Source organism: Populus trichocarpa, chromosome 14 (genome assembly GCF_000002775.5).
Source record: "Populus trichocarpa isolate Nisqually-1 chromosome 14, P.trichocarpa_v4.1, whole genome shotgun sequence".
NCBI lineage: Eukaryota > Viridiplantae > Streptophyta > Magnoliopsida > Malpighiales > Salicaceae > Populus > Populus trichocarpa.
In genome coordinates this window covers 12,907,630-13,051,808 of record NC_037298.2, presented here as the reverse complement: position 1 = coordinate 13,051,808, position 144,179 = coordinate 12,907,630, and the positions used below count along the sequence as shown (strand labels likewise).

At 33.0% G+C, this 144,179-nt stretch overlaps 9 protein-coding genes and 2 long non-coding RNA genes across 27 annotated transcripts; 6 read left to right on the top strand and 5 right to left on the bottom strand.

The window, feature by feature from the left end:
• The first annotated feature begins 24,403 nt into the window (after positions 1-24,403).
• LOC7469366 (acyl-coenzyme A thioesterase 2, chloroplastic) lies at positions 24,404-27,742 on the top strand. 2 transcript variants are annotated; one of them, XM_052446804.1, is made up of 5 exons: positions 24,404-24,867; positions 25,459-25,636; positions 26,045-26,496; positions 26,930-27,058; positions 27,250-27,742. In XM_052446804.1, exons 1-5 carry the CDS (start codon positions 24,442-24,444, stop codon positions 27,415-27,417), a joined length of 1,353 nt encoding a protein of 450 aa, XP_052302764.1. In that variant the 5' UTR covers positions 24,404-24,441; the 3' UTR covers positions 27,418-27,742. The 2 variants fall into 2 exon arrangements, with proteins under 2 accessions (XP_052302764.1, XP_002321229.4); XM_002321193.4 differs by having other exon boundaries at positions 26,027-26,496.
• Positions 27,743-28,156: 414 nt separating this feature from the next.
• LOC7469365 (formin-like protein 1) lies at positions 28,157-33,215 on the bottom strand. Its single transcript, XM_002320521.4, has 4 exons — positions 30,843-33,215; positions 30,501-30,694; positions 29,766-30,010; positions 28,157-29,399 (listed from the first exon to the last, which is right to left on the bottom strand). Exons 1-4 carry the CDS (start codon positions 32,891-32,893, stop codon positions 28,572-28,574), a joined length of 3,318 nt encoding a protein of 1,105 aa, XP_002320557.2. The 5' UTR covers positions 32,894-33,215; the 3' UTR covers positions 28,157-28,571.
• A 6,680-nt stretch (positions 33,216-39,895) lies between these two features.
• On the top strand, positions 39,896-40,974 carry LOC112324080 (uncharacterized). Its single transcript, XR_002977746.2, has 2 exons — positions 39,896-40,109; positions 40,200-40,974. It is a non-coding gene; the product is annotated as an uncharacterized LOC112324080 (long non-coding RNA).
• An 11,895-nt stretch (positions 40,975-52,869) lies between these two features.
• LOC112324047 (uncharacterized) lies at positions 52,870-134,679 on the bottom strand. Of its 2 annotated transcripts, none has more exons than XR_008057249.1 (3): positions 134,462-134,679; positions 133,624-133,680; positions 52,870-52,919 (listed from the first exon to the last, which is right to left on the bottom strand). It is a non-coding gene; the product is annotated as an uncharacterized LOC112324047 (long non-coding RNA). The 2 variants fall into 2 exon arrangements; XR_002977625.2 differs by lacking the exon at positions 52,870-52,919 and adding an exon at positions 132,861-133,057.
• LOC7469363 (ribonuclease 2) lies at positions 70,465-76,032 on the top strand. Its single transcript, XM_002321192.4, has 9 exons — positions 70,465-70,711; positions 70,932-70,960; positions 71,104-71,177; positions 71,854-71,955; positions 72,074-72,077; positions 73,038-73,129; positions 73,673-73,834; positions 74,183-74,270; positions 75,815-76,032. The coding sequence occupies exons 1-9, from the start codon at positions 70,521-70,523 to the stop codon at positions 75,877-75,879; spliced, it is 807 nt and encodes a 268-aa protein (XP_002321228.2). The 5' UTR covers positions 70,465-70,520; the 3' UTR covers positions 75,880-76,032.
• Positions 76,496-79,788, bottom strand: LOC7463364 (uncharacterized). 2 transcript variants are annotated; one of them, XR_002977770.2, is made up of 4 exons: positions 79,302-79,788; positions 77,994-79,123; positions 76,883-77,478; positions 76,496-76,769 (listed from the first exon to the last, which is right to left on the bottom strand). XR_002977770.2 is itself a non-coding variant. In XM_024585031.2 (3 exons), the coding sequence occupies exons 1-3, from the start codon at positions 79,642-79,644 to the stop codon at positions 77,395-77,397; spliced, it is 1,557 nt and encodes a 518-aa protein (XP_024440799.2). In that variant the 5' UTR covers positions 79,645-79,788; the 3' UTR covers positions 76,539-77,394. The 2 variants fall into 2 exon arrangements, 1 of the variants encoding a protein (XP_024440799.2); XM_024585031.2 differs by having other exon boundaries at positions 76,539-77,478.
• Positions 80,987-84,531, top strand: LOC7469362 (GPN-loop GTPase 3). Of its 2 annotated transcripts, XR_008057245.1 has the most exons (11): positions 80,987-81,160; positions 81,417-81,647; positions 81,806-81,914; positions 82,005-82,086; positions 82,443-82,528; positions 82,854-82,957; positions 83,061-83,191; positions 83,283-83,376; positions 83,614-83,669; positions 84,143-84,376; positions 84,413-84,531. XR_008057245.1 is itself a non-coding variant. In XM_024584302.2 (10 exons), the coding sequence occupies exons 2-10, from the start codon at positions 81,603-81,605 to the stop codon at positions 84,240-84,242; spliced, it is 807 nt and encodes a 268-aa protein (XP_024440070.2). In that variant the 5' UTR covers positions 80,987-81,160; positions 81,417-81,602; the 3' UTR covers positions 84,243-84,531. The 2 variants fall into 2 exon arrangements, 1 of the variants encoding a protein (XP_024440070.2); XM_024584302.2 differs by having other exon boundaries at positions 84,143-84,531.
• On the bottom strand, positions 96,571-100,286 carry LOC112323293 (uncharacterized protein At4g08330, chloroplastic). Of its 10 annotated transcripts, none has more exons than XR_002977637.2 (4): positions 99,929-100,261; positions 99,386-99,436; positions 98,116-98,207; positions 96,571-97,588 (listed from the first exon to the last, which is right to left on the bottom strand). XR_002977637.2 is itself a non-coding variant. In XM_024584633.2 (4 exons), the coding sequence occupies exons 1-4, from the start codon at positions 99,952-99,954 to the stop codon at positions 96,907-96,909; spliced, it is 231 nt and encodes a 76-aa protein (XP_024440401.1). In that variant the 5' UTR covers positions 99,955-100,261; the 3' UTR covers positions 96,571-96,906. The 10 variants fall into 10 exon arrangements, 3 of the variants coding, with proteins under 3 accessions (XP_024440401.1, XP_024440400.1, XP_024440398.1); XR_008057247.1 differs by lacking the exon at positions 99,386-99,436 and having other exon boundaries at positions 96,571-96,968; positions 97,102-97,983; positions 99,929-100,255; XM_024584633.2 differs by having other exon boundaries at positions 96,571-96,968.
• On the top strand, positions 104,326-107,334 carry LOC7469360 (60S ribosomal protein L5). Its single transcript, XM_002321190.4, has 9 exons — positions 104,326-104,484; positions 104,997-105,066; positions 105,149-105,240; positions 105,376-105,502; positions 105,582-105,661; positions 105,753-105,869; positions 106,233-106,367; positions 106,493-106,662; positions 106,959-107,334. The coding sequence occupies exons 1-9, from the start codon at positions 104,482-104,484 to the stop codon at positions 107,059-107,061; spliced, it is 897 nt and encodes a 298-aa protein (XP_002321226.3). The 5' UTR covers positions 104,326-104,481; the 3' UTR covers positions 107,062-107,334.
• On the bottom strand, positions 110,375-113,305 carry LOC112324001 (peroxisomal membrane protein 13). Of its 4 annotated transcripts, none has more exons than XM_052446866.1 (6): positions 113,152-113,305; positions 112,663-112,899; positions 112,227-112,387; positions 112,032-112,166; positions 111,125-111,217; positions 110,375-110,985 (listed from the first exon to the last, which is right to left on the bottom strand). In XM_052446866.1, the coding sequence occupies exons 1-6, from the start codon at positions 113,174-113,176 to the stop codon at positions 110,770-110,772; spliced, it is 867 nt and encodes a 288-aa protein (XP_052302826.1). In that variant the 5' UTR covers positions 113,177-113,305; the 3' UTR covers positions 110,375-110,769. The 4 variants fall into 4 exon arrangements, with proteins under 4 accessions (XP_052302826.1, XP_052302825.1, XP_052302824.1 ...); XM_052446865.1 differs by having other exon boundaries at positions 112,032-112,184; positions 112,233-112,387; XM_052446864.1 differs by having other exon boundaries at positions 112,032-112,197; positions 112,234-112,387.
• On the top strand, positions 119,539-126,751 carry LOC7469359 (uncharacterized). Its single transcript, XM_024585770.2, has 7 exons — positions 119,539-120,133; positions 120,238-120,337; positions 122,551-122,613; positions 123,742-123,856; positions 125,069-125,151; positions 125,932-125,993; positions 126,335-126,751. The coding sequence occupies exons 1-7, from the start codon at positions 119,859-119,861 to the stop codon at positions 126,423-126,425; spliced, it is 789 nt and encodes a 262-aa protein (XP_024441538.1). The 5' UTR covers positions 119,539-119,858; the 3' UTR covers positions 126,426-126,751.
• Positions 134,680-144,179: the final 9,500 nt, after the last annotated feature.

Sequence of the window (144,179 nt, the reverse complement as noted above, 5' to 3'; positions counted from 1 at the left end):
AGGGGAGAAATCTCTGACTTATCAAAGGAAAAATATGTCTCTGACATATCAAAGAGCCAGGTCCATATATGTATGGGCTTAGTGCTTGGTTGAGCCTAAGGATGAGGGGCCTGGCAATTTTCCAGGCCCATATATGCTTGGGCTCAGCACTTAGCCGAACTCAAGAATGTTAGGTCTGGCAGTTTGTCAGACCCGTATATGTTTGGGCTCAGTGCTTGGCTGAGTCCAAGGATGTTGGGTTATCACCCAGCCTCTGGTTCCGTTAAATAAGGATCCAATTAAAAATAAAATATATCGATCCATTAGTAGCCCCCTAAGTCTTTGTGTATTTATTACGCAAAGATTTTGAAAGTTTACCAGCAGTAAATAAGAGCCCTTTTTTGCCTTTTCCATAAGATTTTCTTGTCCCACATAGGACTATCGGAACTCTTTATGGTTAGCTGACTCATTTTTATTGAAAGAGATATCTATTGGGAAGCAAAACGAAAACTTGCATTTAATGCAGTAATTGAGTGAATTTCTAGAGATTTGAGATGATATAAAAAGTCATTCATTTAACGGTGAGGTTGAAAAGATGTTTCCTTTATAACCTTAGCCTTTCTTGCTTTTGCCATTCCTTTACTTTTTTATAATTTATGAAAAAATACTTTGTTCAAAACCCTGAACTATTTTTTTTCTAATCCAGGAAGAAAAACTCATTCTAGGTATTGTTCACCACCAGCTTCTTTCCATTTCTACTTTAAACAAAAATATGGACCTAAAACGAGTTAAATATGTCTCTAAAAAGAGGGATGTTGCTACCTTTAAAGAGGAGTTCAGGTTCCAACCTGAGATTAGAAGAAGCAGCAGGGGGTATGGGTCCATCAGAATAAGCCCCAAAACTAGAGGGGGCGGCACCCTAGTGTTCACCTCTAACAGGGGAGAAGAGTAGCTCTCCTCGTAGGAATTCTTCTATTGTCATTACTATGGAATCTTAGAGAGAGGGAAGCCACCTCAAACCCTTGAAGATGACATTCCTAGTACTTTAGGCGAGGAGGATATAGAGTTTGTTACTCGTCTATAATGAGGATAATACATAGTTTAGATGCTTGATTAGGTTGAGCGTATTAATCGGCATACCTTGGGCTTTGCTCATTGTCATTTTGATATTACAACCCCCTTTTATATTATGCAATGAGGTCTTCCTTCCCTTTAGATACTAGATGTTGGGTACATGTTAGTTGCATCCTAATGAGTGGATCATTTTCTCTACCTTTGATAAATTTTGTAGGCTCGTCGAAATCAAGCCTACGGTCAATGTCTTTAGAAGTTGTTACCATTTGGTTGTTGGCACCAATAGTGGCAATGACATAGATTGGTTTTTCACCTTTACCAACAAACCTATAGGAGCCATGATGGGAAATCTATATGGAAAGCCCGTGTATGTCAAGAAATAGAGGGGGAGATGACTGATAATAAGGTATACTGGAGGACTCAGTCCTAAAAGTGGAATACAACAAATCTAGGGTTGTTTTTATTACCGGAAGATTCCTTCTCATGATGTGAACAACAAGCCTTTTCTGAGCTCAGACATGGAGAAAACAGGTTTTATGCTGGCCTCGACTTTGATTGAGTATGAAGTCAATAAGATGGCCAAATGATATTTTCAGGTTGCATTGCAAAGTATACAACTTCCTTGTTCTTCGTTTTCTTTGTAGATAAGTTTCTTGCTTACTTCTTCTTCTTTTTTATGTGGGACTAACAACTAAAGGAGAAAAAGAAACTTCGGTGAGGTCTATGGAAGAGAGTTCATAAAGGGTAGAAGTAGGGCCGAAGAAGTTATGAAAGACTACCACATAATTGTTTATGAACTCTCTATTCCTGAGGGCTTCTTTTATGAGGAAACAGTGATGGGAGTTAGAAATCCCATAAGAAAAAAAAAGTTAGGGACATTTGTACTCCCCTAGCTAGGGGTCAAGCATATTTGACTCCTTTTGAAGTGATTATGGGCGTTGTTACCCGCTTTAAAAGGAGAAGGGTCTTCACCCTTGTGGAGTCTGGTGTTTCAATCTTAACTATAAAAGATCATATGGTAGAATTTCCTCTACATGAACTTCTAGCTTTGCCGGCAGAGGTTGCAATTGTTGGGCACTATACTCGGGCTATTCCAGAGGAAGCTGAGTTCAAGGATTTTTTTTCAACCTCGCTCTTGGTTAATCTTCCTTCAGTTTCCCCACCCTGACTAAGAAGAAGAGGTAACTTATGAAGGTTGTTGTTGGTGGAAGGTTAGGTATTGGGAAGCCTGGCTTTAAGAAGGTGAGACTACTAAAGATGATCCCCACCATCTTGTCAGACATCACAATGATGTCTTATAAGAGCTATAACCATCATTTAGCTTTAATTGGTCAAATGACCTTTAATGTAAGGAACTTTCTTGTTTTATATTTTGTTTGGTTCTATGACTGTTATTCATAATACTTGTTCTTGACAGACTTTCATGATTTGTGCCCATTTCAAAAGGCTCTTGGTGGTTGAGAGGAATCATGTAAGGGGGGTCATCACCATAAATAAGGTAAGTCACCTTTAAGCAGCTAAAGAAGGAAAAATTTATTATGGGGATCGAACTGAGGAGCCTTAAAGTAGTTTATACATCGCTGAAGGAATAAATACAAGGCGTTGTTATTCAATTGGGCTCTAATGACAAGCTTTTTTAGGTCGCCCATAATCAAGTGGATACCCTAAAATGGGAGATCCTTGATGCAAATATCACCCATGATAGTTTGATGGTGGAGCTTCTCGTTGCCAGGAAAGAAGCCTAGAGTTTCTAGAATCAACTAAAGGCTCTGAGAAACTCTCATAAAGAGTTCCAAGAATTTTTGGGGGGGGTCTGCAACTTTGACAAAGATGGTTAGGGTCAAGATCTTTCTTGTCATATCCAACCTATATTTCTTCAATCAATCAAAGGAAATGTAGGTGGACTTCAGTATTGCCTTTCATCTAGTCTTTGTGTCTGATTTTGCAGATGTGTTGCTAGTCAGGGTTATTGTTGCCCACTGTGAGGAATATCTAGTTAAGGAGCCCGGGATAGATATATATGCCTTTTTCCCCCTTTTCCCTTTATTAACGTACACAACCCCAATCCTACAGGGTTTATCTGTGTAACATATATCTTTCATAAAATTTTGATTCTTTTCATTTCTTTGTTTACTCATGTGTATGGATCTAATACCCATCGTAAACATTACATGGAGGGTTCAAGACCCTTAGAAAAAAAACTTGAAATTTATAAGCGTCCAACGTCTATACTTGGAAAAACATTAAGAAAATTCCTTAAACAATCAGTATGGGTCCAAAGCCCACGTTAAAAATTCCATGCATGGTCCTAAAACCATTAGGAAATTGTTAGTACAACACCCATATTAAAAATTCCATGCAGGCTCTAAAAACCCTTAGAAAATTATTGAAAATTTATATGGGTCCAACATCTATACTTAGAAAAACATTTATCAAATTTAAACTTTGAACTTTCTCTAACCTTAATCAATATTTAAGAGGGATCTGCCCCTACTTATAACTGAGAGGAAATCTTGGTTTCAGGTATATTCATGTCAGTCCGAATGAATCTATAGTGAATTGTTAAAAAGTTTCTAAGTAAGAGGTGGAGATTGGTGTTGTTGTTCTTAGGCAAAACATTGTTAGTGAGGTAGTCTATCCCATCCTTGGAGAAATGTGTCATTATACTGGGTAAACCATGTCAATCCCTTCCAATGTGAATTGTGCAATCACGCTAAAGAGACTTTGATCCCTTCAATGGTAAATTATGCAATTGTCCTAGAAAGATTGTTCATCCTATCATTGGAAGGTTATGAGGTTGTGGCACTGGAGAGATGTCGTGTTAATCCCATCCTTGGAGAAATATGTAATCGCACTAGGGAGACCATGTTGATATCTTTTAAGGTAAACTATGCAATCGTATTAGGAAGACTTATTAGTTTAATATGCGCTGCATCCAATCAGTTGATTACACATGACATTATTATATTCATGTAAATACATTTATTATTAATAAAGGCTTAATTTATCTTTGATATTCATTTAATATTATATTAATGAATCTAATATTTCATTTATAATTATGAGATTCTTATTGCATCAAAGCATTATTTCTAAAATGTTTTTGGTCGATGCTCTGTTAAGTACTAGATATTTATTAGAACTCTAGAGACTAGTACATATTATGTTCTTTCCTCTATGAAATGAAGTAGTTGTTCTCATAAGTTAAGGTATAAAGGATATTTAGAACTAATATGTAGATGTTTGCCATATGACATGTACACTGTACCGGCCTGCATAAGAATTATATATAGAGAGATCACTCATGTCTATGGAAAGGCTCACATGACGGTTGTGTAAGTGATCCTTAGACTTGATATCACTAAGCTATTTGTTATAGAGAATCTCATTCTTTGATTCTTTTCCATGTTATCTTAATCTAGGTAACAAAGAGGCAGACATTGGGTATAGCATGAACGATATAAAGGTACTTGAGTGATTAAGAGAGGATTCATCTCCTAAGTGAATTAGGAAAAATGTTTCATCTATTCTCAAGTAGTATTGACTAAGAAATCATTGGCCAAGGTGAAATGAGATTTGAAAAGAGTTTCAAATGTTATTCAAACGATCAATGAGTATTATATAGAGAATAAATATGATTTAACACGGCAAATATACTTCATGCTTTAATGTTAAATCAAAACATTATTGATAAAAGAATATTATTTATACTAAAAAACCGGTCACTAAAAAGTTAACTCAAACCACTAATGACTTTTCTAATATTTAAGGGGTCATGATACGTTGCTAGACGATACACCTAATTTTCAGATTATTGAATTGATAATAAATTAAATTATTTAATTCTATTTAATTATAATTATAATTTATATTTGGGACAACATATTAGAAATCTAATGGGTCACACACATTAAGAACCATTAGTTAGAAATTAAACTGAGATGATTTAATTAAGTATGACTTGATTAAAATATATTTTAGAAATTAAGGACTATAATATAATTCATATAGGGATTATATTTCTAGACCTAGAAAAATCAAGTAATTACTTTATTGAGTTAATTTCTAAAATTATCTTGAATTAATATATATGGATATTATTCAAGTGACACATTGATATTTTGTCAATTTATAGGGTTTTTTTAGATTTTCCTATAAATAGTAAGTTATGCCTTTTATTTTTGTTGTGGTTGTCAGTTAGACAAAAAAAAAAATACATAAGTCACATAATTGAGAGCTAACACTCTAGGTATAGTAATCTCTCTCTCCTAAATAGGGATTTAAGATATTTATCACTAGTGGTTCATGTGGGTTATCGTTGGAGGTCGAACAATTGGATAACTTGTGGTTTGCGACACCCCAACCTTTAAAGAATCATTTAAAGCCAAAGAAGATCAGATTTTCAGGTAATAAATCCATAGACAACTCAAGATCTGTCTAACAATATCTTAATGACTCTCAAATAATTTTTTTAATTATTTTTGTTACATGTATAATATTCAGGAACCCAACAAGACTTTGATCCCTTCCAAGATAAATTATACAATTGCACTAGAGAGACTGAGTCCATTCTGTCCTTGGAAGGTTGTGGGGTTGTGGCGCCAAAGAGATGTCATGTCTATTAATTATATCCTTAAAGAAATGTGTAAACACTAGGGATACTTTGATTCCTTTTAAGGTAAATTGTGAAATCACACTAGGGAGACTAGGTTCATCCTATCTTTGAAAGGTTGTGGGGTTGTTGCCTTGGAGAGATATCATGACAATTCCTTCCTTGGAAAAATATGCAATCATACTAGAGAGACTATGTAAATCCATTCCAAGATAAATTGTGCAATCACATTAGGGATATTTATTTTGATCCCTTCCAAGATAAATTATGCAATCGTACTAGGAAGACCGAGTCCATCTTGTCTTTAGAAAGTTATGGTTTGTTGCCCTGGATATCACCTAGAGAAAAGAAAACATTGTTACTATGAATAATTTAATTTATATATAAAAAAACTACATTCTTAGTCATTAATCATGGTACATTTGTATTGCACTTTGAAGTATAATCAACTTGATGATATTTTTGTTGAGATCATGGTCTCAGTTATAAGGGAGGACATAATGGAATTTCTCTGGTAGATGTCTTATGGATGGTTAACAAATAGACTTCACGTGTTTTACGATTTGAACCAATATTCCATTTGTACTTGTTGAAAACTTTCCAAAATCTCGAGGCTCTAACTGTATTCGTGAAGTTGGCAAATGCATAGCCTAAATTTACTTTTCTTATTAAGCCCATAAGCAAGTGGAAGAAATCATACTCTGACTTAGAGCAATCAAATTAATACATAGTCTTTCCTACTACTTATTGAAGAGTTATTAAAGCTCTAATGCAACAAATGTGCCATAACTATATGAATGTCTATAACTTATCCCATTCCATGAGTGTTTTGATTATTTATCTTTGATGGTGATTGGGGATGTCAAACCCTTCATAATAGTGTGACGTCGCAATGACCCTTCACGGATAGGTTAAGAGGTCTTTGGTTGGATAAGGAGTCACCACTTAGTATTATGGTTATTAGGAGCCCTAACTGATTTTCAGAGATTCTAGGTAAGGGACTAGTTGCATAAAGGGAAGGTATTAACACCCCTAGCACGTCTTACCTGAGGTAAATTGCATCGTTTTTCTTTGTTTGTGGTTAATATAGTCTGATGGTGTTTCTAAATTCTATCAGCCTATTATGGAAAGTTTGCTATGATGAACAAACCCTTTGTTTTCTAAATTAAGAACTTGATCTAAAAGATCTCGGCTTAAAAAGATATCAGAAGAAAACAAGTTCATTCACAAATTATGTGTCACAAACGAGCTGAAGTTAGAAATCCAAATAGATTTGGTGATTATTGAAATTTCACTTTTCCCTTTAGCATTTTAATGTCCATGACTCATGTACCATAGAATAGAGGTTGAAATATCCTCAATTATCATTAAGGTTTCTTACAAAAATCAAAAAAAAAGAAACTTGAATTTTGGGTACATTTATGTCATTCTCAATAATTTTTCAAATAAAAAACCCCTTATAGGTTTTTTTTATCTTTATATTATAAGTGAATGAGTTATATTACTCCTAATAATATGTTAGATATTAACCTCATACATGTTTTTTTATCATTATATTAAAAGGAGTAATAGATTCTTATTTCTAATAATATTTTGGATATAAACCTTTTTTTATTAGGGGTGATCATTTTCGGTTCGATTTGGTTTTTATCTAAAAAAATAACCAAAATAAAATTTTGAAAAACTGAAAAATTTGAACCGGAATCGGTTCAAACAGACCGGTTTCGGTTCGGCCTGGTTCGGTTTTTTTAACATAAAAATCGGAAACACCTATATTCAAACCGACTGGGTTTTTTAACAATCTTCTCTATAGCTTCTCCAGCTTCCCTCTTGTTCTTCCATACAAACCCTACAATTTCAAAAGCCCAATTACTCAACAAACAACAAATCTGTCATCATAAGCTTCATGAAAACTATCATGGGACTGCAGACTACAGAGTTCTGGTAAGACAACAAAGAGTTGCAAGGAGAATGGTTTTTCATCGCTCATTGCATTCCAATTATACAATTTGCAAGGTAGAACAATAGAATATAATTATTGCTTAAGAAGAAGGCCTGTATCATAGTGAGGACGAGTAGAACAACTGCAGCTAAAGTTGATATGAAGGACCATGGGGTGTCATAGCAGGAATTACAACAGGAGCTGCGTCAACCTTAAAAAAGAAAAAAAAAAGGACACAAAACTGCAGGAAACAAACATTGAAGCCTTGAAGATGAAGATTTGAAGCATACACTAAACCAGTTCCTGGGTTGTTAGATTTGAAGATGAAGATTGAAGCCTTGTTGAAGTTTTGTTAGATGACTAGAAGTCTAAATCTAGCCATGAAGTTTTGTAAAGTGATGGAAAATTCATTTTTTTTATCAGGTCGAGAGTGTGAGAGATTGAGATTTGAGAGTTGTGGCTTGTGAGGGCTTTTAGGGGGGGGGTGGCGGCTGCTGGATGCAGAAGGAGGGGGAATGCTAGGGTTAAAAATGTAGAAAGTGCTTTTATAGTTTTTTTTTTTTTAAACTGAACTGGTTCGGTTCGGTTTTTTCGGTTTCAGACTTATCAAACCAAAACCGAACCAAATCGGTCGATTTTTTAAAAATTCTAATCAGTTTTTTTTCACGGTTCGGCTTTTTCGGTTATTTTTTTTTCCGGTTTTCTCGGTTTAATCGGTTTTTTGGTTTTTTTGCTCACCCCTACTTTTTATGAGCTTTTTTTGTATCTATATATTAAAAGTGAATAATAAATTCTTATCCCTAATAATATTTTGAATATTAATTTTTTATGGGTTTTTATCTTTATATTAAAAGTGAATAATAAATTCTTATCCCTAATAATATTTTGGATATTGACATTTTTATGAGTTTTTTTATTCTTATATTAAAATTGAATAAGAAATTTTACCAATAATGAGTTTTTTATATTTTTTTAAATATAGGTCAAAATCCTTTAGAGTTTTAAAAACTAGTTGTTAAATTCATGCAATATTTTTTATATTTCTAAACATGCAAAAATATTATTTTTTTTGAGATTTTTTCTTAATTTTAACATGCTCTAATATTATTTAGGATTTTTGGCTATATGCAAGAAAATATTTTATTTATTTTAAAAAATCATTTTTATATTTCTATATATTTTTAAATGTTTTTAAGGTTTTGTTTGGCAAAAACAAAACCCGGTTTTTTATATAAAACTATCAAAATAGACCTAAAGGCATGTTTGTCAAACACACATTTAAGCCACAAAGTTCTTTATGAAAAAGATTGAGAATCAAACAAGGCTTTATCCATCTAACCCGAATTTGACCCAATCAGGTTGACTCGAAATCTTTGGTACGACTATAAACCGAACAAAAAACTATTGGTTTTACTAAAAAAAAAAAACAAAATCAAAACTTAAAACAAATCAAGCTTGCCAAAAACACAAACTTAATTTTTTATATATCAAAACTAAGAAAAAAACTAAAACCACAAAGAACAAATGAAAACACCAAGAACATGAATTAAAATTCAGAACAATTACAAACAATCCAAGGAGATAGACATGTTGGAAATCAACCAGTGCCCAATAATCTAGCTTCCATTTATATCTATTATCCACAAATCAACACTATTTAATCAAAATGAGTTCGGTTTGAAAAAAACAAACCCTGAAATTAGCCGTTATTGATGCAAATAAATCATCAATTATTGATTAATCATCTCATATCGAGATGCTAGTACAAAAGTTAGGATAAAAACTGGTGAAGGTTCAGGAGCCTAGCATATGGATTTTTTCAACTTTGAGAGAAAGTAGCAAGCTTAGAAAAGAAAGAACAAAAAGGCAACAACCACTGTTTGAGCTTGGAAGGTATAAAACCTTCATTTAGTCTAGTAAATGATCTCTATAAGGCACATCTCTAGCTTGTTCATATATTTTTGATGAAGTTTCTAAGCATTTTTGGTGTTGTATTGATTTTGGTTTTGGTTTTAATTAATACATAAAAATATTGTTTATATTGTTTATATCTTGTTTTGAGCTAGTTATTGATGATCCTGAATACTTAGATGATGTTTGTTGGATTGATTTTGATGAAATAAAGTGGCTTTGAAATCTAACAAGATGACAGTAAGGTTTGTGATATTCTTTTATGCTGGCTAAATCATGTTCTTGCCTTCTGGTTTTGGATAAGACCTATTGGATGTTAAAATGTCAGTTTTGAGCTCTAAATCCTCTAGTTTGTTTGTTGTTTTAGTTTAGTAGTTTTTGAGATTAGAACTTCATGCATGATTTTTAGAATTTGATGTTTTTTGTTACCTGTTTTGATTTGGGTATGTGTAACTTTTATTGTGTAATGTGTGTGAACCAAGAAAGAATGATTTTAGAGCTTGAAATGTGTTCTCTGGATTTGGGCAATAGCTGAGTTTTTTGGGTTTCTGAAAAATTTATATGCAATATTCTTCGCAGAATCATTGTCTTAGCTACTTTCTCTCAAAGTTGAAGAAATTCATGTGCTAGGCTCTTAAACCTTCACACTTAGGGTTCTTTTCTCAAGATTTTTCTCCCTTTTTTCTTCATCTTTTTTTTTTCTCTAGATTTTAAGTTGGTATTTATAGGCTTTTGTTAGGGTCTTTTTATGGATTGAATTAAGGATTGATCATGATTGATCAATGCTTGACCCTTCGATCAAAATGGGAGGGTTTTGGAGTTGTTTTAATAGTTGGAAGCTCTGAACCACACTGGTTTTGCAATGGTGGTTTTGTAATAAACTTGGTTTTGGGGATTCTTGGTTTTGCTAAATATGGAGAGAAAGGAGTTGTTTCTGGGCTTTTGATCTTAAGAGAAATATGGTCAACCCTTGATAAGAATCCACTAAGAAGGTTTGAAGTGTGAACATACAAAAAAATCAATGGTTTTCCACAATGAGATATCATAGTCATAGTTGATCGAGTTGGCCACTTTCGAAGCCTAATCGGAGCAAATCCAATGTTATCGTTATTGAAGACCACCTAAAATTGTAGAGGGGAAACATACATTTTGTTTGGATTTATCCTTGATCAATTTAAAGGTTTGTAGATTCACATTCATTCGTTTAAAGATGCTAACTCGATTAGCTCAAAACTGTCAAAGAAGAAGATAAATAGTTGGCAGATGACATGTTGTCTACCCTCTATTACAAATGGTGTGTTTTGAACATGAACTAGACGACGTGTCGTCTAGGTTAACCACCGACAAATTAGGGTTTTTAATTTGGAATTTGGCCAAAATTCAATTTAGTCCTTGATCTTTTGATTTCTTTTAATTGCATACGTAATTCATCTATAACTATTGAATTTATGCAATTAAATCCTTGATTTTGTCAATTTGAATCCCTTTATTCTCACGCCTTTTACAGTTTGGTCCTTGGTTTTGAACTTCTTCAGTCAAGCCCTTAATTCACTACCAAACTTTAATATTTATGCAATTAAGCCCTTGATTTCGTCGATTTCAGTCCCTAAAGTTGCGTGTCTTTTTTAGTTTGGTTCTTGGTTTTGAATTTCTTCAATCAAGTCCTTAATTGCTCATCAAATTTTAATATTTATGCAATTAAGCCCCTAATTTGACCAAATTAGCTTTTCAAAATTACAATTTAACCCCAGACTTCAATTTCTTCCTATTAAAGCCTAAATTGAATTTCAAAATCAATTTTTCTTACAATTAAGCCTTCAATAAACTCAATTTAACCCTGGAAAATTCTAAAGTCCTTAAACATTTAATTTTGAATTTTTCTTTCCAAATTCAATTTTCCAATTTAAGGGGACATCATCGGTCCATATTGGACTAGCAATGTTTTCAACCTTGTATATTTTGATTCTCCTCAATCAATTTTTGGTAATTTTCTAGGCGTTCTTCATATTATCTCTACTAATATATTTTTTTATTTTTTTCAATTTTTTTTGTATTTCATTTTTTCATTTTTTATTTTTTCTCTTTTCAGATTTTTTGTATATTTATGTGTGATCCCAAAATGGGTAACAACAAGGGATGTGAATAAACCATTTCTAGAAGAACTATCAATGGTTTTTTTATCAGTTTCCCACAAATGATGTCATTGATGATGTTCCAAAAAATCCAAGGAGCTTAAGAACAAGGCTTATATGTTGGATAATCGGTTAATCTCTTTGTTCTAAAAATTTGATTCATTCTCCCTAGCTAAAGTGGCTAGTGGTTGGTACCTAATACTTGTAAAAGGTCTTGTTTTGTGGATTTAAGGACTCTCTGATGATTTAATAGGTATCTTTTTTAGAGAGTAAATAATTATATTTTAAAGAAAGATTTTTAAAATAAATATACAGTTGAAAATAGAGATTGAGAACATGTCCTTTTAAGGATCTCATGGGTTTTTTAGCCCATAATCTTTACCCTATGGTCTAAGAGCTCACTCTAAAGTTTTCTTCTTTTTTTCTGATAACGTTAAAACATCTCTTACATGTCAAAAAGAAAAAAAATATTTGATGACTTATAAGAAGAAAAATATCTGTAACTCTTCAGAGAGAAAATATATTTGACTCATTAGAGAGGGAAAAATCTCTCTGACTCATTAGAGGGCTAAACTTGTATATGTTTTGGTTCAATGCTTGGTTGAGCCTAAAACTTTTAGATTTAGCAGCTCGCTAAATCCATATATGCTTAGGCTTAACACTTGGGTGAGTTTAAGGATGTTGGATTTGGTAATGCAACAGGCCCGTATACATTTAGGCTCAGCACTTGGTTGAGTCTAATAGTGTTGGGTTATCACACAGCCTCTAGTTCCTTTAAATAAGGTAAAAATAAAACATGTTGATCAATTATTTATGATCACCTTATTGATGATGGACAAGGAAAAAAAATGGAAGAGGGATTTATTATTTTACTTGTGAAATGAACATAGAATTACAATTAATCAGGACCAGAAATAAATAGGCAAGGTTTAAAAATTAAAAAACTTTCAAATTTTTGTTTTAGTACCGACTATGATTTAGGAAAAATGAAGTGATCGTTCAAAATTAAAGTGAATGGTTTTTTTTTTTTTTTCAGTATAAGGCCGCCAAAAAATTGAAGTGATCGTTCAAAATTTTAAATGGAAAAGGATAAATCAGATTGTCCTTTAAATATAAGAAAGGAAGGGGTGAGAGGGAGAAAGTGTTGGCCTAATTTACTGGTGTAGCTAATGGGCATGCATCAACTTTCTTCTTCGTTTCTTTTTCCTTAAAATTCTTGTAATTATAATTAAAATGACAATTCAAGGCCTTGTAATTTTTTTTATATGCCTTGTAAAGGGTAATTTCGGTCTCATTGATACAAGAGTTTATCAATTTTACTCAACTTTGCTCAAGTTTTTTTTATTATTTTTAATAGAATTATTTTTATTTCATCCTCCAACATTGAGTTGGTTAGAAATTGAGCTTGTATTTGTTTTTTTTAATTCACCATCTATGAGATAATTTCATTCTCATAATCTATGTTGCGGATTCAGAGAGTTAACCCAAGTTGACTTGGGATTTTTGTTTTTAAATAGATTTTTTTTATTTTATCCTCCAACATTGGGTTTATTTGGATTTCGGCTTCATAATATTTTTTCTATTTTTTTCTATAAGGTTATCATATTCTTATAACTCGTGTCATGGATTAAGCAAGATAACTCAGGTTGACTTAGGCCTTTCTTTTTTGTCCTTCTTTTCAAATGTTTTTTTTTAATTTCATCATCTAACATTTTGTTGGTTGAAAATTGGACTTCACCATTTTTTTCATCAATTTCCTTTCTATGTGGTTATCTCATACTCATGATTTATGCATGGGGCTCACTATGATAACTTAGGTTGACTCGAGTCTTTTTTTTTAATCTTTTTTCTATATTGATTTTTTTTTCTTTTTGATCCTCAAATATTAGGTTGGTTGGGAATTAAGCTTCGTAACTTTTTCTCAATTTGTTTTCTATTGGGTTACCCCATTCTTATGATGTTATGCAAGTTCGACCAGTTTACTAGGGTTAATTCAGGCTATTTTTTTATTCTTTTTTTATTTTTTTTAATTTTATTCTTCATCATTAGTTGTTTGGGAATTAGGCTTCATGATTTTTTTCGATTTGCTTTCTATGTGGTTATCATGGTCTTATAAGCCGGGTCACAGATTTTGCAGTTTAACTAGGATTGATCCGGCTCAATCTAATATGTTGTCGTCTCAATATTTTAAAAAAAAATGTTGTCTATTATGTCACTATCTCAGTATGTAAGGAATGTATCGTCCAATATGTATCATATTTTTTTCATTATTAAATTATTTTTTTCTACTAAAAAACACATTTGCAACGCACTTACTTCTTTTTATTTATTTCTTAAAATTAATTTGACTTATAATCAGTGTTTTAAAACCCGGACCGGCCCGGCGGGTCGACCCGGGACCCGGCCGACCCGGGCCTGGGACCGGTCCGGGTGGAGATAAAAACCCGCTTGGGAATTGGCCCGGCGAAACCCGGTCGACCCGGAGGGTCGACCCGGGACCCGGTCCACCCGGTCAAACCCGGGTGAGACCCGGTCAATTAACTATAGTGCGAGAGAGACGAGGAGGGATGGCTTGAGAGAGAGACGAGGAGAGATGGCTTTGATGGATAAAATTAAAGATTCAGGGAGGAGGTAATTGAACGCAGCATAACAGAAGCAATTGTTACTCTTAGACAACCAAGAATTCCTACCCAGATCGAAAACTGCAACCAATAGTACCCAAGATGCCAAGAAACCAAATAGATTACCCCTCAGGAAGCTCTTCTATGAGGACCGTGAAACCTTTTCGTGTTCTTCATCGGAAGCTGATGATATTGACAGCCTAGAGCTTAGATCTTATTGTGTGTGGATGCCAAAGAAGGAGGAGGGGTCTCCAGGGAGCTGCAAGAAGAGCAGTTATACAGGGTCTAATTCAAAGAGATGGAAGTTCAAAGATTTTATTCACCAGAGTAATAGTGATGGTAAGGATACTTTTGTGTTCTTGATGCCTAATAACAAGAAGAGTGGCTTCCATCATCAGCGATTGGGCAGCGATGACCAAGATGGGAACCATAATAAACAGGGCACAGAAAAGGAAAGAAGCGAAAGGAGCTGGAGGAGGTTTGTTTCAATTTCAAGAACATTATTACGTGAGGAGTAAAGAAGGTGATAAATGTCGCTCCTATGGATTTAGTGGGGTTTCTGTCTAATGTTAATGGGGTGGGAAGGAATCTCCATCCATTTTGAGAGGTAGCGGATGATATATATATATATATATATATATATATATATATATATATATATATATATATATATATTGTAATTTTTCCTCTTAACAACAAATTTTGTGTGTATTAATTTTATTTTTGTTTTCATAGTAGGGATCATTTATAATTTCCAGGATGGATTTTAATTTTGTGTGTGGATAAAATAATTAAGCTGTCGTGATGGATGATGTTGTATGTTTACAATAGTTTTTTAAAGTTGAAGTATTTTTAAAAAATATATTTGATATTAAATAAAAAATTAGCAAATCTTTGAAGTCAATAGGCTGGCTTGTGGGAGTAGTATAACTCAATAAAAATAAGAGGGTCGACGCGCATCTCCGATGTCAATTACTAGCTGATATATATATATATATATATATATATATATATATATATATATATATATATATATATATATATATATATATATTCTTCCCAACTTCTTGATGATAAGTTAATATATTGTCAGATCTTGTAGCAACTGGGATAATGGCGCGTAGAAATTCTATAATAATCGCTCATTGATTGGTTGGGAAAACTGTGTCTCACAGGACATGAAGGGTAGCCAATGACTATTGTAAATTTGGAACCGCCAATTATTTTTGTTATTAGGCATCAAGAACAAAAAAGCTGTTTTTTTTTTGTTGACCCGGGTCAACCCATCTGACCCGTGACCCGATCACTTGAACGGGTCGATGACCGGGTCGGGTTTCAAAATTATGCTTATAATGGAGCACGGGTCACTCATCTATCTAATACTAAAAAAAAATATAAATCCATCATAAAAATCCATAATATACATAAGAAAAACACAGATATTAATGCTTAAGCATATTTATATATATAAAAACACTTGACATACCGAATAATAAATATTTATTCTCTAAGTAGCATCTCGCTTCTCCGAGCTTTGTCTTTTTAGGCTTCTCCCTGTATCTTGTGAGCTTAAAAATAATAGAGGAATAGGTCGTACTGCTATATTTCATTGACATACCGAATAATAAATATTTATTTTTATATTATTTTTAAAGATTGAATTCCATTTGAAATTCAATTCTTAACATTCAAAAGGATTCCAAACACGATTAAAATCTATAAATTTAATTCAATTTAGAGAGTTACAAACATGTTGTTAAGAAAATAAAATTATTTGGTAAATATTTAATATTTGATTGGGAGATCGATGCTTAAGGCCATAATTTATGGGCAATGGGTGTTTCTTCTTTTCTTTTCTTCTAGCAATCTAGGGTTTCAAAATCCTCAATTTTAAAGCTATCAAATTCAAACTCAAATCAATTAAATTAAATTGATTTAAATCCAAAGAATCCAATTAATTATATCAACAACATGTTTGACAACAACAAACATGTTGTTGATTACTGATTATAACTCCAGTGTATAGTGTTATTGTGGTGGTGCTGGTGGTGCTGAGTTTTTTGTTGTCACAATGGAGAATTAACACTTTGATTGTGAAAAAGAACGACCAGCTAACGAGAGGGGAGGAGAGGTGGTATGCTATGTTTGAAGGAGGGGTTGTGATTTGTTGTCTCTTTCCGGCGATTATCTTCTTGAGTGGTTGGCTTGGTAAGCAACAAAGTTATCCTGAGCATCGGTAAAATCCTATAAGAAAAGATAGGCCACAATGGCGGGGAAGCGGACCTCCCTACTTCAATGGAAAGGGTGTCGTTTCACAGCCATTCGTCTATAACTACTTTTCGCTCTACATGATCACAAATGAAGACAGAGAATTGCAAGAGGACGTCACGAAACATGTCTTGATTGGATCGAAGGCTGCTGCTCACGGTTGGTTCTGGTGCAAAGGAAAGTCGTTGTTGCTGGAAAGGTGTCAGCGTGAAGGACAATTGGTTGCAGGGGCTGAGCTGTGGTGGCTCGCGAGCATTTTATTTGGAGAAGATGGTGTTGTGGGATTTCTAAACTAGCTTTGGACTTGTAATGGTGGCATATCAAAGGGTTTTTTGTTATAGTTCTTTGCTGCTTAATGGTTAGGCTGAGCGTTTCTGGATTATGTAAATGCAGTGTGAGGGCATGGATTTTTTCAGGTTCTTCATCCTCCCTTTTCTTGAACTAAAAAAAGCTCTTATTTATAGGAGGTGAGAGGGGTGTATGAGATCCCTTCCTAGTTTATATCCTAATCCTTTAACCCTCTTGGATTGATCCATGCCCTTCATAATAAACCTCAACCTTGTATCCAAAACTAGGCTGCTTAAGGTCGATTGGGTCATGGACTAGAGGCGTAGTACAATGTCAGGGCTACTAGGGAAGCATGTCTTTTGTCTTACTTGAGATGTGAAATGTATATTATATGGCTCTACAAAAGGGTTCCCTGTTAACCTTCATTCGGGGGAAAGAAGTAGAAAATGAACAATGATGCTCAAAACAACACCGTTTATGCCCTTTAAATCATTCTTTTCTATATTTTCAATGTAATCCATGATCTTTTAATTTCATTAACTTCAACAATTTTGGGTTGATTTCTCAAGATTTCTTTCAATTAAGTCCCTCATAACACTAATATTGACCCTTAATTTTCAGTGTCTTTTACAATAATGTTTTTGGTATTAGATATTTTCAATTTCATCCTCAATTAACCTTGAAACTTCATAATTATTTCAATTGAACCCCTGATTGCACCAATTTGGCTTTTTCAAATTTTAATTTTGTCCCTAATCTTTCAATCTTTATGAATTGATCTAAGTTAAGCCTCTAACTTGATTTTTCTTCAATTTGAGTCCTTAATTGAATTCGACAAAATCCATTAGAAGTTTGATCAAGTCCTTGAACTTAATTATTTTTTTTAATTTTGGCCAAATTCTTTTAAACTTATTTTTTCTTCAATTAAGTCCTCAATTAAGCCAAATTAGCATATTAAAAGTTTTATTAAGTCCTTAAACTTAATTAATTCTTCTAATTTTGATCCAGTTTAATTTCAACCTTGAACTTTTTTCATATAAATCCTTCTTCAGCCTATATCATGGCGTGCACGACATCGAATGAGAGATTTACTTCCTAGATCAAGGGGGTTTTTAACGCATTTGGAATAATCATAAAATTATGATTTGAATGGTTGAGGAGTCGCCACCTAGTATTATAGCCACTAGAAAACCTAATGATCTACAAAAGTCTGGATAAGAAGACTATTAATGCATGGGAAAAACGCATCATCTCCAGTACAATCTCTCTATGGTAAGCTGCATTATTAATTGATTGTTTTTCCCAGGTCATGTTTCTATTTATTGGTTTATCAATACACCCTATCTATGGTAAACTGTATTATTGATTGATTGTTTTTTCTAGGTTATGTTTTCATCCATTGATCTATTTAAGGTTTAAGAAAAATTCATCTTCAACAAAGAGGTCTCTATATTATCAAACTAAAACTTAAAACATTTTAAAACCCAAGAATTAATGGTGTATTTATTTCTATTTTGTATCTTTAATACTTAGAGATATACTTTATTGTGTAATTTTATACCCCAAATATTGAAGTCCACAATTAATTCCTAACATTTAGTTTTTTTTGTCAATTCATTTAATTTAATACCAGGGATATGCATTACATTGTAAAATTCATATCTTAAATACTAATTAAACAAATTGATTTTTGTGGGGTTTTTTATATTTTGGCCAAAACCTAATGAATAATCACAAACCTGTTATGATACTAATTAATTGATTTTTTTACAAAGTATGATAAAAATACAATTTATATTTTTAAAAAAAATTTGCATGAAAATTTTTAGAATTTGATTGTATGCAAAAAATACAAACGTAGTTTTGTATTTTTTAAATAAATAAATGTTTTTTAATTGTTTTGTATTTTTTCAAAATTTTGAATAAAAACAAGCATTTTTAGTATTGGATCAGTATCTTACAGTGTAAGCCTACAACCATGATATTAAGTGAAATGGTTAGAAAAATATGCGAAAAGCCCATAAATAATTTTAAAATGGTTCTTGGTTTTTTTTGGAAATCATTTGGGGTTTATTTGGCAAAAGAAGAAAACAAGGGGAAAATCAATGCTAAAAGAAAACAATAGGGCTTATTTGCTAAAAACACTCTTATCTGAAAATCAGAACCACAAAAATTATCTTAAGGTCGTGTTTGGCAAACATGCCTTAAGAATAAAAAAAAAATATTTGTTTCCTTTGGTGAAAATCAGACTTGCCAAACACGCCCTTATACCTGAAAAGGGCTCAGCCCAACCACATGGGTTGGGCTTCTTGGCCTAAAACTCAAGCCTAAAAACACGGCCAAAAAAAAAAACAAAATCAAATGAGGGGTTTTACTGGAAATCGATGAACAACACGAAGAATAAAATGAACCTAGAAATATGGATCTTTACTCAGACCGGATTTCACGAAATCTAAGGCACATGGATATGTAAAATCATTAATTAAACAAGATTATGAGGCTGGATTAGGACAAGAATCAACCAATCGTCACAATTATTCAATTTTTTATGGAAAAATATGAATGAAAAAACAAGGATTAAATGACATAATTTAAGTGTTTTTAAGTCATTAGGACTTTAGATTAGTGATCAACAATCTTATGTGCATGTATAAGAAGTAACAATCGATCAAAAAGACACGAAAATCAAGGACTTAAGATAATCTTCAACTGAGGAACCCGGAAAACTCGATAGAGCCCAAACCCAGAAAAAGACTTAAAGAGCCTAGAAAACAATCTAAAACTTGCAATCATAACTCAAGCATGCTTAAAACAACTTGTTTGAACCATCAAAATAACAAGAAATAAAAAATTACGAGCAAAACAGTAATTAAGGCCAAATCAGCAAGCAAAATTTGCATCCTATATGCATAAACATTATTAATGGTTTAGACTTGTAATGGTGGCCTATCAAAGGTTTTCTTATTGTTTTTCTTAGCTGGTTAATGGTTTGGTTAAGGTTTTTTTTGGGTTTTGTAGTGTGGGAGCGTTTATTTCCAGGTTTTTCCTCCTCCAATATAGTTTTTGGCACGAGTTTTTAAAGGGCAATGGAGGGTTATCCAGAGGCCACGAGCTGAACATTTGATATCGAAAAATGGATCCCAACCATCCATTGAGGCTGAGGATCAGCCTTTGCAGTGTTTGAGAGTTGATAAGGGGAGTAAACCAGCTATTTTTGTTATTTTGTGGCAAACATAGCTGGTTGGGGTGTAGGTCTTAGCTCTTCGTAGCAACCCCTTGTTTTGTCTAGGTAAAAGTACAACAAACAAGATGTGAAGGGGTATGTTTCTTGTCCTGTATGAGAGAGAGATGACAGAGGTTTTAGGCTTGGAAGATGACAACATAGTCAGGCTTTCTCGAGGCCTTTTGGGGGGGAGGAGATCAACAATGACCAGACGAGAACTCATCAAACCTTTTTTTTGTCTATGATTACATAAAAACGACGTCATTTTGAAATAAAATAGATTATTTTGGTCAAAACGCACCATTTCATATGAATGAAACAATGTCGTTTTTGTAACCCTGTGTTAATTAAGGTTTTAATTTTTTTTTTAATTTTAGCTCTCAATCTTTTGAATTTATTCAATTAAACACGCAATTGATTCTGATTTTTAGAAATCATTTCTATTTCACCCCCGTGATGTTTCAAAAGGACCCTCTAATTTTAGCATTTTTTCAACATGGTCCTTAATCTTGGATATTTTCAATTACATCCTTACTTTCCCCTTTAAATTTTTAATTCTTTCAATTCGACCCCTATTTTATTCAATTTTAGCCCCTATATTCGATTATCTTTTGCAAAGAAATCATTGGTCTTGAAATTCTTCAACTTCACCTTTAATTGACCTTTAAACTTCGATTTTGTTGCAATTTCACCCCTGATTGAATCTGATTAAGCTTGTAGAGATTAGATTTGGTCCTCTAAAACTCCAATCTTCTCAATAAAACTCAAATTAGGCTTCTAAATTTAGTTTTTTCACCAATTAAATCGTTAATAAAATTAATTTGACCCACTAGAAATCTAATTAAGTCCTTACACTTAATTAATTCTTTTAGTATTGGCCCAAATCAATTCTTAAACTAAATTAAATCTTTAATTAGGTCCATGATTATCAAATTAGTCTATTAATAGTCTAATTAAGTCCTCAAACTTAATTTTTATGCAAATTTATCTGATATTCACTTAAGTAAACCTTGAATCTACATTATCCTTCACATTTAGTGTGAAAAACCGCTAAATTATAATCTGAGTAAAATAAATAAAGTACCGAATAGATTAAATAAAAGGATTTAAGTATTGTAATTGGATATAATAGAATAAAATATAAGATATTATGGTGTAAATTAAGTAAAAAAAAGAGTTGAGTGACAAAAATAGAAATGAGAAGAAATTAGGGCCAATGTGTAAATAGGTAAAAGTGAGACTATAAATGCTCCATCTTTTTCTCTTTTGGCCGTGAGCTTGAAACAAAGAGAGGGGGAAGAATTGTGTGATTTTTCTACTTCAATTCTCAGTGATTTCACTAATTAAAGTGAGTAATTAGAGTGATTACCTTAATTAAACATCAAGAGGGGGTGATTTTAAGGTGGTGAGTGCATTGGAGGAAAGATTTCAAGCTAGGGTTTGAAGAGGGAGGGGAAGAAAACTTGATTTTTCTTGCATTCTTTCCTTAAATCCTTATCAAAGTGAGGTAAATAACATGCTCCAAATGATTAATTCCTCTAATTTTATGTTTGATGAATGATTATGCAAAGTTATGATTATGTGAAGTTGTGGATTTATGTTATTATTTATGGGAATAATGCATATTATGTTTGAACCATGTTAGAAAGCATGAATTATGATTGGGCAAGTGTTTAATTTTAAATAAAAGAAACAAAATTTATTTTTCCCTATTTTAATTGAATATTTGGCCAAAAGATGAATAATTTAGGGGATTTGAGGTTTTAATACAATTATTTGGAAAATATGGGAAGATAAGGGTTTATAAGTGTTATTATATGAATGGAGTAAGAATTTTTCAAAGAGAAGAAAAATCTTCACTTCCTTCCCTAGGTTATTTTGGGCTAAATGGAGAAGAAAAATTAGAGAATGGAGTTCTAATAATATTATTGAGAAATCTTGCCAAATTAAAGACAATTGATGTTGATAGGTTAAATTGAATAGGGACTTTTATGAAAAAATAAGTAAATGATTCAAAATGAAGGTTTTATCCTCCTCGAATTAAAAGTTAATTAAGCTTAATTAAGGGTATTGAATTTAATCAAAGAATATGTAATGGGTATTAGAATTTTACCGGTTCAAATGAATGAACAATGACAAAGTAAATTTTGTTGGTACAGAGGAAGCCGCAGGACCTAATCAGCAACAAAGGACCTCTTCATGTGCACAGACACTAGGTAAGTGTTCGACACCTTGGAGTAATTAATTAGTTTATATTTTTTTTTATTGTAGAAGAAATTTTTATAGATTGAAATTTTAGTGTTGGTTACTGGAAATAATGCCATGTTGAATGGGCAAGCCTTGAAAAATTATTTCCTACTTACTAGAAATAATGTCATGTTGAATGGGCAAGCATTGAAGATTATTTCCTGGAATTAATGCCTAGTTAAATGGTCGTGTTAAGAAAATTAACTTACGAATTAATGGGATAATCACTCGATGTAAAATAGATTAATTGTAAAACTTTGTTTTGAAGTTAAATATGCGGGTTTGTGAGAGATACTCTTGATATTTTTATCTCAGTAGATTTATCTCTATGTCTAGAAGAGAATTTATGAAATTAGAAATTTCAAAAAGAAAATAAGACAATTTATTCGATGATATGAAAATCACTTTAATGTACATGAATAGTTAGTCCTTAATCAATTACTTATTGAAATGTGCAATTTTAATCATGTTTAATGCGATTATGTTTTTTAGGTACATCACACCCTCGATCTGGAAAGTAGATGTTTGGATGAATAATTTTGTTATGTGATTAATGTAATTGGAAGAACTAATATTTTGTTGTAATATACTTTCATATCGAAAAATTATAATGTTTAACTTATTATCTTGTGTATGATGTAATTTATAATGTTATTATTATTAAGTTGAATTATGGTTGGTTGTATATATATTTTTGAGCTCAAATACCTTTAAAAAAAAAGAGAGAGAAAGAGACAATGCATGTTATGAATTTGTTATCTTTTATCATAGTGTTCTATAGAAAATAGAATTGAGATATTGAAACATGCTTGAGTTTTGAAAGTCCAAATGATGGGACGGATATTGTGATTGATGTTACAGGTTGAGAAATGATTGAGTCGATAACTTGGTATCTAAAAAATACAAAGGAAACTCTACCGAAATTTCAAGAAAATATATAGATAAAAAAAAATTTGATAACTACGAATATATGTCATATAATTTGAGTTTACAAGTTTGAGACTGTTACATTTAGGTCCTTCAAGGATGTAATTGAGTTTTCATTTTCATCAAAGATATAGTTTGGTTTCTTCATCTCTCACTCATTAAAATATTTTTGAATTTTGCATTTAATTTTTTTTAAAAAAAATGGTGGCCCATCGTCCAGCTAATTAAAGATAAATGTCGTTGGGTAGATCCTCCTGTAGAAGAGTAAATTGATATATAGTTGTTGTTGACAGATTGGATTGGAATAAACAAGGCAGCTGAGCAGCAAAATTGAAATCCATAATACATAAATGTATATGACCATGTAATTTATTTATGTTGTATGCATCCTCAACCTGTACTGCACTCTCCCAACAATTACATTTATTTTATTTTATTTTTAAATTGATGCAAATGTGTAATATTTAATATAAAGATATTACGTAAATAAATATATAATTTGATAAAACAGTCTTATTATTTTGAAAATCTCAAAATACAATTATATATATTTTGATTAAAAAAATTCTTTGCATTTTAAAAATACATACAATCCATAATAATAAATAGATAAATAGATCATATCCATGAAAAATTGATTTTAGAAGGAAATTCTTTTTAGTTTAATAAAGCTAAGTACTTAATTTTTAGGTATCAAAATTCAAAAATAATTAAATAATCCTTTAGCTAAGGTTGATGATTGTCAACTTATTTTTTTATTTTCAATTATACATTTTTTCCCATCTTATCTCCCTCTGTTTTCCAAAAATAGAAATAAATAAATTTCTAAGAAACGTGAAATAGATGAAAGGACTAAATTATAAAGATATTAAAAACTATGGGGATTAAAGTACATTTTCTGAAACCATGAGACTATTTTTTTTCTTGTCAAAACGACAAGGACTGAATTATACGGGGGGGAAAATACACAAAAGAGTTCCTTTGTTGGGTCTTGAAACCGGGTCTCTCAGATGAAAGCCGATACAGCTGATCATCTAGACTGCAAGGCATACTTATAACTTGAACACATTAACTAAAATAAATATGCAAACATGAGAATGCAATTCCCACATTTATGGAAGTGAAGGGGCCCACAAAGCTGAAAAACAATTGTTTTATTTACCAAATCAACACCCAATTCCAAAGCAAACTTTCCTTTCTTTCTTCATCTCTGATATATGAAGGAGGAATCCAGTTCCCAAAATTTGGAGAAGGAAATGGAATTCAATTCCTCCTCTCCAAGAACCATCCCTGTAGTCTCCACATTGACCAACCCCTTTGACAACAACAACTCCCTTGCTTGCGTCAACGGCCACACACGAAAGCCCATAGCTTTATGGCCAGGAATGTACCATTCACCAGTAACCAATGCTCTGTGGGAAACAAGGTCCAAGACCTTAGAAAGACTTCTTGACCCACCTGAAGATGCAACTCCACAGAGTGAATTGTTGACTAAAACTCCAAAACAAAGCCGTACTAGAATCTTGTATGGTTTTTCTACTGATTATATTTTAAGAGAGCAGTATAGGGATCCTTGGAATGAGGTTAGGATTGGTAAACTGCTTGAGGATCTTGATGCTTTGGCTGGCACCATCTCTGTCAAGGTACTCCCTTTCTTTCTTTTTCTTATTTCTTCTTCTTTTAAATGAATTTATCTGTGTAGTGATTCAAAGTTAGTTTTTTGAATTGTTCTGGAATAATAGGTGGATTAGGTTGTAATGAAAGCTCCGACTTTTTTCTTTGTCTGTGGTCTCAAGGCAAGATTAATGCCTAATCTTATATATATATATATATATCGGTTGAGGAGTAAGCTATGTTGAGGATACCTCTTGCCGTTAAATAAATAATAATAATAATTTTAAAGTTAGCAATGTTGTGGTTAAATTGGTTGTCTTTAATACTATGACATGGGAAATGGATAATGGACTGTATCATATTCTTGGTTTGTTGGCTTTTTTTTTTAATCTTCTGTATGCCTGTTTTTGATGCGTAAAGAAATTTGATGTGGAATCCCCAACTACATATATTTTTGGATGATTACGTCTGTTAGTTGAGTGTTTCTCGACAATGATTGAATATTTTGAAATGTAATGCTAGTTCATGTAATTTGGATGGAATTATCATTGCAGTATACAATTCACATGCATCTTCCTTTCTATTTGTGATTTGTGATTGAATGTTTGTTGTTGTATTAGCACTGTTCCGACGATGATAGCACAGCAAGGCCACTGCTGCTGGTGACTGCTTCCGTGGATAAGATTGTCCTGAAGAAGCCAATTAGTGTTGACGTCGATCTTAAAATAGTTGGTTCTGCCATATGGGTTGGTCGGTCATCAATTGATATTCAACTGGAGGTCATGCAGTCCACAAAAGGTACTTTATTCTGGTACCAACTTTAGCTTTAAGATATAGTGTTCCTTGACTTTAAGAGAGTCGAAATAAAAAGGCAAGACAGAACTGATCCTGATGGAGTGTTCTCAAGTGGGTTTGAGTGTTAAGCCCTTTAGTTATACTATTAGTAAGAATCTTATTGTTGCTGTAAGATGTCTTGTGTGATTCTTTCAATCTGAATGCTTCAACATACATTTTGAAGAAGTGAATGAAGAAATGTAAGCAGGATGGCAATTATTTTCTATTATCTCAAACTACATGGAAGTTTTAATATCTGGCTAACCAAATATATTGTTCAAAATCCAATCAAATGGCTCTTTTTTTGCGTTGTCTTTATATTTCTTAATCACGGTAACTAAATTTGTTTTGCAGAGGGCTCTGACACTTCAGACTCCGTAGCTTTGACAGCCAACTTCATATTTGTGGCCCGTGACTCTAAGACTGGGAAAGCTGCTCCAGTGAATAGGCTGTCGCCTGAAACAGAGAAGGAAAGGTTACTTTTTGAAGAAGCTGAAGCAAGGAGCAAGCTCAGAAAGAGGAAGAGTGTAGAAAAAAGGAAGGAAATTCAGAATGGGGAGGCAAATAGACTTGAAGCATTGTTGGCTGAGGGACGAATCTTCTGTGACATGCCAGCCTTAGCGGACAGAAACAGCATTCTTCTAAGGGATACATGCCTTGAAAACTCTTTAATTTGCCAGCCACAGCAAAGGAACATACATGGTCGAATCTTTGGAGGGTTTTTGATGCATCGGGCTTTTGAGTTGGCTTTCTCAACTGCTTATGCCTTTGCTGGATTGGTTCCTTACTTTCTTGAAGTTGATCATGTTGATTTCTTAAGACCTGTGAGTACCAGCATGTTTTCTTTCACTGGTCATAAGCTTTTACTTCATTCTGATTATGTCTCAAAATGAAATATAAGCAACTGCTCTAGACCTCCCCCAAGTACCATCTACTTACATCGTTGACTGAGTTTAAATTTTTGTGTGAAGCTAAGACGTGATTTGCTCATATAAATGTCTTGAAGTTCAACCATCCAATTCAACTACTACATTGTATTTGAAATTTAAACTGCAGATGGTGATTTCTTTGCACAGGTTGTGATTAAAAGAGTGTGTGTATGTGTGTGTGTGTGTGTGTGTGTGATACCTCTGAGAGAGAGAGAGAATTCATAGGTATATCAACTACAGAAGTTGTGCATGTGAACTGCAGTCTCCATGGTCCATGCAATCAATTTGGAGTCATAGTTTACATCAAGAAAATTTGTTTGGTGAACAGGTTGATGTTGGAGACTTCCTGCGCATCAAATCCTGTGTTCTTTACACGGAACATGAAAACTCAGAAAAGCCTCTGATCAACATTGAAGTTGTTGCCCATGTTACCAGGCCTGAATTGAGGTCCAGTGAGGTAAGTGCCCATATTCCTTTCTTTCATACAACAGAAAATGCTTTCAGAGTAATTGCTAGTCCTTGAAAAGGGTCACTGTCTAGAACTTTTAAAGTATGGATTTGAAGCTCAAATTAACATGAAACTTCCCTCACATATTTCCTATCTTTTTAATTGTGTGCTTCTATTTGCCTTGGCCATATTTGAAACAGGTATCGAATACATTTTACTTCACTTTCACTGCACGTCCAGAGGCAAAAGCCACAAATAATGGATTTAGGATCCGGAAAGTGGTTCCTGCAACAGAGGAAGAAGCGCGCCGTATTTTAGAGCACATGGATGCAGAGTCCATGCAATCTGGCGAAGGCAAAAGCAAATAGGAATGTATATTACAAATTAAAGACAATAAGAAGCGAAGATAGTTGGCATAGCTCTATATCCACTCGACTGGTGTCCAGTTCCACGCATTGGAGGGATCATCAATCTCACTTGTTGTAAAAACTAGTCAATCTTGGTGAGCCCACTCATCCATGAATTCAGGAGTATTACCATGGAAAAAGAATTCCTGATAAATATAGTTTCCTTATCACTAGGATACGAATTCCTGGGGTGAAATTTAGTCACCTTTATTTTATATATTTTGAAATACATTTATGTTTCAGTGCCTTCACTGGAAAATAAAAAATGCCCCCCTTCCTAATTTAATATTGCTTTAACTGTTAATTATTTGGACGGGGAAAGAAAATGCGATAGTAATTGCATGGAAATATGGTTCTAACTTCAGAATATTGTAGCTGTCAATTTACGACAGTTAGCATTGATATGAAAATTACGGTGGTAGCAGTAAATTGATGGTGAGATAGTTGTGGTTGTGGTGATGAATAGGGTATTGATGATGTGGTGGCTATGGTTGTAGTGGTGGTGGCAGCAGCGAAGGTGAGGTGGTGGAATGTTGTTGAAAGATATTTCAGGTTTCGCACACCAAAACCGAGTACAGAAGCTCCATGGGAGGGTAAGCTGTTAACACCAGTCATTCTCAAGGTCCGTGAGTGCTAGTTAGTTCTGTATGAGATTTGAAATAAATATAATGCTTTTGCCAAACATACGATGAGATTAAAATTTCAAAAAAAAGACAACAATTACTAATTAGGTACAGTACAGATTGTTCTAATGTATACAACAGGAATACATCCTATGCTCATGACTTGCATAACTGAACAGCTTAGCTTTCCTATAATTGAAGTTTTCGACAGGCTTACGTGACGACATTGCCATTGTCGACTGCGAGTCAAGCCAGCATATTGCCCTACTTCACCCAAAGAAAACCTCGTCGTATACTATCTATATGACAAAAGCAAATTACAAAATCTTTGTCATGGATTTATACAAATATTGAAGAAAAATAAATTACAGAAATCTGGCAAGCCAGATGCCAACCCATGAGAACCCCAACCTGCCCAATTCACCCACCTTAGACATTTTCTGGCTAGGTGCAACAATAAGTTTACCCTGATATGAACAAGAGCCACAAATATTAAGGAGATGCACTCTCATCATCGGAGGAATCACACTGCTTCCTTGCATTGGATCCAGAAAAAACCTGTGGCAGCGTTGGATTTACAGGAACTGGAAGCATTGGATTAACAGGAACTGGAAATTTATGGGCAGAACTAACAACTGTTCGCTCATTTATCATACCAACTTCTTTGCACACACGATCAAGAACACTAAGAAAGTCTCTGACCACCATGAAGATTCGGAAGGGGTGAGCCTCTTCCTTGGCTGAATTACCATGGAAGTATTCCGTGATCTCCTTTACTAGTGACAAAGCAACACTTTCTTGGGCTTGAATCCTTATAAGCTCCCCCTCGGCCATTTTCATGAACCTCGTCATTGACTCTGAAAATCTCTGACAGCTTTCCACCATTCCCAATGTTTCATTTAATCGCACCACCTCGCTGATATTCTCAATCCCTCTAGAAAGCTTGGAGACATCACTGCTAAGTACATCAGAATCCATAGCAGCTGCTTTCTTCACATCACCGAGCTCTGAACTCAGACCAGAAACAACTTGCAGGCCGAGCTTCCTACACTTGGCATCTTCACTGGAAGTGGAGTTTGGAGTGTTGTTGGTCCCAGAGAGACGAGCACCTTCGGTTCTTATAATTTCCTGTACAACAAAATGCAAGAGTGTGGTCTTTCCATCTGCACCCTTGACATCAACAAGCTTAAGGAGCGTGTCAAGCTTGAAGGCATGGGCATCACCACGGTTAGTGCCAACATTCATGCGGTTTCCTGTCTTGAGCACAGCTTCTAAAAGTTTCAAAAACATCCTGCTATTTCTCAGTTCTTCACAGGCTGCCTGTAAAAAGGAAAAAACAATGAGACTTGGGCAGTGACATCTCAGATCCACCAACACCAAACAATAATGACAAGAAATCACATGGATTAATTTAGAAAGAAAGAAGCACAAGGACTGGTGGTTGCTAAGCGCACAGAATTTTCTATTGGAGAGCTGACAAGGTAGCACCTTTGGGCCATTCAACAATCATCCATAATAAGTTTGAGCAGCTATCTCGAGAATTGCAGAGCCAAATGGCTACTAAATGTTTTTAGGTGTTGAGGAATGTACAAGTACATAAATTGTAGGCTTGATGACCACAATTATACCACAACCAAAAAGAAGCAACAAAGAATCAAAGGAAAAGGATTAGAAGACTCCATTTACCTCCAGAGTTTCAAAGGACCTTTTGAGGTATTCAACCTCGGACTCAAAATTGGCTACGTAAAGCATTGCATCCACTCGTTTAAATGCAAAAGGTACATCAATCACTGCCTTCAGGAATTTCTCAGCATGACCAAGCTTGGTTGGAGAATCATCTTTGTATTCTTTCAATTTACGCTCCTCTTCTTTGGTAGGTGCCATCTTCAATAAACTTTCTAGAAGTTCAGTTCCTAGAGCATCAACATTTCCTGCATAACAAGTGGGACTTGCTTTAGTTGCGGGATCAGTAATAAATAATTGGGCATGTCACTGCACGCTCATCATACAAATTAAAAGGGCCTGAGAGAAGCAGTAGTGGATGATGGAAGTAACAAATCCAACACAAAATGGCAAGATGAGGCATTTAGTGAATTAGGAGTTCTCCATAAGTTAGCAGATCTCAAGATGTCAAAGGTAATCGAACGCAGGCTGGCTCGTAAAAAATAAATGCATTGTGTACGTCCAAAGGCCAGAAGCAACCGAAGATCTTTCAGTAAAGTTAAGCAATGATGAAAAGAGACCTCAACAATAAAATACTGGTTCATCAGCGGGTCAAATATGTTAAAAAAAAAAAAGCCTAGAATGGTTATTTTCAAGCAACAAAGAAATAAGCCAAGAATTCATTCCCCAGACAGAACCCCAAGACATGAAATAAAACAAGACACTTGGACCATGTCTACTATATTAATGGACATTTACCTTCTAAAAGGCCTTCACAAACTTCCTCAATTGTCACATTGAGTGCCCGGAGCAAAATTGCAATGTTCTGCGCCTTTTTGGGATCAAGTACCCTATTTTCTTGGTTGGGTGTTAGGCTAACTGAATGAGGAGTGGCTGGCTTTGGTTTTGGCGTATTGACGACGAACAATGTCTCAATCATTTCCTCGTTCAATCTGCGGAATATCCAATTCAACCAATTATTCAGGAGAGAAGAGAATATAATCCATATTTGAACTAGAAATTTAGACCTATTTTACTAAAAAAAAGAGCACGAAAACATAGATTACAAGTAAATAGGTAACAGAGGGTTCAGAGTCTTACTTAAAAGAACTGGACCTCAGATGATCCCACACCATTTCACGATCAGAGCTTGCTCTAACTTTATCCCAATGCAAGGGCTTTAACTTTGGTTTAGGAGTTTCCTCGGCATCCTCCATTGTTTTAGAACTAGGTGGCAACTCAATTGGCGATACATTGGTTGTGCTTTGTAATACAAAAGGCCTTGAGGGTGGTATAAGCGCTGGAGGCTTTGAAATTGGCTGGTCAGTTGGTGTTGATAATGCATTAACACTGGGAGATTCCCATTGTCTTCGCGGTAGCAGCATTGGCGGAGGCGGAGGCGGGGGCGGGGGCGGAGGAGGCGGAACTGACATAAGCTGCTCGAAAACATTACTAATTCTTGCATTTAGACCCAAAACACTAGAAGTCATTGTTGGTGATACATCTGGGCTCTTTCTATCCGGCGAAGAAGAAGGTGAAGACAATAATGTGGGAGACATCCTAGTATGATCTGAAACATTCGAGATTCTGGGAGATGAAAATGTGCTCTTAGCTACAGACAATGAAGGAGACATCTCAATTCGATCAAAAACATTTGAAACTATTGGAGATGTAGGTAGGCTCTTCTCGAAACCTCTTTCTGGTGAAGAAGCAACAGACAGTGAAGGAGACTGCGCAGTTCGATCCAAATCAATTGATATTTTCGGTGATGGGGTCCTTTCCAAATCTCTATCAGGTGATGAAGAAACAGAGGACAACGATGGAGAATTCACATTAAATCGAGCCAAATCGTTCAGTACTCTATCAGGTGAAGTTGAAACAGAAGAAGGTGAGCTAGAAGGTCTATTTTGGGCCAAATTGCTATTCAATATTCTAGCTGGAGATAAAGATGGAGACCGCATAATCACATTGTTTCGATCCAAATCATTCAACACTCTAGGAGAAGTAGAAGCCGAAGACAGTACATTTCTTTCCAAATTTAGTGTAATTTTAGGCGAAGCATATGGAGATGAAGCACAAGATGATGAAGAAGATTCCCTCTCATTATGAGCATCCATTATTGATGGCGATGGTGGTGGCAACGATTGAGCAGCAAGTACAGTAACAGATTCCGGCGATTTTGGTCTGGGACTCAAACTTACTGGCGGAGAAATACTGAGAGAATGAGACCGAGCAGGAGAAGCTGAAGTGGAAGACGAATGCGAGCTCGAAGATTCAATACTTTTTGCATCAAAACCTGCAGCAGCAGCAGAAAAACCTCTTCTAGACCCGCTGGAGCTTTCTCTACCGCCTGAAGATCCTCGCGGTGAGTAAAACTCCTCTTCCTCCTCCTCTTCATTCCCATCCCTATCAAAATTGCCACTTCCATAATTCTGCCTCGAATTATCCCTGTTGAGCGGTGGAAGGGGCCGGAGCTCCGGGGACTCCAGTTTATGATGATCAGACCTGACATTAGTGTTGTCATTGGAGCTTTCATCTAACCTCCTTGAATTTACTAAAGTTCCCAAGTAAAGAAACTCGGAACTAGTTGAAGAGGTTCTTAGTTTATGGCTGTTGCTACTTGCTCTCGTATCTGCAGTTACTTGGAGTCTGTTACTGTTACTGGATCCACCATAAGTCTTGTTGTCGGAGAAGTTAGTTTGGTTTCTCCGGCGGCGAGCGTAATAAAAGGCGATGATGCCCAAGACAATGAGAGCGGAGATGACAGCCGAGATGGCGACGACGAGGAGTTTTTGGGAAGTGGGTTTGGGTTTAGAGGACTGAGGGAGGATGAGAGAGGAGATGTTGGCTGGGAAAGATGCGAATGCGGTAGGGGACGGAGGTGGTGGAGGGGAAGGGTAGGAAGGGAAAAAGGGGGATTGGTTAGGGGTGGGAGTGGGAAATGGGATTTGGGATGGTGGCGGTGGTGGCGATGGTGGGGAAGGTGGGGAAGGAGATGGGGGTTCGGTGGGAGGAATGGAGTCCTGTGGGAAGAATGGTTGATGAAGAATCCGACGGTTAGTGGTGGTGGAGGAGGATAAGTGGAGGGGTGCGTAGGATAGGAGGAAGAGTGATATAGTGATGAAGGAGGAAGCGAGGAAAGAGGTGGGCATTTTGTGGTGTCTCGGCTCTATGTTTCAAGAGCAGGGAGGAGGATGAAGAAGAGGAAAGAAATGTGCTGTGGGTGTGATTTGTGGGGACTGTTTGCTTTGTTGGAAGAGAGAGGGAGAGAAAGGAAAATGGGAAAGGGTTGAATCATGAGAGAGGAAAAGGAAGAGGAAGGGAAAGTGTGGAGGAGAAGGAGGAGGAGGTGGAGGAGGTGGTGCATCCAGCTAAGATTCTGCTGGTGAGTTTGTCTGGTATTTGCTACTGCTATTAGTGAAGTGAAAAAGGGAGAGACTTGAGTCTTTGACAATTTGCGTATGAGCTACAAAAAAATATGTTTGCTTTTCTTTTGGTCTTCTTTTATTGGGTTGTGTAATTCTACGGCGTGCTTTTTTTCTACGTAATCAGACTCTACTCTCAATTTTCTTCTCAGCACAAAAACATCATCATATCAAACATATATATTCGCTAACAAATATATTTAAATGATATATTTTTTTAATTTTTAAAATTTATTTTATATCTCACATTAAAATAATTTAAAAATATATAAAAATTAATAATTTTAAATTTTTAGCAAACACATGATAAGCTAGGGTTTCTGAATATTATACACGCAGCAGAAATAATAAAATAAAATTATTTAAGGGTCTCTAGCATCTTGCTAGACAGATATAAAATTATTTAGGGATTTATTACCTAAAGATCCGATCTTCTTTGACTTTGAATAATTCTTTAAAAGATGAGTTTGTCGCAAACCACAAGCTGTTTAATTGTTCGACCTCCAACAATAATTCACACGAACCACTATTAAGAAATCTTCTAAATCCCTATTCAGTAGAGGGTGATTATTGTACTTAAAGTGCTAGTTTTTTATTTTATGACTTATGTAGTTTTTCTATTTAATAGATAACAACAGTTGAAAAATAAGATGCATGACTAACTTGACTATAATTTGTAAAATATTAATTTGTTCCTTAAATAATATCCATATATTATTTAAGGATAATTTTAGAAATTTAATCAATCAAATTCCTACTTGATTATTCCAAGACTATAATTATAATCTTTGAATTAAATACATTCTAGTGCTTAATTTCTAAAATTATTTTCAATCAAATAACACTTTATGAATTATCTCACTTAATTTCTGATTAATAGTTCTTAAAGTGTGTGACTTGTTAGGTTCCTAATATGATGGTCTAAATATAAATTATAATTATAATTAAATATAATTAAATCAATTAAATAATTTAATTTATTATCAATTCAACAATTGATTAATTTATATTTGAAGATCAGGTGCATCGTTTAACAACGTATCATAACCTCCTAAATATTAGAAAATTCATTAGTAGTTTCAGTGACAATTTTCTTGATGTAATTAATATCATTTCATCAATAATGTTCTTATTTAACATTAACGCATAGAAAATGCATGTTATATTAAATCATGTTTGTTTTCTACATAATAGTTATTGATCGTTCGAATGAGATTTGAAACTCTTTTCAAATTTCATTCCACCTTAACTAAGAATTTCTTAGTCGATACTATTTAAGAACAGATAAAATATTTTTTTTTCTAATTCATCTAAGATGATGAATACTCTCTTGATCACTCAAATACCTTCATATAGTTTATGATATACTCAATGTTTATCCATTTGTCACCTCGATTAAGATAATATGTAACAGGATCAAAGTATAACATTTTTTATATATAAAATAACTTAGTGATTTCAAGTTTAAAGATCACTTACACGACCGTCACATGAGTTTTTCCATAGACATGGGTGATCTCTCCATGTGGAATTCTTATGAAGATAAGTTCAGTGTACATGTCTTATGATAAATACCTATATATTAGTTCTAGGTATTTCTTATAACTCAGCTTATGAGAACAGTTGTTTCATTTCATACAGAAAAGAACATGATATATACTAGCCCCTACAGCTCTAATAAATATAGAGTATTTAAGAGAGTATCGACCAAGGATATTTTAGAAAACAATGCTTTGATGCAATAAAAATCTCATAATAATAACAATTTTATAATTTTCTTCGCAAAGTATTTTTTGTCTCATTAACTTTATATTTATTCTAGATTCATAGATGTAAAACTAGATTTGTTAATATAATATAAATATTAAAAATAAACTAAATTTTTATCAATAATAAATATATATTTATACGAGTATAACAATGTTAGGTATAACCAATCAATCGATCGGCTACGAGACTTATTAAACTAACGCTTGGCCGCATAGCAAAACGGTGCCATTTTCTTTCTCAGGGCAGTTTGAAATTGAAATTCAGCCCCTTCTTCATGAAATTGATGCTTTTGAAGGCCCCAATCATAGGCGAACAAGACAAGTTCATCTTAATAATTATGTATTCAATAGTTAAATCAAATAAGGTTTTAAAATAGCAATATAGTTTGTTTAATGATTATGTAACCCTGGCCTCATTGGACCACCTCCTCCCGATGTTGAAAACGGGAAAAAGCAATCGAATTCCAATCACATCACAACCACAAAGAAAATGAAATGATGTGATTTTGCTAGAGATAGGGAAATAGGGATGCTTTTGCTTTGCATGAACGTGAAATTATATTTCCAGGTTGGACGCCTCCTAGGGTTTAGTTTACCGACAATTACGCCCATAACTAGAGGTCAAGAAAAACGGTCGCGTACAGGGCCATGAAAACCAGCCATAAAAAAAATAAATAAATCATAAATTATTTTTCATAAAAATTATTGACCCACCCCCACTACAGTATTCATCATAATTGTGGTAAACAGCTCGAAATGAAATGAACTGTTCATTTGTAGCTACCATTCAACACGACAATTCTATAAAAAATAAATAAAAATAAATTATTAAATATAATTTTTAATAATTATATTGTTTTTGGAATCATTTTTATTTAATAAGATGATAAAATAAATAAATTTTAAAAAAACCAAGCACCATCCCAACACTGATACATTTTTTTAAGATCATGATCATTTTATAGAAAGTAAATCAAAATTATTTTTTTTAACAATGTGATGAACCATTTTTTATTTAATAATATGATAAGAAAAAAAATAAATGATAATAAAACTGAGCACTAACCCAATACCATGATGTTTTTCCAAGACCATAATAACCCCATGTAAAGAAAATCAAAGTAAATAATAAAGTTCAATTCCCGATAAATATAGTGTTGAAATATGAAAATGATTTTTTTTAATAAAAAAAATATTACTATTCCAATAAAATGTAACATGTGAGAAGTCGAATGATTTCTTCTTCTCAATTAGTTCTTTATTAATTTTAATTTGAGTTGAAAATTAAAATAAAATACTCCTTAAGTTGTTTTTTTTTCTCTCTCTTTTTAGAGGGTGTTTGAAAGTATAATAACGGTTACTTTTTAGAGTATTTTTTGCTCGAAAATACATCAAAATAATATATTTTTTAAGATCAATATACCAAAATAATCTGAAAATATTAAAATTATAAATTTAAAGTAAAAAAATAATTTTTTAAAAAAATAGTAAACAAACTAGTTATTTAGCTCGGGAGGGGGAAATAATGAAGTTAAGGGTTTAAAGAAGGTGATGTGAGAGCAGAAATAAAGAAAACAAGCAATGATTCAAATATAATTATTGATGAAGAGGAATGTACGTGCCTATTTTTTTTTTATTTTTTTTCCTATTAATATAAAAAAATGACAATCATAGTTACATTGAAGACTGTCTATGGACTATAACGTTGTGATCAAATCTACCTTTTGTGATAATTTGCAGTTTTCGTGTTCACTGTCGAATGATGTGAAAGCAATGATGGAACATCGTATCGATTTAGTGTTTAATTATTCTCTTACTTTCTAATATTAGGTTAAAAATGGCTAAGGGCAATTCTCATGTCTAATAAAAATAATAAAATAAAAATAATAAAATAAAATAATAATTTTGAAAGGTATTTTAACTGGTCAAATTTTAAATTTATTTTTCAATGATTACAAGTTCAAATTTTCTTAGAGTTATTAAAAACTTATATAATCGTTAACTTTAAAGTTTGTGAGATTAATTAAGAGATACAAAAACTAACCAAACACTTAAGTTTAAAAAACATGTTTTCTAGTTTTTTTTTTTTTTTAAAAAAGCTAGTTTTAATGCAATCTTTTTTATAATTCTTTTAGAGATACTATATAATAAAATGTCCAAGGTAGTCAAATATTGATTCAAGTTTTCTTTTTTTATTATTTTCTTGTTGACGCGACATCAATCACGATGATAAATCTAAATGCTATTCCACGACTCAATGTTCGTATGATCACGTCATGATAGATTAAAATAACGTTAAAGAGTAGGTATTCAATTAAAAATCATATAAACGCAAGGCAGGCATTCAATTAAAAATCACTACTGCTCTCTTTATCTTTCCATTTCAAAAATATTTTTTAATATTTTTCACATCACTTAAAATAAAAAAAAATTTATTTTAATATATTTTTAAATAAAAAATACTTTAAAAAACAACTATTATTAGACTCTCCGCGAACCCCTAAAATCCCATTTATGTATTTTCCGGGCTAGACTGACGAAGCAGGCAAGCAAAAAGGATACAATTGCTTGGGATATGTTTGGTATAAAATATATTGTTTGGAAGGTATACAAAACCCTCTAAGATAAGGGAGTCGAATATCAACGCCCTTTCCCCCAAAAGAATGCAATAATAAAAACGAAAGGCAAAGACCATGTAACCGCCCCTCTGGGCAAGGACAGGGGCGCGCACCGACACTTGATTGCTGGCCTTTTTGCTCTTTATTTCTCCTCGGGGCTTTGGACCGTTGAAAAATAAATAATTCGAAAAGCATAGCAAACGACCAGTAAGTAAGCGCATGATGGAGGTGGAACATGGACGACACTGTAACTTCCAAATCTTGGAAATATATATATTATTGTACTATATAATATACATGATGCTCTTTTATTTTATCACACCAGTCTTTTCAAGGAACCAAGATGACAACAAGTAAATAAATTATAAGCATGATTATACAATAATTATTGGCGAGCCTGAGGCTGTCTTTCCTTACGTTTGAAAGCTGTTTTTTTTTAAAGTATTTTTTTATTAAAAATATATTAAAATGAATCAAAATTAATTTTAATTTTTAAGTAATCTTAATTTGAATCTATAGCATAAAGAAAGAGAGAGAGAGAGAATACCACCAACCATTCCAACCCTTTACTATTTCCTAACCAACTTGTATTTATTTAAATATTTTGAACGAATACGGGCACGTAGGTAGCAACTCAATTTGAAGAAATCACAATCATTTTAAAGTCAATAATAAGCTTGTAGTAAATTCAAGAGTTAACTTGTTTTCTAATTATATTATTTTGGGGGGGAATGAGGTTTCTTGGTTTTAAATATTGCTATACAATAGTTTTATTCATGTCTCTTTGCTCGGAGATCCGCAACAACAATAACAAAATTAATATTTATAAATAAAAAAAATATTTTTAAAGTATTTTTTACTTGAAAATACATATTAGATGAGGTTTTAAGATATGATTTATATTATTTTCTAAAACACCATCTAAAGTAAAAGTCATTTAGGTTTGAAACTTGCACAGACTCATACTACCTTGTGCTTAATTTTTATTAAATAAATAAAGACGGTGAGATTCGAACTCATGACCGTTTGATCATTGATACCATGTCAAAGAACCATCTTAACCCAATAGCTTAAGCTATCATGTAAGGTCACGAGATATGATTTATATTATTCTCTAACAAAAATAATACTATTTTAATTTTTTAAAATTTATTTTTAATATAGCACCTCTACGTTCTAAAATATTAAAATAATAGTTTAAAACTAAATTAAAATTATAAAAAGTTTTAAAAAAACAGGACTTGAGATCCGGACTAAATGTGAACAAATAAAACCAGGCACATACACACAAGTGTACTTCCCTCAGTTCTCACTTCTCTGGGCCTCTGGCCAAGTATTTGGCTTTGCCAATCCTCCATCATCAGCTAGTTCCTTTCAAAAACACTGCCAGTACTCTGTAGTAAATGCTGATTGTGGCAGTCATGAATGCCATGCATAGACGCATACATTTCATATGGATTCTTCGACGAGAGAGGGAGTGAAATCAAGCTCTGAAAGCTGCCTTCCCTTTGTTGGCCAGACGATTGTTCTCTGGTTTAAAGCTGTTCTTTTTTATTGCTACACTGCGAATATTTCCAAACGGCAATAGACATTCTACTTATTATTATTATTATTATTATTATTATTATTTCATGAGAGTGACAATACATGACGAAAGTGATGATATTACTTGGCAATAGTCTCTATCCCTGTTCTTGGCAACTTCTTGGGATTTTTTTTTCCCAGGAAAAACATGTATTGTGTTTTATTAGTTCTAACATACAAGATGCATAGAGATATCCTAACTTTTTGGGATTTGTTTAATTTCTTAGTTTAAGTAATTTAATTTATTTTTTATAATTAAAGTATTCTCCGATTTAATATGAAAAGCTTAAAGAGTTAGTAACCGGTAGCTGATATTTATAAAAAGTCTTTTTTAATGGATTTGGGACTCTCCAATGATAAAGTTAGTAACTTTACAGAGAAAGAAAGGAAAATAATATTATAGAGAGAGATACTTTGAAAATATACATGCACCAAAGAATAAAAAGATTATGAACCTTTAACTTGAAAGATTTATGGTATATTTATAGTTCATAAATCTTATTTTTTTGTGAAGAAAAAGAACCAGGGTGTAATTTTATTTTTATGATATTTTGAATTATATTTTACTCAAAATAATATCTATTAAATTAATATAAAATATTAAAAAACTCAGGAGGAATCCAAATTTTTTTTTAATTAGTGCTGCTCGGACCATTAAAAATGAGAAATGAGTGCTCATTGACTGGCGGATGCATGTTATTACAAAAGAAAAAAAGTTATGGTGCGTGTAAATTTACAAGAAAATAAAGTATCCACCACGAGGGCATAATAAATAAAGTAATAAACGCTAGCATCCAAAGCAGGGAGACGGACACGCGAGGAAAAACAAATAAGAAGAAAACGCTTTGATTCATATATATAGATTGAAAAAAAAAAAAGGAAAAAAAGAAGAAGCAGAATTCCATTACCAACACATCACGTGAGGTCTCAGCTTGAACGCATGATTAAGTTTCTGTTTCTGCTTCTTTTAGGGTATATTCTCTAATGAAACCTTTCCTCTTCTCTTAGATTAGCTTTCTAACAATGGTATTTTTCTTTTCTTTTCTTTTCTCTCAACTCCAGAAAGCACCAAAAGCTTGCAAAGTGAGATTTCCACCAGGAGAAAAAGTTGTTGGTAGATTTAAGAATGCCAGTACTAAAGCATGAAGGTAAAAAGCCTTTATTTTTATTTTTATCTTTGTTGTCTTTTGGGCATAGCATCTCTAACTTTAGAGGAAGGGCGCCAGTCCGGCTCCCTGAAGAATCAGGCCATGAAAACAATGAAAAGGAAGCTCTAATCAGTAACATACATGGGATAACAACGCTTCTGGGAAGCAATTAAACATGCTATTTCTACCGTAAACAACACAGTAATGCTCCCTACAGGTGACCACATGGTATCTTGAAGCTTGCAACTTGGAGAAGAATCTGTTGTTGCTGTGGACAGTCCGTCACGCCCTCTCGCTTTTGGTAATAGCATCTTGAGGGGATTAACCTTTTTCAGTAGCCATAATAAAAGAAGATGAAGAAAAGGAAAAAGAAGAGAGTGAAAGCAATAAAGTGACTGGCTAAAGATGTGGAGCCACTGACCACTGATGATATACATGGGCGAGTGAGTGTGTATTGATTTTACTGTGCAATGGAGATTTAGAGATCGGCGTAGATGCATACACTGCCCAGTGGTAGATTCTCAACAGCAGGAAAAAGAAGGAAACTTGCGTGGATTGCAGCAGCAACAATGATTCTCAAAATGAGCTGTTGCAAAAATAATCAGTACTGCTTCATAAGGTCCTTGAGGATATGATTAATGCATAAGACCATATGGGAAACGAAGTGAATCTTAATTATTATTAAACCAGATTTAATATATATATATATAAAACTGAAACAAACGCAGTTGCCGAAGTGTATGAACAAACGCAGTTGCCGAAGTGTATGATGATTTCTTGACCGTCCATTCATCTCAATCATGGAGTTTCTATTATTTCACATGGGCTACAACCAGAACACCTTTTTTTTTTATATATGTAATTAAATAACTTATATTCCATATTTTGTTTGTCATTACGTGTTTCCTTGAAGTTTCGCAAGGATGGAATGCTCCCTGTTGAGGAGGCAAATTACTTAATAAAATGTGGCATCTTCTGCAGAACAAGGACTCAAGCTGTGCAAAGAGCTTTCGACCCATGAAGAGGTGTTTAATTATAGTGTGTTTCCTCCCAATAAAATCTCTTAGATACATAGACAAAACTTGTAGGAAGTCCATTGGAACGATATAGCCGCCCTCCTTTTTATATAAATAGAAAAAAACAAGCCTGTTTTTTTAAAAATAAAAATAAAAAAAATCATTTCCTGCAAACTTATTTTCACCATTGAACTTTTTTCCTTCTTTTCCTTTTTTTTTCCCATCTAGTATTTGACCAAAATTTCTACATTTCACTACTTCATTGCATAAAGTTTCCTCGAGATATTACAAATAATTGTTCATATATAGTCTTGAAAAGAACATGTCTGAAGATGAACATACGGCCTGTAGGAAAACGGAAACAATAGTACTCTTTATGTTTTGAAAAGTAACCAAGAAATATACATCTAGTGGATTTGAAATCAAGCTTAGAACAACCAAAAGGAGTTGAATATGGATAAGATGCGCAACCAAAAATTCATAAAAAAATATAACATGGTGAAGATTTAAACATGAGCTCATAGGAAGACTTGCCATGAAGAATAGGAGTAGGTAGCCTATTAATGAGAAAAATTGTTATGATAAAGGTTGCAGTCTAGAATTTTAATGGAATAAAAACATGAGCGGTAACATTCCAGTTCACAAAACAACATATCAAACATAATAATGATATAGAAATAGCATGGTAATATTTTTTTATTTCCAAATTTATATAGAGATTGATGAAATTTCTACCGAAATTTCGATAGAGTTTCTCCTATAGTTACGTATACCAAGTTATCGACAATTGCCTACCTTTCAAGGCTTTTATAACCACATAGGTTCTTCATCTCAATTTTCTTTTCATATTATCCCACCCTCAGAAACATTCTCAACGTCACATAGACCATTCATCTTTCAGTATTAATATCATATACATTCTTAATAGTATAATTCGAAACATGTGCTAGATAAAATGAAAGAATTATTAAACCAATCATGCATGAAAATCCTAAGACGTAAATGTACGTCATGATGATATTGTCAGGTTTCCCTCTCTTTTTTTTTTCATCCCTCACTTATTCATGCCTTTTAGATCTAGTCCTCTCCTCTTTGTTTTTCCTATCTTAGGTCCCAATTTCTCTTTATTCACTTATGTATTTTCACACTTCAAGTTAGAAGTTTTTTTTTTTATCTTACTAATGGTTCTCTATTTACTTAATCTCATGCATTGATGTTTAAGGGGTTTATATGAGCCATTAAAATGAGACATGTCTCAATAATATGACGATGTTCAGCTAAACCATTTTGTTCAGGAGTTTCAAGACAATATAATTGATAGAATCCCTATTGAAGTAAAATAGTGTTTTAAAGTTGTATTAATAAATTCACCTCCCTCGTTGCTATGAAAATTTTTCACTTGAGTTTGAAACTGGGTTTCTAGCATTTTGAAAAATTCAGGAAGAATAAGAATGACATTTGATTTATGATTAATGGGAAAAAGCCATATGTAGCAAGATAATTCATCCACAATAATCAAATAAAACTAAAAACCATCATAAGAAGTTATGGGAGCTGGTCCCCAAACATCCATACGAAGAGTATGTAACAATGTTTTAACATATGTAATTCTGGATGTGATATGATTCGGGCAATGAAAAAACAATTAGATTCAGATTCTGATGTAAAATACGCAACTGTCTAGTTTCATGGAAACAATCATAATTCCCAATCCGACTGTTGGATTGAGCTGAACTTTTACATGGAGTCTCTTGACATGTTTTCCTATCTTGGGATAAAATTTCAGTTCAATCAAAGTTTGGGAAGGCATCTCAATACTGGTCAACATAGGCTGTATGAATTTGTTATTTACTTCCCTTTGACTTGTGGACTTCCTATTTGGCTAGGATTCTTTTCCTACAAGAATGTGACAACTGGTTTTAAAAATTTTCTAGTCTTGTAAGGATATTTAATGGGCAACAACATGGTTTGCATGTGTGGTATGCACTCCATATTAATGTGAAATCCTTATGGTGTATGGAAACAATTATTCTATCCTTATTATAGTAGGAATCTATCATTAAATAAGTTTCCAAGTCAGCCAAGAATACTTTGCAAACAAGGAAACTAAAGAGGAGACAACTTCAGATTTGATTCTCTTAGCTTATATGAGACTTATAAAGGGCAACAAATCTGATCCTATTATATTTAGGATATTAAATTCGGATTTATTATTGTTATTATTATTTTCTTCTTAGTTTAGGGTTTTTTTATATTATTTAGGTTTAATTGTAAGCGAGCATCATATAAGTCCACATAAGGGGTCTATTAGGGTTTGTCTCAGTATATAGTCAGTATAAATAAAGGCATAACCAGACATGTAAGGTTAGACAATTCAGATTAATAAAACTTCTTGTTTACTGCACTTGTTGTGTGTTGTTGAGATAATCTCCCTTCCTTGATTTTCTAAAGAATTGAAAAATGACTCACCGAAGAACAACTAACTTCGTGGCGTCATTCTTATACTTCTTGTTCGCAAATCAATACTTGTTAGGTGGGGGTTTCCGTTTCCAATAGTGTTGGTGCCTAGGTACAAGTTATCTTTGTGCCACACTCCTATCAAACCTGATTTACTTGGCTTTCTAGGAATTTGGTGTCTTTGTGTATGGGTTGCTTGACCATATGATCAAGAGGTTTGCTTCATTTCGTATTAGAGCTTGGCTTTATTAATCAGGTTCTATCCTTTTATTTCTTGTATTTTTGTTTTTACCTTCCACGTCAATTTTTCTTTGTGTTGTTTTTGTTTCGGGTTTAATCTTGTTTCAAATCAGTTTCGGTCAAATTGTCTTCTTCCTACATTATTCTTGATTAGTTATATTGAATTGAGTCTTTTGGGATTAAAAAAAGGGTGTCATATTATTCTTTCTTTCCAAAATTTCTTTTTAGAGTAAAAAAATAATCAGAAAATGTTATTTAGGACAAAGGGATATGTTTCGCTTCTGTTTTGCGTCCACTTATCAAACCATATTGTAATTGTATCAAAATTGATATTCTGGTTATTTAGGGTGAAATCAAATAATATATCAAGTTTCAACTCATTTGGACATCGTTTGGTTTAGATTCCAAATTCAGGTTTTAAAAGAGCTGATTCGCGTCAGTTTCCTTTCCATATATTAAATCAATTCAACATTAAATCTAACTTGATATTCTGGTATTTTAACATGAATTCGCTCTAAATTTCAAATTTCATACCGTTTGAAAGTCATTTGGTTTAGGTTCCTTTTTGGGCCTAAAGAGGTTTTTTACGTTTGTCAATTGAAAGTCCATGTAATTTTGGGTCAGTTTTCAGTCCTCAATTTCTTTTTACTTTCTTTACTGTCATTAGCTTTCGTTTTAGGTTTTGATATAAAAAAAATGCAAAGGGAGTATTGTAATCAGGATTTCATGAATTCTAATGAGGTATTATGGCAAAAGAAGAAGAAGATTCAAAAAGAGATGTGGTATCAAAAGGAGAGAAATAAAGAGATTAGTGTTCTAAAAAAAACCAAGAGTCTATCTTGTATTCTAGGGAAGATACTACAAGAACTTGATGTGTTAACGATATTAGTCAATGCCCAGCGAACTTCAAAAAGAGAGGAGCAAAAACACTACAATGATGATAGACGAAAGAGAATGGTTGTTACCTTCATCCAAAGTTGTTGGTGACGATTCTTGGCAAAAAAAAAAGAACTTCAAAGGCTTCAAAAAAGGCTACAACTTTGTCCATTATCCCTGTTAATGATTTGAGGATGATTCATCTAGAAGAGAGATGGAATGATATGATCCGGGCAACAAAAAAACAATCTGATTCGGATTCTGATGTAAAATGTGTAACTGTTCAATTTCACAACAACAATCATAGATCGCAATTCGACCGTTGGATCGAGCTGAAATTTAACATGGGGTCTCCTGACATGTTTTCCTACCTTGGGTTAAACTTTCAGATCAATTAGAGTTCAGGAAGAAATCACAATATTGGTCAAAAAAGGCTATACAAATTTTGTTATTTACTTCCTTTTAACTTGTGGACTTCCTATTTGGCTAGGATTCTTTTCCTACAAGGATGTGGCAGCTGGTTTTGGGAATTTCCTAGTCTTGCAAGGATATTTAATGGGCAACAACATAGTTTCCATGTGTGGTATAGACTTCATATTAATGTGGAATCCTTATGGTGTATGAAAACAATTATTCTATCCTTATTATAATAGGAATCTATCATTAAATAAGTTTTCAAGTCAGCTAAGAATACTTTGCAAACAAGAAAACTAAAGAGGAGGCAACTTCAGATTTGATTCTCCTAGTTTATATGAGACTTCTAAAGGGTAGCAAATCTGATCGTATTATATTTAGGATATTAAATTCAGATTTATTATTGTTATTATTTTTTCTTCTTAGTTTAAGGTTTATTTATATTATTTGGGTTTAATTGTAAGGGAGTATCATATAAGTCCATATAAGGGGTCTATTAGGGTTTGTTTCAGTATAGAGTCAGTATAAATAAAGGCATAACCAGACATGTAAGGTTAGACAATTTAGATTAATAAAAAAATTTATTTGCCGCACTTGTTGTGTGTTTATGGGATAATTTCCCTTCCTTGGTTCTCTAAAGAACTAAAAAATAACTTATCGAAGAACAGCTGACTTCGTGGCGTTATCCTTATACTTCTCATTCGCGAATCAATATTCGTTGGGTGGGGGTTTCCGTTTCTAATAGTGTTTGTGCCTAGGTATAAGTTATCTTTATGTCACACTCCTATCAAACCTGATTTACTTGGCTTTCCAGGAATTTGATGTCTTTGCGTGTGGGATGCTTGCCCGCGTGATCAAGAGGTTTGCATCAAGATGCAAAAGGAAATTTCTTTAATTTCCCAATAATTCAACTTTGATAAAATGTAACTTGTTTATTTAAGGTAGGCAAACAAGTAAGTAACAATTGCAAAATTCTAGAATTGGGATGACCCAAACGTGCATACCAGATGGTGCTGGAAACTTTTGTAGCTTGGAATGCAACAAGATTGGAATTTGTTGGGATGGAACGTAATGAATGCTTGGAATGTAATAAGATTGGAATTTGTTGGGATGTCATGTAGTGGATACAATCTAGATCAACAAAACCTTTAAATATCTCTCGTTTGGTCTTCAGGTCCTTTATAAGAAAACCTCATGGATAAAACACAAAGTAGCAATTATGATCAGTAGTAAATAAAAAAACAGAGAGTAGTCTCTTTTTAAGTGTTGGAACAATAAAAGCATTTTTAATGCTGAGTGAAATATGAAAACTTGAAAAGTACCAATAATTGAAATAGGAAGACCAAGACCATTCCCAACCATCATAGAATATGTTCCCGAGTATTGTTTTATACCTTTAGCATCAGTAGAAGTAGGAGTCTCGTTTTGATTTGCTCCCGTATTTGGGTACCAGACATCATCTGAAATGTCTCTAGTTTGGGCAACAAGAAAGGCTTGATAGCTTTCAGCTTCTTCATCACTAGCCCAACAATTATCAGCTTTGTGATTAAGTCCACCACAGAGAAAACATGTTATACACCCATGGAGTGCAGGAGGCTTGCTATTGCCACGAGAAAGATGTTATTGAGGACATCCAAAAATGATGCGACCTTGATACCTACCACCTCCATGATTTGTCTTATACTTTTGATAATTATTTTGATAACGCCCACAAGAGGAGTTTCATGCATTGCGATGTGGAGATGTGATAGTTTTATTGGTATAGAAAGAAATAGTGGAATGTCTTCATGTTTGAAGTTGAAGATCAAATTCCTTTAGCTTACTGATTATAGCTTTAATGAAGGGAAAATTATCTCTTGCATTGATAAGAACCATAATTGGACCAAATTTAGATCCTAATCCTCTAAGTAAGCAAATGATAAAATCATCATCTTTCTTCCATCGGTTTGCCAGCACCACGAAGTACAAGAGCCAAAGATGTTGTCTTGTGAAGGTAATCTTCCATTGAAGCAACACTTTTTGTGAGGGATTGAAGTTCACTTTTTATTTGTTGAGCATGATCCCTTATATGTCAACCATACAACATTTCCAACACCTCTCAGGCTTCATGGGAGGTCTCATTGTAGATCACCTAAGATAGAGAAGCATCGGACAATGAGCTATTGATCTAGCCAAGGATTAGTTGATCAATACGTAACTATTTGATTGGAGCTGGGTTTTGGATTATAGTATAATCAGTGGTAGTAACGGTTGTGGCTGGACAAGGAGAGTCATTCGTAACATAGCTTAGAAGCCAATATCCATGTAAAATGCAAACAACCAGCGATTTTCATAAGAGATAATTTGTTGAGGCTAGTTGAATTGAAATGTCGGGTAGATGAGTTTTGAAAGAGAACGAATCAGACATGGTTCACTCATCCACAAGAGTAGTTTGAGAAGGAATAAAGAAAGACATATTTAAGAAAGGTCCTCTTGAACCAAGCTCTGCTACCATGTAAGATTGAGTGAAAACTTGTCTTCCATATACATGGCTTGTATTTCATTTATATAGAGATTACATAATATGAAAACAATGGCGTGTACAAAAAAATACAGCTTTGAGAGTCCTATTTACAATAAAGTATATTTAAAATAAAATAGGAGTGGAAAACTGTTAGAGAAGTGATATCAGAAGAGGATCATAATATTTAAGAGAGATGGACTAAACGTTTTTTTTTTTTTACCATGGGAGAAGTTGGGTTAAACTTGTTTATAGAAAACATTTTCTTGTGACGGGGTTATAGTTGAAATTTTGGGTTGCCAAGAGAAATTTTTTTATATTACTATATTTACCTCCTTTTTTTTCCTTGCTAAGAGGGCATGAGAGGTGTATCTCTGGTCATGTTATTCGTTTTCAAACATAAAATGCTTTTTTTAGAGAATAAGGCAAATCAAAAGCAGGATAATAGTATGATGACAAGGATACTTAACATAAACAGATGGACAACTTTAAGTAAAAAAAAAATGAACTATATAGTGTGCAACAGTTTTAGCTAGTTTCCATCACCCTATCGATTTAATCAGTCTTTGAGCTATTATGTTGTCAGAGAACAATTTCAAAATGGAGGGCTTGGTAAAGGAGAACAAGAGGCTAATGAATGAAAAGTAGTTGATACAATTCATAACAAAATAAGAAAGATGAGATTGAACAAGCTACAAAATCACCAAAACTCAAAGCTAATATTTATTACCTTGCTTTTTATGTGCTTGCGCACATCATTAAGATCTTCATCTCCACCATCCTTTCTTTTATGAGATTATAAAACGAAAAAAGCTTGAACATATTGGCAATGCATTGAGCATTCAAATAATACATTAGAGCATACACAGAAAATGCAAGTTCAAAACCACCACCAACAACAAAATTACTTTTTTTTTTCAATTGCTAATGACAATATGTCATTTAAAATCTGAATGGTGATATGTATTATTGTGCTAATCAAAAGTTGACTAATTTATCATTAATGCCAAACAACTTACAAGAGTAAGGCTTGTCCATAAATTTCACCACCTTTTATCATTTGCAACATGTTCAAGCAGCGATTGCAAGCCAGTAATAAAACCCAACCTTTTCATGGCCTTTTTTTTTAAGTGATTAGAGCAAGAATCATTATTCCCACTTTCATCCTTCTTCCCCTTCTCCTCGTCTTTACTTATATCTTTTATATTTATGATGATATGCTTTTTATCCTTTTCCTTATATCTTTGTGTTTTCTATGCTTTATATCCTTTCCTTGGATTCACTTTTCCATTTCCCAACTATAGCAGGAGTCCCCTTCTCGGCCTAAGGAAGATAAAGGAAATAATAATAGTAATAATAATAATAATTCATTGTGACACTAAACAAAAGATTACTCATTGCCAAAATACGTTGGTGTTAAGAATCGACGTTATCCCCGTAGCTTGAATTTTGACGAAACAGATAAACCAGTAAAATTCAAGGAAAAATAAATCCTTACAGAAGGCACATCTATGAGAGTGGTTTCCTTTAGTAGGAAGGCCTCTCTAAGTACATTTAGGTCAAATGTCTGCATGCATGCGTTACTATCTCTAGAACAAGAGGTATTCTGGATAAGATGATCCAATTGTACCCCTTCTCTGTTGGGGATTCTCCAGAATCTCCTCATGATTCTTAGCCCATAATTGTAGGAACGTAATAAATTGTATTTATATTATGATTCTTTCCTTCTTGATAGTCTAACTATACATGTATACATTCCCTATATAAATAAAACATAATCTCCACCTCAAAGTGTGGTGGTTTCTCAAAACATTTACATGGTATCAAAGCCATTCTAGGTTAAACTCTAAAAATCTCCCTCCCTTCTTCCTCGCGGTAGAGCCTTTCTCCTTCAATACCATGGTTCACATGGTCACCATTAAGCTCTCAACCATAAATTTTTTGCTCTAGAAATGCCAGCTCATTCCTTTTCTTCAATGCCAAGGTTGCATTGGTTTCATTAATGGTTCTCTTTAATAATCGTCTGAAACTTTAACCACCACAGACAATAATTCTAATGCTAGCATCGAGTTCCTTGAATGGAAACTCAAAGATCAACAAATCTTAAGTTTGCTGTTGTCATCTCTCATAGAAGAAGCAATGACAACCGTTGTTGGCCTTGTAACCTCTCGGGATGTCTGGGTTGCTCTTGAACATGTGCTCATCCATAGATCTAAAACTCAAGAGATTCGCCTAAACGATGAACTTCAACTCATGAAGAAAGGAAACTGCTCCATTGCTGACTTTATCCGTGCATTCAAAGGCCTTTGTGATCAATTAATGGCTATTGGACGACTAGTCGATAAATCTCATTAGTTTCTTTGTGCACTTGGCACTAAGTTTGTTGCCTTCTCCTCCATACAGATGGCTCATACACCTCTTGCTTCATTTCACGTTTTGATCCTTTTAGTTAAAAGTTTTGATTTGTTTCAAAAATCACTTAAAACTCACACTCTCTTCTACAACGTTCACATCAGCAATGAATAGAGGACACTTTTATTGCACAAGAAATCATCGCAATATAGATGGCTCACATGGCAGCATAAGTGGCCCCTCCTCTAGCAACTACGATGGTCATTCATTTGGGAATAATTGATCTCATCGTTCTTATAACCCACACTGCAAAATCTGTAAAACAGAGGACCACACTACTGATCGATGTCAGAACCGATATGATCGTGTGGAGCCATTAGCACACATTGCTGAAACCTTTTCGAGCTCCACCTCAGACTGGTACCTTGACACTAGTGACTCTGCTCATGACACCGGATTTGACTGCACTCACCATCTTCGAGCAATATATTGGTAAGGATAAGGTTATTGTGGGAAATGGGGCTCCTTTACCCATCACTTATACGGGTGCCTCTCAACCCTCTCCAAATTTAAAATTGCTTGATGTTTTATTGGTACAACATCTCACCAAAATCCTCTTGTCCATTAGTAAATTGACTAAAGACTTTCCTCTTCTGGTCACATGTACTTACTCTTCTTTTGTTATTTAGAACAAGCTCACAAGAATGGTGGTGGAAACTAGAAGATATGATGACGGTCTTTATGTACTAGAGCGAGGCAATGCTGCTTTCATTTCTGTTCTAAATAAATCTGTCCTTACAGCGTCATATGATCTATGACATACGCGTCTTGGTCATGTTAACTACTCTATTATTTCTTTATTAAATAAAAAAGGACATTTATCCCTTCTATTTTTCCTAATCCTGTTATTTGTGCTACATATCAAATTGCTAAAAGTCATAAGCTTCTGTTTTCTACTAATAATACTCGATCCACCTCTATTTTAGGTCTTGTTCACTGCGACATCTGGGGCCCAACTCCTGTTAAATCAAAAATGGGTTTTGCATATTACGTGATATTTGTTGATGATCACTCTCACTTTACATGGCTTTACCCTATGAAATTTAAATATGATTTTATTGATATTTTTCTTGAATATCAATCTTTTCTTCATTCACGATTACCCATTTATTATTGGGTTGGCGCTTTTAATACAACGACCTATATCATCAATCGGTTGCCTACCCATTCTTGGAGGTCTTTCTCTCTTTGAGATTCTACATGGTAAATCTCGTCTTTACATCAATTTTCATCCTTTAGGTTATAAAGTCTATCCATGTTTACGTGATTATGTTGCTAACAAATTTTCTCGACACGACATTTCATGCATATTCTTGGGCTAAAGTTCTTCTTATAAAGGTTTACGTTGTTCGGACCCTCTCACCTCTAAGATCTATGTCACGCATCAAGCTAAATTTGATCAACTTAATTTCCCTTTAATACCCAACTCGACCGCTCAGCCTCCTGCATCCTTATTTATCCAATTTTAGTGAGCTCATGCATCCTCATAACCCACCATTATCTACCGCCCAATTGCCCACAATTCCTTAATCTAATCCTCATTCTCGGTCTTGGTCGTATGCATGTCGTCTCTATTCTGACTCTTTACTTGAGCCTATGCAGGTTTCTACTGATTAGTTGTCTTCCACATAACACATCCTAGCTTCTCTTGAACCCCTGACCCTCCAGCACAAGCTCCATTGCATTTTAAAGCTCAAGCTCATCGTGACCAGTTTGTTGCTTCATCCTCTTACCCGATGGTCACTCGAGCAAAAACATGTATTTTTTGGCCACATTACCCCATGTATTTGAGTCAACATGTCTTAGGTCTCTTACATGCCCTCCTCACTACATGTGAACCCCGTGGATTAAAGACTGCTGCCAAAAACCCTGCATGGCTTGCTGTTATGGATGAAGAACTCAACGCTCTCTATGAAAATTGCACCTGTGATCTTATTCCTCGGCCTCCCAAAATGAACATTGTGGGTTGCAATTGGGTTTTTCTTACAAAGTATTAGTCTAACAAATCTATTGACGGCCTCAAGACATGTCTTATTACCAAAGGATATACTCAACTCCTTGGTCTTGACTACACTGAAACCTTCAGTTCAGTAGTCAAAGATTTCACTGTTCATGTAGTGCTTTCACTGGCAATCACTCATGGTTAACCTCTGGGCCAACTTGATATTAAAAATGCTTTTCTTCATGGTTGTAACAGTCTCAAATTGTAAACTCAAAATATATGATATATATTCGTAGTTACCAATTATATATATATATATATATATATATATATATATATATATATATATATATTTTCCCGAAATTTTGGCAGAGTTTCCTTTGTATTCTTTAGATATCAAGTTATCGACTCAATCATTTCTCAACTTGTAACATCAATCACAATATTCGTTCCATCATTTGGACTTCAAAAACTCAAGCATATTTCAATATCTTAATTCTATTTTTCTATAGAACACTATAATAAAACTAATAAATTCTTAACATGCATCGTTTTTTTTTTTAAGTATTTGTGCTCAAATATATACACAACCAACCATAATTAAATTTAATAATAATAATAACATTATAAATTACATCATACACAAGATAATAAGTTAAACATTACATTTTTAGATATGGAATATTACAACAAAATATTAGTTCTTCCAATTACATTAATCACATAACAAAATTATTTATCCAAGCATCTACTTTCCAGATCGAGGGTGCGATGTACCTAAAAACATTATTGCATGAAACATAATTAAAACAATTGCACATTTCAATAAGTAATTGATTAAGGACTAATTATTCATATACATTAAAGTGACTTTCATATCATAGAATAAATTGTCTTATTTTCTTTTTGAAGTTTCTAATTTCATAAATTCTCTTCTAGACATAGGGATAAATCTACTAAAATAAAAATATCAAGAGTGTCTCCCACAAACCAGCATATTTAACTTCAAAGTTTTACAATTAATCTATTTTACATCGAGTGATTATCCTATTAATTTGTAGATTAATTTTCCTAACATGGCCATTCAACCAGGCATAAATTCCAGTAATCAGGAAATGATCTTCAAGACTTGCCCATTCAACAGGACATTATTTCCAGTAATTGCCCATTCACCAAGGCATTATTTCCAATAACCAGGAAATAATTTTTCAAGGCTTGTCCATTCACCAGGGCATTATTTCCAGTAACTGCCCATTCACCAGGGCATTATTTCCAGTAACCAGGAAATAATTTTTCAAGCATTATTTCCAGTAACCAGGGCATTATTTCCAGTAACTAGGAAATAATTTTTTCAAGGCTTGCCCATTCACCAGGGCATTATTTCCAGTAACCAGGAAATAATTTTTCAAGGCTTGCCCATTCACCAGGCCATTATTCCTAGTAACCAGCACTAGAATTTACAATCTATAAAAATTCATTCTACAATAAAAAAAAATAGAAACTAATTAATTACTCCAAGGTGTCGAACACCTACCTGGTGTCTGTGCGCGTGAAGATGTGCCTTGTTGCTGATTAGGTCTTGCGGCCTCCTCTGTACCAACAAAAATTACTTTGTCATTGTTCATTCATTCGAACCGGTAAAAATTCTAATACCCATTACATATTCTTTGATTAAATCCAACACCCTTAATTAAGTTTAATTGACTTTTAATTCAAGGAGGACAAAACCCTTCTTTTTGAAACATTTACTTATTTTTTCACAAAAGTCCCTATACAATTTAACCTATCAACATCAATTGTCTTCAATTTGGTAAGATTCCTCAATAATATTATTTAAACTCCATTCTCTAATATTTCTTCTCCATTTAGCCAAAAACTCCTCAATAATATCATTTAAACTCCATTCTCTAATATTTTTCTTCTCTATTTAGCCAAAAACAACCTAAGGAAGGAAGTGAAGATTTTTCTTTTTTCTTTGAAAAATTCTTACTCCATTCATATAATAACACTTATAAACCTTCATCTTCCCATATTTTCCAAACAATTGTATGAAACCTCAAATCCCCAAAATTATTCCTCTTTTGGCCAAATATTCAATTAAAATGAGGAAAAATATTTTTTGTTTCTTTTACTTAAAATTAAACACTTACCCAATCATAATTCATGCTTTCTAACATGGTTCAAACATAATTTGTATCATTCCTATAAATTATAACATAAATCCACAATTTCACATAATCATAATTTTGCATAATCCTTCATCAAACATAAAATTAAAGGAATTAATCATTTGGAGCATGTTATTTACCTCACTTTGATAAGGATTTAAGGAAAGAATGCAAGAAAAATCAAGTTTTCTTCTTCTCCCTCTTCAAACCCTAGCTTGAAATCCTTCCTTCAATGCACTCACCACTTTAAAATCAACCCCCTCTTGATGTTTAATTAAGTTAATCACTCTAATTGCTCACTTTAATTAGTGAAATCAATGAGAATTTAAGTAGAAAAATCACATAATTCTTCCCCCTCTCTTTGTTTAAAGCTCACGGCTAAAAGAGAAAAAATGGAGCACTTATAGTCTAACTTTTACTTATTTACACATTGGCCCTCATTTCTTCTCATTTCTATTTTTGTCACTCAACTCTTCTTTTTACTTAATTCTCACCTTAACATCTTATATTTTTTTCTATTGTATCCAATTACAATACTTGAAATCCTTTTATTTAATCTATTCGATACTTTATTTATTTTACTCAGATTATAATTTAGCGGGTTTTCACAATGGTATTTTGTAGGAACATGTCTATATGGAGCAACCTCCTAGATATGTTGATCCTCATTTTCCTCAGCATGTCTGCAAACTAAAGAAGGCTCTTTGTGGTCTAAAGCAGGCCTTGCGTGCTTTGTTTCAACAGTTCAGCTCATTTATTTTGAAAGTTGGTTTTTCCTGTAGTCGTGCTGATACCTCTTTATTTGTTCTGCATCGCCAGCAACACATCATTTATATCTTACTCTATGTTGATGACATTATCCTCACTAGAAATAATAACTATTTTCTTAACAACTTCATTCGACAGCTTCACTCAGAATTCACCATTAAGGACTTAGGTTCTCTTAGCTACTTTCTTGGTCTTGAAGCCACCTCTACCTCGGCAGGACTCTTTCTTAGTCAGACCAAGTATGCTCGCGACATTCTTACATGAGCTCAACTCCTTGACTGCAAACTGGTATCCACTCTTATGGTTGTCGTTCAGTATCTTTTCTCCGCTGGTTCCCTATTTGCAGATATCACTCTGTACCGTTCTCTTGTTGGTGCTCTGCAATACTTGACCATTACTCATCCTGACCTTACTCATTCAGTAAACTTAGTCAACCAATATTTTCATGTTCTCACTGATGAACATTTTTAAGCCGTGAAGCGCATTCTTTGGTATGTCAATGGCACTTTTCACTATGACATTTCATTAACCGCCTCCTTTTCTGCTAGCATTACTACTTACTCTGATGTTGATTGGGCTAGATGCCTTGACACTAGGTGCTCCACTTCTAGTTACTCCATCTATCTCGATGACAACCTTGTCTCTTGGAGTGCCAAGAAGCAACCTATGATGTCTCGCTCTAGTTGTGAATATGAGTATTGTGCTCTTGCTTCCATTGTTGCTGAGGTTTTATGGTTAGATAATCTCCTACGTGATTTGCACGTCCCTCGTATAGATCGACCTCTCTTTCTCTATGACAACAAGAGTGCCATCTTTTTAAGCTCCAATCCAATCTCTCACAGGCGCTCCAAGCACATCGATCTTGACTATCATTTTCTTCGAGAACTTGTGGTAACTGGTCGTATTCGCATTCAACATGTTCCTTCTACTCTTCAAGTTACCGATGTCTTTACTAAGAGTGTTTCATGCCCACTCTTCACATTCTTTCGATCCAAGCTACATATGTGCTTTAATCCCATACTTAGCTTACGTGGGGTGTTGGGGATTCTCCAGAATCTCCTCTTAATTCTTAGCCCATAATTGTAGGAATGTAATATATTGTATTTATGTTATGATTCTTTTCTTCTCGATAGTCCAACTATATATGTATACATTCCCTATATAAGTAAAATGTAATCTCCACCTCAAAGTGTGGTGGTTTCTTAAAACATTTACATTCTCCCTTTCTAATTTCAGTGTCTCCCACCTCATTGTGAAGATAATATATGTTTGCAATCGACTAAGTGATCGCTTGCAGAAACATTTATGGTGGAGCTACAACTTGTAAGATTAACAACACCAGTCAACTCCCTTGGTCCTTAAGTTTTAAAGGGCACAATCTCAATGGTGTAAGCAACAACATATCGGACACACCTTATTTTACCCTCAAATGCTTCTAAAGGCCTATTTGAAGATTGACTATGTATTCATTGTTGCCCTTTGAGTTCCTTCTTCATTAATAGGAATAAGAATAAACTATTACTCTTGGTCCTGATAGCACCGTGCTTGTTCAAGAAAGAGTTCCTTTGACGAAGAGAAAGACTCTAGGGCTAGATAGTTACTGACCTTGAGCTTAGAGCCTAAAGATTATCAATTCCTTTTTTAAGTAAAGAAAGACGGAGCACTCATGGCTACTTTCAGCCAGTTACCTCTATACGAGCATGCGAGGTCTGTTTCAGCCATTTTCGGTGACATTTCCAAGACTCCTACTAGCTAGAGGGAAAATTATGGTTATGGTAGTCACTTGCAAATGATGTATACTATTTATTATCTTATTACTGTCTAGTTCTTCATGTTTGTTTCATATAAAGTACTATGATTTGTATCAATTTAACAATTATTGATATTGTCATGAGTGATTATAATTTAGTTTTGAGAGGGTTTTTTTTTTTGGATTCAATCCAGTGAGATAAAGGATAAAAACGAAAAAAAAAATCCAGTTTTTTAATAACATAAACCAAATCAAACAAAATTAGTAAATTTGAATCGGTTTGGGTTTCTTAAGTGAAAATCAAACCAAACCAAAAATATTATCAAAACCAAAAGGTTAACAAGTTGTTTTAGAATCAATGTAAACACATAACTTTTCTTTTAGAAATAATTACACATTCATTTTTTATATATAACAAAATACAAACATCCCTTCACAGCTTTTAGCTTCATTGAAGTCAAGACTGAGTTTATACTAAGAACATTTAAAATAAAGTAGGTAAACTGAATGCACCAAGATGGTTGGGGTAAAATGGGCTTTTTATTTAATTCACATGAACAAAGATGATGAAAAAACAAGCATTGAATAACATCGTGTATGGCAACTAAAAGATGCAAGGGAAATGAAGGGGAGTTAAAGGAGGAAATGAAGGGAAATTTCCTAAGTTTGGTTCAAGAAAGGTGAAGGAAATTACTTTTTATTGTTTAGATATATAGATGTAAAAGAAAGGGTTAAGTATTAGTATTATTACTAGATTGGTGTATGCATTACACCATGGGTCAAGTCAAATTTTTTCTAACGTAAAAAAAATCTCAAGCGACATCAATGTTTTTTAAAAAACAGGAAAGATCTAAAACACGAGTCATTCACTTGAATAAATTCAATAAGCTTGGTTAATTTAATAATATGATTAAAAAGACATCTATTGTAAATAAAATGAAGAAAATGATTTAGCAATATCATATTCAGGAGGAGGAGAAAGAAAAGACCGTTGAAAACTCATTGTCGCTCCATCATGGACACTACCCCACCACTAGAAAAAGTTCACCGAGATGGTTTTAACGCCACTGCACAACAACACCAAAAGAGGTCGCAGGCACCGTCAGAGTAGCCCTGGAAAGCAAACCAAGCAAAATATCATGAAGTGAGCATCTCATACTTATATTTAATCAATTAATTTAATATAATTAAAAAATAAATATCTTTTTTTTTTAAAAAAAGCTAAATTTAATAAAGAACGATAATTAAATACTCGAGATAACCTAAGTCATTTTTAAAATTAGTGAAAACCCTATAGAAAGAAAATAACAAAAAATAACAGAGCCCAGTCTCCAATTAAATAAATGTTGAAGGATGAAACTAAAAAAAATGAGTTTAAAAAAAGGAAAAAACAACCAAGTAAACCAGAACGAATATACTAAACATGGATTAATCTTCCAAACTTGTTACCTATGAAATTCTAGATTGAGACTCAATTAAAAAGCTCAATTCTCAATCAATTTAATAATGAAATATGAAATTAGAAAAAGAAAGTATCAATTTATAAAATTTGTCAAAGCAAGGAAAAAAAAAACAATAAACAAATTGAGGACCAAATTTGATGGAATAAAAAAATGAAGTAGGATGAAATTGTAAAAAAGAACTCAATTTTTTTTTTAAAAATAACGATAAAAAGAATGGGGATCAAATTTGACAGATGAAAGAATTGAAGGAGAATAAAATTGAAAAACAAAATCCAATTATAAAAATAATTATTAATAAAATAAATAGTAATAAAAAAATGGATCAAATATGAAAGAAAATTAAATTGAAAGGTTGTTATAAACATTTAGAGGGCCAGACGTGGAAAACGAGGAGGAGAGAGGAAAAATTAGAAAAAATTAAATAAAAAGCCTTTTTTATGCCACACCAAAGGTCCATTGGCCACACGCGCCACCCAGGGATGTAGGGGTCACCGAGACTATTCTAACACCGACCTGAAAGCCATTGTTTGACAACTATACGATCCCCCACACGTCACCCGAATTGCATGGAAACACCTCATACACTGACATGTGAGTGGCACATGCCAACCACTTTTCATTTTTAAATAATATGTTATATCTATTTAAATACCAATTGGCTCCTTAGCCTATTTGATTATAACAAAAAAGGAAAACAGGATCAAAAGATAAAAAAAAAAAATTCATTGGATGACAATTAAGAATTTTTTGTTTCAATGATATTTAGTCATTTTATTGTACTTTTAGAAATAAAAAGTTAAAACAACCCCTACACATTGTCGTGGGTGCTACGATGTCGGGGGCGACAACGAGCTTTATCATGCCTTTTGAGAATATGTGTGTTATTGTTGGGAAGGGTTTTTAGATTTAATCATAAAATTATAATTGAGGTTTAGGAGTCGTCACCTAATGTTATGGTCACTAGGAACCTGTGGTCTGCGAGAATCTGGGTAAGAGACTGGTTCTGCAAAGAAAAGATGCATCACTCCAGTGCACCCTACCTAATGTAAGCTGCATTGTTGTTTGATCTTTTTTTCTAGGTAAGTTTCTATTTATTGGTCTCGTTTGCGGTTTAAAGTAGATCTCCCTTCGATAAAGAGTCTTTACCTTATCCAGTTAAATCCTAACCGTTCTAAAGTCTGAATTTTAGTATCATGTTTATTACACCTTGTATCTTTAATACTTGATGATGTACTCTATTATGTAGATTTACACCCCATAGATATTAAAGTCTACATCTAAACCCTAAAAAAATGATTGGTAAAGGGTTTTTTTAAATTTTGGTCAAATCCTGATGGATAATCATAAACTAGTTATGATATTTTTTTTATTTTTATTTTTTGTCTTTTAAAGAAAATATGCTTGGAAAGCATTTTAGGATTCGGCCGTATGCATGAATTTTTTTTTCTGTTTTTTGAAAAAGGAAATTAATTCAAAAGTTTTGAATTTTTTTTTGAAAATATTTTGGAGAAAATCGGGTATTTTAATACCAGGTTTATATCTTATAGTGTAAATATACAACCCGATATTATGCAAAATTGGTAGGAAAACATTTGAGAAAATCATAATTTTTTGAAAGGATTTTTTGAATTTTTTTATATAATATATATCATAAATAAATATATATTAAATATATATGGGCTAGGCCGACCCAAAAGACTGGGCCAGGCTCAGCCCAAGAAAGGGTTAGGCCGATCTCGGGCCAAAAAAAGGATTGGGTCAAGCTCGGCTTAACATATCTTTTTTTGTTTTTTGGGTCTGGGTCGGGCCCGGCCGGGCCATTTAGGCGGGGCCAGAACTAGTTCAGCCTAAAGTCCACTGGAACAACGGACCCGAATTGTAATTCATGTTCCACTATTCAAAATAGTGGAAATGGCTTGGAAAAGAAGAAGAAATGGAAATGGAGCGGACCACCTGGTGTGGCGGCGATGGCTGGCTAGCGTAGGAGGACAACGTGAGGCCGGCGGTGGAAATTGTGAAGGCTTGCTGTGGATGAAAGGGAGAGCGAGAGAGAGAGAGAGAGAAGAAAAGGAAAAAAGTTTGCAAAGAAAAGAGAGAGGTGGTGCAACCACCATGTGAGGTGGTCAGACAACTTCTTGTAGTGGAGATGATGGTGGACAGACCGGTGACGAGGGTGGTGGTGGCCAATGGCCACGATAGAGAGAGAAGAAAAAAATTCATGGTGGTAGTAAAAACGAGGGGGAAGAGGCTGGTTTTTGGCCAACTTTGGATCCAAATTTCTTCATGCTCGGGCCATGAAATGCACTCGACAATCTTTTTGACACTGGAGAAAAATTTTGGCCTTTGATTTGGTTGGGGAGTATCCTAACTGTTGGTTCAAAGTAGGTCATGAACTGTCAAATCTGATAGTTTAAGGCTGCATGAGGTGGCCACTTTAGGTCGGCGCTACGGCTGCTATGGTGTCAATTGGCCTGAACTGACAATACCGGGGTGTAGAGAGATGTCAGGTGATTGGTTTGGTTCAGGTATTGTCAAATTTGATGGACATATGAGGCATTAAATGCACCTGAAAAGTACACCCAAGTAGCTTTTAGGCTAAAAATTCGGGGAAGATATTGAACAGTGACCAAACGACGCGTCGTCTACTTCTTTTTTTTTTAAGTTCAATTTAGTCCTCCACCTTTCAATTTATTTTAATTACACCTCTAATTGACGTAAACTTTTGATTTAATGCAATTGAGCCCCTGAAAAACTTCAAGTTAAACCTCGGATTTTGGCGCCTTTTGCATTTTGGTTCTTGGTCTCGGATTTATGCAATTTGACCCTCAATTGACCATTAAACTTTGAATTTTCTTCAATTTCACCCCTGGTTTTTTATCAATTAAACCCTTATAGTTCTGTGCCTTTTGCAAAATGGTCATTGGCTGTGAAATTTTTCAATATAACTCTTAATTGACCCCAAAACTTTGATTTTCTTGCGATTTTGCCCTTGATTTCAATTAATTGACTTGGTAAAAATTAAATGCGGACTCCTAAAATTCTAATCTTCCCAATTAAGCCCAAATTAGGCTTTCAAAGTTAATTTTTCACCAATTAAGCCCCTAATAAAATTAATTTGACCCTTTTAAAGTATAATTAAGTCCATGAATTAAGCATTTAATTAAATTCTTCAATTGTACCCAAATTAATTCTTAAACATAATTAAAATTTAATTTGGTGCATGATTAAATCAAATTGGCCTACTAAAAATTTAATTATGTTAGTGGACTAAATGTTTATGCAAATTCATCCAATAATCATTTAATTTGACCTTGAATTTGCTTTGTTTCTCCATTTTTGGGCATAATGAGGTACAATTATGCCTCGAATTTCCTCCAAAATTGCAGCTTTTAGGCTAAAAATTTAGGGAAGATATTGAACAGTGACCAAACGACGCGTCGTCTACTTCTTTTTTTTCAAAGTTCAATTTAGTCCTCCACCTTTCAATTTATTTTAATTACACCTCTAATTGACGTAAACTTTTGATTTAATGCAATTGAGCCCCTGAAAAACTTCAAGTTAAACCTCGGATTTTGGCGCCTTTTGCATTTTGGTTCTTGGTCTCGGATTTATGCAATTTGACCCTCAATTGACCATTAAACTTTGAATTTTCTTCAATTTCACCCCTGGTTTTTATCAATTAAGCCCTTATAGTTCTGTGCCTTTTGCAAAATAGCCATTGGCTGTGAAATTTTTCAATATAACTCTTAATTGACCCCAAAACTTTGATTTTCTTGCGATTTTGCCCTTGATTTCAATTAATTGACTTGGTAAAAATTAAATGCGGACTCCTAAAATTCTAATCTTCCCAATTAAGCCCAAATTAGGCTTTCAAAGTTAATTTTTCACCAATTAAGCTCCTAATAAAATTAATTTGACCTTTTTAAAGTATAATTAAGTCCATGAATTAAGCATTTAATTAAATTCTTCAATTGGACCCAAATTAATTCTTAAACATAATTAAAATTTAATTTGGTGTATGATTAAATCATATTGGCCTACTAAAAATTTAATTATGTTATTGGACTAAATTGTTATGCAAATTAATCCAATAATCATTTAATTTAACCTTGAATTTGCTTTGTTTCTCCATTTTTGGGCATAATGAGGTACAATTATGCCTCGAATTTCCTCCAAAATTGCAGCTTGATTTTTATGTATTTTTTAAAACCCTCTTTGGTTTATTTTCTCTACGTTGCCAGTCTTTATTTTATGTTTTTTATTTTTATTTGAAAAAATAAATATATTTTGGGAATAACCAAGAAATGGGTTATGACAGACATCATTTTAATATATTTTTTCATATAAGGGTAATTCAGTCATTTTAGTGTAAAAAAGTATGAAAATACTTTATTACCCTTAATATACAGGCCAATTGTTTTTGTTGGCAAATGAAAAATTGTCATTTCACTATTACAATCTATAGTGCAAATGAGTCTACAACTACAATATATAACATTGTTTAAGACCCCTCTCCATTCATTATTATTATTATTATTATTATTATTATTATTATTATATTATTATTATTATTTTATCATGTTGACCTCGTACATAACTCAAAGTAGCGTATAATCTAAAATTGAAATCGATAGAGACGCAAAAAAAAAAAAAAGAACAATGATATAATTGAGTCAATGTATAATTATAAAGAGATTTTGATGAGTTTTTTTCAAAAACAGCTAAATGGTTAAAACATATATCCAATCTTGCTCAACTGAAAGCTTATTTCTCAAAATAACATAGTTTTATTATAAGATATGCAGGTCACATACGCGACCCATCTATATACACAGGTATGACCTGTGAGACCTCAATACACGCAAGTGAGACCTACGTAACCTCAACATTGTCATATTAGTAGCATTTTTCCAGCCTTTTAACTCTCTAGCAAAAAAACCAACAAACTTAACAAGTCATATTCAACACAATTCGCAATCAATTCAACACAAATCACATACATGTAATTCAATGTCATTTCAAGTCAATTCATAATTAAACAAAGTAAATTCATAAGTGGAAAACTCAATTAATTTATTATTTAAAAAAAATCAATTCTCATAACATTAATGTACATCATTTAACTACATCTAATAAATTATCTCGTGGATGAGCCTGCACCATCAGAACCATGAATATGTCATCGGCGTGTATGAGAAAGGCCTCATACTCTGCTATTGCAATGCCTAGATGCTCAGTCTCCCTAACCTCATCAAGTCTATAACAATATAACTAGAACTAAGTGGTGAAAGTGGTGTACATAGTATTGTCACTAGCATCACAAACTGAGATAACAACAACAACTCTTCGACCCTCATGTATAAAATAATTTGTCGCACGTGTGTAGCGTCGCATCGATCATCTACTCTTGTATATATCTGGCAAATATGGGGAGACAAGGAATTCTTATCTTTTATCAGTGGAATGAGGGAATGAGAGTCGCCACCTAGTATTTTTGTCACTATGAACCCTAACTGGTCTCAGAGATCAGGTACGGGGACTAGTTGCGTAAAGGGAAGATATTAGCACCCCAAATAAGCTCTACCTAAGGTAAGCTGCATTGTTTAATTGTCTAATAAAAAACTAAGGTCTTGTTGTGTTTTCTAATTGTTGGTCTGTCTAAGGCTTAAGAAAAGTCCTCATCTGTAAGGATATTCTTATCTTATCGGGTAAAAGCCTAACCGTTCTAATGTCTATACAAAACAACTACCTTTTAAATATCTAAAATACGTCTTTCGTATAAGTTCGTAATCTTTACATATAAGTTCTTAATCCTTAATATTAAAAGAAAACAAAATATTTTTTTTAGAATTTTTAAAATATTGGCCTAGTTCTCGTGACTTTAATAAACTGGTTATTAAAGCAAAAAATGCATGCTAAGATATATTTTTTTGAATTTTTTTTATTGTATGAAAATACGATATGAGTTTTTTATAAGCTTTGAGAGACTTAGTCGTGTGCATGAAAACAAGACATTTTTTTGTTTTTAAAATTTTTGCAACATTTCAAAGAAAACCAGGTTTTTTAATACTGGCTAAGCTGAAATTGGCCAAGAAGAATTGGGTCGAGGTCAGCCTAAAGGTGTTGGGCTAATCATCATCCCGAAAGAGTGTTGGGCCAGTGTCGGTGACACGATCAAAGAGCTGATATCTTATCCCAAGTGCAGGAGTGTCGAAAGGAGGTTCTAATCGGATTATAAATTGTTAACATGATTACATTAATAATGTTATTCGAGTAATGTCAATACTTGTAAATATTATCAGGTATTCATGATGATAACTTATGTTAACAACAAATCAAGTTCATTTCATAGCATAGGTTTCAGTTATACCATACAGTTGGGCTATGAAAGTGCCAAGTATTTGTTGTACCAAGGGTTGTTCAACATAAATCTAGATTAACCATTTAACAAGCAAGGTATTAAGAGTGGTAAGATAATAAATACAAAACATGTTAGTATCAAACATTAAAGTCCATGTTGAGTTTATAGTATACTTATTCTTACACCATTAGTGTAACCTTTTCACCTTGACATAATAAACTTAGCTGAACATTATGAATAAGAGAAACATAGATAAACAAGATAAGAACATAATTATATAAGTATAGTAAAGGAAATGAAAAACATAAACAAGAGATTAAGGAAAATATAACATGGAATAAACCTTGAACATTACAAAATACAAAGAAAGAGAGTAAGAGCAAGATCTTGATCTGAACAACCAAGATGCCTAAATGCATGACAAATGCCTCATTTTATAGGCCAAAATTTGAAACTATTGATTTGATGACTAATTGTTGAGTGGGTGGCCACATCTTGACTTGGTGACAATCCTTATCTCCTTATCTGAACAAAATGTCATTTCTAACATCAGAATTTGAACAGATAGTCTTCATGAAAGTTCTGGGAAATTGTCTCAGCTTTCCAACAAACAAGAATCGGTGCATTTGGACTTCTTAAACTCGAGATATAGGCTGAACACTTAACAGTTTCTAGGTTGTAGGATAGATTCCGACTTCTCCGTTGTTGCTACCTTTTGAACTCGAAAATGACAGTTTTAAATCTTGGACTTTCATGAAAGTTTTAGGCCTATGTCTTAGCTTTCCATACATATAAACCAGACCTAAATCCAAGTTCTACAGCTCTAGTTATAATCCAATAACCGAATGTTATTCCAGTTTGGACTAAACCAGCATCTCTTTTCTAAGCTTAGCCCTCTCTTTGTCTTCTCAATTTCAATAGTTAAACTCATCAATCAATCCTTTGATTTATGTGATAGGCCTACATTTAAGATGAACATTTACCATAAATTAAAGGTATCTTATATTATTAGACATGTTATTATAAAACATGCTCTAGTTAAGGAGTTATTAATACTTCAAGTGCAAAATGATGATATAAAACCTTAATAAAAATACACTTTTAAGTATTAATCAGTCTGCTCAAAGATATTTTTTTTTTGGACTAGGTCGGACCCGGCCCAACCATTTTAGTTTGGGCCGGTGCTATCCGACCCAATAAATAATGGAAAAGCTCTTCATTGTCCACTGTTCACATGCAATGTGAACAGTGGAGGATGCCAAAAAAAAAGGTGAAGATGAAGGATGAGAGGAGCTGACCTCGTGGTGGTGGTTGTGGTGGCGATGCTAGTGGCGGAATGAAGGTGGTCGCTGTGGTGGCTCTTCTTTTTCTCTTTTCTACTTCTCCTCTGGTTTTCTTTCTCTCTTCCTTCTCTGTTTCTTCTTTTGTTTTTGTTGTTGTTGACGGTGGCTGTGTTGCAAACTACAGACGGCAGACGATGATTCACGGCGAGGAACGGTTCTTTTAGCCCTCTTTGGTCTTTGTTTCATCCTCTATTTTTTTTTCAAAAATCTTTCTCTCTTCTCCAAACTCTCTCCTTTGTTCCTCTCATTTTTCTCTATTTTTCATGCCTTTCCTCTCTTCTTTCTCTCTATTTCTGCCCCCCTTTTGCTCATCTCTCTCCCTTGGTATTTATAAGGAGGAAAGGGGGGGAGGGCTACTACCCTTGTCTAGTCATGGCACAGGGTTAAGGTGGTCGGGTGGCCACTGGGCAGCCGCCCTAGGGTGTCTGTAAGGCTTATCCCCTTTGTATTTTCACCTCAATGGCAGGGAACGAGGTAAGGTATGGGTCTTGTCGATTTTTTTAGGTTTTGGGAGAGAGAGGGAGCGGGAAAATGCAAAGGAGAAAAAATTCTTCTTCCTATGCCTGTGCATGCCTAGGGGAGAAAAACTTATCGTGTTATGTTCATGTGACATGTATCTAAATCAATTAGTGGATGCTACTCTACAAATATTTAATCTCTCCTAGTATACCAAAGGCTTATATATTCTACATGAATCACTCACTAATTAACGTTCCTTTACCTCGATGATTAACAATATACAACTTGTAAATTGTATCAACATCATTGTGTTAGTGTAATCCATACTGTCATATAATCCTACTATAAAATACATACATGAGCAAAAATTTTATCTTGTTCGTCATACTTTTTTTTATTTTACTGTTCGGGTATTTACGCATATATCAAGACTGAGTTCTTTTCTGGATGATTTTAAAGACACATCCCTTGCTCCATCTTTAGAAGAACTTAATAAATTATTATAGATGCTAGTCTTAAGGTTTGAACCCAAGAAGTTAAGAATGGGAACAAACTTCTTTGACCACCAGATAAACCCTATAATGTTTTATTATCCACCATACTAAATTCAAATAATTCATATCTTCAACATTCATGTATATGTTTTTAGCATCCCATCTCACTAGCCACTTAAGAAGAAAAGAGAGTAGTGAATTTTACTAGTAAATTCCAGACATCTTATTATCTATAGGGTCTAATTTTTGTATCCATCTATTATAGATACAACCTTATATTAGGATCAGAAGTTACTATTTAGGATTTATAATATTCTCTTTGTTGATTTAGAACTCTTTTTTTCTATTTAGTCTAAAACTTTTTTATTATTTTTTTCAATTTTTTAGGAAGTTCCTGGTATATAAGCAGCTTATAAGAGTTTTACTATTTAATTTTAAACAGAGCCAATATTGGGTAATAAAAATTTAAATTAGGGTTATTATGGTAGAGACCATTTTCAATAAAATTATTTATTTGTGATTACAATTTTATTTGTATTGTTTCCATTTGTATTGGTTGGTATCAGAGCTACATCAATTGGTATAAGAGCTACATCAATTGGTATAACAGCTACATCAATCGGTATTAAAGCCCAATAATTCATAGTAGTTACTTCTTGTGTATTATTAAATAACCATGACTAAAAGAGATAACAAAACATGATGTGCTCATGTAGAAAAGGATGAGGATGTTTCTTTTCAAAAAAATGATGTGTCAAGAAATGGTGATAAAAGACATGCTGAGATATAATGCTTAATTAACCTATTAGTTGGTGACGACAAGGAATCTAAAGGATTATGAGGAGAATGATTACATATTTATGTCCAACTTGAAAACCCATTTAAAATGTGAGTGTAAAATAGTCAGCTTCTTAATCGGGATAAGTATAATTAAGATTTAGAATTTTGGATTAAACTTCCTAAGTTCATAAGAACCTTACAGGTGAAGGAGTTTATTGATTGGTTGCACGAGGTAGAACATGTCTATAAGTATGAGGAGATCTTGGAGAGGATGGATGTGAATTTAGTAGCTATTAGTATAAGAGGTTATGCCTCTACGTGGTGGGAGCAATTAAAGCAAACTCGTAAGAGATAGGGCATGCCTAAGATTTATGAATGAGAGAAGATTAAAAAGAAGATGAAATCTCACTTGCTTCATTTAGGATATACTCAAACCATGGATTCTTCAAAGAGAAAATCTTTCCATAATTCAACCTTAAAAAAGCTATTATTGTACACTCATCATGGTGTTTTAGACACCAGAGGCAATGTTCAAGTTTTTACACAACTAGAGGCCCTTGGGTTTGAAACTTTAAAAGACTTAAGCGAAGTGGATATATAGATAGATGAGGATGTGACTTTTGGTAATCTTTTTTATAATAAGATATATGTGGGTTGGTATTCTCTACTAATTTATAATATTTATTTTAATAATGATAATGATAGCATAAATAATTACAGTAGCGGGAGTGGTGATAATGGTGTTATAATTGATAGGTTAGAGATTGAGCACAAAGACAATATAAAATGTACTCAACAAAAAAAAAGTATTGATTTAGGCTATCTTGATCCTTTATATTACAAGTTTACTATTATCATAATGGTAGATTTGTTTAAAGGTTATATAGACATGTCACGTGTTAATAAAAGACTAAAATTGATATATAAAATTGTTATACATCTTCAATTAAGAAAGAAAAGGAATTGGAGAGCCTTGATTGGATATCCATAAGATCGAGACATGAACAGTTTGAACTCAAGGACTAGTTCTTTCCAATATGGAGAGATTGATGCATGAGATTTTGGTCAAATATGTAGCCTTATAGTAACGAGAATAAACTTTTTTTTTTTTAACTTTTATATTAGGATGAAATCTTTTTAAGATACTCTAGAGGCCTTATTCCTTGAAAGATCTTTTTTTATAGCCATTTGAGATTGTTAAGGCCTCCATATTAGGTTCAGAATTTACTATTTAGAATTTATTATATTTTTCTAGTTGATTTGTGATTTTTTTTATTTGGTTTACAACGCTTTATTATTTTTCCAGCTTTAAAGATATTTTTTCTAATATATTAATAATCTATAAGAGCTTTAATATTCAGTTTTGATTAGAGAAAGTATTGAGTAATAAAAATTCAAATAACGATTCTTATGGTTGAGACCTTTTACGACATAATTATGTATTTCTTTGGGCTTGTAGTCTTTCTTATGTTATTTATGTTTGTATCGATTGGTATCAGAGCTACATCATCTGGTATTTGATGCATGACCTTTTTTCTTAGTTATTTTTATTTTTTTCCTATTTTTATTTTCCTATTCTTTATTATGATGTTTTTCTAATTTTTCTTTTTATTTAAAGGAAATATATTTTCTAATTTAGTTTTTTCTATTTAGTATTATTAGGTTTTTCTAGTTTTTTTTTTCTATATAAAGAGTTGTAATAGTTGTTTGGAAAATGGAGATATAAATGAATAAAATAAAGTATTTTAAGAGTCTTTGTTATGATGTTTTTGGTCTTTGAGTGTTTTGACATATAACAAATTTATTTATCCTTTGCTCCCGTTTACGTCAGTATTATAGTTGCATCATATGGGTTATAAAGACTCTTGCTAGGTAATGGTAACATAGGTTCAATAAACTACAAAATAGTGGAAAAAGCGAAGGCAGTGAAGACATTTTCAAAGCTGTTTTTTATTTAATTTTATGATAATTAAAATAAATATCTAAAATGTATCAACTAATTAAAATTCCAGAGAAAAAAATGCATTTTTTAGTCAAAATCCTGACTTCTTATTTATGTATTTTATCATGTTTTAACGGAAGATGTCTTTTTTATTAACAACATAATTGTTTGAATAAAAAATTAAGATAATTAAAATAAGTATTTTCAAGAATTCTAATGATTTAAAATCATGAGAAAAAATATATTTTTGAGTCAAAATCCTATTTTCTTTATTAATTTTTTTATTTGATGAAAACATGTATTTTTTATGGTTGGAAAGTAGCCGACCACAATTTTTCTCTTTTATTTTTATTTTTCGATGATTTTTTCTCATCTCTCTCAACATCTAAGAGCCTAAACATGAGAAAATTGAATTTTTAAGACCCAAATGTAAAACACCTAAAACTACAAGGACCTAAAATATAAAAATAAAAGCTTTAGGAACCAAAATAAACCTTTATGAAAACTCCAAGGAACAAATTGAACTTTTTGCAACATCCCAAAACTAAAAAATAAGAAAAATAAAGTTGTAGGACTGGAATAAAAATACATAAAATAATAGGGACCAAAGATGAGAAAAAAAAACTTTAAAGGTTAAATTAAACTTCTTCAAAAACTTGAAGGATCAAAGTAAATTTTTCACAGCACAAAGAAAACTTGAAGCATCGTTTTCCTAAACTGCTACCTGAATGACAGTTCTACCCCTGGTTTCTAACTGCCCGAATCCTTCTCTCTCTATAATAATAAGAAAACCGCAACATGTGGTGGTAAACGCTGCAACAAGCAACCACTAAAAACAGCATCTCTCTCAATGGCATCTCTCTCTGTCCAAACGCTGCTCGTGCTGCTCGTCTTCGTAACGGCATCGTATTGCATGATCGAGGAAGCGAGTGCAATAGAAGGACAGAGGGAATTCGATTACTTCGCCTTGTCTCTGCAATGGCCTGGCACCTACTGCCGCCACACCCGCCATTGCTGCTCCCAAAATGCTTGTTGCCGAGGGTATTTCCGTCCTGCCCTTCTATTCTGGCTTCTAATTACTTTCCGATTCTGAACTTAACGGTTTCTGATTCTATAAAGTTTGTGTGATTTAGCTTGTGCCTGCTGGAATTCTTTTATTCTAGTTTTTTATTTTTTTGTTTATGTAATGGAAAGAAAACCTGGCAGTGGAACTAACATAGCATCTGTCGTGTGTTTATGTTTTTTTTTTTTTTGTGCCCAGCGCAAATGCTCCGACTGAATTTACAATCCGTAAGTAGAATTCTTTATGTTACAAATCTCAATTTGGTGAATCTAAGGACTAAAAAGGCTGGTGGTTGGGTCTCCTTTTTTACTTGCATTTTTGGAACCTGATTGTTATCATGCTAATGTGTTTGCTATTCTTGTGTGGATAGATGGTCTCTGGCCTGACTATAATGATGGAACGTGGCCTGCGTGTTGTACTCGATCCGATTTCAATGAAAAGGAGGTATCTTTCTCTTGCTCCTCCATTTGCTTCATTTGAATCTTACTTACTTGTATGAGATAATGCCTTGGCAATGGAGTTTTAAGTGATAGAAAATAGTTTGCACTAAAAGTGATCTTGATTTTGTATTTTTTGGACAAATTAAGTTGTAGAATCACTGCCAAAATTATGAAAATGCTTGCACGTTATGCAATATTCCTATAGAGAACAGAAAAGCATCATTCGGTCTCGTAATGCAAGGAATTGGGTCTGATAGCTATGCTATGTGCCTTTTTCTGGACATGAATAATAAGGTATCAGTACCAGGGTATGGGAGGTTTTCCACATTTTAATTTTTTTTTAAGTTCCGGCAACCATTTTTGTATTCTTAATGGGAAGCTGTATAGCATGGTCAGCTGATATGGGTGCATTTCATGCTCTTATATGTATTTATGATGCACTTACCTATTTCATGTAAGTAAGCCTTTTGGATCTTATCTTTTCTTACAGGCTGCAATTTCTCTTCAGACCTTTTCAGAAGATTTTAACCAACCATAACATGCACACACATAGAATAGGGGTGTGTTTGCATGTATATCTTCAAGCATGTATGTTGGTTAACTCCTGTGTTTAAAACATCAGCTCTGTTTTCATACTACTTTTATGTCCCAAGTACCCAAACTATTTTTGTAACATGCAGATCTCCACATTGCATGATGCTCTAGAGAAGTATTGGCCATCTCTTAGTTGTGGTTCACCATCATCTTGCCATGGTACAAAAGGATCCTTTTGGGCACATGAGGTGGTTTCAACTGCTGACTCTGTTTGTGGCTAAATTATCGTTTTCTATGATTCCGAACTGACAATGCTTTGTTTTTCATGCTATGTGATGGCGAAAATGGGGGAATCCACATTGGCAGTGGGGTAACTGTCTTCAACTTTTGCTTTCCTACATGATATGATTGCATCGTAGTTCACTGTCTTTTAGATTTAAACATAAAGGGAGTGGTAATATGGAGACCCGTATCCAATGCCTTGTAGTGTATTGAGAGATCCTTGTTACATAACTTGGGCCTAATAATAGCCAAAGCAACTCTAGCAAAAATTTTTAGATGATGGGTGGCTGTGTTACACTTTCAGATACCTAGTACTTTCTCATGATGGATGCAAAGCTTTCTCTGTTATGATATCACAAATAATAAGACATGGTAGTAGATATTCAGAGGCCATGTGCAAGGCTAATGTCCAGCTCTTTGACTAATTTGGTGAAATACATAAAATTTTAATTCAAGGTTTTTTTGTTAACTGCTGACTTTGGGACAGTTAAGTGTAAGACAAACCACAAGCTAGACAGGTCAAGAAGTGGCAGCCCATGGAAGCTATGTGTCATAGGAAAAACGTTCTGTATCATGTTTAGGGACCGAATAAGAACATTTGATACAAAGGTTGATGATATTTTGTTACTGTATGATGGATGACATTTGATTGTATTTGTCAAAAAAAAAAAAAAGAAGTTGACATTGGATTGCGATGCTGTACTCACAGATGAAAGATATGATGATTTTCAATGCTCTCAAATTTCTTTCATGTATTTATTTGTTTCTCTACTGATGAAAATAAAATGCCATTCGTTATTTTGAATGGTATTTGGCTTTAGAAGATATCAACTACAAAAATTTGCTGAATGCCTTTGCATGTGAGCTTTGCTTTCTATTGAGTATGTTGACCAGTAATTGAATGTGAATTTTCACACAAGTTTTTCCATGGCATTAACCTTCAGCTGGAGGGTCTAGAAGGCATAAAATTATGGATGTCTCTGGAATGAATTTTGCATGTGTTTTGTATGCAAAATTCTCTACTTACCCTTTTTCTCTGTTCTTGCAGAGAAGCATGGAACTTGCTCCTCTCCAGTTGTTCACGATGAATATAGTTACTTTTCAACAACCCTCAATGTCTACTTTAAATATAATGTTACAGTAAGTGGTCAGGAGTTTTGTGATGATTAATGAATTTTTAATGTCTAGTAAGCTACTTTTAACATAGACAAGAATCTTGAACAATATTATAGATAAAAAGGAAGATTATATGTGGCTGTGTGTGTGTATAAAAGGAAAATTATATGTATTATGCAGGTGTTGGTTTTGATCAAATTTTATTGAACATCTGTAACATAGTCAAATATTAAACACTCTTTTTTATCATGATTATAAATACCATCTAGATAAGCATCTAGTTTGTGCACGTTCCTATAGTTTTGTTTTGCTAACTAATCCACCTTGTGTTGCCTTCATTTACTAATAATGATGTAGTTGAAATTCTATTCAATAAACTGTCAATCTTCAGTTTCAGAATTTATGATCGTGTATGTCAGTTGCAATCATTTTCTCTATGTCATCTTTTTATGCTCTTATACATGATTTTGTGTTGAAAATTAAAATATATTGGGGAACAATTTGTATTTGAAATTATTTTGCTCATTGAATTGACCAATAACTATCCTTTTCAATTCTTGATGCCAGAAAGTACTGAATGAAGCAGGATATGTTCCTTCAAATAGTGAGAAATATCCTCTTGGAGGCATTGTATCTGCTATCGAGAATGCTTTCCATGCAACCCCACAACTGGTTTGCTCAAAGGGGGATTTGGAGGAACTTCGTTTATGCTTCTATAAGGATTTCAAGGTTAGACTTTGTTGTTTATGCTTCTCATGGTGTACATTTCAGTCCTAGTTAAACTGGTTAGAGAAGAACATTCGGGTATTTATTGTTTGTAGAGCAACAAGCAAACAGGTATTATGGTGGTAACTTTGTACACAGATGATGTTAAGAGGTTAGAGGCCCGCTGCTGTTTGTTTGTTCTTTATCTTTGACTTTAAACTGCAAAAAGTTCTAAATGAAGCCCCTTAGTCTGGCATAATTCACGTGCTTTTGTGTCTGCAGAACATCCATTGTTGTGAAATTTTATATTTCAAATTGTTCATCCTTTTTCATGAAGAAAATTGCTTTGTGTTTTGACTCTTTCTTTTACAGCCTCGGGACTGTGTAATTCAAAATGACATGTACACTTCAAAGAGCTCATGTCCGAAGTATGTTAGCTTGCCAGCATATGTTTCATTGGGTAAGTTTCCTATGCTATCATGAGAATAGATTCTATTACCATAACAATCCTTATCTCCTTGCATTACGGTCAAGTTGTATGATGGCACAAGTTTTTAGCAGCTTGCTTGCCTCTAACTAATCAGTGGTTTACTGCGATGCTGATTTGAATAACCAAAAACTGGTGGTTGGAGAATAACTTGTGGATTGTTCACATGGGGGTGGAATTTTTTGCTGATTATACTGACTTATGGCATAGGTTTCATGTAGGACCCACAAGATGGACAAGGGTGTGAGATTGATTTTTATTCTTGCTTTTTTTCTCACTGATGCTTTTCTGTAACTAAACCCATGGCCAATGTTTTTTTCTTTTCTTTCTAAGGTTTCAGAAACTCTTGTTTCTAGAAGTTCTTTGCTGGGTGTCATAGCAATAGTTTTACCAGGGTGATGATGATGCCACTCCATCAATTCATAGTGGCACTTCACAAATTGTGAAATAAATGTATTTGAATATTAGCTAAAGTGAAGTGCTGTTATGAATTGATGGAGTGCCATTATCAATTCCCATTTTACAAATGCTGGTGTTTTTAATTATATAACGCAATGTCCTTGTGGCAACATCATTCATTTTTTGAGAGATGGAATTTTGGCGTTTTTGTTTCTCAAAAATCACAGCTCTAGACCACTCCCAAGACTTAAGTTTCTGTATCTAATATCACCGTGCCACTGAATTTATCCTTGTTTTGCTTGCACTTCTCTTTTTGGATTTCTGCTATAGTTGTGGGATGTTTAGTCGGTAGTATTGTCATTTCTGGTCTTCAGGACTTGTCTTGTGTATTAGACTGTTCTGTATGTTATTAAAGTGGGAACACAATTTCGGCCAATCACTTGCACCATATCAATTTAGCAGTCTTGTTAGCAAATATGTTCTGGAAACTAGATTTCAGGCAGGGCAGTGGGAAGGAAAAGAGGGAAACCATGGCTTGAGTTGAAGGGTAAAAGTGGTATTGTTGGTTCTAGCGTTCATTTGCTGTAATGAGACAGTTGTGGATTAGGAATTATTAAAGCAGCATTCCATTGGTCAAGGAACTCTAAGAACAGAAACTGTGAAAGATGGATGATAAACTAAAAAGAATTTTGACTCTTCATTTATATTGGAAAAAAATGAGTTTGTAAGATTCTACAAATCACCTTTCCCCATGCTCTTTTTTATAAGGTTAATTATTTTCGTGTGTGTTAGTGCCTGAACGCATGCTCTAGAAATGCAATCTTATTACAACCAATTTTACTAATGTTGGTATTCAAGCCCCCATAAATGATGGAATTTGCCTCTAGATTAATGCACAGTTCTAGGTCTACTTTTGTTTTGTTCCGCATTTTAGGTCTTACCTTAACAAGATGGATGGCAATGCGTCTCCTTTTTCCTTTTTCTCTTTGCACACCTTTATTCATTCAAGTACAATGTGATTTGTGTGTATCCGACTCGCATTTACATCACTGAATATTGTTCTAAAGAATGTTTTACCAGATTCTGGCTAACTTTTGTGTCCGTTTCTTTATCTGTAGGGCTTGACGGAGCTGGAACAGAAGTCCCGTGGGTGCCTGATAATGAAGGTGATGAGGCTCTTTGAGATATGTCGACATTCGTGTTGTATGTGATTCACAACATGAGAAACTGGTGTGAAAGTGATTTACGTGTCATTGTTTGAGTTGTGAACAATTGCTGTTTATTGTACCTGACGTGTAGATTAAAATAAAGTGTTGCTGAAATCTGATCCACTTAATAGCCTTGGCAAGAAATGTTTGGAAAATCATATTCAAGGTGCCGCCACATGCATATGGGACCCGCAGTTTCTAGCATATTGTCAGTGGACAATGCTTGCTACAAGAAGCTCGATGTGATCGGCTTTTAGGTCGTATTGTGAGCTTTTCAGATTACAACCCTTCAAATGATCTGCACGCCACCCAAGTTCTACTTGTAATTCGTTTGTTTTTAGTAAATTTGAGTCTGGAGCATTCGAGCTTGCTTGCCGTGCGAAAAGGCTCCAGCAGTGGCCAAATGTTCGGTTGATTGGTCCAAGTTAGGTTTATTCGAAACCCACCGCGTAAGATCTAGGGAGAATCGCAAACAAAAGTTTATTTTTGAGAAATAAATGATCGATTTTAAATCCGATAACCTCACTTTTCAAACCCTTCTTCCAAATACACTTCCTATTTTAATCAAACGATACATTCAAGAGTGTGATGTTTGTGTTTTTTAAACCTGATATTTGCAAATATGAATAGTTGCTTTTAAGCTTACAACAATGGTTATATATTACGATGATAAACATCTTACAGACGAGAAGAAATAAGTAACTAAAAAATAGTTATAATTCGGTTATTTTTTGGCGAATTAATCAGGAGTCGAAGTTTCAGTCCTGCAATCCCAATTTCCGAGCCATGCTTCATCTAGATTGACCATTGCATGCATGTCTAATTGGAAGGAAATGGAAGAGAAGTTCCTGTAAGCTCATGCATGCTGCAGTATACAAGTCGATGGTATTAGAAACTTGCCAGGTTAGCAAGGACCAAAATTTAGCACCAAATTGTATGGACATGAAAAGTTTCCTGGTGATGAAATTTGCCTCCAACCTTGGAAACCAAAAGTTACAGTCTTGTCTTGCTTCCAAAAACTGATCTTATACACCTGATGGAGATTGGACCAGGCCACGATTAGCCCAATCGAGCTAAGAAATTGAATGCTGCTGGTATAATGGGGTGATGTTACCCTAGAAAACATGTAGCCGGAAGAGATGCAATTCTTTTGCATGACAGAAGCTTGAGGCTCAAACCTTGCAGCATTACTGATGGCAGATGAATGTTTTTCTGGCAAACTTTTAACCCTATAGCTTAGTCTGGCAGCAAGTCCACGCCTAATGAGATGCCCAAATGCAGTCATGAGATCTCCTAGTTTATTCATCAAAAGCAGAAATGCTTGGCATTCATCTGGATTTGCTCCGAGTCAATTCTTGACCCATTGAAAAGAATGTGAATCATCAGCTATCAAAGAGATGAAACCTAAAGAAAGGAGACATCTCCCCTCCTTCCCCTGCACCTCTACACAATACCCTAGGAGAAATAGCTAATAGCTAAGCCGCACAAAATTAAGCCACGTTCCTCCACTTAGCAAATGCCCACTTCATCCACGTGGAAAAGCAAAACTTTGAGAGGTGTTCCGGCAGATCTGCCTGCAGAAAATCACAATGAGCAGATGGTTAGTAAAACACAATGTTGGTCTTTCATTTGTCACCTAAACCAAGAAGAAATCTTACTATATGAAATCTGTGTGGAAGATAACAAAGAAAGACTCGTAAGAGCAATTCAAGAGGATTGGAAAAAAAACAAACAAAAATATTTGATGTGTTTTCACATTAAAGACAGTTTCTTATCTCTTAGCACCTATGTCAAAGGTTATGTAAAGATAAAGTAGAGGATAGACTTGAGATTTTAAAAAGACCACACCAGGATTTATTGCCAGGTGATTTGACAAGCTTTAGCTATATAGAAATGTCTAATGCAAAATGTATTGCTAACAAGGTCATAAAGGACAGCAGCACATCATATCATAGCATGAAAGATCACACGACAGGCATTCCTCACTTGTAGCATGAAGATTTGCAAGAACGCAATATCAAGAGAAAAAAATTCCATACTAGTAAAATAATCTAGATGTTTCATATAGAGCGTGAATAATGCGACTCACGTTAGTCCATGATGCAGAAAACCCATCTGTTGAGAGCAACCAACTCCCATCCCTAGCTTGCAAACCTAGTTTACTATTTGATGTGTCTAAATCCAGCAGACCATGGTCATAGCTGTCGTCATCATCGGAGTTCCTTTTCCTTTTCTTTTTACTTTTCCTTTTCTTCCTGCTCTTTCTTTTAGTTGATGCTCTATCATCCATTTCAGAGTCATTTTCTTCCAACAATTCATCACCATGCAGCAGCGCGAATCTATCAGATATGCGGAAACTTATACCATTATTTGAAAATAAAGATTCCCAGGCCTCTGGACTCTGGCATTTCTCTGATAATGCATAATGAAAGGCCCATGACTGCAGCCCCAAGATCTTGATTCCTCCAGTGGTTTTCATCTTTAGGCACTCATTCAGTATAGGGATAAAGCTGTTAGTACTGCTTGAAATTGAGCAGATATGAGACACAATATCATTAATTTTTGCCTGTTCCTCCTGGGATTCTTCATCATGCAAAAGCTTTAGAAGTTGACGTCCTCGATAAATAACCGCATTCAACAGAAGCAACTGATCAATAGATTCATAACCACTGAATTTAGAGAGCACAAACTCAAGCAGGCGACAAGAGTCACCAAAATCATTCGGTTCCATTCTCCGATGCAAATATTTACAAAGCGATTCAAGAAAAGCACAGAACTCCTGCTCTTCAAGTGTGATAAGTAGATGCTGACACAAAACAGAGAAAGACTCCTCCATAAGAAACTCATTAATGACTTCCCATACATCTCTTGAATCCTCTTCATACATCAACCCCACAAAAAAATCTACAAAGAATTTCGTCTCGACGAAAAAAATATCACCATCTCTTAACGAGTCAGCAAACTCTCTAGAAGTCCAAAAGTCAGGCACATTTTCAAGAAAATTTTCCACCGTTCGTAGGATATCCAACTCAAGAAAGTAATGTGGCTTGGTTGCAACCACAGCAGGGGATTGCCCATGTTTACCCTTCCACTCAAGCTCCTCCCAACATTTATTTCGATGCACAAACGCGAATTGGGAAAGCGCTTTGGCACCTTTTTTATGCCTTAATCCAGTACTAGAGAAGTTGGAAAACCATTGCAATATACGGGTTTGATTTCCTGCATAAGTAAATAAAATCAAATAAAAGAAAAAAGAAAAATTAATTCACAATCAAATCAATCAATTACCTTTTAATATTCACGAAATTAACAATTTCACTAATCAAACCCTAATTAAAAAGGCCAAACACAATTAGCGAAAACAAATGAGAGGTAAAAAAAAAAAAAAAAAACTTGCCTTGAAAGAATTTCTCAAGCACATAACTTCTCTCGGCCAAAAGTGTTCCTGCTTCGTGCGGTCTCTTCTGAAAAATCAATTGCCAGAGCTGGGAAGCTAAACCTTTCTTGCTCCTCGTCCTCAATAAGCTCATAAAAACCTCTCTTTTTTGGTAAGGAGTAAGGGAGGTGATGCATGATATAGTGTTGTAAAGCCATAAACGTGCTTCTGATCGAGTAATCAGTGACCAAATAACTGATTCTAGTTCCTTCAAAAGCCATATCATTCGCTTTGCACGTTCACTATCTTCCTCGCGCACGTCTTCTTTCCTCTTAGCTTCTTCTCTTAAGAACAACTGAACCATTTGAAATACCGAAATCTTTCGACGGCGACGGAATTCCGGTATGGTTGTTTATCTTCTTCTTCTCTCTAACTGCTTCTTTGTGACTCGTGTGCGGATTAAAGGGGGAGAGGAGAAAACGGCTTGTCGGTTATTAGGGGAAGTAGTTGAGTGACATGTTGCTCGGTTCTTATGGTTTAACAATTCTAATTAATTCGTCCCTGAGATTGTTAAGGTTGTGGGTTTGGTATTTTTTCCCTCGAATGTTCTTTTTATTTTATTTAGTATATTGTTTTTGTATTTTAAAAATATTTTAATTTTTTTATATTTTAATATATTTTTAAATTAATATCAAAATAATTTTAAACAAATATATTATTTTAATATATTTTCAAGCAAAAAAACTGTGATATTCTTAAATACTCAAATACTCTTTTTATTATCACTAATTCTCAAATACTTAAATACTTTAAAAATATATCACTAATTCTCAAATACTCTTTTTATTAATTTAAATATTCTTAATTTATATAAAAAAAATAAAGAGATAAAATTGTGAGGTGTGTCTAATTAAGTTTTAGCTAATTATGATGATTATGGATCAAATATTTTTTAAAAAAAAAATTTATTAAATTAAAAATACCTCAATATTCTAAAGCCGAATAAACAAATAATTTGTGTATTTAATATTGTAGTATATAATATTTTTTTGAATTTTTTGGTATTAATATATCCAAATTATAAAAACAAAATATTAAATAAATATTAATTTAATAATTTTTTTAAAATTAAAATTATTTTTAAAAGTACTCAAAATAGTTATAAACACACTCCAAAACAAATATAAAAATCACATGGAATCTAACTAATTCGTTTCAGGGCTAAATTATAATTAACAGTGTGTAATTAATATTCATTATTTATTAAATCATGTTTTATCTTCTTAACGACGCGTGGGATAAAACAAGGGTGTGATGTGAAGAGCCTCTTGTTACTTTATTAATAAGCAAAGCCCTGAAACTGACGCGTTAATAAAGCAAAATCATCTCTTTAGATTTTGTAGGTATTGTTGTGGTTTAAATGTATTTTTTTAAAAAAAAAATTTAAATTATTTTTTTTATTTTAAACTATTAATATTAAAAATAAATTTTAAAAAATAAAAAATTATTTTAATATATTTTCAAATAAAAAATAATTTATACCGTATTAAACTTTTCAAAATTTTAAAGTTTTTTGAAAATATTTTATATTAATATTTGTTAATATTTTTTTATTATTTTAATGTATTAATATTAAAAATAAAAAATATTTTAATATATTTTTTAAAAAATGTGCATCATACTTCTAATTTCTAAACGAAAGACTCAAGTATCTTGTGGCTTTAAGAACAAGTCAGACAGGCACCAAGCCAAGTACCTAGCACTTTCCTTTCCTTTATCACTCCATCCGTCTTGGCTTCCTTCACTAACCCTAACCCTAATCCTAGCTATTATTACTCCATCAAGCATTATCTTCCTCCACCTTCGCCCACATTCATCAGGTAAGTGATTGATCCCCAAACCCTAGTAACCGAAAAGATGCTTGCTTTTTTTCTTTTATCAGTACTGTTTCTGTCGTAGAAAAATCCGCAATGTAACTTTATCATTATATTAGAAAGGTTTGAAAATTATTCAGAGCCTTAGTAGTATTTATTTATTCAATAATCTGTTTTCTCAGTTTGTATTTTTGGTGATTTAAATGGATAAATTATGATTTTTTTTGTATTTTTTTCTTTTGTTTTATATTTGATGAATCAGGTTTTTCTAATGTTGACTCTCTCTCACTGGTGTTTATGGATTCCTCTCATGTCCTAAATTTGTTATTTGCCGTTGGTGTTTGGTTTACTGCCTATATTTCTGTTGCCATTCTCTCGTCCCTCCGGGTTTTTGCTTCTCTCTGTTCCTGGTGAATTACAAGCACTAACTGTTTCAAAAAGGGTTACCATGGGCTACGCGCAGCTTGTTATCGGCCCTGCTGGCAGTGGCAAGGTGATTTACTACCTTCTAACTCTTTATTTATGCTGTTTGTTACCTCTAAATCCATGTTTCCTGCGAATCCTTTCGGGTTTTCTCATTTGTGTGTACATGTGTGGTTGCTTGTCCTTGGCTTGTTTATGCAATTGAACTTTTTTGTTGCTTCAATTCAGTCAACATATTGCTCCAGTTTGTACCGACACTGTGAAACCGCAGGGCGTTCAATAAATATTGTGAACCTAGATCCTGCAGCGGAACAGTTTGACTATCCCGTGGCTATGGGTGAGTCGAGTTAACCTGTTACTTGATGTCTTGGAGTAAGGTAAAATGTTTGATTTTACATTTTTAGCTCTAAGTCTTGTTTGCTTGCAGATATCAGGGAACTCATTTGTTTGGATGATGTTATGGAGGAACTTGGGTTGGGTCCTAATGGTGCTCTGATGTACTGCATGGAGTATCCTTTTGCTTTGTCCAATGTTTGAGTTTCCTTTTATTCTTTTTTCCTTTCATTAAACTATTTCATTCCCCTTTGTTGCACACTCTTGCTGCTTCATGTGTTTACTGGGAATTTTTACTCTTTAATGTTAAAATGCTTAAGGAATTGGGTTTATGTGTTCTCAGCATATAGTTTAAGAGTACAGGCATGGATTTTAGTGTAATTGCTTCATGTGCTATCTTCTGCATTGGTCCAAATGGTTGGAAATGGCTATGCTATTAGCATGCTGTGGTCTCCTTAAAGACCCAGTTTTTTTTTTCTATCTTCTTTCAATTTTTGCAGTCAAATTTGAAGGGCCTTAATCTAATGATTAGAGAACTGGAAGACAATCTGGATGACTGGTTGACTGACGAGTTGGATAATTACATGGATGATGATTACCTGGTTTTTGACTGCCCAGGTATGCATACTTATCTTTCCATGTCTGTTTTAGTATGATGTCACACACCCACACTCTTATAATTGTCCATCAGGTTGTATTTTCCTGTGATAATTTAGCAAATGAACTCTTTACAAGGGAATCATCAAGAATGACTCTAAAGCAGATCGTGCATGTCAATTATTTGATTAGATATTTCTAGTTTTCCCAATTACCAGAGTTTTTCATGGTTTGTTAACGCATTCTTTAAGAGAGAATGTGTCAGGGCCTCTTATACTTATCATTTGTTTATTTTCTTGACAACAATATTTATGATTACTTCTTATAAAACGTGAATGTTTTATAGGCCAAATAGAACTTTTTTCACATGTGCCAGTGCTCCGAAACTTTGTGGAGCATTTGAAGAGTAAAAATTTCAATGTTTGTGTTGTATACTTGCTTGATTCACAGGTATGTTAAAGTTGTCCTTTATTGCCTTTCTTTTACAAGCACCAACCTTAAAATTTGACTAATCACTACACTCTCACTTAGTTTGTAATTATATTTTTATCAGTTTATCACTGATGTGACCAAGTTCATAAGTGGGTGTATGGCATCTCTTTCTGCTATGGTACAACTTGAATTGCCTCATGTTAATATCCTCTCCAAGATGGACCTTGTAACCAACAAAAGGGATATTGGAAAGTGAGTTCATTAATTCTCCACGACTGTTAAAAGTGCTATTATGTCAATCTGAATATGCTGATCTTTTCTATGTTTTTCCCCTGCTTTTTAGGTACTTGAACCCACAGGGTCAAGTTTTGTTGTCTGAATTGAATCAACGCATGGCACCTCAATTTTTTAAGCTAAACAAAGCTTTGATTGATCTGGTGAGTTTCTAGGAACAAAAGTTGCTTCATTTTAGATGACGCAGTTTTTGCATTGGGTTACTCTGACCTCGTCTCTTTTTTTTTCTCATGGTAAATTGGGTCTCAAACAAATGAAATTTGATATCATAACTTGGAGGCTGCAGTTGTTGTTGTTTAGCATGAGGTTAAATTAATATCTGTGTCCATCGTCTGCTTGATTTGCTTTGTTACTAATTTTTACTTTTCTTTTGGTATAAGGTCGATCAATATAGCATGGTGAGTTTTGTGCCTCTTGACTTGAGGAAGGAGAGCAGGTACCCCTCCTCTCATCTCTCTTCCATTTGTGGCATTTGAATGGTTGATGCCAAGGCTGTTGGATTTTTCTATCTGAAGTGAACTCGGGTTGATAAGATATAGTTACAATAGAACTTTCAAAATAACATCACAAAATGTCAATTCAATGGGCTAGCATTTTCAGAAAATATCATCAGATGAAATAATTGATGCCAGAAAATACGATTTACTTGGAAGTTCCAGGTGTTATATTAATTATTTTTTGGGCAAGATAGATGTTAAGATTTCTGTAATTGGAGAGCAAATTGTTGTCTGTGATATGAAACCCTTTTGTAAGTTTTCACTGCTCTTAACATGCTGGAGTTCCAACCTTGTTTGGTTTAGCATGTTGCTGCTGGCAAAGATACCTGGACCTCTACCATGTTCTCCATTTTAACTTTGTTTTCGACTGCTGTCTGATCATTGTTAAGATAATTGTGTTTTTATTGTGCAGCATTCAATATATACTGTCCCAGATTGACAACTGCATTCAGTATGGAGAAGATGCAGATGTGAAGGTTAAAGATTTTGATCCAGAAGATATTGATGATTAGCTTCAACGCTTGAGGATGTCTTCGTTCATGTTACTCGAGGTACTGGCTTTGACGCAGTCATTCCTGGAAAAACTGTGTAGATAGATTTGGTAAAGATGGGCAAGTTGAGTGCCTTGTGTTCCTTTAGTTTTGAGGTTGCCAAAGTTATAGGTTGCTTTTAACAAGACGAGTTCTATCAATCTAAACATTTACCATGGACTTGAAAAAGCCATGCATTTTATTCGTTGAAAATGTATGCTGCCCCATTGCAGCCATCTCCAATGGAAGATAAAGGTACAGGTTTTTCTTTTCTTTGGATCAACAATGCTTTCCACGCGGTAGTTTTCCTTTCCTGCAATTTGGGATGGAAAATTCGGGTGCTGGGCTGTGTCAAGAATCATCCTCAAGTCTAAATGCAAGGCCCTCTGTGCATGGAATAAACGAATCCAAATCCTTCCATTTAACATGATCAAACGTTTACTGTTATAAATTTGCATCCCACTTCTCAAGTTGACTGCTCCACAGTTCCAACCTCCACACAGATATACATTATGATTCCCCATTGCAGCCATCTCCAATTGTCCAGGTCTCCAACCCTGTAAACTGTCGGGCAGTGTTTTAACTCGCCATCATATGGCCGCATTTCAACAGGCAGCCTGATGAGCATGTCATGGCGGTTGAAAGATCACTACCACGAGAACCTAAATAGAATCCACTACTAATAAAGGCAGGCATAAATACGCGTCCAGGTTACGTAAACAACAAAATTTAAAGGGTGATTGTTGTGGTATTCCTTCAGTATTTCTGGGGGTGGGGGGTTGCATGGTAGATAGCACTTTTTTAGGAAACAACTAGCACAAAAATACCTCCTGTTAGAAGAAATAAAAATCGTCAGAAGAAATAAAAAATAAACATATTGATATTTTGTTGATTCACTGAAAATCTAAAATGGCATGGTCCTTTCTCTGCACATCGTATTGTTCATGTTTTTACATTTTATTGTTGATATACTGTTCAATTTTTATTTATTTGTTTTCAATTATTTGGCCTAAATTGAAGGACAATTGTATCAAATTTTTTAGTTAAGGATAAGATTTGAAAGACAGGGGACATAGTAAAAAAGACATCACAAATAGGTGATGGTTTCAAAATTCACATAAAAAGTTTAATTTAGTCCTCAAACTTTACAAACTATACATATTTAGTCCCTCAATGTTTTTTAAATTCAATCTAGGTACAAAAATTTATTTTTGTTATTTTTTAGTCCCTGATTTAAAAGAGAAGAGAGATAAAGGTCATCAATTCCTGCAGTAGAGAGGAAAATCAATGTTGACACGAATTTTCACCACCAAAATAGTCGATCTTGGTGTCAAAGGATTCTATTTGATGAGAGGGTTTCCACTTAGATGTTTTTGTGCCATAAAATCGCCTAAAAAATTAGATTTGAGCTCGATAAAAAATTTTATTTCGGGTTGATTTTAGTTTTTTGTGTGATTTTTTTCTAAGGTTGTTTACGTGTTTTTCAAGGTGTTTAAGCTCTATTCTAGACATTTTGAGGTTAAAATTGGGTTTTTATGTCAAAAAAACATAGAACCTATTTTTTCGGCCACCATAGTGGCCAAAAACTAGGGAATATCAGACGACCTGTTTTTTTTTCAAAAAATTAGCAGATGACCTGTTGTCCGGCCAAATTACATTAGAAAAAAATAAGGCCCGCACACAAGCCCTTCTTAGATGGGCCAAGTGCTGGCTTAGCTAGCCAAGCCTAATAATGTCTAGCCTTTTTTATATTTTTTGTTTGCTTTTTTTAAAAAAAAATAACATGTATTTTTTAAAATAATTTTTTAATTTACATTAGAATTAATACCCCTTCTCTCTAAGATTTTATTGTTTGTATTTAGCCTTTTTTAAATAGTGGTTGTTTTTTCATTATTTTGTTTGTATTTAGTTTTTAAAGAGATTATTCTGCTTCATCTATAACTTTTTTATGTTTTATACAATTGAAATTTATTTTTAATAATAATTTCTTTTATTTTTAGAAGGTATTTCTAATAAGTGCAACCTTGCGAGATACTTTTTGCTCTTTGATTTTATTCAATCAATTTTATGTGTATATCTATTTTTACTATTATTTGATTAAATAAAAAATTAATTTTAATAAAAAATCATCAATAATGACTTTTTTTTTCATTTATTGACACGGATGATTCTCAATTTATTTTAATTAGATACGTTCATAACATTTTCAATTTATACTTGATATTTTTTATGTAAGAAAAATGTTGAAAAAGCCTACATGTTCAATTTTTTTTAACCAAAATATTTAGCTCGCGGCGAAGTGCGAGTCAAATACCTAGTAAAAGACTAAAAGGCTTGGGGGAAATATTGTTCCCTCACGCATTATAGATTCACACTCATAATTTAAGGAATGAAAAAAATTGAAAGATAGAGAACGAAAATGAAACACGTGGAGAAGATCGATGGTGTTTATTCTTTACAAATTATAACAATTGGGTCCCTCTAGTTTTTGGAGTCTCAACAAAAATCAATTTTTGTCCAAAACTTTATTTTTCTTAATTTTTTAGTCCTTATTTTAAGAGGGAAAAGAGAAAAGTGTCGGATTTTGACAACTGAGAGAGATAATTATTATTGATACTTATTTTAACCACCAAAATAGTTTATCTTTATGTCAAAGATTCTATTTGATAAGGAGAGTTCAAACTAAGTGTTTTTTTTTATCTTGAAATTGCCTTAAAAAATTAAGTGCCCAAACACTTGGACCCTTACTAAATGGGCTAGACATGCTGGCCTGACTTGTTAAGCTCAACAACGCCTGATCTTTTTCTCTTTTTTTTTTTCAAAATTTATTTTTTTAATTGATGCCTTTTTTGTATGTATTTTTTCAAAATATTTTTTTAATTTATATTTATATAAATACCCTTCTTTCTTTTATTTTGTTTATTTAACTTGTTTTAAATAACAATGATTTTTTATTTTTTTTGTATTCATTCAATTTTTGAAGAGATTATTCTAATTCATCTATAAGTTTTTTATGTTTTATATAAATGGATGTAGTTTTTACAAATAAAAAATATTTATTTTTGATAATATTTCTAATATGTGTAACCTTACATAATATTTTTCTCTTTTATTTTATTTAATTAATTTCATGTGTGTCTATTTCTATTATTGTTTGATTAGAAAAAAATATTAATTTTGGTAAACAAAATTATTAAACAAAACAAAGTCAAAGGCCCATATTACAAGGTCAAATATCTTAATTTATATATGGCTCTTAATTTTTCTATTTTTTTAATATTTATTTATCATTAATTATTTTTTTTTCATTTATTAACACACATGGTTCTATATTTATTTGATTATATGCATGCTTAAATTTTTTGATTTACATTTAGAATTGTTTTATATACAAAAACACATCAAAAAAAATATCCAACTTGTTGCGAATAATGGGCGAAATAGCTATTATAAATAAAACTAAAAGGTGCGAGGAGAACATTGTTTCCCCACACTCATTAGCACTGTGGATTACAATAGTAATCCATAATTTTATTTTTTTTGCATTTTATTCTCTTTTTTTCCTTTGGTTATTGATTTTTTTTAATTTAGTCATTATTATATGATATGTTTATAAGGGTTTAGAGTTGATAATTTATTTTAATTTTCCTTTTATATGGTTATTCCAGTATCAGAAAAATATCTCAACATCACAGTATAATCTATTTTTAAAAAAATTTAGTTAAATAAAAAATAATTTTAAAAAAATTAGGTTAATAAACTTCGTGGAGTCAATGACCTAGTTTGCAAGTTGATAATTTATTTTAATTTTCCTTTTATATGGTTATTCCAGTATCAGAAAAATATCTCAACATCGCAGTATAATCTATTTTTAAAAAACAAATAGTTAAATAAAAAATAATTTTAAAAAAATTAGGTTAATAAAATTTGTGGAGTCAATGACCTAATTTGCGAGTTTAGCAGGGTACTTCTTTTTTTCTAATTGAACTCGATTATGTGATTGTCTATTTTTATTTTTATCATATAGTTAAAAAAATAGTTTCGGGAAAAAAAAACTTGTTATTAAAATTTAGAAAGTCCATGGACTTGTTGACGAGTATAACTTTTTTTTATTTTTTTATAAATTTATTTTTTAATTTTTTAATTGATATTGGATTGATTGAGAATTGAGTTTTATAATTTGTTTCGTTTTGTTTTCTATATGGTTATCATATTTTTTTAAAAAAAGTCTCGGTATTGGTTTAACGTTCTATTTTGTGATCTTCTATTTTTGTTATTATGTAGTTAAATAAATTATAGTTTTTTTAATAAAAAAAAGTTATTAATCCCAATGGAGTCCATTACACAGTTTGCGGATTTAACATGTTGACCCGTGTTACCCAATTCACAAGTTTAGTTGGTTCACTCATCAAACCTGCTATGTTTTTTTTTTTAGTTTTTGGTATTTTAATTTTTCTAATTGTTTTTTTTTTAATTTCACTCTTATTCAATATTGGATTGGTTGAGAAATAGAATTCATTGTTTATTTTTATTTTTTACTTTCTATAGGGTTATCACAATCTTAAATAAATGTTTTTTTTATGGTTAATGCTCGATTTTGAAATTATATAATGTTATCATAAAATTAAACAAAAATAATGTACAAAAACAATAAAGTTATTAAACTTACTGAAGTCCATAACCCATATCACAGAGTGACCAAGGTCGATCCAATCTGACATCGTCTCAATATATAAAAAAATTGTTGTCTTAAAGTTTTTTTAAAAATCATGTCATGTTTTTACCAGTCATTCAAGTTATCTTTGAACTTATTAAATTGAGTAATTTATTTTGGATCAACTCCCACATAATTTAATTTAAAACTCAAGCTAGACAAGAAACTAGATTGGCAGATTTCAAAATCAAACTACTTCATTAAATTTAATGATATTATGAAAAAAAAAATATCTCATCTCTTAATATATTTCTTTTTAAGTTTATAAAAGGAATAATTCCTACAAAGGCGGATCAATATCCTAGTTAAAAGAACTCTAAAACACGTGGGGAAAGCACTGTAGCTTTCCCCACAAAACATTTTTTTTTTTAGTTATGATTATATTATTACTACACTGTAGCTAGCTGTCTAGCTTTTCTTTTGAGCCTAGGAAGTATTTGACTTACAGAAGCAAGATCATGATATTGGTGCATTAAATGCTTAGAAAATTTACACTGTCTTTTCTCTTTCTCTGTAATTGGGTCTTTTCTTCTTCTCTGCAGTTGAGGGGGTTGCTAAATTTTCTGACATGCCATCGGCTTGAAAATAATTAAAGGAACATGCCAAGAGACAATGAGCTTACACAACTAATTTTCGCATCTTGGGAGCTGTGTTCAGCAATTGCTTAGGCATTGGGATAAAATATATGCATAGCTAGTTGTGAAGTTGTGCATTAAATGAATATGACATTGACATCATTATACACACATGCTTGCCCTTACCTCTTCATTATTTAATGTTCTGTTTTAGTTAGCACTTCTATTTTGGTTAGTAGAGTTGGCAAGCCCTTTTTGTTTTTGTCTGTAATTGTTTTATTGCATGGGATGGTGCTCTTCTAGAGTGTTTTTTAGCAATTCAATTCACTAGGCTCCCAGCTCTCTTATGATATTTTAAGGTACTTTTGTTCTTTGGGTTGGGTTAGCTTTTACCAACAAGTAGCGTTTGTTGAGGGTTCAAGTGGGATGTGCTCTTTTTTTTTAAGTGCATGCCAACCATAATTTGTCATGCTTTCCTATTTTTCATCAGGTTTTTGCATGTTTTTTAGGGTAGTACTTTCTTTTTATTGTACATTGGTTCCTAGGTTCTTCATTGTTTCTTCTTTTTTATTTCACCCATAGTTGCCTGTTGGTTTGTTGTCGGTTTTATGCATTAGTCTTTTTTTCATTTCCCTGTTATTTATCATCGATTTTTCTTAGTTGTTTTACTTCTTCATTCCCTCTATCAAATCATCTTTCAAGAGAGGACTTAGACTTCAAGGTTAGAACATGCCTTTGTTTGTTAGCTTTTCCCTTCTCAACAGTATATAAAGAACTATAAAAGTGCAAAATCTCCATGTAAGAATTTATAAGCACTGACTTTTCATTTTGAATTCAATATTTCACATTCATTGTAGTAAACTGTACCCTAGAAATCTAATAATTTGAATACGTTAAGTTTTTTTAATACTTTAATGGGTCTTAATTCATAGATCATGATTCGTTGAATAACTTGTTAAGTGTGTTGTCTTAATTTGTTATTTCAAAGTTAAGTTCCTAAAATCTCCTCGTAGTCTGCATTTCATAAATATTTTATTGTGATATTAGTATCTTTTCATCTTGCACTTGACTTCCCTAATCCCTTTTACTTGAATAGGTTATAAATTATAATGAAAAATCAAGGAAGCAAGAGAGGAAAAACTATGTTTTCATTTTTTAAACAAAGCAAACAAACATCAATCAGTAAAGGACATTCTCCATCCAATGTTGATGTCTCAAATCGTAGTGAACAACCCCCTTTCAAATCTCAAAGAGTTGAAATTGATGTTAATACTCTTGAACGAGATCCTGGGTTACGAATTTCAGGGTGGCAACATCTTATTAATCAACAAGATGAAATTAGAAGAGCTTATATCAAAATGGGTCAATATCAACCTAAGTTAGCAAAGTATCCAAGGACTGAATCAGGGAGACAATATCGTCGATTTCAATACACTTGGTTTGATCAATTTCCTTGACTAGATTACTCTCCATGAAAGGATGCAATATTCTATTTTCCATGCTTTATCTTTGAAAACAAAATGCCTTGTAATCTCACATTCACCACCAAAGGCTTTAGAAGTTGGAAGAGGGTTAATGATGGGGTTAAGTGTGCACTTTTGATGCATGTGAGAAGTCCCACTTCACCACATAATAACGATGTGAAATCTGTTGAAGATTTAATGAAAGTGAGTAAACATATTGATAAAGTGTTGAATGCAAAAACAGTTGAAGAAGTTCAGAAAAATCGGTTGCAATTTAGGACAACAATTGAAAGTGTTTGATGGCTTAGTTTACAAGCATGTGCATTTAAAGGTCATGATGAATCTTCAACTTTTAATAATCAAGGCAATTTTGTGGAGATGATAAGACTTATGGGGAGATTGAATGTTGACATTGATGATGTTGTCTTAGAAAAAGCTCTGAAAAATGCAAAGTATACCTCACCGACTATTCAAAAAGAGATTTTGCATATTCTCGCGAACGAAGTGAGGAAAAAGATTTGTGAAGTAAGAGATGCAAAGTTTTGTATTTTGGTTGATGAAGCCAAAGATGCATCAAATAAAGAACAAATGTCTAATGTTTTGAGATTTGTTGGCATTCAGGGTTTTTTACGAGAGCGCTTTTTTGGTATTGTTCATGTTTCAAATACTACTTTAACACTCAAAAAAAATTATGATGTGTTTGCTTGATATAACTTGTATATTCTCAATATGTGAGGTCAAGGGTATGGTGGTGCTAGCAATATGCGTGGCGCATTGAACGGACTACAAGCTTTATTTCTTAAAGATTGCCCTTATGCATATTATGTACATTGCTTTGCTCACCGACAACAACTGGCATTAATTGTAGCAGCTAGAAATGAGATTTATATTTAGTTATTTTTCTCAAAATTGACAATCATTATCAATCTTATTAGTGCTTCTCCCAAAAGTCATACCGAGTTACATCATACTCAGGCTATAAAAATTGCATATATGGTAGCTGCTGGAGAACATGAGACTGGTAAAGGGGCTAATCAAATCGGTAATTTATATCGAAGTGGAACTACTCGGTGGAGCTCTCATTTTGATTCTATTTGTAGCTTAATAGATTTGTATGGTGCAACTATTATTGTGCTTGAAAGTATGGTTCAAGAAGGATTTTCTAACTCTATACATAGAGAAGCTAGTGGTTGTTTGATTGTGATGAAATCTTTTGAATTTATATTCATCTTATATTTGATGCATAAAATAATAAGGATTACTGATTTACTTTGTCGAGCTTTGCAACAAAAATCACTGGACATCTTAAATGCAATGGATCTTGTATCAACTACTAAAGCATTGCTTCAAACTTTGAGAGATGCTAGATTTGATCTTCTCCTTGCAAATGTGCGATCTGTTTGCACACAATATGAGATTGACATACCACATATGAATGCTTTGTATAAAAATGCTAAAGGTCGTTCATGTCAGCAATAAGGATCAATGACAATTTACCAGTATTATCATTACGATATATTTAACTCAACAATAGATTTCCAGTTGGAAGAATTAAATTCTAAATTCAGTGATGGGACAGTGGAACTCTTGTACTTAGCTCTGCTTTAGAGCCTAAGGACAACTTTAAATCATTTAAAGCTTATGTTATTTACAAGCTTGCTTAGAAATTTTATCCTGAAGATTTCAATGAACAAGAGATGTATTATTTGAGATCTCAGCTAGAGCATTATCATATTGATGTAATTCATCATAAAAGCTTTCAGAATATGTCTACCATTTCTGAATTATGTCGAGGATTAGTTGAAACAAATAAGTCACAACACTATCATTTGATTGACAGGTTGATTCGTTTTGTTTTGACTTTGCATGTTTTCACGGCCAGACAGAGCAAGCATTTTCAGCAATGAAACATGTTAAAACTGTGCTTCACAATAAAATGGAAGATGAGTTCTTAACGAATTCTATGATAATTTACATTGAACGAGAGCTTGTTGAAGATATTGATTCAGATTTGATCATAGATGAATTCTATTCTACAAAACATTGAAACGTGCAACTTTGATAGTGTAATTTATTTTTATTTTTATTTTTATTTTTATGTACTTTTTATGTACTTTAAATTTAATTTTATTTTTTATATTTTGTGTTATGTATTTGGATTGAAACTTTATTGTTAACTTGATAAATTTATATATACAAGTTAATGATTGATCTTAAAAAATAATTTATGTGTATTGTAACTCAGGGCAAAACAAATTCTAGGCTCCGCCCTTGAATACAGTGTTTATGTTGTCAAAACAAAACTGAATGAGAAAAGTTTTTTTTTTTTTTTGCCTGTAATGGATGGCCATGCAAATCGTTTAAAAATTAGTATGAAAGACCAGTTAATGAGCAAAGGTTGCTTCTTTTTTTTTTTTTCGGCATAATGGGTGGCCATACAAATCGTTACAAAAATTAGTATGAAAGATCTATTAGGCTAATTCTTGATTTTTGTTGTTTCTAACCATTGATTTATTTCCTATACTAATTTCACCTCTAGGACGTTTCTTGGTGTTGGAGAAGAAAAACAAAAAAAAATGCCTATCCTTTCTAGGTTTTTTCGGTCTATTATTGTCTTTATATTTAGGGATTCAAGGTCCATTTATGGGAGATTATTTAATTTTCATGGAAAAAAGAACACATATGATTCATTATATTGTATATTAATTTGTATATGTTTCTCAGCATCACAATTAAGACTTGGGTTATATATTTATTAAGACATGTTGTTTTTATTAGATGTAAGCATTGGTTTTTTCATTGTGCTTGAGAGGAAAAAATATTTTAAATCAATATCTTTTTAGATCTAATGCGAAAATAAAAATTCAAAACTACATACAAATTGACACTTTTAAACATGGCTACCATACATGTATTAATGGTATGAATGACATTTCAGGAAATTACATGGGATTTATGCTTAGGTTAATTATTCTTCGTTTAAGAACATGAGCTTATAACAGATTTGGCATGCCTGAAGGCCATATAAAGAAGAGAGGTCATAATTCCCTGTTTTTTAGCAGTGTTTACATATGTCAATCTACGAATTATAATTGTGCTTGCCAGGATTGTCTTGTTTCTTTCACCTGAATATGTTGGCTCATCTTTTATTTTTATTTTTGTTTGTTCTTTCATCGCGCAGGTATCAAAGCTAGTTACAACTAAAAGATGTTTGCATCACCACAATGTTTAAAAAGCCCATCATAGCTAAAACAACGTTGTTAAACACAATGTTTAATAGCTGGCATGCACGATATGATATTTCCCAAGTATTCCATCACGCTCAAGAGTGTTGAATGGCTACTTCACCATTATCTACCTATGAACTTTTTCTCTTGTTCACTTATCTTATTTCTATGTAATTTAAACAACTCTACAGAGGTAGCAGATAATTTCCAAGTGCGTCCAATGTACAAAACCAAGAGCCAATTACACCCCTCTCTCAAAGCTTACAACCCGAGATCACACAGATTGACACAAGATGACATGCTCGCGCGCTGCCGTGAGCTTATAAAATAAATATATTTGATAGTGTTATAATTGTGAACCAGCGCTAATAGAAACTAAAAGTATGATGAAACCAATATTTCATGATGGAAAAAAAAAAGATGTGTTGGTGATCAAAAACTTAGAGACTGAACAAAATAACTTGTAGAAATCCACTGTGTTTTGTGAGGAAAGATACAATGATTTCCCCACATGATTTAGCTTTTCTGTAAAAATTACAAAGCTAAATTCTCTACCAACTTAATATTAAAAAAAATCGACAAAGATAATTTTGGAAGAAAAAAAACCCATGAGAAATACTACAGTGTTTTCCCCAATAAAATCAACAAAGATAATTTTACAAAAAATCATAAAAAAAACCATTTAAAGAAATACTGTAGCAATCCACAGTGTTATGTGAGGAAAACTACAACGCTTTCCCCTATGATTTAGCCTTATTTGTAATTATAATTCTTAACCAACTCAATATTAAAAAAAAAATCAACAAAGATAATTTTGAAAAAAATCATAAAAAAATCATGTGAAAAAACACTGCAGCAATTCATAGTGTTTTAAAGAAAAACATTATAAAACTAAATTCTCAATCAGCTCAATATTAAAAAAATAAAATCGACAAAAACAATTTTAGAAAAAAAAATATAACAAAAAAATAGGAAAAAAAACCATCTTGGAAACACTTTAGCAATTCACAGTGTTTTGTGATGAAAGCTACAGTGCTTCCTCACATGATTTAGCCTTATTTGTAATTACTTGTAATTGTAATTCTCAACCAGCTCAATATTAAAAAAATAAAATTGAGAAGGATAATTTTGAAAAAATCATAAGAAAAAAAATCATGTGGAGAGATACTGTAGCAATCCACAGTGTTTTGTGAGGAAAGTTATAGTGTTTTCCCCACATGATTAAGCTTTATTACAAAGTTAAATTCCAACCAACTCAATATTAAAAAATAAAATTGACAAAGATAATTTTGAAAAAAAATATTACAAAAAAAAAAAAAAAACACAAAAGAAACTAGAAAAAAACCATGTAAGAAAAAACTGTATCAATCCATAGTGTTTTGTGAGGAAAGCTACAATGTTTTCCCCACATAATTTAGCCTTATTTGTATTTACTTGTAATTGTAATTCTTAACCAGCTCAATATTTAAAAAATAAAATTGACAAAAACAATTTAAGAAAAAAAATATAAAAAAAACAAAAAAAAACAAGTGGAAAAAAACATTGTAGCAATCCACAGTAATTTGCGAGGAAAGCTACAGTGCTTTCTCCACATATTGTAACTGTAATTTTTAACCAGCTCAACATTAAAAAATAAAATCGACAAAGATAATTTTAAAAAAAATCATAAAAAAACAAAAACAAAAAAAAAACCATGTGAAGAAACATTGTAGCAATCCACAATGTTTTAAAGAAAAAAATTACAAAACTAAATTCTCAATCGGCTCAATATTAAAAAAATAAAATCTACAAATATAATTTTTTAAAAAAAATAGAAAAACCATATGAAAAAACACTGTAGCAATCCACAATATTTTAAAGAAAAAAAATTACAAAGCTAAATTTTTAACCAACTCAATATTAAAAAAATAAAATTGACAAAAAAAATTTTGAGAAAAAAAATGAAAAAAAAAAAAGGAAAGTATTGTAGGAAAAACCAAAGAAAAAAAAGTACTCTCACAATCCATAATAACATGTGAGGAAAGCTATAGTACTTTCCCCACATATTTTAGCTTTATGTTTAATAAAATAGAAAAATAATACGGAAAACACTGTACCAATCCACAGTATTTTAAAGGAAAAAAATTACAATGTTAGATTTTTAACCAGCTCAATATTAAAAAAGTAAAATTGACAAAGATAATTTTGGAGAGAACAAAAAGAAAAAAGGAAAAAGTACTGTAGTAATTCACAATAACATATGAGGAGAGTTACAATACTTTTCCCAAATATATATGGGATAAACGATAACAAAGTCAAGTTCAATTAAAAAGAAAAAAAATCACACCAAACTTGTAAACCGAAACAACTTGGGTTACCATAACAAATAAATAAACCATTTTAACCATGTAAAAAAGCAAAATGAAAAGAAATAAATTATAAAATTTAATTTTTAATTACATCAATATTAAAAAAATAGACAAAAAAAAATTTAAAAAAAAAAACAATAAAAAAAAAAGAAAATGAAAAAGTAAAAAAAACAGTATTGTAATTCACAGTACGGGTGTGGTTGAAGAATAATTTCCACCTAGTCTTTAGCTTTTCTTTTAATGAAGGTTCTCCAATTTATTGGAGAAGATCCCAATATATTGCAGTCCTGCAATCCTGACCGCATGACGCAGCCAAATTTCATTCTTCAAGCAACGGGCATCCCTTTGCTATTGCCGCAATAGACTTCATCTCCATCAGTCCTGCACAGCCAAATGTTAAGAATTTTAAGCCAAGTGGCAAAACCTGCACCTATTGCTGCACTGCGTCTCCACTTACACACCATTTCATACAAGAAACATTCAAATACTCAACTCCACCTCCACCTCCACTTACAATCCCGATAATGCCTTCTGGTTCAAGCTTAAAAGAATCAGCATCTATATGAGTTGAAGTTGGCAAAAACCCTCCAAGCCCAGAACCATTTACTCCGCTGCAATGAGATACGTTAACTGCCTCCAGCTGACAGCAAGATTGAATACGGGTTCTCCCAGAGTCAGAAACAAGTGAGCAGTAAGAGAGATTGACGTGCTTCAAGGCTGAACAACCATTAGCTAAAGTTGTAACCAAGCATCGGTAATTTAGGATTGATGTAGACTAATAACCTCTAGGGAGGAGCAACTAGCGGCAACCAGTGAAAGTCCATTGTCAGTGATTCCAAAACGGCAGTCCAGGTTAAGAAAAAGAAACTTCAAAGCATAGGATTGCAAATAGCTTAGGCATGAATCAGGCATCTCAGAGCAACCAGATGGGGGCAAATACTGTAAATGCTAAAGCGGGTTTGCAGCCAGTGAAGTTGGAAGGAGCTAGTAACAAGCCTACTCTGAGATAAAGAAGAAAACATTGGGGAAGAAGGCCAACGAACAATGAAATTGTAAGGACCTACGGTGTGTATTTTGAATATTAAACCAGTAATGACAAGTCAAACCAAATGATTCACGATCAGAACAAAATATTAAATCAGTAATGACAAGTCAAACCAAATGATTCACGATCAGAACTACAGCCAAGCAACTGAAAAACAATAGACAGGCAATCATCGGGCAGGTGCATGATGGGGGTAAGAAGACAGCTAAAAGGTTCTTCCATGATGACTTTGTTAGCACTCTTCTGAAGGCTGTAGAGCTCGGATCTTTATGGTAAATTTTTTATAAGCTGAGCTTGATGAGTTGGGAGAGTCAAAACCACATAGAGCGGGCGAATCTCCATATCCATAGCCTACGTGAACCCCACATTTACGACAAAGAAGTTTACTTTTTGAATGATAACGACCCCAAGACACAGGAAGACAGTTTACCTCATCAACCTGTGTGAATCGACTAAGATCAACAGAAAGGAAGGAGATATAACCTTTCTTTATAGATTTCTGATATCCAGAACCTATGTTGGAGGTGATTCGATTGGAAGATGTTAAATTCAAGGGGTATCCACAAGAGCCACAGCTGCAAAGGAGAAAAACCATCAATAAATGCACCGTCAGAAAAACATAAAATCACAATATTCACTACATAAACAAACACCAAACTGATGAAGAGGAGGAGAAGGCTAGGATAGATAAGAAAGCTGATTTGCAAAGCTGTTTATATCTCAAGCAATTAGGCTCAGATTTTTAACATTCTACACCATTTTGGCTTTTTGGATAGAACAGGATTTGTACAAAAAGAGAAGATATAACACCTAAGAGAGCAAGTTTGCAGGGCTAGAAGCTTCGAATGGATAAAAGATTGCAGAGATACAAAAGAACATCGGCGGACAAAAAGTTATGAGTCCTGGCAGCCTGGAATATCAGCAAGTACAAATGGCTAAGAGAGATGATGGTGGGGATCAGTGGAAGCACCATTGAAAGGAATTTCACGACTGGAAAAATAACGAGAAACAAGTTATGACCCCAAGCAGATTGAAGAGTGAAGGAATTCAACAGAGAAAGAATACATGTTGACTCTCAAATGCATTTTAGTTGGCATATTTTTGTCACAATTTTCTTGACATGTCTGATAACCCAAGTGCTGAGTTTATCCATCAAAATTTTAAGAATGACATGTAGAGTGTCAGAAAAGAGGTCTGCTGGGGATTTCAGCATTGAGGGGCAAGGCCTAGAATGGTGGTAGAAAAGCTATTGGATAAAGAAAAAGCCATGCCAGATCCAACCCTTAAAAATGAGTCTGCTAGATATCATTAACATTGAATCAAAGAAATTAATAAGTATTCCAAAATTTGTCAAGTGAAAGGGAAAAAAAGGACAGCTAAGCATGACTAAATTGAATAGCTGCTGCCTTCTTGACCAGTAACTAAACTAATATTGATGCCCTTGAAGAATGATTAGGAGGGTTTGTGCTTTTAGGATATGAAATAACAAAAGAGATGCAAGGGATTAAAACAGCAATTTAACTGAGCGAGTCCCTCAAACAACATGAAAATTGAGCAAGATAATTCACCACTGCACAACTTCTTTAAACAACATTTCTTGACTAACATTCCTCAAACTATACAAAAGAACACGCAATTTATTGGGGATTAGCCCAAACAAAGATCCCAACACAAAACCCCAACTTGGTCCACACGCCATATGACTAAGAAAGAACCACCGTATTGTTGTATTGTTACCATTAACAAAATTTACCTTTGCAGCTCAAACAGAAGCTTAATTCTTGCAGATTGCCTTGTTTTACGCCTAGAAAACCGACAGACAATTCTCGGATCAACGTTGTTATTTCGCTAATCATCTAATGCAAACCCAAACAACCCAAGACCTTAATTTTTCAAAAGAGTTGTATTAACAAAAATGCCAAGCAAGTCAATAAATAAATCCAATCATTTGCCTTCACTTCCTTCACCGACCAATAATCGAAAAACAGAATCAATGAAACATACAGATAGAACATATGTTTTACTCCCCTTTAGCAGGATCTGGTTGATTGAAAGGACCACCCCCAGTAAATTCTTTTGTCATTTCAACATTTTTTATGAACAAAATGTTGGTGATTATTCTTTGTAGTATTCAGCGGTCAAATCAAATCAATTCTTTTGATTAATGACAAGCACATAAAACACACTGAAATTTCATTTAAAAAAAAAAAAAAGTCAACAAAAACATGAACCAGGATTGATAACAGAGGCAAAGAGCGGAGAGGAGAAAATGGAAGGAAGTGGAGGATTTAGTTACCTGTACGAGATGTCAGATTGAGACATATCCTCGGTTTGATGATCAGAATTTTATCATTCCTGGAATCCCATTTTGATTATCTGACAACTTGAGGAGGAGGAGCAGCAGCGTTGGCAGTTGTGGTAATGGATTTTTTATCGTTGTTGTTCAGTTAGTTAAGATTCATGGGATGGATGGAGAGGTTTTGATCCAAGGAATCTGAAGCTCCTCTCCTCTCCTCTCCTCTGTGTCTTTTGTTGCAAACACTCTTGACTTTTGGCGTTGGTGACTGGTTAGCTGCTCAGAAGATTCAACTCTGGAACAATAAAAAAAAAAAAAAAGAGGGACATTTTGTATTTCCAAGGAGGTAAAGGTTATCATTCCAAAATGGTTGAAATAACAAAGGCTTGATAACAGGGTGGGTTAGTAAATAAATTTTAAAAATATTAAATTGATTTTATTTTAATAAAAAAAAATCTTAAAAATATTCAATGATTTTTTTATTAGAATTTTACCCCGAGTTTATCGTATTACAGATGAACCCTAGTTTTTAACTAAATTAGATCAGTTCAAATTTTTTTTCTTAAATCTAAATTGATTTAGATCTCAAATTAATAATATCCAAAAATAATTGAGTTTTGAATTATTTATCGAGCTAATCTGGATTTTATAACTAAATTTATTATTTTTTAATATATAAGTTTAATAATAATATATAAAAATATTCATATTTTGTTTTGTTTTTTTTTTATCAATTAAGTAATACATATATATATATATATATATATATTTTATATATCACTACCAGATATAATTTTATTATTATTTCATGTTTTATCTTGTCTCACTTGTACTTATTGTCTTCGACTCCGTTTGGGAACGCGGTTAAAATGGCGTTCCCTCAAATTTCAAGATTTTTTTTGTTTGCTACAAAAAAATTTATATGTGTTTTCAAATCATTTTGATGTACTGATTTTAAAAATAATTTTTTAAAAAAAAAATATTATTTCAATATATTTCTAAATAAAAAATACTTTAAATCACAAACTCTACCATAATTTCAAGTAAGTTTGTCATTTCCATGGCTTTGTTGATTTAGCTCATTCTCTCTTCATTCTCTTTGTTTTTTTTTTTTTAAGGTTAAAAAGAGTAAAAGCCTTTCCCTCCTTCAGCTTCAATACTTTAACTTTGTTTAGTACAGAATAGTGATTAACTTGGTTAATTCTCATGTTTACCAATCATATAAAAAAAAATTAACATAAAAAGGTTTTAATATGAGTTTTAAAAAAATTATTAACATAATAATATATTAAATTAACATGGGTTAATTTATTAAATTTGTAATTCAGATATACTAGAAAAGCAATGAAATCCTGAAGCATTAAATCTATATGATTTTTTATTCTACTTCATCATGTTCAAAGCTATAAGTAGAGGGTGATCATTTTCAGTTCGATTTGGTTTTTATAAAAAAAAAGTAACCAAATCAAAATTTAAAAAAAAAACCGAGACCGGTTCAAACCGACCAGTTTCGGTTCAGTTTTTTTAAAACAAAACCGGTTCAAACCAGTTTGGCTCGGTTTTTTTGGTTCAGATTCGGTTTTTTCGGTTTCAGACTTATAGAACCGATCGGTTTTTTCAAAATTCTAATTGGTTTAATCAGTTTTTTTTCATAGTTCGGTTTTTTTTGTTATTTTTTTCTGGTTTTCTCGGTTTAATCAGTTTTTTTACTCACCCCTAGCTACAAGTCTCTTTGGAAAAGTACAATAATCAATGACAAATGGATATTTCGATACATCCAATTCAATATAGGTCTCTAGCTCTTCTAGATCTCTATCAACTCACTCATCAACATACTCAACAATGTTATTTTAGTTGTACAGAAAACAACTCCACACTTTTTTATTCACTTGATGAAAACACACAATAGCTAGCTCCATTATGTGCACCACTAGATGCACAAAGACAACTCTAATTCCTTGAAGGAACAAAACATATCAATGTGCTAACAAGTAGGTATAAGAACATTTATACTCCAAGTCACCTAAAAATTTATTATTGTTATAAGGAAAGCTCCTTAATAAATGGTTAGCGCCATCAATCTAATTTTGAATCTCGCTCATATGCTTTTAATAAAAAAAATACTTAGACCTAAGGTGAGATTTGTAACTACACAAGCTTTTAAAATTGAATATCGCCACCTCCACCAAGTAGGAAATTCTACACATTATCATTAATATTTGCACAAAAATCTCTTTAAAGATTAGGTCTCCATGAAGGCTAACTTGAAAAACTATGATAGTCTTATAGACCTAAAAGTGTACATATAAAACTTGATAAATATTTTAGAGCTTGTAACGCAAAACAGTGATGTTATGTATGAAATTCTCCCGACAATATTTTGTGGATATGCTCGGATATGGTATCATAAACTTAAGGTTGGCTTTATCATTGGCCTTCATGATTTATGTGTGAAACTCATTTCTCGTTTTAGTATAAGCATACCAGTAAAAAAAAGTGTCACTAAGCTTTTTCCGTCACATAACAAAAAGATGAAAGTACCGAAGTAAATCTTTGGAGGTTTAACGAGAAAATACTTGGCATGAAAAAATTGCTTGAACTCATTGTCATTGAAGCCCTAACTAGTGGGGTCTACAATTATTTTTTATAAGAATGATTGTATAGTCTCCCTGATCGGACTCTTCTTAATATAAAACAGGTGATTAAAAAACATACTTGAATAGAAAAAGTGAACGTGACTAGATAAGAACACCTTTGTTTCCATCTATAGAGAGAAAAATCTCTCAATTGTTGTCGATCTTTTAATAGGCCTAGGGCATCCAAAAGAAACACTAAGGGATCCATCCACAATCACCTAACTTTTCATGAGCTCCTAGCCACATCTCTGACCACAATTAGTGCTAAAGCATTGACAGTTATCAAATATCATTTTTTTCTTACTAATGATTATTTTTTGCCCACACTTCTCTACCAATGCATAACGAACACTATAAACCAATGAAAAGCACCAACCTCTCCACCGATGATATTCATTGTTCTCCACTCACCCACCACAAGGCACTTATAAATTCTACACACCAAGGTACCTGCAACACCACTTTTTTCTCACCATGAGTTACCTATGATGCCACACTTCATGAGGTGAGACAACATGACTAAAATCTATAAAATATGTTGGTCACCATGTAAGAAACTCCAGGTGAACTCAAACCTATAACAAATTCAAGCCACACAACAAGTTCATTAATAAATAGAACACACAATTTCCTCTACACTCGTATACTATTTTCTATTTTCTAGTGTATTATTTCTCCTTGTATATTACTGACTTAAACACTAAAATGTTATTTTCATTGACAAGGGATTGGTTTTGTAGGATGCATCAAACCTAAAGACATTCAAGCCCAATCACCACAGTGAAATTTAGTAGATAAAGCTAATCGAATATTATTTTTTTGTTTTTTTAATTTTTTTGTATCTTAATTTATATAATACAATCAAATTTGATTATTAATAAATGTGAAAATATTTTTATTATTGTTGTGTTTATTCTTCCATTTCATTCAATTTAACAATGTTAATTTTTTTTTCTCTAAATAAAGATAAATCAATAAAAAATAGACAACATGATTTTCATTTTTCTATTTTTCTTTAAATAGAAAACAATATAGTGTAAACACATTTTGTAGTTTTCTGAATTGAAATATGCATAGAAATTTCAAGAAATGAACAAGTATTTTAATTTCTCAATGAAAAATAAAAAGTGAGAATGGAGTAAAAAATTAAGATTAAAAAATGAAAAACATTTTTATCTACTGAAAGTACTAATTTATTTTGATTTTTGTTGTTTTATTAAAAGCAAACCAGTATTCATTACAACTTTCAATCTAGATACATCCGTCAATAATATTAATTCTATGAAGCATTGATGATTTAATAACAAAATTAATCACTAAAACATAAATTATAGGAGAAATCATCAAAATCCTTTTATCTTTATTTTTGAATTAACGTAGCAGTGATAATAATAATGATAATAATAACAATAATAAGTTTCAACTAAAATTAATTAATAATGATGGTGAAAGGTTTTTTATTTAGGAATGTGGTTGCGGTTACTTTTTAAAGTGTTTTTCGTGTTGTAATAAATTAAAATAATATTTTTTTATTTTTTAAAAATAATTTTGAGATTAACGTGTCAAAATAATTTAAAATATATATAAAAAATTTTAATTTTTAATAAAAAAATTAATTTTTTTAAAAATACTGGACGCGTTTTAAAAAATTAATTTTTAATTTTTGAGATTAATTTTTTTTAGTTATTGTTCGGAACCCGGTTGAAAATAAAGTGATAACCAAGGGATTGATTTGTTGTTTTCAATAAACTGGAAACCCTAAGACGTACCCGATTTATCAAAAACAAATCGTGGCCGTTGATTTGCCTCGTTTAGACACTAGGGTTTTACTAGTATTTTAGCAGCAGCACCTCTCCTTCTCCCTCGTTTTTTTTTTCCCCTCCGAAGCAGACTTTGCTGCTACACTGAGCATCACCAATGGTAAGTCAATGCCTTGATTTAGCAACCTATCTTAACGTTCTTCTTGCTTTCCTTGCTGTTATCTAAAGATCTCATTCTCGGTTTTGCTTTTTCTTTATTCTTTCATCTTAGATCGTTTGCTATTTATTCTTGCTTAGCATGGCTTGTTGCTCTGGTTTCATGTACTAGAAAAACTGAACTGATGGAGTGAAATAATTGGCCTAGTCCCAGTTGAGTGATTATTGTTATTGTATAACGAGTTGAAGTTTGGCAAACAAGCTGTTCAAGTCGTATTTTAGGGGATGGTGTATGGATTATTGACAACGAGATAGTAAAGTTTTTCTATATTTGATTCATGTTGAGCTCATTTTTGTTCCTTTTGAGATTCTTCTCCCTACTCGACTGTTGTGATGATACCATGAAACTTTTCTTAACGATGGTGTACCAATATAAACGTATATGTAATAGAATGTTTTTGAGTGCTTGTTAAGTGATCAAGTCTTGGCTGTGATAACGTTGATTGCTTATAACAGGCATTTGCCAAAGCCCAAAAGTCGAGAGCTTACTACAAGCGTTTTCAAGTGAAATTCAAGAGAAGACGAGGTGGTTTTTTCACTTATTTCAGATGGATTTCCATCTTTTTGCCTGCTGCTTTCTTGACATAACATCTGTTTGAATTGTGCAGAGGGCAAGACGGACTACAGGGCGAGGATACGTCTTATCAACCAGGACAAAAACAAATACAACACTCCAAAATACCGTTTTGTTATGCGATTTGTATCCAGTTTCTAATTTTACATTATCAATTTGTTTTCGGTTTTTCTTTTTTTGCTATTGCTGTTGGATATCTTGTTCTAATAGGTTATTTATTTATTCCCCTTTCTAATGTTTTCACCTTAACACCCATATTAGACTAACAAAGATATAACTGCACAAATCATACATGCTAGCATGGCCGGTGATATTGTTGTTGCAGCTGCCTATTCCCATGAGCTACCCCGCTACGGCCTTGAAGTGGGTCTCACAAATTATGCAGCAGGTATAACAATCTGTCTCAGAATACTTGAGGCCTTTGTTTCTCACAATCAGGTGCTCTAATTGCTTCTGCTACATTCCAGCTTACTGTACCGGGCTTCTCTTAGCCCGTCGAGTTCTGAAAAAGCTTGAGATGGATGAGGAGTATGAAGGAAATGTTGAGGTATATGGCTGATTCACAGTGGTTTATCAATATGAAAATCGTTCTACTCTACTTGGGTGGATTGTAAGATATGTATTCTTCCTGTGCACAGGCAACGGGAGAAGATTATTCTGTTGAACCAGCAGATAGCAGAAGGCCTTTCCGTGCTCTCCTTGATGTTGGTCTCGTGAGGACAACAACTGGGAATCGTGTTTTTGGTGCTCTTAAGGTATGCGGTATTCTTGTCATGTAGTTCAGCTTAAAGCAAAGTCAGAGGAAAACAAATTCATTCAAATATCTGTTTTGGGCACTCCCCACTCTTCCTTATATTTTGCTAACTTTTTTTTCCTCGCAGATCAGTAATGCTCTTCTATCAGTTGTAATTGTGAAAAAATGGGTCAACTCTTTAATGAAATCTGTAGCCGTGAAAACAAAATTTAGTAGACAATTTCATCTGGGTCCTTATATTCTTGGTCATGTCTGTCCAAATAATTCATGAACTTGTTTACAAACGTGGAGATCTTGTTACTTCTGTTGCCTTGAGGATACAAACCAATTAATAACAGGACGTTGGCATTCTTTTCAAATTTAGGGAGCTTTGGATGGTGGACTTGATATTCCTCATAGCGACAAGAGGTTTGCTGGATTCAACAAGGATGGAAAACAGCTTGATGCTGAGGTTCACCGCAAGTACATTTATGGCGGTCATGTTGCTGCGTATATGAGGGTAAGGTTCCTATTTGTCTGCTAACTAGGGAGATTGTATGATTTTGCTGCAACTTAATTACAGGCAGGGCACATCTCTGTAAAGACTATTTGTTCTCCTTTTAAATTTATTGGTAACTTGTTCAGAATCTGATGGAAGATGAGCCAGAGAAATATCAGTCTCATTTCAGTGAGTACATTAAGAGAGGCATTGAACCTGATAACATGGAGGAGCTGTACAAGAAGGTTCATGCTGCTATACGTGCAGACCCTACTGCAAAGAAGAGTGAGAAGCAACTTCCAAAGGAGCACAGGAGGTGTGATTCCCCCCTCAACCCCCCTTCTATAGCACAAACTCTTGGCAAAAATGTATTGCTTGTATTAATCATGATACCCAATTTGAAATACCCATGAGTTTTTTTTTTGTTTGCTTACTAGGAGACTTGTAGGGATGGGGACAGTGACATGCTAATTGAGCTGCGGCTCATTGGCAATGTTCCTTTTAGTTGACTGTATTTTAGTGACAGCTTTTCATGAAGACCATTGTGGATATCTCTATTGACGAATTTTGTTCAACATGATTTGTTGTTTACAGTCTTGATTTTTTCTGCAGATACAACCTGAAGAAGCTGACCTACGAGGAAAGAAAGGCCAAGTTGGTTGAAAGGTTGAAGGCTCTCAATTCTGCTGCTGACGATGATGAAGATGATGAGTAAATTCAGAAGGAATTTAATGCTTATCCAAAACTAAGACTTTGGTGGGTTTTTTAGTAAGATGAGGAATAGTTATTTTCCAATTTTAACTCGGATTGATTAGGGCTGATGCCAGCAACTTTTGTCGTGATCAACAAAATGGATGGCACTTTTTTGAGAAAACCATTGGGTGCAATTTAGTGTGGGTTAGCTGCTTATTTTGATAGTTAAATTTTCTCTGTGACTAGAAGATTTACATGCAAATGGGTATGCCTTGGCTTTTAAACTCGATGTGAATTCGGTGTTCTTGTGTCCCGCAACCATATGGCTGTTGGTTTCATTTTTTATCTACAGTTACAATACGGATCAGGAATGTGCTATGGGGACCGGGGATCACGCTATCAGTGGACTTTGTTGAAACTATGAGTCCAAGACGAATGTATTTGGAAAAAAGGGTAGAGAGCTTAATGTCTGCAATAGTGTATTTGGTTCTTTGCTTATTTTCTGGAGAAAAGATGTTTTTTAAAATGAATTTTTATTTTTTAAAAATTTATTTTTGATATTAGTATATAAAAAATATAAAATAAATTCAGTTTCCTCACCTATAAATAACAAAATCCACAACTATAAATAGCAATATTTAGCAAATATATTGTGGTGTTTCTGAGGTACAAATCTGAAATAGACATGAGGCTGGCCGCGTGGAGCTGAGGAAGTGCATATTCAGAACAAGGGTGAACCCATGGCCGAGTGGAACCGAGAAAGTGCATATTGCCTGTCACTGTTCCGGATCGCACAGAGGCGAATTTCTTTCATAATTGTTGATTGCTGTAACCATGGTCTTGTGTTTTTGTTCGTTTGAAATTATAGTATTGTTTGTTTGAAGTTATGGTAGTAATTATAATTTAAAATATTTTTTATTTAAAAATATATATAAATAATTTTTTTTATTTTATAAAAATTATTTTTAACAGTATCTGCCTTATTACGCCTTCATTAAAACTTTTTCTGATAGATAGTCTTCATCTTGTAATTCAGTACAAAATAAAAAGCTTTTGTTATTCGGCTTTTTCATTATATATATATATATATATATTTTGACGTTTTAAAAATGAAATTTGCTTAAAAAATATTTAATAAGGTTATATGTCTATAATATTATATTTAAAATATTTATATTATATGTAATTTATATTTTATAAAATAAGCTACACATAAATATATAATATAATAAATTCTTTTTTTTCTATAATTATATCTTTTATATTCATTCTTTTATTGTAAGTGGTCTATATATATATATATATATATATATGTTAGATAAATTTGAAAAAAAATTAAAACATTTATAAGTTATTCTTCAATTTATTTTTCACAGCATAGCTAAATACTGGAAACTGTTTTTTAACTTATTTTCCATGACACTGTCAAATATCAGGAAATAATCAACTTTTCAGGAATTTACTTTCTATGAAAATCACTTTTCAAAAAAAACTATTTTTCAACAAACAAACAGAGCCAATGATTATTTTGGATTTCACAATAGATCAAGGAATAAAAACATTGGATTGTAATGAGTGCCAAAAGTTTTCTATTTTAACTATTTTTTTAACTTTATCCTTTTGAATTTGGTTAATTTAGGATTGAACTTGATGATTTGTTTTAATTAGTTTTGTATGGAGTTATTGTGGCATTGAAGAAAAATATTGGCTATCGATTGATGCTCATTTGACAAAATAAAATTAGATTTCATTAATTTAGAACAATTGAAGGTTTAAGGACTGAAATCGAAACCAAAACAAGTGTTTAGGGATTGAATTAAATGAAAAGAAGAAAATTGGTTGGCGTGTGTAACCCATATGTCAGCTTGTGAGAAGGGCCGCTACAATTGGGTAGAGCATGCGATGGCATCAAACTTTGGAGATGTCCTTCCTTGATGTCATTTGAATCGTCTTTGACAGTTCTTGCTTCCAAGATGACGCGTGATGATGTTAGTGCAATAGTTTGGCTCTAGCAGGCCATTCTTTTTTTCTTCCTCTTTTCTCTCTTGTCCTTGATTTTCATGTCTTATTCTCTAAAAAAAAGCAAAGTGAGTTGTCATATGTTTTTAGATATCAAATTTGATCATTATTCTTTGGATATAATTCCTCTTTTTTTCAATTGCGTCCTTCAAACATGAGTTAGTTTAAAATTGAGCTTCGTAATTTCTTTCAGCTTGCTTTCTATAAGGTTATCTCGGTATCATGACTCAGATTGCGGGTTTGATATATTAACCTGAATTGAATTGAGTTTTTTTTTATCATTGATTTTTTTATTAAAAAAAATCACCCTTCAAAATTAAAAATATTAGGTTATTTTGAATTAAGCTTCATTTTTTTTTGTGGGTTATTCCTGTAACATGACTTGGATCGTGGGTTTGAGAGTTTAACTTGGATCATTTTTTTAATTGATTGTTTTTTAATTTCATCCTCAACATTCACTCTAATTTCTTTCAGCTTGCTTTCTATAAGGTTATCTCGGTATCATGACTCAGATTGCGGGTTTGATATATTAACATGAATTGAATTGAGTTTTTTTTTATCATTGATTTTTTTATAAAAAAAAAAATCACCCTTCAAAATTAAAAATATTAGGTTATTTTGAATTAAGCTTTATTTTTTTTTTTGTGGGTTATTCCTGTAACATGACTTGGATCGTGGGTTTGAGAGTTTAACTTGGGTCATTTTTTTAATTGATTGTTTTTTAATTTCATCATCAACATTATGTTGGGTGGGAATTGGACTTCATTTTTTTTTAATTTTTTTTTTTTTTAGTTTATCCCGGTCTCTTAACACATGTAAATTTGAGGAGTAACCCATTTTTTACTCGGATATTTTTTTGTGCTTATTTTTAATTGATTTTTTAAATTTTATTATTAAATTAAGTTTCATAATTTTTTATTTATTTATTTTCCATAAGATTATCTAGTTCATAACTTGACTGGTTCTTTTTAGGTTTTTTTTTAATTAAATGTTTTTTTATAAGAAAAAATTCATCCTTCTAGAATTTTGATAATTGAAAATTAATTTCATAATTATTTCAATTGATTTTTTATTGATCAATTTACTTTTTATAGAATTAAAAAATATTTGCTCCTGAAATACAAGTTGACAACGCTTGAACATTATTTTTATGCTAAAAATAAATTGATCCGATTTGCGGGTTATCTAGATATTTCCCTGGAAAGTCTTGGACAAGCAGGGGATGGCGTTGCAATAGCATGTCATGGAAAAGATGCTTCTGGGTTTGGGAAATCGTCATCCATTTATAATTGTCACATGATTCACTGCAAAGTATATGACGCAAAGAGGAACAGATAATATTCATTATTCAAATTGCATTAATGAAAAGTTGAAGATACCAAGACAAATTATCAGCCATCTCTTTCTAACATCATGGGGGTGGTATCCATATCTTCTCAGTAACTTAAGGTTTTATGGTACAAAATGAGCACATACAGCAAGACCATGATATATGTTTTGTGGAGGACACAATTGGTTCTTCCAGAGAGGATTATTTCAAGCAAACGAATGACGCGTAGCAAACCCAACCTGGGAAAGTAGGAGCGGCATTTTCATCATAGCAGGCCGAACTAGAAAGGTAGGGGTGGTATGTCCTCCATCTGAACTGCTCCATCATACAGCTCTAGAATCTTGTGATTTCTCAAGAAAAACAGATATAGATTTAATATGCTCAGTTGCTAGGACCGTTTCCCCATACATTATCCCATGCACCACTTGGAGCAGCCTTTGGCCCCTCAATGTAGTTCTGATTCCCACGGGGGTTATGGGGGACAGGGAATCCATCAGGTCCTGGCCCTTGAACCTTCCGGGGCTTTGATTTGATTCCCAACAATCTCAAAGCAAATCTAGCCAACTCTCCATACAATAACCCTGTGCGATCAAAGAGCTGCAAGCGACAATTTCATGAATCATTGAGCAAGGACATTGTCATGAAGCACAACTAAAATGAAGGTACATGAGGGCTCACTTCGTAATATCAAGTCTATTTTCAGAGAAAGGAAAAGTGGACATTTAACGAGCTTAACCTGAAGAAGGGCAGACATGAACATGTGGAATGCCTGGGTGTTCTGGTCAATCAAGAATGATATCCGGCCAAAAACATTCACAACACCTTGCATCTGTTGTACAGTTCAAAATAACAAAACATCAAACAATTGAACCTTGCAATGGAAAGGTACAGCAGGTTAAGAAATGATAATTTATCTATAAAGTCACCATTGCTAATTTACATAACAAATCAGATGTTAAGTTCAATATGAACGGGTGCATTTACTTCTTTCTTTTTAACCTAAAAAGCTACTCTTGCATCCCAGATAGTTTATGAGTAAAAGACTTGTCAAGCTGGTATTGTAAGACAGCACATAAGGAGATAATGAATATTTGACCTTCAAATACTAAGAGACACCAATCATGGTCCATCTGATGGTTCTCGATGAAATACTCTGCAAGTGTGAGATTAAAGAATTGTAGACCTGCATTTTGTGCAAACATCCATAGCACCAAACAATCCCTGTGGATTTTAATGGCTTGTAATTCTATTCTACAACCATGGCCAGGAATAGGAGCACAGTGAAGGGCCATTTTATAGATCTATGAAAGCCAAACGTCATTCCTTAGAATGAAAAAATGTTTATAAATGCATAGTGAATGAGACAAGGCTATAAAGTACACCACTATTTTATGGGCAGCATGCTCTAACGGCCACTGGTTGGCATTAGAGGTATCAAATAATGAGAGCAGATTCCATCTAACAGCCTACCACAAGCTAAGTTGAAGGATTGACCCAAGAAGAAACATATAAATGTTATTGAGAGCAAACCTTTTCCTCTCTACAAAACGTACTGGTATTTGATCTGGTGGTGGTCTGTGGTCATAAATCAAAGCCAAAACAACAAGAAGAAAAAAAGACAAGAAAAAGGAGAGATCCCTTACAACTCGAAGAAAAGAAACCCAAAAGCTTGGAGGTGACGGTGGAGCACCAAAGGGATTATTTGGATCTTGATCACCGCAAGGACCCATGCCCACTCCATAACCACCCATTGGGCCACCAAGACCGCCACCAAGACCACCACCAAGACCGCCACCAAGACCGCCACCAAGACCGCCACCAAGACCGCCACCAAGACCGCCACCGTACATGCCTCCATTATACACCCCCCCGTAACCTCCTCTATATGAACTGTTCCCATACATCCCACCACTATACCCTCCAGCTCCACCATACGAAGAGCCATACATTCCACCATAGGAATTTCCATACATTCCCGTACCGTACCCATTATTATAACCTGCACAAAAATAACAATACCCACACATGAAACTAGTCAAATAAAGCAGCAAAGCTATTATCCAACCCAGCAGTCACCTTTAATCCGTATCATATAGCTTTTAATTTTAATCTTCAGTATACCAAGACCCTATTACTCCCATTAAGTACACCGTTGTGATTCAATCAACGGCCCACATGAATTCAACATCATTTGTTGTGAATTTAACATAAATCACAGATTACTTGTTTACCATTTGCACACACTTGCAAACATAGGAAAGAAAGGCGAAATACCCGAATACATGGTTCCAGCGTTCTGTTGCTCCCAGGGCCTAGTGGGAACAGGTCTCCCAAAAGAATTTGCGGTGGCAACTGTATTCCCACCAGTAGCAGGAACAATTTCTCCCGGTTTCGTTGTTCCAGATGCCTCAACCACGTCACTCGTGCTTCCAGGGGATGGCGGTTTAAAAGGTGTAGGGCCAGATGATGATGTTCCCGCTCGTTCCCACGGTTTAGGAGGAGGGCTACTACCTGCAACAAGAATTACAGATTACAAACTACCCATGACATGAAAAGAAAAAACAGCAAGTAAATCAAAAGTTACAGATTCTCCAAATCTATATAAAAGGGAGCTAGAAATAGAATCATCAATTGAAAATAATTTAATTCCTCTAGAAGAAAATTAAACAGATAAATAAAGGGTTATTCTTGTCTTGATCCTCCAATTCAAAGCTGTGATTCTTACGGTGATGAGATGGAGAAAATAAAGGAAAGAGAAGGAACCTGGTTGTTGGGAATTGGAGTCCATGACCGAACAAAAACCTATTGAGCTCTTCTATCCAATATTGTCTTTTATAGCCGCCCGTCTTGGTCTCGGAGGGTCTTCTAATACTTTAGGCACTTTACATATTTTCTTAATGTGATCCCTCTACTCTCTTCAGTTTCTTAATTTGACCCCTTCGATTATTCCAGTTAATTTCTCGGCTATAAGTATTGTTTAAATTCTCAATCACAGTCAAATCTCTTTGTCCAGATCTCTTCCGATTGCATTTCAATATAAAATAAAGAAACATTTTTTCAATTAAAATCTTGTTTTTATTTTTATTTTCAAACTTCATTGAATCCTTTACCATAATAATCTCTCACGATTAGACATTGAGCACGTTAATACGAAGAAGGTCTCGAATGATGATGATAATAATAATGACATAAAGGATGAGAAGTCGGATGTTGCACTTGATGGTGACAATAAGAAAATAAAAAGAAAATGATTGATGATGTTGGTCATGAATGACGATGAAGATAGAGCGGATATAATTGGTAGTTATGATATTAGTAAAGTAAAATAAAGTAGTGGAGCGATAATCTTCTTCTTTTTTTTCAAGTTTTGATTTTAGTTAACATGTCATGCCACAAGCCACTCGTGACCGGGAAATTGGCCGGGATGTCATCGGAAGGGTCACATTAAGAAAAAACAGAGAATTGAAGGACCCCATTAAAAAAGTAAGAGTAAAGGTGCTGTAATAAGAAAATGGGAAGAGTACAAAGATGAATCATGCAATTACCAAAACTAAAACCGCGTATATCCCTTTTGGTCGTATTTTTTTAGTTTTAAAATAATATTTTAATGTTTTTTAATTATTTTAATTTATTAATATTAAAAATAATTTTTTAAAAAAATATTATTTTACAAAATTTCCAAACAAATTACACTTTCAAAAATATTCTCTCAAGACTCCAAACATCTAATAATTTTTTTTATTAATATGGATATTAATATCAGCTTGTATATATTTTGACTAATCTTACAAGTTTTAAAATTAAAAACTATGTAAACCTCTGGTTACTACCATATTAGTAATTGTAGGCTAAATTAATCTCAAGTTTTTATTATTAACAGAAAAGGTGCGTGCTGATTTTGCCTCTATCCACGTGCCTTTTATCTTAATATTATTACTAGAAAATGCTTCGTATTTTAAATTAATTTTTAACTCAAAGTCATTGGAACGGTGCATTTTTTAAAATTATAAAAAATTTCAATTCAAATTATATCATAATAAAATAAATATATAAACTAATAAATTGTAAAAAAATATTATTATTAATTAAAAACTAATGTAAAAAAAATAATTTTTCTTTAAAAGAAAAATGTATATATAAATATTTTATGTTATTTTTTCTTTTAATTTTATATGATTTATTTTAGAGGTTAATTTTGATTGCTAGATACACATGATTTATGTTCTTATAAATACATCATGGAAGAACAACTCACCTATCTAAAATTTAACAGGAAAAAAATAAAGATAAATTACAATAATATCTTATGAAATTATAGAAATAGTCTAAAAGATGATTTATTATCTAAAAAATTAAACTAAACAATTTTAAAAATGAGAGAGAGGATATTAATTAAAAAATAATTTTAAAAAATAGTTAAGAACTAAATGATTTTTTATATATATTTTTTAATGGTTTTTATTTTCAAACCAATTTGCAAATATATCAAGACTAAAAATCTATTTGATTTTGTAGTTGTTTGTATGGGTGTACACCTTTTTAATTGATTATAAGAAAAGCAAGGAAAGACATGCTTCTCTCATCAACTTTTATTTGATTTTTTTAATGGTCTGTTTTGTTTTATAACAAATCATTTACTTAACATTTGTATTTTTATTTTTTTATTAGCGTGGATGTCCAGACCAGCTTATATATACCTCGACTAATCTCACGGGTCCTAAAGTTAACGACCATGTAAGCCTCCAGTAACCCTGAGGTTTGTGGAACTTGAACTAGTGATTTCTAGAAAGCAAATTGACCATTTGAGCTACACTCCTCAAGATTACATTTATATTTTTAAAGATTAGATAAAAAGCTACTTAATTTATAAATATATTAAGGTCGTTAAGCCTCCTCCACGTATGTTTTTAGTTAATAATACATTATCACACCAATTTGATACAATTATAAAATTAAATTTCAATGAGGGTCGGCCTCGATACTTTAACTAGAAAAGTTAAAGGAAGATAAATTAACCTCGTTATAAATTTATTTCCCAACTATTCTTCTAAAAAACCTTGAAAACATATATACTCACCATTTCAATAGGAACTTTATATATAAATATATATATATATAATCTTGTGGTGATTAAAATAAATATTAATAAGAAATCAATCGAGAAAAATATATTTTATGAGTTGAAATTTCTCTTTCTAACTCATGTCTTTTTATATATATAAACAAAAACATATTTTTCCTATCATTAACATGGTTTTTTGAATAAAAAATTAATGTAAGTAAAATAAATAGAGAAAATTACTTTTACCCTTATATAGTTTTTTTTTTTTTTCACTTTGCCTCTATTTTTTCAAAAATTATAATTTGCATTGTAAAATAAATTTCATAACATTTTATATCGTTATTCATGCTTGTCAAAAAAAATTAATAAAAAAGAATGGATTATTTACAAAATTATCAACTGACGAAAAAGCTCTAATGCTAAATATTACAATTTTGACATCAAATCAAAAAAATCTTAGCCACCCAACAAAGACAATGTCTCATGATCTAAAAATCTCCCCAAGTGAAAATGACCGAAACCAGAAGGCCCCAGGATTGGAGCCCTTGAATTGTCGTCGGAGAAGGATGCTGCAAAAGAAAACCAAAAAAGGGAACGGAAAGGGATGTAGGTGCTCAACGAGCTGAGCAAATTTTTTTATATAAAAAAACTTGTTAGGTTAAAAAATTTAAGTATTGAGTCATTAGATCAAGTAATTTAAATAATATTAAAAAAAAATAATGATAAATAAAATAAATAAACAATAAAAAATTCATACTTAAATTTATCAAACAACTCAATAGTAACCTAATAAAATAAAAACTTAAAAACATATGTAAAACTTAAAAAAAAAAACATCAAAGTTTTTTTTAAAAAATAAACTAAGAAAACTCAAGCAAACCTCTTAAACTTAGTTTAATCTTAAAAACTTACAACTTGTTAAATCATGGACTTGAGTTCAATCAAGAGGCTTAACTATCAATCAATTTAATTTTGAAAGATGAAATCATTAAAAAAACATTAATAAAAAAAACTTTCAAAAGCAACAAAAAAAAATAAGATAAATTATGAGAAAAAAACACATAAGGAGGATGAAATATGAAAAAAAATTCTCAAATAAAATAAATAGCAATTAAAAGAATGAACACCAAATTTGAAAGATTAAAGAATTATAGGGGATGCAATTGAAAAATACTTGTAATTTAATAAATTATCTATAGATTAAAAAATGATAAGAGGTGAAATTGAAAAATATATGGAGGGCTAACTCAATAGAACCAAACCCAAAAGACAAGAAAACAAAAATAAAGAGAAAAAAAACCAAGCAAATCCGGACGAACCTCTTAAACCTAGTCTTATCTCTAAAACTTGTAACTTGTAAAATCCTTCAAGAAACTTAATTCTTAACAAATTTAATTTTGAAGAATGAAATCATGAAAAAAACTATGATATCCTGAATAAATTTACATTGAATGAGAAATAAATTGAATATCTACCTTAACAAGAGTGGAATTACTATTTCACATTTACCAAAAACAATCATCACTATCTAGTCCACTCATCCTGGACTTTACTCCTATCATCATTACGCAACACATCATATAATTCATCTATCTATATAAATAATACACATATCCTCAATTGAAGTCCAAAAGAAAAGAAAACGTACTAGCATGTAATATGACAATTTTAAACACCATACATGAAGTGTTAAAAGTTAAAAAAGTAGGGTGTTACAAAAACATTAATAAAAAAACTTGCAAAAGAAAAAAAACAACAACAAAAATAACAGGGATAAAATTTGACCAAAAAAAAACCTAAGGAGGATGAAATTTGAAAAAAAAATTAAAAATGATCCCAAATAAAATAAATTACAATTAAAAGAACGAGAATTAAATTTGAAAGATTAAAAATTATAGGGGGTGAAAATTAAAAAAATATTTGTAACTTGATAGAATATTTATAGATTAAAAAATGATAGGGGTGAAATATAAAGAAATTATTGAGGGCTAACCCAATAGAATCAAAAAACAAAAAAACAAAAACAAAAAAAAGAGGATAAAAAAATAAAAAAACATAAGTTTAGAAAAAGAAAAAAAAACCAAGCAAACCCGATGAGTCTCTTAAACCTGGTCTAATATTTAAAAGTCACAATCTATGAAATCTTTGAGCCAAATTCAATTACGAAGTCTAATCCTTAACCAATTTAATTTTGAAAGATGAGATCGGTAAAAAATATTTAAAGAAAAACCTATAAAAGCAACAAAAATAATAAAGGAAAAATTTAAAATAAAAAAAAAACCCAAGGAGGATGCATTAAAAAAATGATGCCAAATAAAACAAATAACAATTAAAAGAATAAGGACAAAAGTCTAAATATAAAAAATAAATCATAGAGGATGAAATTGAAAAACATTTGTAAAAACCAAGCAAACCCAGAAAAATATCTTGAACCTGGTCAAATTTTAAAAAATCACAACCCGTGAAGCCATGGATCCAAGTCTAATTAAGATGTTTATTATGAGCCAATTTAAAAATATCAATTTTAAAAACTTGTCAAATAAAAAAAAATAACAATAAAAATGATAAGGATTAAATTTGATAAAAAAACAAAGGAGTTTGAAATTGTAAAATAATATCATTTATGATTTAAAATAAAAACTTGTCAAGCCTAAAACATTGGTAATAAAAAGAATATGATTAAATTTGATAGGAAAAAAAAAAGCAAAAGATGGTGAAATCGTAAAACAAAATCAATTGAAACCAAACAAAAAATAACAATAAAATAATAGGGATCAAATTCAATAAATTATTTAAGATAAAAAAATCATAATAAAAAAAGGACCATATCTGAAGAGCCACTAAATGAATGGGCTGTTCTTGAATTTTTAAGGGGTTGACGTGAAAATTTAGATGAGAGAGAAAGAATACGAGGAAAAAAAAAGGCTTGCCACCACCAAACCGACATGTATCTTAGAACACACACCACCTCATTTAATTCAGGTCGTCGAGACCTTTCAAACACTGTTTTGGTGGCCGGACGACTCTCATGAGCCGCCTGAACAACACGGGGGTTATCTACATGGTGGCGTGTGCCGCACGTGTCCCAACAAGTTTTTAAATTATATTTAATAAATATAATTTACAACAATGCCCCCGAACACCATTGAAAATTACAATAAAATCAATGTAAAATGACAAAAAAACCTTTGGTATTAGATTATTTTATTATAGGGTTAAATTGGTTTTGTTTTTAAAGACATCATAGTAATTATATTATTCTAAAAAAATTGAAAATACAAATATATCCCTTCATAGTAGGTATTAGATTATTTTATTATAGGGTTAAATGAATATTTTTACTGTATAAAATAAAGCAAAATTACCAATCCAACCTTATACAATTTAAAAAAAACAATTATATAATAGTGAAAATGACCACCTTACCTCCAAAATCTAGTTCAAAAGATTTTTTTGTTCAAATATGATATCATAATTATACTATTTCAATGAATAAAAAACTATAATAAAATTTCCTTGACCTTTAGTTTTTTAATTAAAACCCTATTAATAGATTATGGATAGTAATAATTATAGAATGATAAATAAACCAAGTAAAAAAATTATTGAATCACTTAAAAAAACAGTTTTTTAATGATTTTTTTAAGAGGAAAATCATTAATTTACTATTACAATCCATAATTCAAGACATATATACAATACTTTTCCCATTTATTCTAGATTTTTCTTTTAATTTTATATGGAGAGAAATCTTATTTTATTTAGTTTTTAAATCTACAAATAATGAATTTAATATTTTTCTTTCCTAGTTATTCAAAAGAAAAATCTAAGCCACGTACCATATATTTTTTTCCAAGAAAGTCTAGGAGATGTCCTGGAGAGAAGAGAAAGAAGCGGGAGGGGAAAATAAAAAAGAAAAAGGTAAAAAATAATAATTCATTTTAGTTTTTTTTTTTTTTATCAAGATTTAAATTTAGTATTAATAAAATAAAATATAATTTTTAAAATGAGAAAGACAAAGTATTACGGCACTTCAAAATAAATTTTTATTTATCCTTATCATCATCATCATTATCCAAGCTATAAAATGAAAAAAAGAAAGCAAAGGCAGCAGCAACTGCTCTACTCGGAGCGTTGAATGCCCAAAATCCAGAGAGATTCCATTTTCTAACAACCAAATTATCCCCCAATAATAATAATAATAATAATAATAATCAGCACCACTATTCCATTCCTCTGGTCTACCACCACCTGCATGCTAATTCATAGCCAATTGTCTTTGTAGAGAGACTGCGTGTTACCCTGTGTGCATAAATGGCATAGAAATAGAGATAGAGACGCAGACACAGAGAGAGAAGCAGAGGCAGTGGTTTTTGTGTTATCAGTTTGTTTCTTCGATTGGTTGTTAATGGTGATGGCTGTTAGTGCAAATAATAATAATAATGATAATAACAATAACGACAGCAATAATCAGGAAGCCACGGCGTCTCAGAAACCTCCGTCAACGGCGAATGGCGTTCCTGTGAATTCGACCAACAACGGGGCTAGTCTTAGTAATTCTAACAACCTTTCAACCGGAGACGCCGTGAATTCCAAAACGCTGTCTTCTTTGAGGCACGATCCTGGTATTTCCGTCGAATGGAGTCCCGATGAACAGTCCATTCTGGACGATTTGCTCTCCAAGTAAGCTTTCTTTTTCTTTTTATTTTGTTTTATTATTTATTTTAAATCTAATTATTAGTTTAAATGAGAGTGGTGTTATAATTTATTTTTTTATTTTTTTGCAGGTATGCATCAGAATCAAACTTGGTCCGGTATGCTAAGATTGCGATGAAGTTAAAGGACAAAACGGTTCGAGATGTGGCGCTGCGTTGCAGGTGGATGACCGTAAGTGCCAATGGTGGTTTCGAATGGTTGATTATTTCCAACTTAAATGTTAGATGTTTAGAACTGATTTGACTTTTAAAGGTTGATTATATCAACAATCTAATGCTGATGTCCTGTTTTCGAGTCAAAACACCTGCTCACCATATTAATTTAGAGATGCTGGCTAAACCAGATCCCTGCTTTAAACATAATAATAGTCTTTGATTGGTAAAGTAATTCTGTTGGACTAACAGTTATGTTGGCAATAATATCAAGACAATGAATGTCAATGGCTCGGCTCAGAAAGGCATATTACCTGTACCAATCAATTTGTTTAAGGGTTTGGATTTAGCATGGGTGGCGTAAAAAACTACCAGTTTAATATATCAAATTATTACATGCAAACTCCAGTCAACAAATTGGACCTGGATAAACCCCATCTAGTTAGTTTCACCTCTAATGGGAAATGATTAGTTTTCCTATAATGCTGAGGTGTAATTGAATAAAATGAAAATTATTAGTTTTGTATTGATGAAGAGAAAATGAGTGAAGTTGTGACAGGTTCTGGTAAACCAGCAAGAGAGGTTTCTTGTTTTTCCCATGAAGGTGCATTATTATTATTATTATTATTATTATATTTTATTTTATATCTTTAATACAATGATTTAAGTTGGCAGGAGAAAAAATATTGCGTGCATTTGGGTATTTTGGGGAGTAAAATTGACCTTTGATGTTAGCCTCTACCTCTAGGATACCTGAGGTAGCTTTTCTAGTTTAGGGAAGATGGAGTTTTAACGAGTTTGCTATTTTTGCTGTGGTTAGGTCCGCTTAATAGGTTGAAAGATAACAAAATATCTCACAAAAAGAAGGACACATACAATTAATTTGAAATTGTGTGTGCCTTTTTCTGGGATCTTGTTTGCATAATATTCAATGATGAATAATTTGGTCTCATTGCAAAAAACTTACATGAATGTTGAGTCAGTAATAATAGAGAAACGATTTTTGAAGAGAACTCTTTGGGAATCTGGTGCCTGATGTTATTGGAGGTATTCTAGAAATGATGCAATATACTTAGATGCACTCTTGCCTTACTGGAGTGGGAGGGGTATTACAGAGGTAGGATCTCTTTATTTATGGGAGATTAAAGAGTTAAAACTATTTTAATTGGAAGATATCTATATGAGGTGATTTTGGCTGCACCCCCCCCCCCCCCCCCGCGCCACCCTCTAGATTGGTCTAGCAGAAAGGGAGTGTACCTGGGATGTGTGGTTAGGCTCATGTTTTTGGTTAACGGGTTCCATTTTTCAAATAGGTTGCAATCCAAGTGGAGTCTGTTTCAAGGATGGTGGGTCAAGTTAGTGGTTAACTCTCGAGGGCTCTTGAATACAACAAAACAAATGAATGAAAGAATAAAAAAAAAGAAAAAAAGAAGAAGCAGTTAGAGGATAACCGCATCACTTATATGGTCTCAAGGGTTTTAGTGACTTGCACCTGTAGAAACTGTAAATATCACATAATAGTTATGGAATATTCAACATACTGCATTTTCATTGTAATTTTCTATGATGTTACACATTGTGCAATTTCTTCTTCTTCTTTTTTTTCCAGTTCGATACTAAAAAACATATACCCCCCTCCATCCCATTTTGTTCGTCTACTATTGAATTTATCAAATTATCATTTATTGCATTGTCAAAAAATTCTCAAAAACTTTGGAAAATATAGAAGTCCATATATTTTGAAATGGATCTGTAATTAATTAAATAATTTAGTTTAAGATTGGAAAATCATATATTTCCTTGTGCTGCTTTTGGAAAATGGACAAAACTTTCAGACATCCCTAAATAGAAACATGGTTTGACAAATAAAATTGTGGGATGGATTACCTGGAAAGAGTTTGAATCTTTATATGTTGGATTGATGTGTGAATGATGAGAAGCATGGGATCTCAGTGAGAGGTTTATTAAGGAAATTGTCATTCATGGTTGATATTTGTTTCATGGCATTGTCCCATGTTTGTTTTGTAACCTCTTTTGAAGGATGGCTTATCCTTTTTTTTATTCTTCTCTTTTCTTTTCTAAAGCTGTTTTTGCTTTAAAAAGGTATATATATTTATAACTCTTTTTTTTAACATGATTGATGGCCAAAGTAGATTCATGCAAGCATAAAAAAAATGCTACATTTAGTATGCCATGTGTACTAAGTATAACTGGCTATATTTGTATTTTCAGAAAAAGGAAAATGGGAAGAGAAGGAAAGAAGATCATTCGGCAAGGAAAAATAAGGATAGAAAGGTATGCTTTAACCTTCAAATACAATTTTGTGCTGTATTTAATTAACTAGCAATGCTGGCATTGGAATACAGCAGATATAAACGTACTGGCTAGAAACTTTGTGGCCAGCATAACTGAAACACAGGAACAAACATTACATTTGTGTTCATGCATAGCAGCACATTTACATAAACAAACAATCGCATTAAAGATTGACGAAGTTACATATTTCATCAAGTTAAACAGAAACTATGTGGTAGCATAGTAACACCGTATATTTTCTAGTCACATGATTTGTTCTGTGTAGCAGATTCAGCCATTCGGTCACTCAAGAGCATGCAAGGAAGGGATTAATTCCTTAACTTATAATTCCTCCGAAAGCCAAAAGAAATCTGCCTGATTATCTTAAGACCTGATTTGGGTGGGTAGAGAAAGAGCTCTTGAGTCACTTTGTTGACGTTTTTATACCATTCTTGGTAGTTAGAAAAGTTTGTTGGTAGGTCTACCTTATCAGTCTAATGCAAATTGCGAGCTCCTTGGCTTGCTATGTTATTCTCTGCCACCAAGGATAAAATTGTCAAGGCCATTACTAATAATATAGCAGGCGTTCAGGCTTATCGGTGAAGGGAGTATCTCTCTCTTTCTTTCATTCAACAAAAAGAGAATTACCCCTTAGGTTGGAGCTACGATGATGATTCCTAGAAAGACCAAAAGTTTAGTGGTACTCGTGCAGATAAATTTATATATCCACATCTTTTGTTGCACACATTCAGCCACAAGTATTTTGGAGCTCCCATTTGTTGAATGCCTGCATAAAACATGTACCTGGAGTTTTGATTGTTGGAAAAGTTTCAGCCTTTGGCATGGGTCAATGGTCATTTATTTAACGTGTGTATGTGGAATTATAGTCATAAAAAGAGTCATGACTGCTTTATGCTCTGCAATAGTATATTCTATTGTTTCTTTGTCTTGGGATGGTGATGGGGCTGTTTTGTGTATTTTATATAAAGCTTCTGGTTGTCTTCCATCTTACCCCCTCAACGTGATGAATGATTTTTACCAATTGTTGTTTTATTAATTTTTTTTATGTAGATTATTCTGTGTTTTTATTATTCAAAATCCCGTGTAACATTGACATATGTTTCACAGGAAAAGGCAACAGATTCTTCAACAAAGTCATCATCTCACCTGACAACTCGTCCCAATGGTCCTTCATATGCTCCAGTGATCCCCATAGACATTGATGATGGGGTTTCTTACAAAGGTTGGTTTGGTTTTGGACAAATTAGGAACATAGAAAAGTACGAGACATGCAAATACTATTCATATTCATGCGTTATGCTCTTCCAAACTGATGATGCTAGTTAGGATAGCTCATTATTTTATTATCTAGTACAATTTTGCTGAGTACTACTAATTTTGGAATTCGATATTTCCCCATAATGACCAATTATAATCACAAAATCAAGGAGATTTCATGATTGGAAATGCACACACTAATTTGGGTGAGTTGTGATATTTTCCTGAAACTGTAAACTGCCTCTTTAGTTGTTCCAGTTATTAATGTTGAGTAAAATTTGGCAAAAATGTGGGATGTAGATGTACGTGGAACCTCAGTTGCTTTATTTGGCTGCTTCCTCATTTGGTTGTACCATTCACTCCTTATCCTGTTGGCTATTGGTGTAAAAGAAATTTAGCCTTCTGTTTTTTCCTCTAATTAACATTGTTGTTGGTAGGAGTCATCCACCAATTTCTATATGGTCCTCAAATTTCTAAAAATGCTATGTACAGAATCCAATCAGCTGAATGATATTTTTCAAAATCAAGATTTTCTTTCTGCATACATATGATCTTGAATTCTCTGAAATGACAAAAGAGTTCAAGATAGTGAATGCCCTACCAATAGGAATTAGCAATTGGTTGGTCGTCAGTTTGTTAAAAAGCCTTCAAGCTAGAGCCAACTCGCTTTGCAGGTTTCTCTAATACCACTAGCTACAGGAAATAATTTTCAGGATGGGAAAACAATGATTTCCTCAAACAATCATAATAAAAGAACACTGATAGCATTGGTTTGAGGTAAGTGCATCCATTGTCCTAATGGTTCACATCCACTCATTTATGTCACAAGGTTGGAGGATTTAGGCAAGTTTACCTCCTCCCTTAGTTACATGCTTCCTGGGACATAAATTGCGACACAGTGCAACCACAAAGCCTATGTTATCTTAGTGTAGTTGTAACAACATAAATAGGGTTTAATAATTACAGAATAAAACTTTGCTTTCCCAACCAATGCTAATCCTGTATGGGTACAGAAATGCATAGGTCTTGATTATACTTCTGTCCGAGTAGTGGTTGAATTTGCAGAGCTTAAAGACATGAATGATGAGCATGCACTATTAAATTGTTATTAGCTATGTTCTTTTTTCTATTTATGTTCATCACTTTTTTTTCCCCTTACTGATAGTGTCATTTGCAGATATTGGTGGTGCAACAGGAGAACTTCTCGAGAAAAATGCTCAAATCTTGAGTCAAATTTCTTCAAATTTTTCATCTATTCAGGTGATACATAGAAACTTGACACCAAATCAGTGCCAAGCAGTCGTCATTGCATGAGATTTTTAGTATTGTGACTAGTTGTGTTCTCAACAACCATTGCTGTTGTTTACTTTTTTTCGCGTTTTATTTACTTTTTTTTATCACACGCTTGTGCAACATGAATTGCAGTGTAAAGGAGCATGGATCAGTAGGGTGTTTGTTATTTGAAATTGTTTCAGTTCAAACTTTTCTGCAAAGGGTTTGAACTTGAAGTAATAGTGTTTGTGGTCAACATCAAAGTGTTTCCTGGTGACTTGTTTCTGTGATGACAATGTTGAATTTTGAGAGAATCTAATTTCTATTTATGTTGAAAGTTGTCCTTTTTGCTACAGTTGAACATTCAGATCCTGTGAATGTTGCAGTGGATTGTTTTTTATTAGGCACATTTTGCTTCTTTGTTGTGCAATTGTGAAAATCGGTAGGGATTACTTGTCATCTATAGAGGTCATTGTGCATAAATGATTGTTGTTCTGTTGGATCAGAACCATGATAGCTGAGGTACTAAGTAGTTATTAAATAAATTGCTTTGGTACACTGTGTTATCACATTATAAGATAAATATTCACCTGTCAATGTTATGACTTCGGGGATCCTTTTAGATGATCCCATCCTTTAAAATCATAATAAAACTGTTGCAGCATATTATTTAAAATCAAAAGTGGATGATTTATGCCGGCATTCTTCATTTAATTGTTTCCTGATACATGATAATATCAACTTTAATCTTTTTTTTTTTTTTTGCAGGTACATGATAATATCAATCTTCTATGCAAAAGTCGGGAGAACATCCTTGCTCTCTTGAATGAGTATGCTCTTACCTCCTTAATTTATCATCGACACAGACTATTCTGCTATATGGCATAGCTTCATACCTTGTGCTTGCAATCATATCTTCTTACCTTGTGCTTGCAATCATATCTTGACCATCCGGTATCTTCTAACAAGTGCACTTCATAATGCAGCAAAGTGGCTGGTCAACCTATTTTCTTATCGTTTATAGCTGTTATTATTTCTTGGGACTTCCATGTTAAAATTTCAAAGTATCCGGTGATAAAAATTATCACCGTGAAAGGCTTCGAGGTAGTTTTTAATCGGTTACCATGGTGCTGAGCTTAATTCGTGCTTCTAATTTTAGTAAGTTGTGCAGCTTAAATGACATGCCAGAGACAATGAAGCAGATGCCCCCGCTTCCAGTGAAGTTGAATGAAGAGCTTGCCAGCAACATCCTCCCCCCATGATTCATGAGCTCGCTCTCTGGTTGCTGCCCTCAAGTCTGGATCTTTCAGTCTGATCTGAATGTATTAGTGACATTCTGTAATTTAGGTTGGCTGTTTCGATTATATTAGAGAAGCCCGTTTCCCCCCCCAACAGACAAACGAATGGCTAGCTGCGTAGGGGGATTCTGACAGTACAAATGATTGAAAAACCAGTTACTTCGCAGGTTCAGTTAATCTTTTTTCTCCCAGAAAAAGTAATTTTAGCTATCACAGATACAGCAGCTTATTTATGAAGAAGCTCAATTATGTTTCTGAAACCATTTATAAGAAGAAAAGGTTTGGATCAAGGGCTTTTTCCGAATCCGGAACTGCTCTTGCTATAGGCTTATTCAGTGGCACATTGCATAGAGTTCTCCGTTTCTCTTGTACGCTACAGCCATTTTTCCTCCACAACCGTGACTAATCTGGAATGATGCAAATCTCTCGACCGGGACTGCTTTTAGTCCATGCTTTGATAATTCCTTTATTAAAGAAAACATTACAGCTACATAAAATTGCAGAAAAGGTGGGAATCAAAGTATAATATCTCGAAGTTGGACAGAAGCTCTCACTCTTGAAAGCAAGGAATGACAACAGGAAACTCAAAGCAATTAACGGCAACACGAAAGACGTCTCTAATCCACGAGATCATGGCAAGATCTAACTGTCAACCTGCCATGGATAAAAAGTGGAATGCAATCAACAAACAACAAACAATTCTGCTCAAAAGTGAAGTGCAAATAACATATAATAATGACAAAAAAAGTATAGATACGTTCACTTTTATGAAACAAATGACCAACAAGTCTATGATATACTTTTTCAAGATCAATAAGTACATTTTTCATGTTTTTCTTCCAAACATCTCATCGTTATATTTAATAGTTTGGTATTTACGTTTCTTAAAAATATGATTATCATTCTTTTTTACTTTTATAATCATAATAACACTTGAATTTTTTTAAATACAATAATAAAAATCTAAGAAAATGATTAAAATTACAAGCACATTGACTGTGCTTAAAAGTTTTTTTTCTTCGAAAAAACCCTTTTGATCCGGCCCGGCCCGCAACGAGCGCGAACACCACTAGTAATAAACTATTTTACATGTGAGCAAAATTAAATATCTGAAAAAAATCATTATAAAAACTTTTTATTTAATAATAAGAAGAAATAAGAACCACTTGAAGGTTAATTTTTTTAGATATATGTGGAGGGTAATATAGGTATTATAATTAAATAGGAACTTTCTTGGTAGATAAATTATAGAAATGAACTTATTGGTTTAAAAAAGTGTCATAGAATTTAATAGTCATTTATTTTTTTAGAATGCATTTATTGGTACTTTTCCCTATAATAAAATAGAAAGAGCAACCTTAGCCAATCAACTATAAATTCTTCTTCCCCCTTAAGATATTACAGGTGAAAATACGGATATGGAAAAGTAGGGCAACACAAAGCAAGAACATGAACCTAAGGATTTTTTTATTGCTAAATGATGCTCACATCGACAGAGTAATGTCAAGGATAAACAACACAAAGCATTACATGATAAGGTATATGCATTGTAAAATCAATAACACGAATACATTGTTAGCATTGACAAAGTAGAAGGTCTAGACTGCGACCATTTCTGATACTTAGGTCTATCATTGAAAAGAAGGGAACACTGAGGAACATATCACCCATATAACCAAGGCAGAGTGGTTGAAATGGGGAAGCAAAATTAGACTGTTATACGATAAAAACTCTACAGTAGGTTGGTAAATATTATGCAAGTGTGGTTAGGCAAACCATGCTTCATGGTAGTGAGTGTTGTGCAGTGGAAACAGGCATAAGCATAGAGTGTATCATAGGTAGGAAGGTTAAAATGGAAGTTTGTCAACAGAAGAAATGACTAGATAAGAAACAAGACCGCCCATGAGAAGGTGGAGGGGGCTCCTGCCGAGAACAACCTCAAATTTGAGTTTTTAAAGATGGTTTGGATACGTACAACATTGACTACGGGATACCACGCAGAGAAAGAGATCATCAAGATTTGATTCGCTTTTTTTTTAGGTTGAGGGTTGACTGAAAATGATATGGGCTAAGGCCATAAAGAATGATTTATCTAGCATTGCAATATCTCATAGAAAATCTAGCTCGCAACTGAACCACTGAACTGAATGGAGAGTCTAGACAACATAAAACAGTTCAGCTTAATCAAATTTCCTTCCATCGACATCAAAATCATCATCATCATCATCCTTTCTACTTGCTATCAGTAATGGTAGGAATATTGTTTATGCTCTTAAATTAAACCCAAAGCTGATCCATGAGGTGGGCTTCCACAGTATTTCTCAAAGCTCTTGACTACTCAAGATAATTGCATTATTGATGCGTATATCATGCTACAAATAACCAGTGTTTTAGCATCTTTGTAATCCCAAATTACTACTATTAGTTATATAATCAACACATTTTTCACTTCATCATACTTCACAATAATAACACACAGAGAAAGCCCATCAATTTGCTCTTTACAAGAGGGTAATAATTATTCAGTTTATCAAAAAATCCATTTGACAAATTAATTAGAATAAAAGAAAACTAAGATAGAAGCATAGACAAACCTGGGTTGTCTGATTAGAGTTCTGGGGAGAAAAAGACTCCAGATTCAGGACTCTAGCTTCAAGGTCCTCAAATTTCTGGTTCATCTGTTTAATAATAAAAAAAAGAGAATAAATAAAGATGGAGAAAACCAATTATGAAAAAAAGGAAAGGAAAGGAAAGGAAAGGAAAAGGAGGAAGGCATTATACATGATAAGAAAGGGCATATCTTTGATTGAAAAGGTCTCTCCAAGCGAATTGTGAAATTGCAGCTGCTGATACCGAAAATCCCACTGTGAACCACGCCAATCTCGTCCTCACCATTTTCTCGTTTCTTTCTCTTCTCTTCGGCGACTATTTTTTAACAAATTCAACCCGAAATTATAAGGATTTTATTTTTACAGAGGGGCAACATTCCACCTTGGATTCTAGGGTTGGTCAAAAGGTGTGATTTTTTTTATTAACTTGTAAAAGATTTTATTTTTGCTAAATATATGAGGTTGATTTGAAAGTTGAATTAATAAGATAAAATAAATTAAATTAAAAAGAAGTGTTTTTGTGTAGAGCTCTACTTTAAAAACTGGAGTAATTGATTCTTGTTTAGCTCTAGTTGCTAATGTATTTTTATTTATAAGTAAAATTTTGATTATATAATTTTTATTTTATCTCTAACGTGAATTTAAAAAAAGAGCTAAAATAAAAAAAATATACTTTTATCTTTTATTTTTAGTTTTAAACATTCCAACGGGTAAGCTATATGACCAACTAAAATGCTTATTTTTATTTTGAAAATCTATTTCTATATTTCTCTGTAAAGAAGCTAAAAGTAAATGAAATGATATGTATCTGTTGGTCAACATCCTCTTTTTTTGTTTTGTATCTGTTGGCCAACATCTTTTTCCCTCTTTAAAAACAGAACAAAAAGAAGAAAATAAACCTGCAAATTTCAAAGTCTTGCCTTGTGCCAACGTCTTTTTCCCTCTTTAAAAACAGAACAAAAAGAAGAAAATAAACCTGTAAATTTCAAAGCATTGCCTTGTGCCTCATCTTCTTTGTGATTTAGAAAAACAAGAACCAGTTGTCCTCCAGTTAATTAATAACATCAGTTGTGTTAATTAGTTGAAACCAAAAGGTATTCTTGCTTAAAGACTTTTTCTATTTTCTTTTTTATCTCTTGATTCTTGAGAATTTTTTATGTTAATTTGCTATTTGTGATGATTTTTGTTCTTTGTTTTATGCTTTTGATATGGGTTAAGGAAGACAATTTTCATTTATGTTGCTGTTTTTGACAAAATTGAGAGGAAGTAATGATGGTAGCTGATATTGATAACATGTAGAGACATATTTTAAATTTATTTTTGATTGCTTTGTTTTAATTTGAAGTCAATTATATACTGGTCTTGTTGAAAATACAACCAAACCAGTATATCAATCCTCTTTTAGTTTCTAAAAATGACCAAATTATAATGGTTATATGATTAGATTAATGTCAGAATAAATAGGAGGCAATGCTTATTATTAATTCACATGTATGGAAACTAAAAAATTGCTAGACATTGAATGTGAGCTTCCCTTACACCCTCTTATGAGGTTTTGACTTGAGTTTTTTTTTAAATGTAGATGGATTCAAATTTTCCAAGCTCTTTTACCAACTTTCTTATGAGTTGAACAACAAACAAAACAAACAACAAACAATTCTAATATAGAGAAGTCGAGTACATGCTTACTTTGTAAAGAATGGAGGAAACTTGAATAATCATTCCCAAATAAGCATCTCAAGTAGATGGCAAGAAATAAATAGAGAAGTCGGTAAATTTGTTAGATTTGTTACTCAAATTGAAAATTGCCAGCAAAATGGAATGACTGAAGATCAAGGGTAATTTTAATATTCATTTCCATGTTTAATTGTTTAACACATATTTTAACATTATTGAATTTCTCTAATTTTTTACCAGATTAATAACGCTTGACAAATGTATACTTCTTGCGTTGACAAATGATTTCAACTAGAACATTGTTGGGTTATCTTAAAAAAAAGAACCCAAATGGCAATTTGAGCGTGCAAGTCAACATCAAAGGTCAAACAAGAAACAAAAAAATCATGTCAATGCAAGTTCGGCTTTATCAGCTCCATTTACCACTGATTCTGTTAGTTTAGGAGAAGATAGTGAACCGTTGATTTATCAAGATAGACCAATTGGTCATAAGGCTGCAAAGGGACTTAAACGTAGACAAGGAAAAGATAAAGTTGGGGAGATAACTGTAACAAATCTCTTACGACAATTCATGGATACTCTAGTTGAAATTAAGGATTAGAAGAAACAAGACAGGAAAATTATATTAGAGCAACAAGCTATGATGATTCAACAAAGTCAAAAGAAAGGATTGAGAAAGAAGAACAAATTATGAAAATGAGTATTTCTAATTTGGATCCAATTTCTGTAGCGTATTTTTAAAATAGAAAGTTAGAAATTATGCAAAAGAGGAGTTTTAATTTTTAATTAACTTGATTGATTTATTGTTTAATGTTATGTATTTTTAATTAAATATGTAGAAATTTCTTGGTTATTTTAAATATATTGTTATAAAATTGATATCAATTCATAATACTTTTTTCAAGTTCTTCTAACACTTAACAATAATAAGTAGGATTAATTAACTTAAAAGATAACAACTATAATGAATAAAAAACATAAAATACTTGAAAATTATGATAATATAAGAAGCTCAAATCTAATGATTATCCTCGTTGCCATATTGTTCCCATAAATGTTCAATCAAATCTTCTTGGATTTGAGAGCTAGTTGTTCTATCCCTGATTCGATTATGAGTTTGAAGAAAATCATGTAGTTTTGGTATTTTACCATGTGACACTGATATAAAAGAACTGACTTCACGTTCATAGTCAAATCCAAGGTTCATTGCTCCTTCATCCTCAATAATCATATTATGCAAGCTTTCATAATATTTGCAAGCGTTTCTTCATCCTAGTATCGTATAGGTCCGCGTACAATTACAAAACGAGATTGCAGCACCACAAATGCTCGCTCCACATCCTTTCTTGCAAACTCTTGTTTACTTGTAAAATATTTTCTCGTTGCTCCTAATGGTCTTGGGATTGTCTTAACAAAGGTTGACCAATTAAAATAAATCCCATCTACTAAATAATATCTCATTGTATACTCATGCCCATTAATTGTATAATTGACAGGAGCAGTACGACCTTCAGCAAGTACATCGAAGACGGGTGACCGATCAAGAACATTAATATCATTTAGTGATCTAGGCTTTCCAAAAAAAGCATGCCATATCCAAAGATCTTGTGAAGTCACCGCCTCTAGAATTATAGTTGGTTCATGATAATGACCAATATACATCCCATGCGATGCAGTTGGACATTTCTCTCATTTCCAATGCATATAGTCAATGCTCCCTAACATCCATGGAAATCCACATTGCTCTCCAATTGATAATAATCGACAAATATCGGTCTCGTTTGGTGCCCTTATGTAACAGTCTCAAATTATAAACTCAAAATATACGATATATATTCGTAGCTACAATTTTTTTTTTTTAATATATATATACAATTTTCCTGAAATTTCGGCAGAGTTTCCTTTGTATTCTTTAGATACCAAGTTATCGACTCAATCATTTCTCAACCTGTAACATCAATCACAATATTCGTCCCATTATTTGGACTTCAAAAAAACTCAAGCATATTTCAATATCTCAAATCTATTTTCTATAGAACATTATAATAAAACTAATAAATTCTTAACATGCATCGTCTCTTTTTTTTTTTTTTTGTATTTGTGCTCAAATATATACACAACCAACCATAATTCAACTTAATAATAATAATAACATTATAAATTACATCATACATAAGATAATAAGTTAAACATTACATTTTTAGATATTGAAGTATATTATAACAAAACATTAGTTCTTCCAATTACATTAATCACATAACAAAATTATTTATCCAAGCATCTACTTTCCAGAACGAGGGTGCGATGTACCTAAAAACATTATCGCATAAAACATGATTAAAACAATTGCACATTTCAATAAGTAATTGATTAAGGACTAATTATTCATATACATTAAAGTGACTTTCCCATTAATTTGTAAATTAATTTTCTTAACATGGCCATGCAATCAGGCATAAATTCCAGAAATCAGGAAATGATCTTCAAGGCTTGCCCATTCAACAGAATATTATTTCCAGTAATTGCCCATTCACCAGGGCATTATTTCCAGTAACCAGGAAATAATTTTTCAAAGCTTGCCCATTCACCAGGGCATTATTTCCAGTAACTGCCCATTCACCAGGGCATTATTTCCAGTAACCAGGAAATAATTTTTCAAGGCTTGCCCATTCACCAGGGCATTATTTCCAGTAACTGCCCATTCACCAGGGCATTATTTCCAGTAACCAGGAAATAATTTTTTCAAGGCTTGCCCATTCACCAGGGCATTATTTCCAGTAACTAGCACTAGAATTTACAATCTATAAAAATTCATTCTACAATAATAATAATAAAAATTTAAACTAATTAATTACTCAAAGGTGTCGAACACCTACCTGGTGTCTGTGCGCGTGAAGATGTCCCTTGTTGCTGATTAGGTCCTGCGGCCTCCTCTGTACCAACAAAAATTACTTTGTCATTGTTCATTCATTCGAACCGGTAAAAATTCTAATACCCATTACATATTCTTTGATTAAATCCAACACCCTTAATTAAGTTTAATTGACTTTTAATTCAAGGAGGACAAAACCCTCCTTTATGAAACATTTACTTATTTTTTTTTCTTCACAAAAGTCCCTATACAATTTAATCTATCAACATCAATTGTCTTCAATTTGGTAAGATTCCTCAATAATATCATTTAAACTTCATTCTCTAATTTTTCTTCTTCATTTAGCCAAAAACTCCTCAATAATATCATTTAAACTTCATTCTCTAATTTTTCTTCTCTATTTAGCCAAAAACTCCTCAATAATATCATTTAAACTTCATTCTCTAATTTTTCTTCTCTATTTAGCCAAAAACAACCTAGGGAAGGAAGTGAAGATTTTTCTTTTCTCTTTGAAAAATTCTTACTTCATTCATATAACAACACTTATAAACCTTCATCTTCCCTTATTTTCCAAACAATTGTATTTAACTTCAATTCCCCCAAATTATTTCTCTTTTGGCCAAATATTCAATTAAAATGAGGAAAAATAATTTTTGTTTCTTTTACTTAAAATTAAACACTTACCCAATCATAATTCATGCTTTCTAACATGGTTCAAACATAATTTGCATCATTCCTATAAATTATAACATAAATCCACAATTTCACATAATCATAATTTTGCATAATCCTTCATCAAACATAAAATTAAAGGAATTAATCATTTGGAGCATGTTATTTACCTCACTTTGATAAGGATTTAAGAAAAGAATGCAAGAAAAATCAAGTTTTCTTCTTCTCCCTCTTCAAACCCTAGCTTGAAATCCTTCCTTCAATGCATTCACCACCTTAAAATCAACCCCCTCTTTATGTTTAATTAAGTTACTCACTCTAATTACTCACTTTAATTAGTGAAATCAATGAGCATTTAAGTAGAAAAATCACACAATTCTTCCCCCTCTCTTTCTTTGAAGCTCACGGCTAAAAGAGAAAAAAATGGAGCATTTATAGTCTAACTTTTACTTATTTACACATTGGCCCTCATTTCTTCTCATTTCTATTTTTGCCACTCAACTCTTCTTTTTACTTAATTCTCACCTTAACATCTTATATTTTATTCTATTGTATCCAATTACAATACTTGGAATCCTTTTATTTAATCTATTCGGTACTTTATTTATTTTACTCAGATTATAATTTAGCGGGTTTTCACATTCTCCTCACCTAAAAAGAAATTTTGTCCTCAAAATTGAACCTCGTACCTGAATCTAGAAATACTTCGGGGTGTTTCTGTCTCATTTGAGATTCTCTTTCCCAAGTCACCTCCTCGATTTGGGAATTCCTCCACAATATCTTGACAATTGGAATCTTCTTATTTCTCAATTCCTTCACACTGTAATCTAAGACTTTCACCGGCTTCATTTCCAATGTTAAATTCTCATCAATTTCCAGAGGAATTTGAGGCAAGACCCGAGATGGATCCACTTCAGCCTTTCTTAACAGAGAGACATGAAACACATCATGGATTTTGGCCAAATGTGGAGGTAGAGCCAATCTATAAGCCACGGGCCCAATCCTTTTGGTGACCTCAAAAGGCCCAACGTACCTCGGCGCCAATTTCCCTTTCAAGCCAAATCTTAACACATGTTTCCACGGGGCGACTTTCAAAAATACTTTGTCACCAATTTCAAACTCCAGGGGTCTTCTCCTATTATCCGCATAACTCTTCTGCCTATCCTGAGCCGCTTTCATTCTATTCTTTATGATCTTTATCTTTTCAGAGGTAATCTGTACCAGCTCTGGTCCAATTAGTTGTCTATCCCCTACTTTCTCCCAGCATACTGGCGTCCGACATCTTCTACCGTATAAGGCTTCATAAGGAGCCATTCCTATTGTAGCCTGGTAACTGTTGTTGTAAGTGAATTCTACTAACGGTAGATGATCTTCCCAATTTCCTCCAAACTCCAATATACAGGCTCTTAGTAAATCCTCTAATATTTGAATAGTCCTCTCAGATTGACCATCAGTCTGAGGATGAAAAGCTGTGCTTAAATTCAACTTCGTTCCGAGAGCCTGTTGAACACTTGGCCATAATCGAGAGGTAAACCTTGGATCTCGATCTGAAACTATTGACACTGGCACACCGTGTAACCTTACAACTTCATCCACATACAATTTTGCCAATTTCTCCACTGAGTCTGTCATTTTCATTGCTAAAAAAAGTGCAGATTTAGTCAATCGGTCCACAATGACCCAAATAGCATCGCTTCCTCTTTTTCCTCTCGGTAATCCAGATACAAAGTCCATCGTGATATTTTCCCACTTCCACTCAGGTATCAATAATGGTTGTAAAAACCCAGCTGGTTTTTGGTGTTCCACCTTTACTTGTTGGCAAATCCCACACTTTGCCACATATTCAGCCACTTCTTTCTTCATATTCGGCCACCAATAACAATCTTTTAAATCCCGGTACATTTTAGTACTTCCAGGGTGTGTTGCAAATCTAGACTCGTGGGCCTCCTGTAAAACTTCCCTTTTCAGCGGTTGATTATCTGGTAAGTACATTCGTCTTCCAAGGACCACCATTCCATCTTTCTGAATTTGAAATGATGTCTCGATTCCTGACCTCACCTTTTCTCTTATCTTACGAACTTCCAGATCTTCTTGCTGAGCTTCTAGTACCCTGTCTCGGAGTGTTGACCTTACTCTTAATTGGGCCACTAATGACTCATCCGGTCCCGCCTCTACTTGAGCATCAATCTTTCTTAATTCTAGCAATTCTTTTTCATCCCAATCCTCCCACTGAGCATCGACTGTCTTGACCTTGCGACTAAGAGCATCTGCGACTACATTTGCTCTCCCCGGATGATAATCGATTACACAATCATAATCTTTTATCAATTCCACCCAGCGTCTTTGCCGCATATTCAATTCCTTCTGCGTCATTAGATACCTCAAACTCTTATGATCCGTGAATATCTGAACCCGAGACCCATATAAATAGTGCCTCCATACTCTTAAGGCAAACACCACAGCCGCTAATTCTAAATCATGCACCGGGTAATTTATCTCGTGAGCCTTTAACTGTCTTGAGGCATACGCAATTACTTTACCGTGTTGCATCAATACACACCCTAGTCCCTTCTTCGATGCATCACTATAGACCACTAATCCTTCAGTTCCGGATGGAAGTGTTAACACCGGTGCAGTAGTGAGTCTTTTTTTCAGTTCTTGGAAGCTTTCTTCGCATTCCTGAGTCCACTCCCACTTTGTCTCTTTTCGAGTCAGCCGAGTCATGGGAATAGCTATGGTAGAAAATCCCTCAATAAATCTTCGATAGTACCCTGCTAATCCAAGGAAACTACGAATTTCAGTGATATTGGTAGGTCTTTCCCATTTCAATACTGCTTCAACTTTTCTAGGATCCACCGATATTCCTTCAGCTGATATAATATGTCCTAGAAAAATCACTTCCTTTAGCCAGAATTCACACTTGCTAAGTTTGGCATATAGTCGACGCTCCCTTAAGGTCATCAATACCTGCCTCAGATGTTGTTCATGCTCCAAATATGACTTTGAATAAACTAAAATATCGTCTATGAATACCACCACAAACTTGTCTAAGTATGGTCGGAAGACCCTGTTCATCAAATCCATGAACACAGCCGGTGCATTTGTTAGCCCAAACGGCATTACTAAGAACTCGTAATGTCCATACCGAGTTCTGAATGCGGTTTTTGCTACATCTAGTTCCTTAATCCTCAACTGATAGTATCCCGACCTCAGATCTATTTTCGAAAACACTCTTGCCCCTTTTAGCTGATCAAACAAATCATCTATCCGCGGGAGCGGATATTTGTTCTTTATTGTTACTCTGTTCAACTGCCTATAATCTATACAAAGCCGAAGGGTCCCATCCTTTTTCTTCACAAATAGCACAGGAGCTCCCCAGGGTGAATTACTCGGACGAATAAACCCTTTATTTAGTAATTCCTGTAGTTGGATCTTCAGTTCGGCCAACTCTGCTGGCGCCATCCTATACGGTGATTGGGCTATCGGAGACGTACCAGGCAGTACATCAATAGTGACCTCCACTTCTCTTTCAGGGGGGACTCCCGGCAGTTCATCCGGAAATACATCAGGAAATTCCCTTACTATTGGAATATTTGACACTTGAATATCTCCTATTTTGGTCTCTAAGACATAGGCAAGGTAAGCCTCACACCCCTTTTTTATCATTTTCCTAGCGGCCATAGCTGAGATAATACAGTTTGGGATGACATTTCTCTCCCCCCTAAACACTATCTTCTTACCATCGGGCCCTTGAAGAGTTACTATTTTTGTGAAACAGTCCATTTGAGCTTTATTCATACTTAGCCAGTCCATTCCCAAGATGACATCAAAATCATGTAATTCTAGTGGTAATAAATCTACTTTTAATTCACAACCACCTATATTAATCTGGACCCCCTTATACATATGATCAACATTCACAGTTTCACTTAATGGAGTGCTTATAATAAACCCATTTTCTATTCTACAAGGATTTTTCCCTAATCACCCCACAAGTTTATTTGCAACAAATGAGTGTGTGGCACCCGAATCAAACAATACATGAACTGACAGAGAATTTAACTGCAATGTACCTGCCACTACGTCAGAAGCGGCCCTGGTCTCCTCCTGGGTCATGTAGTATACTCTGCCTTGGGTTCGGCCCCCCCGTATTCTGTCACCCTGGGCATGAGTTTGGCTCCTACTGCCGCTGGCCCCTGACAAAACCTGTCTGGCTGGTCTATTCACGGTAGCGGACTGCTGCTGACTCTGAGCTTGCTGCTGATTTTGGGTGATTTCAGTCCTACGGGGGCAATCTCTTCGGAAGTGCCCTTGACCCCCGCAATAATAACAGCCTCGGCCTAAGTGCGGGCAGTCCCTCCACATATGCTCCCCTCGGCATATATAACACCGCCCTGGTGTTGCAGAACAGTCCCCTGGATGTCTTTGCCCACAGTGAACACACAAGGGATAAATGATCGTTCTCTGCTCTGACACTCCTCTAGAAAAATTACCCCTAAGATTTGGCTGTCCTCCTGTCGACCCCATCTCAGTAGTCTGAACTGATGCAACTGATGTACCTCCCACCTTTTTAAACTGGCTGTACTGTCCTTTCCCCTTTTTTGAGAAAGGGGGTCTGTTATGGGTGTACTCTGTATCCTTTCGTTTACCTAAACCATGCTGGCCTTGTTGGCCCTCTTTCATACAAGCTTCCAGGGCCTCTGCTGCTTCAACAAGATCTCTAGTGGTCTCGAACTTAAATGCAATCAACCCTTGTCTCAACTCTTGCCGCAATCCATCCCTCAACCTTTCCACCCTATGTTGCTCACCAGGGACATAATGCGAGGCAAACATGGAGAGGTCATGAAACCTCCTCTCATAATCAAGTACTGACATGTCTCCTTGCCTTAGGGCCAGAAACTCTTGTTCCTTAATTTTTCGATGATAGGAGGAGTAAAACTGATGTTCAAACTGCATTTTAAATTCAGCCCAAGTCCAGGATCCTGCGGGTCTCCTCGATCTCACTGTATCCCACCAGGACCGTGCCCTATCAGAAAGTAAATGAGCGGCACAGTTCACTCGCAAGCCCTCTGTTACTTGCATCTGATCCAGAGTATCCTCAATTGTGCGAAGCCACCTTCCTGCTATCTCAGCGTCTGGTTCACCTAAAAAGGGCTCGCACCCAAGTTCTCTCATGCTTTTTACAATCCGCACTAATGTGACCACATTATCAGCTTTTGTCGTAGCTGCTGGAACTGCTTGTACTGCCGGAGCTACTGGGATTGTCGGGGCCGAGGCACCAGGCATTGCCTCAATCACTGCTCTCACTATCTGAGCTATGAACAAAGGGTCGACATGTAGTGTAGGGCCCGCTGCAGGTGCTGGAGTCGTAGCTGGAGGCACGACTTCCTGTCTCTGCTGGTCTGAACCCTCGAGTTGTAACCCCTCAGTCTGTCTCAAGTCGGTGTCACGAATAAGTCCAGTCGACTCTCCCAATCTTGACTGCTGAGGCTCTAGGGGCATATGAGAGGCAGTATCCTCCAATGGATCCTCTCCTTGTCTCTCCTCAAACCCTTCTCCAATCATTGTACCCTTCTTTGTGCGAACCATCCTGGTAAAAGTCAAAAATTTATTAAACCCTCTTTTTTTTTTTTCCATTCCTGAACCCAAGCCAGGGCTCTGATACCAACTGTAACAGTCTCAAATTATAAACTCAAAATATACGATATATATTCGTAGCTACAATTTTTTTTTTTAATATATATATACAATTTTCCTGAAATTTCGACAGAGTTTCCTTTGTATTCTTTAGATACCAAGTTATCGACTCAATCATTTCTCAACCTGTAACATCAATCACAATATTCGTCCCATTATTTGGACTTCAAAAAAACTCAAGCATATTTCAATATCTCAAATCTATTTTCTATAGAACATTATAATAAAACTAATAAATTCTTAACATGCATCGTCTCTTTTTTTTTTTTTTTGTATTTGTGCTCAAATATATACACAACCAACCATAATTCAACTTAATAATAATAATAACATTATAAATTACATCATACATAAGATAATAAGTTAAACATTACATTTTTAGATATTGAAGTATATTATAACAAAACATTAGTTCTTCCAATTACATTAATCACATAACAAAATTATTTATCCAAGCATCTACTTTCCAGAACGAGGGTGCGATGTACCTAAAAACATTATCGCATAAAACATGATTAAAACAATTGCACATTTCAATAAGTAATTGATTAAGGACTAATTATTCATATACATTAAAGTGACTTTCCCATTAATTTGTAAATTAATTTTCTTAACATGGCCATGCAATCAGGCATAAATTCCAGAAATCAGGAAATGATCTTCAAGGCTTGCCCATTCAACAGAATATTATTTCCAGTAATTGCCCATTCACCAGGGCATTATTTCCAGTAACCAGGAAATAATTTTTCAAAGCTTGCCCATTCACCAGGGCATTATTTCCAGTAACTGCCCATTCACCAGGGCATTATTTCCAGTAACCAGGAAATAATTTTTCAAGGCTTGCCCATTCACCAGGGCATTATTTCTAGTAACCAGGAAATAATTTTTTCAAGGCTTGCCCATTCACCAGGGCATTATTTCCAGTAACTAGCACTAGAATTTACAATCTATAAAAATTCATTCTACAATAATAATAATAAAAATTTAAACTAATTAATTACTCAAAGGTGTCGAACACCTACCTGGTGTCTGTGCGCGTGAAGATGTCCCTTGTTGCTGATTAGGTCCTGCGGCCTCCTCTGTACCAACAAAAATTACTTTGTCATTGTTCATTCATTCGAACCGGTAAAAATTCTAATACCCATTACATATTCTTTGATTAAATCCAACACCCTTAATTAAGTTTAATTGACTTTTAATTCAAGGAGGACAAAACCCTCCTTTATGAAACATTTACTTATTTTTTTTTCCACAAAAGTCCCTATACAATTTAATCTATCAACATCAATTGTCTTCAATTTGGTAAGATTCCTCAATAATATCATTTAAACTTCATTCTCTAATTTTTCTTCTCTATTTAGCCAAAAACTCCTCAATAATATCATTTAAACTTCATTCTCTAATTTTTCTTCTCTATTTAGCCAAAAACAACCTAGGGAAGGAAGTGAAGATTTTTCTTTTCTCTTTGAAAAATTCTTACTTCATTCATATAACAACACTTATAAACCTTCATCTTCCCTTATTTTCCAAACAATTGTATTTAACTTCAATTCCCCCAAATTATTCCTCTTTTGGCCAAATATTCAATTAAAATGAGGAAAAATAATTTTTGTTTCTTTTACTTAAAATTAAACACTTACCCAATCATAATTCATGCTTTCTAACATGGTTCAAACATAATTTGCATCATTCCTATAAATTATAACATAAATCCACAATTTCACATAATCATAATTTTGCATAATCCTTCATCAAACATAAAATTAAAGGAATTAATCATTTGGAGCATGTTATTTACCTCACTTTGATAAGGATTTAAGAAAAGAATGCAAGAAAAATCAAGTTTTCTTCTTCTCCCTCTTCAAACCCTAGCTTGAAATCCTTCCTTCAATGCATTCACCACCTTAAAATCAACCCCCTCTTTATGTTTAATTAAGTTACTCACTCTAATTACTCACTTTAATTAGTGAAATCAATGAGCATTTAAGTAGAAAAATCACACAATTCTTCCCCCTCTCTTTCTTTGAAGCTCATGGCTAAAAGAGAAAAAAATAGAGCATTTATAGTCTAACTTTTACTTATTTACACATTGGCCCTCATTTCTTCTCATTTCTATTTTTGCCACTCAACTCTTCTTTTTACTTAATTCTCACCTTAACATCTTATATTTTATTCTATTGTATCCAATTACAATACTTGGAATCCTTTTATTTAATCTATTCGGTACTTTATTTATTTTACTCAGATTATAATTTAGCGGGTTTTCACACCTTAGATACCAATCACCAAAAACTTCTACGATTGCTTTGACGAAAGCTCTAAGACTTTCTATCGCAGTGGTTTCCTTAATTTGAAGATATTCATTATTAAGATCTGCAGGAATACCATATGTAAGTATCCTGTGAACTATAATTACCTTTTGAAGGCAAGATAAACCAAGAACACCAAGAGCATTTGTCATTTGTTTGAAATATGGATTGTGAGCTTCCAATGCATTTGCGATCCGAAGAAAAAGACGACGACTCATCCTAAATCTTCTTCGAAATTGACTTTAAGAGAATTTAGGATTTTCAGAAAAATAATCGTTACATAGCCTTAACTCACCTTCTTTTCTATTACGATTGACAATATTGTGACCAAGAATAGAGCCACGATACTCTGTTCTCCGCCCTTGATTATTCGATTTTTTTCCAGCAACCACTACGGTAGCAACTTCAAAGGCGAACATGGAAGTGTCATCATTAAAATCAAAAGCATCATAAAAATTAAAATTAGAATGACTCATGATGAATTTTAATGAAATATAATAAAGATTTGTGAGAAGAAAATGATGAGAAAAAAATGTTTAGGTATATGAGAATATTTATAGATGGATTTTTTTTTCTAAATTTTGAAATCTTAGAATATTGGCGGTTATTTTTTCAAAATTTAAAATCTTAAAATTTAAATTTTTGGCGGTTATTTTTTCGAAGTTTGAATTTTTTTTAAAAAAATTTGAAAATCAAAATTTAAAATGTTGGCGGTTTTTTTCAAAGTTTGAATTTGAATTTACTTTTCAAAAATAAAAATTTTCCAGTAACATATAAAACTGAAAACTGAAAATATTTATATAAATAAATTTAAAATTTAAAATTTTTAAATTTGAACTTAAAATTATATCTTTTAACTTTTATATTACTTCATTAATTTTATATTTAATTTTATAAATTACTCATATTAATTATATAATTAATAACATCATGAGTATATTATATAAAAAATAACAAAATTAGTTATATAATTATATTAAAATTATTTTAACATAAAATATATTAAAATATAATTTGCTCTTCTAAATAGCTTTTTACCATTGAAATATAAATAAACAAAAAAAAAACTATATTTACACTATTCAAAAAGCTATTTTATCAATTTGACTCTTTAATATAGCATTTCTCATTGGAGATGCTCTGAACCACGCCAACCTCGTCCTCACCATTTTCTCGTTTCTTTTTCTTCTCTTTGGTGACTATATTTTAACAAATTCAACTCGAAATTATAAGGATTTTATTTTTACAAAGGGGCAACATTCTACCTTAGATTCTAGGGTTGGTCAAAAAGGTGTGATTTTTTTTCTTTTAACTTGTAAAAGATTTTATTTCTGTTAAATATATGAGGTTGATTTAAAAGGCGAATTTCAAAAACAAAACAAAATAAATTAAAAATAAGTGTTTTTGTGTAGAGCCCTACTACTTTAAAAACTAGAGTAATTGGTTCGTGTTTAGCTCTGAGTTGCTAATATATTTTTATTTATAATTAAAATTTTGATTATATATTTAAAATTGAATGTATATCACAAAATATCATGAAAATGATATCTTCGATTAACAACGATTAACCCTAGCTAATAATTACTTAAATCCTAAATCCGACTCAACTTAATAACATTAATTTTTTAAAATAATTTTTATTTAATTATATAAAAATAAAAATATACTCTAAAACACAACCTAATAAAATTTCAAAAAATAATAATGCATTGTGAAAAAAACCCTTCTAATATTATAAAACAACTCCTATTCTCTTAATCGAAAATTAAGGAAAAAGTAAATGGTATTTTATAAAATAACATATAAGATCTATTATTAATTAATTTTGGAATTTAATAAATTAATATCTTATAAATATTATATATTAATTATTTTTTAAAAA

Bases quoted from the DNA above. Each gene is read 5' to 3' on its own strand.
- LOC7469366 (XM_002321193.4), top strand. From the start codon at position 24,442: ATGAAGGAGGAATCCAGTTCCCAAAATTTGGAGAAGGAAATGGAATTC. The intron at 24,868-25,458 runs GTACTCCCTTTC...TTGTTGTATTAG, and splicing joins CTGGCACCATCTCTGTCAAG to CACTGTTCCGACGATGATAG. The intron at 25,637-26,026 runs GTACTTTATTCT...TTTGTTTTGCAG, and splicing joins GGTCATGCAGTCCACAAAAG to AGGGCTCTGACACTTCAGAC.
- LOC7469365 (XM_002320521.4), bottom strand. From the start codon at position 32,893: ATGCCCACCTCTTTCCTCGCTTCCTCCTTCATCACTATATCACTCTTC. The intron at 30,695-30,842 runs GTAAGACTCTGA...GATATTCCGCAG, and splicing joins CTGAGGTCCAGTTCTTTTAA to ATTGAACGAGGAAATGATTG. The intron at 30,011-30,500 runs GTAAATGTCCAT...CTTGTTATGCAG, and splicing joins TTGTGAAGGCCTTTTAGAAG to GAAATGTTGATGCTCTAGGA.
- LOC7469363 (XM_002321192.4), top strand. From the start codon at position 70,521: ATGGCATCTCTCTCTGTCCAAACGCTGCTCGTGCTGCTCGTCTTCGTA. The intron at 73,130-73,672 runs GTAAGTGGTCAG...TCTTGATGCCAG, and splicing joins ACTTTAAATATAATGTTACA to AAAGTACTGAATGAAGCAGG. The intron at 73,835-74,182 runs GTTAGACTTTGT...TTTCTTTTACAG, and splicing joins GCTTCTATAAGGATTTCAAG to CCTCGGGACTGTGTAATTCA.
- LOC7463364 (XM_024585031.2), bottom strand. From the start codon at position 79,644: ATGGTTCAGTTGTTCTTAAGAGAAGAAGCTAAGAGGAAAGAAGACGTG. The intron at 79,124-79,301 runs GCAAGTTTTTTT...TTACTTATGCAG, and splicing joins GCTTGAGAAATTCTTTCAAG to GAAATCAAACCCGTATATTG. The intron at 77,479-77,993 runs GTGAGTCGCATT...GATTTTCTGCAG, and splicing joins TTTCTGCATCATGGACTAAC to GCAGATCTGCCGGAACACCT.
- LOC7469362 (XM_024584302.2), top strand. From the start codon at position 81,603: ATGGGCTACGCGCAGCTTGTTATCGGCCCTGCTGGCAGTGGCAAG. The intron at 82,958-83,060 runs GTATGTTAAAGT...TATTTTTATCAG, and splicing joins TATACTTGCTTGATTCACAG to TTTATCACTGATGTGACCAA. The intron at 83,670-84,142 runs GTACCCCTCCTC...TTTATTGTGCAG, and splicing joins GACTTGAGGAAGGAGAGCAG to CATTCAATATATACTGTCCC.
- LOC112323293 (XM_024584630.2), bottom strand. From the start codon at position 99,954: ATGTCTCAATCTGACATCTCGTACAG. The intron at 99,437-99,928 runs GTAACTAAATCC...TCGGTTTTCTAG, and splicing joins CAATCTGACATCTCGTACAG to GCGTAAAACAAGGCAATCTG. The intron at 98,208-99,385 runs GTAAATTTTGTT...TCTCCTTTGCAG, and splicing joins CTTCTGTTTGAGCTGCAAAG to CTGTGGCTCTTGTGGATACC.
- LOC7469360 (XM_002321190.4), top strand. The intron at 105,870-106,232 runs GTATGCGGTATT...TTTCAAATTTAG, and splicing joins GTGTTTTTGGTGCTCTTAAG to GGAGCTTTGGATGGTGGACT. The intron at 106,368-106,492 runs GTAAGGTTCCTA...TAACTTGTTCAG, and splicing joins ATGTTGCTGCGTATATGAGG to AATCTGATGGAAGATGAGCC.
- LOC112324001 (XM_024584329.2), bottom strand. From the start codon at position 113,176: ATGGACTCCAATTCCCAACAACCAG. The intron at 112,388-112,662 runs GTATTTCGCCTT...ATTTTTGTGCAG, and splicing joins CGCTGGAACCATGTATTCGG to GTTATAATAATGGGTACGGT. The intron at 111,218-112,031 runs GTAAGGGATCTC...ACTGTACAACAG, and splicing joins GGGTTTCTTTTCTTCGAGTT to ATGCAAGGTGTTGTGAATGT.
- LOC7469359 (XM_024585770.2), top strand. From the start codon at position 119,859: ATGGTGATGGCTGTTAGTGCAAATAATAATAATAATGATAATAACAAT. The intron at 123,857-125,068 runs GTTGGTTTGGTT...TGTCATTTGCAG, and splicing joins TGATGGGGTTTCTTACAAAG to ATATTGGTGGTGCAACAGGA. The intron at 125,152-125,931 runs GTGATACATAGA...TTTTTTTTGCAG, and splicing joins CAAATTTTTCATCTATTCAG to GTACATGATAATATCAATCT.